We start from the raw sequence: 144,179 nt of genomic DNA on the forward strand, positions 1-144,179 counted from the left end.
CTGAACAAACGCTCCTGCAGCTGAAGGTGATTCTTAAATCCATCCCAGTTTTCCAAAGAATCTTTTGAAAAGATTTTTTTGTGTGTGTGGTAAACTTTGAATCATTAATAAATACTTTCTCTGTCTGATATATTTCTTCATTGGTTCAGTATTTTTTATTTATAACTTTTTTCTTAATTGGTGCTTTACAGATGTATATGAAGGTAAAATTCACAGTGTTATATTCATATTTACACATAACATAATATGGGATCTCTCTTCTATTCGGACTCCCCTACTTTGTTTTCTTTACTTTGCTCTAGGTTCCACATATGAGAGAAAATATTCAATTCTTGACTTTCTGAGCCTCAGTTATTTTATCTATCATAATGTTTTCCAGTTCCATCTATTTACCATAACTTCATTTTTTTTTATGACTGACTAAAACTCTTCTGATTGTATATACCACATTTTCTTTATACATTCATGTATTAATGGAAACCTGGCTGTTTCCATAACGTGGCTATTATGAATTGTGTTGCTATAAACATTGGTATTCATATGTCACTATAGTATGTTGATTTTAGTTCTATCAGACAAATAGAGAAGTGGGATAGTTGGTTCCTAAGGGAGTTCCATTTCTAGTCTTGCAAGGAAACTCCATTCTGCTTTCAAAATTGCTTAAACTAATTTGCAATGCATTAGTGTGCCTTTTTCCCTACATCTTCAACAGCATTGATGATTATGGTATTCCTGATGATTGCCATTCTGACAAAAGTAAAATGAAATCTCAATATAGTTTTAATTTGCATTTCCCTGGTTTCTAGGAATGCTAATTTTTTTTTCATGTGTCTGTTGGCCTTTTGTATTTCTTCTTTGGGGGAATGTCTGTGTAGTTCATTTGCTTTTTTATTGTTTGGGTTATTTGTTTTTTGTATTATGTTTTATGATTTCATTATATATTCTGGATATTAATCATCTTTCAGAGGAACCAACAAAGATTTTCTCCCATTCTGTGGGCTCTCTCTTCACACTCTTTTCCTTTGCTGTGCAGGAGTTTATAATTTGACAGCATCCTTATTATTGATTTTATTTCATGACCTTGAGGCATCTTATTAAAGAAGTTAGTGTCTATGTCAATATGTTAGAGTATTGAGCCTATATTTTCTTTTAGCAACTGTAGAAATTCAAGCAAAATTTCTGGCCTAATTCTACTTAACTTTTGTGTAAGGTAAAAAATAAGAATCTAGTTTCATTCTTACACATATAGATATCCAGTTTTCCCATAACCATTTGTTAAAAAGTTTATCTTTACTGGGGCTGAGGTTGTGGCTCAGAGGTAGAGCACTCACCTAGCAGGTGCAAGGCCCTGGGTTTGATCCTCAGCACCACATAAAATAAATAAAATAAAGGTATTGTGTCCAACTACAACTAAAAAAGTAAATTTTTTTAAAGTCTATCTTTTCTACAACATACATTTTTGTCACTTTTGTGAAGTGTCAGATAGTTGTAAGTATATGGTTTTGTTTCTGTATTCTATTCCATTGATTTTCATGTCTATTTTGATGCCAACCCTGTTTTTATTAATATAGCTCTGTAGAATAATTGGATATCAATTATTGTTATGCCTCCCGCATTGCCTTGACTATTCTGGATCTCTTATTCATTTTTAAAAATTCTTTTTAGTTATATAAAACATTAGGATACATTTTGGCAGAATCACAAAAACATGGAGTATAATTTGCTCTAATTCAGTACCTAGCACTTCCCTCTACCTCCTGCTCTCCTCTCTTTATTGCACTGATTTTTCTGCTATATACTTTAGTTTTCTTTTTTAAAAAATTAATGTCTTGTGTACATACTTGATGTTGGGACTCACTGTGCTATCTTCACGTATGTACTTACCAAAGTTTTATCATATTTATACCATTGTTCTTCCCTTTTCCCAACCATGCTTCCTCCCATTCATTCCCCTTCATTTAATCTACTGATTTTTTTCTGTTTTGATGATATTCACAATTCCTTTTTATTCCTTTCTCTCTCTTTCATATACTGTTGAGAATAAAGTGACTTCAGTTATTGATGGATGAAGTATTCTATAGATATATTTTAGGTACATATTATTAATTGTATTTTTTAGTTCTGTAGAATCTTTACTTAGTTTGTGTTTAAATGATCTATCTAGTGGTGAAGGGTTATTTGGTATTACACTATTGTGGTCCATTTGTATTGTGGTACATTTGATTATTAATATTGAGAAGGGTGTGTTCTATGTACATAGATACACCATTGTTGGGGGCATAAATATTTATAATCATTTTAACTTATTCTTGGGTTATCCCCTTAAGCAGTATGAAGTGACCTTCTTTGTCTCTTCTGATTAACTTTGGCTTGATATTCACTTTGTCTCATATAATAAAAAAAATAGCCACTCCTGATTGTTTATGAGTACCATTTTCATGGTATTTTTTTTATCCTTTCACCTTTTGTCTGTAGATGTCTTTGCCTATTAGTCCCTTGAAAACCACATGAAACTCAATGCTATAAACTTCCCTTCTTTCTAGAACTATCTGCATACTGTCCTAGAGATTTTGATATATTGTATCTCTTTTCTTCTAAGATTTTTTTTATTTCTCTCCTGGTTTACTCTCTGATCCATTTCTTATTCAAAAGTGCATTATTTAACCTGGTGTCAAAATTGTTTCTGTTGCTGTAAATTTCTAATTTCGTTCCACTGTTATCTGATAGTATGCAGGAATTATCTCAATTTTTAAATTTTCTAATAATTTCTTTTGTCCTAAAATATGTATGACCTATTTTATAGCAAGTTTCCTATGCTGGTGAGAAGAAAGTGAATTCAGTTGTTGACTTAAAAAATTTCTATAGATGTCTGTTGGGTATATTTGATCAATAGTATTTTTTAGTTTTAAAGAGTCTTTACTTAGTTTTTGTTTGGGTGACCTATCTATTCATGAGAAAGGTTTGTTGAAATCACCAAGTAACATTATCTTATGGCCTATTTGATTCTTTATATTGAGTATGATTTGTTTAATTTATGAAGGTACGTCAATGGTAGTGGCATAAATATTTACAATAGCTATTATCTTATTGGATGGACGATTCCCTTACATAATATAAATGATGCTCTTTGACTCTTCTGATTAATTTTAGCTTGAAATATACTTTGTCTATTAAAAGAGTAGCTAGCCATGCTTGTTTTCAGACTCCATTTGCATGGTATATCTTTTTTCATCCCTTCACCCTCAGCCTATGGATATCTTTGCCTGTACAGTGAAACTCTAATAAAAACAATATAGATTAGATCTTGTGTTACAATCCATTCTGTCAATCTATATTCTTTGCTAGGAGAATTTAGAACATTTATATTCAAGGTTATTATAAAGATATTAATCTTATTTCCTGACTTTTTTTGTTTCTAATGTTTAATTCAGACTTGATTCCCCTTTAATTGACTATTTTTCTAATGAGATTCATTCATATAATGATTCTTCTGCATTAAATATTTAATTTACTATGTTTTATAGAGAAAACTTAGTGGTTATGAATTTTTTCAGTTTCTGCTTATTATAGAAGGCTTTCATTTCAACTTTAATTCTGAAGAATAGTTTTGCCAGACATCATATGCTTTATTGGTGCCTGTTTTCTTTCAGGGCTTTGTATATAGTATTCTAAGCCCACCTGGCTTTTAGGGTCTGGGCTAAAAAATCAGTTTAAATTCTAATTGACTTGCCTATAAATGTAACCTGACAGTTTTCTCTTCTGATTTTTTAAAAATATATATATATTAATTATGTATACTAGAAATTTTAGTTATAACTTCAAGAGGATCTTTTCTATCTTGCCAATTTGGGGTTCTGAATGCCCTTGTATTTGGATTTTCATCTCATTCTAAGGCTTAGATACTTTTCTAATACTATTTCATTGAAAAGATTGTGTGTTCCTTTAGTTTGTATTTAGGTACCTTTCATCTATGCCAATGATTTTTGTCTCTTAAAGTAATCCCACATTTCTTGATTATTCTGGTCATGGTCTTTTAACATATTTTCTTTATTGTTGATTTTTATTTTCATGATTACATCTTTTGTCTTTGAGGCCTGGGATTCTGTCTTCAAAGTGGTCTAATCTATTATTGATGTTTTTGATTAAATTTTTTAAATTTCATCAATTGAGTCTTATTTTCAGGGTTTAGGTTTGATTCTTTTTCAGAATCTCTATCTCTTCATTAAAATACTCTTTGAGTTCCTGTAGATTCTCACTTACCTCATTCCTTGGGTTTTCTTTTTGTTCACTGAACATTTTAATTACAATTTGCTCCACATTTTTTCTATTATTTCCTCCACTGTGATGTCAGTGGAATCAGTTATGTTGGGAGCTCTTTGGAGTGGCTGTTTACCTTGATTTTTCAAACTGTCAGTATATCTACCCATCTTCTGGGTAACTCTCTCTTCTACTTTTTGATGAGCTGCTTTTTCTTTCCTGTGTATCCTAGGTTAAACAAATGTCTTGGTATTAATGTTTTCACTCAGTTTGAATTTGCCACTATGTTCAGTGTCTGGCATCACCTTAAGAGGAGATGCTAATCACAGCAATTACAGTCACTTTAGAAAAAAATGCCTTATACTCCTATGTCTTTTAAAAAAAAATTTCAGTATATGTTTTCCCACAGTCCACTAATCTAAGTGGTTAATTGGAGTGATTTTCTTGAATTAGTTGAGAAATTAGATACTAAGGAAAGTAAATTTTGTTTTTAAACTATATTTGGCTCTCTGGGTAGCTGTTCTCCCACTGCTATGATTCTTGACTGTGGAGGAGTTGAGACACAATTTTTCCTCCACCATTTTCTGGGAGTTGGTCTATTTGTTTATTTTTCTTGGTCAGGTTTTTGAAATAGAGTGTTTTCTTCCCAGGGTGTCAGTTATTGTGCAGTTTTGTTTTTTTTTTTTTTTTATTCTCAGCTCTGATCCTAAGTGGTCCAATTTAGGGAATTATGTATGCAGAGTTTCACTGTAAGCTTTCACTCCCTTCTTGAATGAACAGTTCTGATACCCACCTCTTTCTGAGACTCTCAGATCATGTGCTACAAGGATGAGTGGAATGTGTCGTCCTATCCTTCAGCCCCTTTCTAAGCTTATAAGAGATGATGCAGGATCACAAGATTTACTCTGAATCTAATTGGTCTCAGTTCCCCATCCCTGCCCCAAGGGTCTGCTAGGATCCTCATCCTAGAGCACAGATTTCCTGTTTCAAGTGAAAGTGTTCATTGTTCTTCTCCACTTTGTAGACTCAATTTGCTGGTGTTGAATTTCTGTTTTGATTCATTCTTGGGGAGTTTCTATAATAGTTTGGTTTCCTCTGAAGACCTAATCCCATTCCCCAAAGATATAAGCTATACAGATTAAAGGGATGTTAAAAATACAGTTCATTAAATGTAAAGAAGTTCAGGTATGAAGGTAACAGAAAGGTTGAAATATTTAAAAGGTAAAAGTAGAGAGAGCGAAAGTAAAGTTGTGTATGAAGGCCCTAAAAAGTGGGGCGAAGTGAAGGATTAGAAGAGACAAAACAAAATCTATTGCTATTAGAGGGAAAGGTGAAAAGAATACAAGTAATGAAACAAGTACACAAGTAGAGAGAACACCACCAACCACCCCCAATATCCAACAATAAAATTAAAAGGATAAAAAATTAAAACAACAAAAACAAATAAACAAATAAAGAAACAAAAAATGTCAACTACCTCTTAGAAAAACAGAACAAAATGATAAAAGGTTGGTAAAAGGAAAAAATGATAAACTAAGAAAAGAAAACCAAAAAACATTAACATGTGTATAAATGAACCAATCAGCAAATATAGTCAGAACTACAACTAAAATATGTTAAAATTTTTAAATAAAAATTCTTCATAAGAAAAGCCTGAAGGTTTCCATTGGGGTAGCTGAAGTTGAGAATCTACCTCCTGTTTCAGAGAGTCCTTCTATTCCCTTACTTCTTGAGCCATGCATTTCTTAGATGGAGCCCTGGGTAGGTGATATTAAACCCTACCTCCTTTTGTGATTTTCACCTCTCTGCCTGCTAGATAGATTCAAAGTGTAACTGGTTGATATGGCTCTTAGCTTCTAGTCATGCCAGTAGGGAGGATGAAATTGGAAATACCTTTTATTGGAATTTTGTACAGATGTCTTAGATCACTGTTCTTCCTTATCAGAAGTGTAGAGATGTATTTTGGAAGTTCTGACTGCTGGCTCTAAACAGAACTTTGGACCTTTGTTTAAGGTATGTACTCCAGAGTGATAAGATCCTTGCACCCCTAGGGCTGAGCAGATGTCAATCTCTGCTAGACATCTGGGTGGCTAGAATCTCCCCAGAGTTCTACTCATAGGGCAGGGTGACTGACCTCTCTGGGTGGATAGTTCACAGCACATTTCCTGTAGCCTGCCAATCACCCGTGGCTTTCCAAGTCTCTAATCCCCAATGTGGTTACACCCACCTGATCAGTTTTCCCCAATCCTTTTCAGCTGATCATTCACACCACAGAGCTCAAAAGGAAATCAAGTTGCATTCTCCTATTTCCAATATAATCATGTCCACCTGGTCAATCCTTTCTTGCTGGTCACTGATCCTTTTGAGTCACCAGGGTCAAAGGGAAAGCAGATTGTACTCTCCTCCGTACTTCTGTGTCAAGTCTCCCTGGGTCCACTATTCTCTGTAACTGTTTTGCAATTGTGATTTGTCAGGTGCACTTTAAGTTCTGCAGTAAGTACTGGCTGAGACAGAGTGGAAGTGTTTGCTAAGGACTATCAGGTTCCCATAGCAACAAGAGTCAGAGTAAACTCTTGGAGCTGGAGCTCCACCTCAGTTCTTCACCTAGTAGTTGAGAAACGCAGAACACTTTTTTGTGCCAAATCTGTCCTATGTTTCTCTTTTTCATTGTGTTTGTCCCTTTGTGGTGACACAACACCACCACAACTGCCAGGCTCAGGTGTATTTCCTTTTATCCTCATTTGCTACTCCAGAATCTCTGGGCTTCTCTGAATCTCTGACAGATAAATAATGATTTCTAAGGTTGTTCTTCAGACACTCCCCTCCTACAAAGCCATATTCCTGTCGTTTGGTTTCCAAACAGCAGAGCAAGTGGGAAGTGCCTCTTTCCTGTACTCCTCCACCTTGCATACCCCAGTTCAGTATATTTTAAAATGCCTAATACCACCTACTTGCATTGTGATTGGGTGATTCATTTATGTTCTCTGAGCCTCAGATCTCTCTTAAATTCAGAGAATTGAGGGGCAAGAAAGTGACAGCCTAATTACAAGTTTATATCCCCCTACTTAAAAAATAACAAAGCTTAATTTGGAGAGCTTGGAGAGGTCAGAAATAGAAATTAAAATTTAAATATAAATAATAATGAAAACTCTTTTAAATTCAGAGATAGATATTATTGAGCACAATATCAAGAGGTGCATGTCCCCCTGCTGCAGTCTCAGGCCTGGAGCTTGGAGACCCGACCCCTCAGGCCAATGGGAGAAATTCTTTACAATGCAGATCTGACAGGATGGCTGATTCTGCTGCAACTGCACTGCTGAAGGTCAATGGCCATCTTAGATTAATTCAATGAGTATAGAAAGAGATGGTGACAGTCTGATTGGCCCTTCCCCCCATCAGATGCAGAAGCCCAAGAATAGAGCAACCTCTTAACCCCTGCTTGGGTCCTGTTGTTCTAGCTTCTCTGTCCTTCCAAGAGTATCTGGCCAACTGAAAAGTAAATTCCATTCTTACTTTTCACCTGCTAATCCACACATTCATCCCACCTTGTCATGAACAGAATACCAAGTGCAACTAAATAAATGCGGGAGAAAAGATCAGTAAGAGAACTCAAGGATCCAAAAGAGGAAGCCCAGGCAGTTTCCACACTGCTCCAAAGTTAATGGAAGGGACAAAAGGAACTGCTAAGGAAGACTGCAATAAGAGACAGACAAGAATAAGACCCTAAAGCAAAATAAAAGCAAATTATAAATCAATATTAAAATATGATGAAGCATTAACAAAGGGAAAATGCACTGGGAAAAAAGTAAGGGAAGAAACAATTTTGTGTCTTATGAAATCAAATGGAAAACCTGTCTTGTTGCACACAGTAAGATAATGAACTCTAAAAGAAATTGAAAATAAATATTTAGAGAACTAGGGCTGGGGATGTGGCTCAAGCAGTAACACACTCGCCTGGCATGCATGGGGCGCTGGGTTCCATCCTCAGCACCACATAAAATAAAAAATAAAGATGTTGTGTCCACCGAAAACTAAAAAATAAATATTAAAAAATTCTCTCCCTCTCTCTCTCTCTCTCTCTCTCTTTAAAAAAAAATTTAGAGAACTATAAAGAAAATGATGTCTAGAAGGACAACATAAGACAGATGATAACCATGACCACACCCCGTAGCCACCAGCACAGAGCTCCTTCCCATCATCACAAGAGAAGAGTGGAGTAAGGTTTTAAGTGTCTGGACACAAGAGATGTATCAAGTATCTCACCAATTCCTTTCCCCTGTAGCTCCAGTTCACCCTCGACCTGTCTCCATCTCCAAAGAGTAGAGAACTGGGGCCGATCCAGGTTTTGATTTTTAATACTCAACATAATTTGGGAGGCTCTAGTTATGCAAAAGAAAACAAAATTCCAAACACAAAATTCAGTACAAAGCTGAATACTTATTTTTGTCTTCGTTCTCCTTTTCATCATGTATTTTTGCAGTTGTTGTTATTTTCTTTCCTAAATTTTCATGATTTTTCCCAGCAGACATTTAGTTTCCTCTGTGGTTAATAAAAGGGCTTTTAACATTTTGTAGTTACTGCCAGATATCTCACTGCCTTTTTCTACCAGACAATCTCATTTCCATAATATTTTCCCATACATGTAAATTTTGACAGAATTAATACATCAAGAAAAATATTAGAATATTAATTTACATTTAGACACACAGAAGTCAAATTTAATTTTAAAATACTATATTATGTTGAGATACAAAGTGTGATCAAATTACATACAAATATATCGCTTTTTTGTTGAATACATGTAGAAGTTTTGTCCCTGGAACACTTGTTTCTTTAAGCCATTTGCTGAATAATGTTTTAATTTGGAACTTACAGATTTTATCAGGAGAATGTGCATTGATATATCTAAGACATAATCCAGTGTTTTCCAAAGTGTTCATAGCTTGGAATAGAGGCTTACAAGTAATCTTCAAAAAAAATTTTTTTTGAGTGTTATTTTGCCTAAATAGACAAATAAGTAGTTTTGAAATACTGCTCAAGGCTCTGTCAGACTTTCTAAAAATCTGGTAAATAAGAGAATTATGAGCATTGTGAGCAAGTATTTACTAAAAAATTGCCAACACAGTGATATCCAGCTGAAGCTCACTCTTTTATTCAGAAGCTCACACACTTCCCATCAGGTATAAGTGAATCTCTTTAAGTGTTCCTGAAAACCTTCAATTCTTTGGCCCCTATCACAGTACTATGATTGAGCTCTATAAAATGTGACTAAAATGACTTCACGTAAGTGTTGTTCTGCACACCAGGGCTAAGAAAAACGAAAAAGTGGAAGGCCTATTCTTTAAGGCCAATGTGTTGTTTAATGTGAACAAGATAAGCTAAACTCTCATTCCATTTCATACCAATTCAGATACAAAAACTCACACCCTAGTACTTTTAAGTCTGCATTTCATTTATAGGAAAGATCCCTGGAGTAGTATAAAGCAATTCTTTGTGCACTGGAAGAAAGATGAAGAGAGCGATTGAATTGGCAAAGCGAAGATAGAATTGGAAAAATACAAATGAAAAAAAAAAAAAAAAACAAGAAAAAGATGTCTAAAGATTTTCTTTGTCCACAGATATGAAGAAAAAATGTGCCAAAAGCAAAACATATTGATAACTCACTTTAAAACACTCTGTTGAACTGCTGCATTAAATTAAAGATTTTTTTTAACTTTTTATTTCTCTTCAGAAATAACCTGGATATAAATCTGGTGCCTTCACTCACACAACCCCAAACACAGTGACAGAGAGTAAAGTTTATAAAGAACCATGGGGTTACCATCAGGGAAATAAAGTCACGTGGGAATAAGGCAGAGGTGCCAGCCACATGACCAGCCACATGATCAGTCAACAAAAGCCTGACCAGCAGGGCCAGTGGCGCAGCCTGTAATCCCAGCAGCTTGGGAGGCTTAGGCAGGAGGACAGCAAGTTCAAAGCCAGCTTCAGCAAAAGTGAGGTGCTAAGCAACTCAGTGAGACCCTGTCCCTAATAAATACAGAATAGGGCTGTGGATGTGTTTCAGTGGTGGAGCATCCTTGAGTTCAATCCCTGGTAACTACCCCACCCCCAACAAAAAAAAAAAAAAAGATAAAGAAAAGCCTGACCATCAGATTCATAGGAAGAATTGGAACGTAGTATTGAGGGTGAGCAGTCCCTCAAAAACACAGCTTCAGCAAAAGGGCCACTCCCTATCCCAAAGCAGAAAGTATTGATCTTTCTCATGTTCAATCCCTAACAAGACAATTGCCCTCTGCCTCTGCTCCTCTAGTGCCTACTGTACACTTCTGTCCCTCTTTTGATTGGCTTCCTCTCCTTCAGAGTTTCTGCTTGGACTTATTTTCTTACTAATTACATTGTTTTCAGACATCAAACCCCACTATAAATCTACAAAATCATCAACTGTCTTGCTGTATAAATATCAAACTTCTCCTAATTTTATTGACCAAAGATCCACACCAAGACACCTTACAGGTTCTGGCAAGGCTGTTGACAGCTCCTTTCATACCTATGGCTCTCTCTTGGTCAAATCAGCTGTTCCGAGAACAAGGTCTCCTGATAATACCTGATGGCCTCCTGCTCAAGTAATATTTCAGAGGAGAGTTTTTCATAATACTTGTTTGTCCAGTGTAGTAGCTAAAACATAGATATAACTTCCTGCATCCCAAAATATCCTACCCTGGAACTTTCTGGGGGTTGTAACACAAAACTGCAACTAACTTTAAGGTATAATTCTAGATAAAGTTTGCTTTTTAAAAAATTTTAACCCAGATCTAGTGAGTTTCTGTGTTATGCTCTGTATTAGGCAATGAGGAATGGGAAAGAGAGCATTCCTGAAAAAGAGATATTGCAACAAAAACCACAAAAAAAAAAATAAATAAAAAGGTATGGAGCAAAAGGCACCAAGCATGGGAGGGGTGGTATAGGGTGAGTGAGAAGAGACCACACATGAGACTCAGCCCTGGGCTCAAATTACAGTTTTGACATTTCCCAGCTGTGCACTTTGAACAAACTGCTTAATGTTTCTGAACTTCAGTATTCCTTCTATCACACAAATGTTAACAATAGAGCCTAGTGTTTTTAAATGCTTGGATAAACACACACACACACACACACACACACACACACTCACTTACAAGCTCACAGGCTTAGTACTTGCCATCGGGAGTTCACTATGATATCCCAGGAGATTGAATTTTATGTAAAACTTTTTAATTTTCTTTTGTAACAAGGGTAAAAGTGCCTTAGTTCTCCATCAGGTCCAAAGGAGTAATGGAGAAATGTCTTCGAAAACGCACCAAGACCCTGTCTTTACACAGTATTTTATTCACTGGTATCTGTAGTTTATACCCACTTGTGATACGAGTGATGAGTCAGTTCCACAGCCAGTATCAATCCTCCTGGGCAGCATGGTGTACCACCAATAAGTAATTTCACCACTTTCTCCTTGCCTACCAACCATTACAGGATCATTCATAACAGAAGCTTTAACCTCTAGTCCAAAGTATCCAGGAGCCATTTTCAGTGTGTGGCAAAGTTAAACATTACACTTTCTTCTCCTCATTTCCTGGCACTTTTATAGTTAAGTAAAATTCATATGTTCTCTTTCTGGAGAATTAAATTTGAATTAAAATGACACTCATCACACTTGCTTTGATTAAGAGATGCCTAATATTAAGAGGCTTCTGGATGTCTCAGTGATGATGTTGCTAGGAATGATTGGCATGTGAGACAGCAACTGAAGCAGAGACCCACCCTAAGTGTGGGTAACACTGTCTGATAGGTTAGGGGATTAGATGGAATAAAATTTGGAAGAATGAAGAGGCAGCAGGAATCACAAACTTGATTTTTCCTGAGCAGGTTCTAGATTGCAGCTGTGATTGCCTGAGGATATCAGACCCCAAGTCCTTCACTCTTCCAAAGAGGACTCTGACCAGAGACTCTCTAGTGAGTTTCCAGGCCTTCAGTCCTAGACTGGGGAGGTATCATTGGTCCCTCTTGTCCTGAGGCTCCAGCTTCTTGGACTGAGCAGTCACTGGTTCCTCCAGCTCTTCAGCCTACAGACAGCCACTGTGAACCATACAGCTTCTGGTTGTATAAGCCCATCTAATAAATCCTCTTTTTATAATATAGGTGCTAGTTCTGTTCCCCAGATGACAGCTAAAAGTTTGACCTAGTAAAAAGTTAATATGCTTTTCTCTGTTTGGGTGCCCAGCAATAATCAGTAGGAAGAAACCTTTGTTGAGTAAATCACAGCAATTTGGAGCTTAATTTGTTACCCAAAACCAATCTGGCTGCTGACTAATATGAAGCGGCTCTCAACGCTATTGAAAATTATTAAGCAGATTCAAATAAAATGCTGTCTTAATTCCATGAAGCAGAGATTATAAACCTTTTGGTCAACTCATCAGAGAGAATCAGCCTCAATTCCCTTTGTCAAACACTGCAATTTCAAGGGCTACAGAGACTAGACTGCAGAGGATAACACAGCAATGGCAAGAGCAGGGCCGGAGAGCATGTCCTAAGGCTTCCATAACTTCATAACACAGGGGTTATTTCCATTATACCACATTCATTTTAGCCAAAATACCTATCTGAGATTTAGATTGCATTTATATTTGGCTGTCCTGTAACAGCCAATGTGATGGAGCACTAGCACAACTACTTCCAGCTCTAAGCACCTCATGGTAATGCTCATAATAGCGCTATGAGGTTAGCATGTTATCGCCAACACTTTCAAGAGCAAGACACTGAGATGCAGTGATGCCTCATGATTTGAAGAGAAACTGTTTAATGGCAAAATCAGAAGATGATTCTGTAACATGGGGTCCACAAACAGATTCATCTAATTTATAGTTAGGATGGTTGAATAGCATAATATGTGAAGCATTTGGTAGAGAACCACGTCCCCAGTGCCACAGTGGAGAGCATCTCTCTGTTATCATGATTATGTTGATGAGGATAGGTAAGAAAGAAATCAGTCATTCTTGAGTTTCTCAGAGAGAAATTTGTGTATGTTGCCCATGGTCTGTGCTCAACTGAGTTGAACACATATAATTTCCAATGACAAGAACCAAACTTCCAATCAAGCTGAAAGAAAAAGCATCCAAGTAAGACAAAATTTCTCATAAGTTCTGGGCTATATACCATTTAGGCCCTTGTTGCTTCATGTACTTCTCATGTCTCTGTCACTAAGATAAATAATTTGTGCTGATAATGACTATAATGATGTTGCTATTATCGTAAATGACAGCTCACCAATATGGATGCAAGACGTGTTTCCTGTGGAGGATTGCCTGGTGTCCTGGGCAATGCACATGTTGACATCACTTCAAGTGATGACACATAAAGTTAGTTTTTAGTTATTTCACCCAGTAATTGAAATAAGCAACTTGTCAATCATCCAGAATACAAATCCCTCACCAAAAAACTAAATGGAAAATAGGAAATTTGGAAAGGATGTCAGGCAAAACACAGGCATGATTTTTGTAACAGAAATGCATCATACGGAGTATTATAAGCAACACCGAATAAATCTTAAAATACAATACAGAATAATTTAAGGAATTAAATATAAACAAATACAAAAGCAATATCTTACAAATGAGAGTATCTGAATGTTGGCCAAATACATGTACTTAAATTATTAGTTAGCAGGCAACTTATAATTAGAAATTCCATGATATAGCACTAAACTTTCATCAAAATGGCAAATCATGAAAAGACGTATTAAATCAAAAAAAAAATAATAATTTAAGGGCTTTAAGGTCTCCTATTTTGCTATTTCACATTCAGATTTGCTCTGAAATTATCTCCTAAGTTATTTTAACATCACAGTTTGTTTGAATCAAGTCCTAAATGAATCTAATATACTGCACCAACTATCTGTTGGTACAGCGACTTGTGGTAGTGTTGGGGTATTTATGCCGATGGTGTCATCGGTGGTACAATTTTTCCAAAAGGAGCCATCAGTTGGCTTGGTGTATCTTCCTCCCTTCTGCTTGTCATGATCGTTCAGCTAAAATTTGGGGGCCAACAGAGGTGAGGCAAAGAACCTCACCCCCCCACGCTGGTACAAAGACCTCTCCACAGGTGTGGCTGTATACTGGACCGGTAGTCAGTGATGGGTAACATCCAATTGCAATGGTACCAACCTAAGACAGGAGGCTAACGCCTTGAGGTCAGCTCATCCGATAACGAGTAAGGACCATATGTACTATTGGACAACCTAAGGCAGGCACGGTCCCTAAGCCATATGCTTGTTGTTTAAACAGAGAGGGGGAGATGTTGAGAGCCACAGCCGAAGGGGCCCCAGCAAACTTTCAGACTGCCAGCTGATGATTGGCTCACAGCCAGCGGCCCCAGCAACATCTAGCTGATTGGCTCCTCTGCGGTGATGCTCATTGGGCTGTGTCCCTGCCCTTTCAGGCCACGGAGCTGCTCATTGGGGGACTTTTTGGCTCCGCCCACGTGACCCAGCCAATCGGCCTCAAGAGCAGGAGGATTGTGGGAGGTGGAGAGGCTGGTGGTTGGGGGTGTGGCTTGTGGGAAGCCGGTGGTGGCAGTTGGGCTCTGAGGGTTTTTCCTGAGGAGCTGTTTTGTTTGGCGTGTGTGGTTCTAAAAATAAAGTTAGTTTCTTTTGACAAGTGGCTCCTGAATTGTGCCCAGTCAGACTGCGGCATTCAAATTCCTTGATACATTTATTAAGTCTCCTTTAATCTATAAATACACCCATATCTTTTTATATCATGCAATTTGTATACTGAAGCAATGAGTACATTTGTTTTACAGAATTTCCCATAGTCTGTATTATAGACTGTATTAGCTGTACTTCTTTATTGCCACTGTGTGTCATCTAAATCTGCTGATTATAGACCATTGTTATTGGCTAACATTTCCCTCTACCTTCTACTTTTCTGAAAATTAGTAGTTGGATATAGAGGCTGGATCCCATTCACATTTAACTTTCTAGACAATATTACTTTACAGGTAAGACTGTGCACTTCTACCAGGATACCCATCAAGCCAGGTTGCTCTCTTTTAGTGATGTTGTTAGTAGTGGTAGTCCCTGGGAATTAGTGCAAGTTTATTAATTATTCAGTGTTGACAAAATAATCATATTTAAAATCTTTGTTTTTTTATTTGTTAGTTGGATTGCTCCTATAAAGACAAGCATTTCTTAACTGTTTATATACCCAGTTTGCATAAGAAAAGCAGGACAAATGCTCCATTCCCTTTATCATTTTTCACATTCATCAGAAGTTTAATTAGAATTCTCTAAATGTGATCAATGATTTTTTTAAAATAAGATTGTTTTCCAGAATAATTAAGTCATCCAATCAATTCTGGTCTAACTCACTAATTCTTGTAAAGGTTCTTAAACAATACCAGTAAAGAAATTTTATATGGTGATTCCCTACTCATGACAAAATCATAAATTTACTTTAATATAGATAAAGTGCTATTTTATGGGCATGGATGGGAATTTAGATGACACACAGTGGCAATAAAGAAGTACAGCTAAATTTGCATTGACATAAACTTATTTAATAAAAGAATCAACAATTTTTGTTTACTATATCTTTTTCTTTTATACAATAATTTCCTATTCAAAATTTTACTGATTTTCCTGTGATTTATTGAAAGTTTCTATTAAAAATGGTATATTATTCTTTTATTATAGTTTAAATCTTTAATAGTCTCCTGAAAAGTTCATATGTTAGGCAATGCAGGAATGTTGTAATCTCATTAGTGGATTAATCCATTTGATTGATTAATAATTGGAATGGACTGCTTGATAGTGACTGTAGGCAGGCGGGGTATGGCTGGAGGACTTAGATAACTGGGGACATGCCCTGGGCTATAGCTGTCCCTGACTCTCCTCTCTCTCTCTTCCTCTCTCTCTCTTTTTCCCTCTCCATCTCAGCTACCATGAGTTGTCCAGCTTTCCTTCACCACATCCTTCCTCCACGATGTTCTACCTCACTTCAGGCCCAGAAAAACGGAATCAGCAACTAAGGACTGAACTTCTGAAACCATGAGCCCACAATAAACTTTTCCTCTTCTGAGTTCTTGTCCAGTATTTTGAGCACAGCAGTGAAAAGTTGGCTAATACAGTGTTAATTAATAATTCTATATCTTCAATTATAGGGCTATATTTTACCTATTCTTAGGAAACTTTAAGTCTTTGATTCATTTGTTGGTTCTATATTATAAACTCAGGCTGTGAATCAGAAGCTGTGTTGGATATACATTAATGAATAGTAAAGTGGTCTGTGAATTTATGGAGCAGTTTGAACTTACGGTATAGTTACAGAGACAATAAGCAAGTAAATAAATAAATGCACGACTTTAAATTGTGGCAAAAGACTTTCAAAGAAATAATCAGGATTAAGTGATAGATAATGAATAAATACACTGACATTCATCTATTTAAAATATACATTTGGACTACTGTTTCTAGTCCAGATGGGTCAGATTATCTTCCAGTGCAGAAAACACATAAAGCTTAAAAGAGAGAAAGAGAGAGAGAGAAGAAGAAAATATAAGAAACCATGGTGTTCAAACATCAAACACCAAGCAATACGGACAGTGATTTTTGAGAAGAGGGAAATGAATTATGTGGGCCTCATGATTACCTCAGCTTACTGCCCAGGAGCTGGAAAGGATTCCAGCATCTCTTTGAGTTGAGGAATCAGATCTGGGAATACAGACACACTAAAGCAATTAAAGTTCAAGGACATAGTACCACAGAGACCTGAAGGGAGAAAGCTTCAGAGATCTACAGATGGTGCCTCCCAGTCTTCAGCTAATGGAAATCAGCATATCCAAATAAGGCCTGTGAATTGTACCCAAGGTTCAAGAAAGAAGAGAGAGAAATAGAAGGAAGAACTCCTGTGGCTTATCCAATGCTGGGAAGGCTGTATGATCTCACCAGGCGGGGTAGAAAACCTCGAAGTACATGATATATTAGGCAGAAGAGCCAGCAGCCATTGTCTCCATACAGGTAAAAAGTTAGACATGTAGTAAAGAAAGCTACATGGTCTTAACTTCAGAAAGTTAAAGCAAGCCTTAAGATAGTTGAACTGTTTCCATGGAACTTAATTTTGCCCCATAACAGAGCTTGAGAATATTTATAGACTACAGAAGTATTTCACATGCAACCAGGTAAAATTCATATGCATAATTGATATTCTTTTAATCAATAAAAAAGTTACAATGTGGGCAAAGAAGCAGAATAAAATGACCTATCAATTACAATGGGCCCAGAAATAATACAGATGATAGAATTAATATGCAAGGACTTTAAATAGTTCTAATAACTGTATCACATATATTCAAAAAGCTAGAGGAATGATTGAGCATGTTAACTATAAAAATATAATCTAATAATGATTCATATCAAACTCCTAAAGAGAAAAAGTATAGTATCCTAGGTGAATTTTTAATTAACTTAGGTAATGAACTTGAAGGTATAGCAAAAAAAATTTTGAGGAGAGAATAAGAGACTGACAGCAAAAAACAAATTAAACTTCAGTGAATTGTATATGACTACAAATAACTTAAATAACATAAAATATGAGAAGAGAGAGGGAATGCAAAAAGAATTTAAGAAATAATGGCTCACAATTTTTGTAATTTGAGGAAAAAAATGTAAACCCACAGATTGAAGAATTTAAAGTATGAATAAAACTACACAAAGGGACACACAATCAGTTTTCTCAAAATCATGATAAGGAGAAAAATCTTAATAACAGTCAAATGGAGGGGGAGACATCAGTGCATACAAGGTAACAATGAATGACAGACTTCTCATTGAAATTACCAAGTCAGCAGACAGTGGAATAAGTTTTTTTTAAGTACTAAATTCTTAAAATATCTTTCAAAGAAAGTAACAGTCATAGAGATGGTGAATAGATTAGCAATCCCCAGGGGCTAGGGACTAAGTGACTAAGAGGTATGAGTGTAGCTATAAATGAATAGCATAAGGGATATTTGTGTTTATAGTAAAATATGTAGGCTAAAACTTCATCTAACCATGATCAGGTATGTGAAATACTTGGTGAAAATATGAATGAGATATGTGAATTGCATCAGCATCCAATTCCTTATTCTAACATTACACTAGAAAGGTACAAGATATTACTGGGGCAAAGATTATAAGGAACCTCTCTCTGTACTATACATTTTACAAGTTTGCAATCTATAGTTATTTTGAAATAATTTTTTAAATATGACAAGTTACCATAACTGAAAGAATTCAAAAACAACATAACTGCACTATAAGAAAAGGCAAAGGAAACCTTCTAATAGAAAGAAAATAATATCAGGTAAAAAAAAATCTGCATCTTCACAAAATAATGAAGAGCACTAGAAATAGGATATATGGGAAAATATTTAAGACTTTCATCTTTTTTGTGATCTTTGAATATCTTTAAAAGATAATTGTTCAAAGGAAAACTTACTAGTATTCTGAGATGTATTCTGAGATATGTGGCACAAAGAATAAACCAAAAGCCAGGAGACTTTTTTTAAATGGAAATGTATTATCATGTAATGTATATAATTTTTAATGTAAATGTAATATCATGTATCACGTAAATGTATATTACACTTGAAATGATATGATATTACTTGAAGGCAAATCATGATAAATAAAAGAAGGTAGAAAGCACCAGCATTTTGAAAAGGAGAAGTTGTAGAAAATGTTCCAAAAATGAAAAATAGAACCAAAGCAAAGGTAAATAGAAAGGAAAGGGGAATGAAAGAAAATGGGGTAAAGTAGAAAAGTAAGGTGAAAATGTTAGAATTAAGCCCCAAAGTATTAAGAGTAACATTAAATATATGTGGAAAAAATACATCTCTCAGAGGTTGAATTTTAAGGGTAAAATATAGGCTGAATTTCTAACCCCGAGTAGCTCAGAATATAAACTTACCAAGAACTGGATCATTACCAATGTAAGTGGTTAAGATGCCATCAGACTAGATAAGAGTGTGCCCCTAGCTGTGACTGGCGTAGTTATAAGAAAAGGGAACATAATGGAAACACAGGCAACTGCAAGCAGAATGCCGTGGAAAGACAGAGGCAGACAATAGAGTTGTGTTTTCACAAGACGGAAGAACATCAGGGCTACCAGATGTTGGAAGAGGCAAAGAAGGATCCACTCCTTCAGACTTCATAAGAAGGATGGTCCTACTAACACCTGGAGTTTGGGACTTCAGTCTCCATACTCCAAAAGAACAATTTTTGGTTGTTTTAAACCACACAGTTGGTGGTATGTCATATGGCAGCCCTAGAAAATTCGTGCAATGCCCCAGTTGTAAAGCAGAGAATGCTAGATTCGATTTTTAAAAAAGCAAGTCCCAACTATATGCCACTTACAGGAGCACCTCTCCCTCTAACTATGAAAACACAAAAAGGTAAAATATAGAATTATCAAGAAGTTAAATATAGTATTACCTTATGACCCAGTAATTCCATTTCTGGTTATACAATCAAAAATATTCCAAACAGATTCAAATAGATTTTTTTTTCTTGGTACCAGAGATTAAACCCAGGGGTACTTAACCACTGAGCCATATCCCCAGCCTTTTTTTATTATTGTTACATATTTCATTAGAGTCAGGGTCTTGCTGAGTTGCTTAGGGTCTTGCTAAGTTGCTGAGGCTGGGTTTGAACTTGTGGTCCTCCTGCCTCTGCTCTCCCACCCTTAGTCACTGGGATTACAGACTTGCACCCCCATACCCAGGTCAGATAGATTCTTATATACCACTGTACAAGTGTATGATATAGCAGCATTATTCACAAGAGCCAAAGCCAAAAGGAAGAAATAACTCTGATGTCCATCAACAGATAAATGAATAAACAAAATACAATATATACCTACAATGGAATATTATTCAGCTGTAAAAAGAAATAAATTTCTGGAGAGGATTAAACTTCAAAATAATTCGCTAAGTAAAATAATCCAGACACAAAAGCCAAATACTATATGATATCACTTATATAATAGACAAGTTTGCCAAGACAGACAGTAGAGATTATCAGAGGCTAAGAGGAGAAGAAATAGGGATTTATGACTTAATGAGTACAGATATTACACAGTACTGTGAATGTTCTTAATGTCACTGAACCATAAACTTAAAAATAGTCAAAATGATAAATGTTATACATATTTTGCCACATTTTTTTAAAAAATCTAAGTTTGTTATGGGCTGTCTTTGCATGGCTTGATATCTCATTTCTTTTAATAGCTGAATGATAATCTATTATCTGAATATACTACAGTCTGTTTATGCATTCACTTACCAACTGCTTCCAAGTTCTATAGATTATGAATAAAGCTGCTATAAACACTCATGTTTAGTTTTTTGTGTGAGCTTAAATTTTCAACTCACTTGGGAACATTAACAGAGAATGAGATTGCTGTGTCATATGATAAAAGCATGTTTAGTTTTGTAAGAAATTGCCACACTATCTTCCAAAGTGGCTGCGCTAGTTTGCATTCCCACCAACAGTCAATGAGCATTCTCACCACACTCTGTGTTTTAAGTGCTTTGTATTTTACGCATTCCAGTAAATGTGTACTGGTGTCTTCTTTTTGTCATTTTTTGCAAGTCTTTCGTGACAAATGATGCTGAATATCCTTCCAAATTCTTATTTACCATCTAAATATCTTCTTTGATAAGGTGTCTGTTCAGATCATTTGCCCATTTTTCAATAGTTTGTTTTCTTACTGGTGAGTTTTAAAAGGTCTTCGTATATTTTGCTGGCAAGTCCTTTATCAGAGACATGCTTTTCTGTCATTCTGTGTGGCTTGTCTTTTCATTCTTTTGACAGTGGATTGTGCTTTTGGCGTTTTATCTTAAAAAGACACTGCCAAACCCAAGGTCATCTAGGTTTTCTTGTTATGATTTAGGAGTTTTGTAGTTTTGCCTCTACATTTAGTTCTGTGATCCACTTTGAGCTTATTTTTGTGAAAGGCATAAGGTCTCTGTCTAGATTCACTTTTTAATGTGGGTGTTCCATTTGTTCAAAGAGTTCATTGATTTTTGACAAAGGTAAAAAGACAATTCAATGAAAAAAAGAACCGTCTTTTCAACAAATAGTGTGGAAAAACTGACCAATGCTTTTACCCCATAAAAAACTGACCCCAAATGGATCATATAACTAAATGTAATATATAATTTATAAGACATATAGAAGAAAACACTGGGGCCAATCTTTATGACCTTGAGTTAGACCAAGAGTTCTCTGATACGACATCAGAAATACAGTCAATGAAAGAAAAAGTGAATAACTTTATCTAAATGGAAAATCTTTGCTTTACAAAAGGTACTGACAGTGGACTTGTACTCAGAATATAGAGAGAATTCTCCAAAGTCAACTCTAAGAATTATACCCATATATGGTTTGAATAGGCACTTCACCGAAGAAGATGCATCGATAACAAAAAGGGAGATTTTTTTTTAAATGTTCAACACTATTAGTAGCGCAGGAAATGTAGATTCGACCAAAATGAATTTCACTAGTCAGATATTAGGATACAGAAGCAATTATTAGAATGATCAAAATCCAAGACTGAACACGGCATATGCTGAGAGGACGTGGGGCAGCTAGAACACTGACAGGCTGCTGGTGGGAATGTAAATTTTCACGTCTCTTTGGAAAACAGGTTGACAATTTCTTCAAAAGTAACACTTGTTCCTACCATATGAATGAGTTAGTCCACTATTGGGTATTTATCTGAATGAAAATTTTTTAAAAATATTCTTATAAGCTTATTATATATATCTCTTATTATTTTATATATATATATATATATATATATATATATAGCTGCATTTTATATATATATATATATATATATACTTATAAATCCAAAGTGTATATATATACTTTCTACCCTTTGGATCTATTAATAAGGCAAAAATTTTATATACTAGTCTACATATACTAGCTATCATCTTTATTACAGTTATTCTTATTCAACCATAGTTTCTTTATTAAAACAGAATGTTAATAAGGTATATCTTGGGTCTTCCCGTTTAATTTATATGGTAAATTTTATGATAGCACCTTTACCAAATCTCAATTTACAAAATCACTGGAATGTGATACAGTATAATAAAATCTTGGCTTGAGATATTAACCAGATGATAAAAGTGCTCCATAAGATTCATTTGTAATATGTAAACTGCTAGTTCCATCTTCACGCCCTGTAATTACAAGGAAATAAAAAAACTCCTGCCTATCCTTTGAGGGGGGAAAAAAAGGTAGAAAAACAAATTTTCCTCTTCATTTCTCCAGCTGCCTGAACATGATAGCATTAGAGAATCTTCTTCTCAGTGCAGATCAACACAGTTATTGCTTTGTCCGGGGAATTAATGCAGGTGCTGTGCCAGGTACCAGGAATCCTGTGCAAAAGATCCCAACATCTCTACATAGGTCTGAATTTGACACAAATTTGCTATAAATCTTCTATCTTTAACTGTCCAGGTCCCTGCCAGTTCTTGTCTGTGCCCCTCTGCTGTCACTTTTTAAAGGAATTTTGTTTTGTTTGTTTTCTCACCGACCTGACCCTTTCCCTTAAACAGTGACAGCCTCCTCTCAGAGACTCCCAAGAGAATATTCCCTGGCTTGAAGGAAAGCGGAAGGATGCAAATATTGTATTCAGTCGTTTCCGGTCTTTTCTTAATGCACGTGGAGCTATCTTAAGGAGAATGTCTACTTTTGCTTGCAATGTCAAGATCATGGACCCCTCACTCACTTGAAGAATGTGTGCCCTACTGAAAGCCCCTGCTCTGTACTTAATCAAACTTGTAGTTGGATTCCAGTCTTTCCTTTATTTTGCAAGCCTAGAATAATCTTCCTTTTCTACTCCATCACCATGCCATAGAAATAATGCATGTAGTAAAAATGATCAACCTGCAAAAAATAAAAATTAGCCTCCAAGTTATGTTTTTTCCATGTATGTATTTCTCTTGAAATGAGTGACGCACCAATGTAGTACTGAGCGTTTGATAATTTGAGTTTCTTTAAAAATATGTCAAGATGTTCTCTAGACAACTGGACGGAATCTGACATTTTCTGCTTGCTAAACAGGTGAATAAAGTTGACTAAAGTAAATGCTAATGTTGTCCTTCATTTAAAACACTCCTCTAAAAGGAAAAGTATATCTTTAAAGATCTAAAGCCTTGTACTTTTATTTCACCATCTATAAATAGGCACTGAGACCTCAGACTACTTTCCAAAGGAACCAAAAAGAATGGCTGATTGTAACAAGAGACATTAAAAGGAATGAAAGAGTCTCCAAAATCCTGTGTCAAAACCAAGTTCTGTAAAATCTCCTCTCTTAGGATCAGTCTAATATATCAATCAAAGTATAACTATGATTTTTCCACTAGCCTATGGGATCAAATGACTCACACATTTTTAAGGAGAGGAAACATTCAAGAAATGACCATAAAGCTAAAAGAAAATAAACTGATGAAATGCAAACATACAAAGCATATGATGGAGAAAAGCTTACTATCCATAATATATAAAGAGTACTTAGATATCATTAAGCAAACCAGGCAATATATATGAACAGTCAATTAGCCCAAGAAGATACATTTAATCAAGATATAAAAAATTACTCAATAATAAAGGATTAATAATTTATATGTTATTGCTATATTTGTTTCAAAAGTATATATAGTAAAAGCCTATTATTTATGCCATGCTGCCCCCAGTGAGCATGGGCAGCCAAACTAAGAGTCACTCAGGTGAATTTCCTAAGGTAACAAATAAAACACAGACACACAATTTACCTTTAATTCAAGCCCCAGGACGGCTCCTCTGCCCTCAGCCTCAAGGGGAGAGTGAGGAATGTCACCAGGAGCTGGCGAGAGAGCTAGCACATTCAGGAGTGGACTTTTATTGGGGGGGACTCTCATTCCTTAGAAATTTCCATCCAAAAAAAAAAAAGATCAGGAGCGGGTGCGGGGGCAGGTTTACAAGGACAGGTAAGGTAATTTGACCCCTGGGGCTGTAGGAAGGCATGCCTACCCATAAAGACATATTATGCGACATTTTAGAACTGCTAAGATTCCCCCCCGCCCCCCACCCCCCATCTAGGGCCACTTTGATGTGGCCAGATCACGGAAAGTAACCAACAGAGCCTCAACCAATCAGGGAAGGAAAATGGTGGTCACAAAGAGCCATGGCCTCCCACAATGCCATATATTATATGAAATATAAGTATATATTACGTGGTTCATTTTTTAATTTTTTTTGTTTTAATTAGTTATACATCAAAGTAGGCATTTATGCACTTTGATGTATCACACATAAGTGGGATATAATTTCTCATTTTTCTGAGTGTACATGTTGCAGAATCATATTGGTCATGCAGTCACATATATATATATATAAAGTAATAATATCTGTTTCATTCTACTATCTTTCATATCCCACATCCCCTCCTCTACACTCACATCACTTCCTCTACCTAATCTAAGGTAATGCTATCCTTCCCTAGTTAAATTATACTTTCTTATTGTGAATTAGCATCCACATATTAGAGAAAACATTCAGCCTTTGGTTTTGTGGGATTGGCTTATTTTGCTTAGCATGATATTCTCCAACTCCAACCATTTACTGGCAAATTCCATAATTTTACTCTTCTTTAAAGGTGAGTAATATTCCATTGAGTATATATACCACATTTTCTTTATCCATTTGTCTATTGAGGGACAGTTAGGTTGGTTCCTCAGTCTAGCTATTGCGAATTGAGCTGCTATAAACATCAATGTGGCTGCATCACTATAGTATGCTGATTTTAAGTCCTTTGGGTATAAACCAAGGAGTGGGATAGTTGGATCAAATGGTGGTTCCATTCCCAATTTCCTGAGGAATCTCCATACTGCTTTCCATAGTGGTTGCACCAATTTGCAGTCCCACCAGCAATGTATGAGTGCACCTTTTTCACTACATCCTCACCAACATTTATTGTTGCCTATAATCTTGATGATTGCCATTCTAACCCAATAAATTAATGGGCTAAGGTACTGAACTGACACTTCACAGAAGAAGAAATACCATTTATCCACAAATATATGAAAAAGTGTTCAACATCTCTAGCAATTAGAGAAATGCAAATCAAAACTACACGGTTCATTTTTAAAAGTACATTTCTATTCTACCATTTCCAAGCAAACTAGTTAAAGATGTATTGACTCAAAATGCTTAGTTTTCTAAAGTAGATGACTTTCACAGCACATAGACAAAGATTTTGGGGGGATTCTTCTCAGAATCTTTGATGTGATGTACACTGGTAGAAATAATGTATACCATTCTTCATCAAGTCAACAAAACTAGATATATTTCCAAGCCACTCCAAGTGTTCTCTCCATAGGCAGAGTAGATGAGATTTCTTTCCAGTTCAGTTTGTTCTTAGCAAAGTAACTTTTAACTGTTTTGACAACTTCGACTCCACAATTTCCAAAAGAAGCACATGAAATGCAAATTATTCTGATATGAGCAATGCATAATATGTGAAAATCCAAAAATGAAGTTATTTATACATCTGTAGTTTCACTTCCATTTGTAGCTTCCTTCAAATTGCATGCTGAAGGAAACTGGAATAGCTTCCAATTCTTTCATTACCCACTTCAAATTAAAGGAATAAAAGTCAGCAATTCTGGAATATGTGACATCATTTAGCAGAAACCAATTCTATTGTCACTCTACTCCAAGTTACGCCATTTCCAGGGCAAATGGATTCACTAGAGTCACTCATTATATAAATCTTCTTTTACTTAACTTTGAAACAATTTTGTAGAATATACCAGGAAAGCTACAGATTAAGGGAAACCCTAGTCAGTAAAATCCCAGATTTCAAATTGAGCCTTCTTCAAAACACATTTTTCATCAGTTTTTGATTAACCAATATAATTGGCTCATTGGTTCCAAAGTCTTTATACTTCCATTATATAAGTCTTTCCATAAAAGAAATATTTAAGCTTTCATGTCTCATAACACATTATAAAAATAAAAACAATAAATGCAGCAGTTAAATTATACTTTCTTTTTTTTATTAGTTACACATGACAGTACAGTGATCTTGACATATCATACATTTTAATCAAATGGGGTATAATTACTCCTTTTCTGAGTGTACAGGTTGCTGAATCACATTGGTCGTACAGTCATGTTTATACATTAACATTTTTAACTTCATCTTAAGTTCAATACAAAAACAGATAGATCTCCATAATATAAATTGCAAATTACTTTTTAAAAAATTACATCAATAGGAAGCAATCACAGACATCATAACAAACCAAAGTTGATAATTCTTAATCATATACTAAAGAATTCAATTACACATTTGTTTAGAGTTCAGCTTTAACCTAGGTAACTTAGTATATTGAAAAAATTTTAACAAAGGAAATATCCAGAATTCTAGAAGAGGAATGGGAAAAGTGTTTCCACCCAGCTCACTGTGGATTTCAACTTATCTAGGCACTGATAGGAGTCCATAAAACCTAGGTACTGACTTGCATCAATACCAATTTGTAATGACTCAAATATCATCAAATATTTATTAAACATCTACCACCTCTGTGGTTGCAATACTAAGTTTCTGCCTTTACCCTTGAAAAGTCTGTAGTCCAGTAAGAGATACTTAAAGTGACAATTTAACATCAGATAGTTAAGTAAAAACTCTATAAAAGCTTTGAAGAGGAACATTTGGCCCTCCGGGAAGATCTGGAGGAGGTGATGGTTGCTTCAGCCAAGTCTTAGAAATGAAAAGAACTTGGTTGGAAAGGAATGTGAAAAGGGCATTCAAGCTGGAACAAGTATCAAGAGCCTAGGTATAGGGGTAGGAGGTAACAGAGTACATACAAGAAATAATGAGCACTTCAAAGAAAAAGGGTAGGGAGAATGCTAGAGATGAGAAATATTTGAAGTTATTTTTTTAAGTTAAAAGACAAGAGTCCCTGCCTCACATATACACTAGGAGAGCTTTTAGGTACCCCAAAATCAGTTTTTTTAATTCCATATTTTCTTTTAATATTTTTATTATTTCTTTGCTACAATTTTATATCTTAGATCACCTAGGATTTATTTGTATCTAGTAAGCTAAAGAATCAACAGTTATTTTCCAAATAGTTGTTATCCCAACATAATTTAATAAGACAATTTCATTTTTTTCCTACTGATGGAAATCTCACCTCGGTGCTATATTACATCCTCTGATGTACTTTTTGGTCCTTCTGTAAACTATTTGGCTCTACTTATTTATCTTCTCCTGCATCATTACCACACTATTTTAATTACAAAAATTGGAACAATTATTTACTAATGTGTTTTTGCTTGTATTATCTCCTTTGTACCCAAATTGTAACCCCCTCGAATAAAAGATGAGACTTTATATTTGTGCCTGTTTGTGTGTGTCCTCAAAAGCACTCAAAACAATATTGTACATTCATAGAACAAAACTTCATTTGTCTGAACCTAGTCTCAGAACTTGTCAACAGTCTATGTTTAGAAATAATCTCTTCAACCTTTGCTACATGTAGAGGATTGGAAACAGCTCTGGAACAATCTCAGCTCATGATAGAGATAAATGACCTACTATCTTTTGTTCTGGCCCACAATTGCCAGAGAATCAGGAGTATTGGCTGCTCTTTTCAAGTATGAAGTCTTTTCAGGTCTAATTAGTTTTACTTAAAGTTATAATTAGTATGGCTTAGAAATAATTTTGTTACTCTGAAAAAAAAAATAGAGCAAAATATATTTTACCCTGGGCCTGTGTTTTGATTTACCCATATTGTGGTATAGAAGACAGGAGGGGTTGGGCATTAGAAGAGTTGTTAATAATTTGGTTTTTCACCTAATGGTTTTTTTCCATGTATACAGTAGACAAGCAAAAAAGCATTTTAAATGAATTAATAAATAATAAATAAATATTCCTTTTTCCAATCACAATATGTGTTACTAATAGAAACAACCCTCAGAAAGTGGATCATCTTAAAAACCAAGGTATTCAACATCTCTTGGTATTGGAAACTTCAAAGGCAACTGTTTCATGAAGACCTAACAGATAAAATCAAAAACTTCCTTTAAACCATCTCACACTCAAGTATTCAGAATAAGAAAGGTGGGTTTTATATCTGAATACCTACTTCCTCAGGCCATCTTATGAAATACAAAGGAAACATTTCCAGAGCCCACACAAATGTGGAAACTAGATTTTTCTTTGCTTCTTATTCCTTGGGAAGTATGCCTGGCCCTCTTCTTTACTCAAAGCCAGTGGCTGTTTCTCCAGAAAATTTGCACAATACATCTAGTGTCTTATGAAAACCTCAGTAATTTCTCCATAGTTCATGAAATAATGGGGCATGAGCAGTACCTTTAATATTTAGACTCCAGGCAGGTTGTGTTGCCAAGAGACTTGGATCTGGAGCAGGTGGGGAGGAATCCTAGGATGAGAGAAAAATACAGGACAGGCTAAAAAGGTATCAGCTGGAATTCACTAAAGACTAGTGCAGATGAGGTTGTCAAGACTGGACCTGAAGGGATAGCACACACACAAAAAAATGTCTCTTATGAGAGAGAATAGGATTTGATAAGCAATGGGACACAGAATGAATTTTACTTTTAAAAAAGAATACACAAATATCCAAAAACACATGAAAATATTTTCAGAATCACTAATCAATAGAGAAATACAACTCCAAAACACATCGATATACAACCATATACCAATTGAGATGGCTACTACTAAAAAAATTAAAAATGATTTTTAAAAATTAATGGAAATATAAAATGCTATAACTGCTATAGAAAAAAGTATGAAAGTTCCTCATAAAAAAACAAAAATAGAATTATGATATAATTGAGCAATTTCAATTTTAGGCATATTTCCAAGATAATTAAAAGAAGGATTTGAAAAATATATGTACCCAAAAAGGTCAATGGGTGAAGAAAGTGTGATAAACACGCGCACACACACATTCACAATGTAAGGTTATTCAGACTTAAAAGAAAGGAAAATTTTGGTCCATGCTATAACATAGATAAACCTTGATGACATTATTCTAAGTGGAATAAGCCAGTTGCAATAAGACAAATGCCATATGATTTCACTTGCCTTATGTACCGGGAGCATTCATAGAGATTGAAGGTAGAATAGAGATTCTCAGGAGCTGGAGGAAAGGGAATATGGGGAGTAAGCTTCAGTTTTACAAGATAAAGGGTTCTGGAGATGAATGGTGGTGATGGTTGCATAACAATGTAAATGTACTTTATAACACTGAACTATTTAACTTCAAAATGGTTAAGATGGTAAAATTTATGCATACTTTACCACAGTTAAAAATAAAATCCCAGAAAACTTTAATTGCCTCTATAACTTACCTGGAAACAGACAGTGCCCTTAATTAAAAACAGCGATCCAGGGGCTGGGGTTGTGGCTCAGAGGTAGAGCGCTTGCCTAGCATGTATAAGGCACTGGGTTCGATTTTCAGCACTGCATACAAATAAATAAATAAAATAAAATAAATGTCCATCAACAACTAAAAAAAAATTAAAAGAAAAAACAAAAACAGTGATCCCAGATGGAAGGGTAGCTATCTTTAGGAAAAGCTGATAAGTTCAGTAAAAACACACAAATTTACTTCATTAGATCAATGGACTTGAATAAATAGAGAGGATGAGACGAGACCTCTGAGGAGAAGGAAGACAGGCCAGGAAGAATGGTCTATGATACAAATGAGAAGAAATCGTGAGGCAAGCCCAGTTGAAATTAAGTATTATTAATTAATGTTTAGTGAAATAAATCGTTTCACCACTCAATGGCTTTCCTCCACAATACCATGCCATCCAAAAACAAAAGCAAAGAAAGGATACTGTAGAAAATCTTGCACTTCAAAATGGTACCACAGGAAACAACAAGGTAAAGAAACCCATATGCCTAGGTATTTTCCAAATACTAACTCATTTACTAATCAGCAAAGTTTGTGTAGTAGATTCTAATTAAGCCTGAAATGTTGAGACTAACAAGAACTGTCCTTATGACCACATACTGATCAATATTTTGCATTGTCCATGTGGCTGTGCATGCATGATGAATATGCATTTTGGTACTTTGCTAAAAAATGTTTATTTTGTTCTCATAGCAGCAAATTATAACTTCTATAAAACTGTATGCAATATGGTCTGGAGTTGTAGTTCAGTGGTAGACGGCTTGCCTCGCATGTGTGAGGCCCTGGGTTCGATTCTCAGCACCATATATAATAAAAAATAAAAGGTTCACTGACAGATTAAAAAAAAATACTTGAAAGAAATTTTATTCAATAATCCTCACCAAGACTTCCACTCCATCCTTTGGGAATTTACTTTTCTTTTTGAAATAAATTATTTTTCTTCCATTGTACAAAAAAAAAAAATGAAATTGAGGCCCAAAGAAGCTAGTAAAGGTCATTCAGCTATCATGTGGTATGGAAAACTGAGCTTCAGACATTTTGGTTCTTGCTCTTGATACTCTTAGCCAAAGTAGGCGGAGGAGAAGGGAGAAGACACCTATTCATGAGTAAAGTAAGAATAAAACTTAGCAGCTGTGAAGAAATCTCAAATGAGTGTTAAATAAAATCTTAGCCATCTATGAGCTAGGGCTGGATGGTTAATGACAAAATTCAGGATATGAAGGTGATGATGGACAGTATCTAGGAGTGGAAGCTAAGGTCACTGGCAGGATGTTGAGTGAGGAACTTTGATTCAGCACCTATCTCATGCTTAGCATGAACACTTAAGATGCTCATGATTTAGTGAGAGAAATGAAGAAACATGAAGAGCATAATGTGAGCAGTACAATGGACACAATATCCAAGTAAAGCAATGGCAGTAAATAACTGAAGATATTGAGATGTTGAGCCTTTTTAGATTCACAAGAATCACAAAAATTATATACATATACATATATACATATACATGCATACATGCATACACATATAATCTATGCACACATATATATTATATATTAGATTTAGATAGTGTTATTTTGGAGAAGTTATATTTCCATTGAGGAAGTTAAGAGTCTGAAGATGCAAGAAAGTTTCTAGCAGTAAACTAAAGATTAGATTAAAAAGGAAGAGGTTAGTTAAAGGGCAGATATGGGTAGCCTATGAGTGGAATTAAAGGATAGGATAAACTGAAATGAGTTCTGAGAAGTATGGGAAGCAAGAGAGAAGAGGGCTAACCATAGTAACAGAAATGGAAGATGTCAGAGCTTGGGAAGTGTCTTGGTCTATTTGGGGTTGCTAGAACAAACTGAGAAATGTATAATGCTGAGAAATGTATAAATACAAGAGGTTTATTGCAATCATAATCCCAGTGAGCAGGAAGTCCAAACAATATGTCACCAGCATCTGGCAAAGACATCCTTGCCACATTAAAATGACAGAAATGAAAAGAAAAAGAGCCACATGCAGAAAAGGCCAACCACGTAGGATGGCCTTGCTTTATACTAACCTATTTTCTCAAGAACTAACCCAGTTCTGGGACAAGTAGTGCCCCCACGACCTAATCACCTCCCACTAGGACCCAACTCTGAAAGATCCAGCGACATCACATTGGGACCTAGCCCACAGCACATGAAATTTTAGGGGACACACTTAAGTCATATCCAAGCCAGACCAGGAATTATAACAGAAAAAGAAAAAAAAAACGAGTAGTTTTACAGTATTTTAATTTGAAAGTAAGTAGACTATTGTAAAATATTCCGATAAAAATTCACATAAGGCATTTTCTGGCTATAATGAGCTCTTTGGTCAGGTGCCTTGTACTTTAGAGCAAGATCAAGCATTTTCCTTGCCTGTTTTGTTCTTAAATATACCTCAAATTAGAAGCAAGGTGTGCGCTTACCAGAAACATGGGATGCATGAAACCCGAGTCCATGAATATTTTATAGGCAGAGGAGAATTAAAAGATCAGATTAAATTCAGAGCAGTAACTGAAATCCTGCACTGAATTAATGTGCCTCATTACTTGAGTGAAGTTTTCAAGAGTAAATACTGCTCATTTCTCAGTTGGAGCACTGAACTGGTGACATATTTCTAGTTTGCTCAAGCAAGCCACTCATATTTTAATATAACATTTCATAATTGTGACAAAATTGTCTAGGTTGGAAATTATGTTTGACCATTTGTGCAAACTTTCATTTTGTACAAATTAACACAACTCACGGCCTGATATGCCTCAGAGCTCAAGTATTTAGATGATGTTCAATATAATCTTTCTTAATGTATAAAACTATTTTGGAGAAAAGCAAGATTTGAGTATAGCAATGTACAGTATTAAATTAACTTAAACTCAAATATGCTCAATTCTTAGAATAAATGCTTCAATTAATTTTAGAATCTCCTGCTCTGTTCCTCTGGGCTGTTTTTTTATTCTCAGAATATTTTTCATTTTAATATCTGCATAAATAATTGCATATCAGTTTTTACTTTCTATGGTATGTTGTTATTCGCTGAAATTACTGCAATAATCTCACCCATTTCTGCATGCACACATACTTTGCTGTCCTTCTACAAGAGGTGAAGGTTTTTTCTCCATCCTTTGAATGTGAGTTTGACTATTTCACTGGCTCTGGCTAAGATAATACTAGCAAGCATGAAATGAGCTAAGATTTTTAAGTAACTTTTATACATTGGAACTTGCTCTCTTTTTTCAAATCCAATGTGTACCAAATATGCATAAACCTAAAAAATCTACTAGGTAGACCATTTGGAATAAAGCAGAGCACCCCAGCTTTCCAGTTTCTAATCACCTCACCCAAGGCCATTTTAGACAATGCAATCCCAGTTAAGCCACTAGTGAAGGCAACCAAGTGAATCAAGTGAATGACCTAGGAAAGAACTTCTCAGCTGAGTACAGCCTAAATTGCTGACTCACAAAATCATTAGCATACATACAGAATCATTAGAATATTCACAGAATCATTATCATACATACTCACAGAATTTTGCATACATATATATGTATGTATGTGTATAACATACATATATAGAGAGAGATGTTTTGTCAATACACTTTTTAAGGATTTCTTACACAGCAGTAACAAATTATTCTTCTCTTAAATAAATAGCATTCATCCATTTAAAGAGGAGGGGAAGAAAAGGAAATTACTGGTTGACCAGATTAAAAGAAAATTAAAGTATTGGGTTAATTCTTAGATACATCCAATCACAATTTATACCTCCACTGACCCTATCTAATAAATTCTTAGCCTTCTAAATTATGGGAGAATTCTAAAATTGTAAAAATAAATTACTTCTAAATTCTTTTATTCAAGCTATCCTACTGTCCAGTAATCCACTTTGGTTAATAGTAAATACCAGGACTCAACTTCTGTATGGCGTTCATACCTTATTGCATGCTTAAATTGATCAGAAGACAACTACACCACTGTGACTTATGTTATATCTTGTATGAGAAAGCCTGCTAGGGGAGACAGCCTAACCATGAGTTAGACTGAAGTTAGAACCAGATTGTCACTTGGCCCTATGCCACAAAATGAGACCCAAGTTAAGTATTTGTCATGATCTGTGTAAATGATTTTTAACCAGGGATAGGCACCATAATCACAACTTTTTTAGAATACCAATTTTTTCCCTATCTACTGGAAGTATTGATTCATTCAGTCCAAAACAGGATGCCAGCATCTGCTTTTTTTGTTTTAACATCACAAGGTAACAGCCATGCATAGTGCTAAATAAGAATAACCAGTAAAAGCAAAGTAGGGCATTGACACAGTGACATGATTTGAAGGGTAGCAAGAGGATTGTCTAATAATAAAAACCCCCACTGAACTAATAGCTTGCCTGAAATTACATTATTCTCTTCTTTGGCTAAAAATGCATAATCTTAGCCAAGACAGTGATCACATATGCAAAAGGCCCTGAATCAAAAAACAAGGATTTTTCTCCTACTAACTTACTTAACTTTAGTAAAGTCACTTAACATCTTCCTTTGCAAAATAGAAAGATATATCTACTTATCAGGTTACCTGAAAAGTATTCTGCAAACTTTAAAATGTCATCTTAAAATGCATAAATGTTTCTCATCCTAGAAAAAAGAACCATTAACTTCTAAGAATAAATTAAATTACTTGAATTGCTAGCCATTTTCCTAAAGAAAGCTGAAGAAACAAGAACAGACACAGACAACTGGTATTGGGAAAGAAGAAACCTCAATGTGCAATCATTTATAAAAGAAGAGAAAACCAGGAGCGCAAGCCCAATAGTGGATGTCCGCAAACAGAATGAGGACATTAGAAGTTAATAGACCCAAATAAGGTGATCACAAAGGATGCCAGATGCAAGCATGCCAGTGTAACCCTGGAAAACTCAAACAAATGGCCCCAAATAAAAGGGCTTAGAATCCCATGTCCATAATTCTTAAATTATGGACAAGATACAGAGATAAAGAGTAAAATAAGATGTAACTTGGAATAATGCACTTGATAAGACATTATGACTTCTGTAAGCAGTTCTTCTCTATCTTTTTCCATTTGAAAATCAGATTATTTCTATGTTTTATATTTGGAAGCATAGACCTATTATAGCAGAATCACAGGAGGAATTTTGCAGACACAGTAAAAATCAAAGTGAATTGCTCTGCAGACTTAGCTTATATGAATAATTATTCATAATCTTTTTTGATTCTGTAGTCTAGAAAGTTCTTTTTACTTTTGATGGCAATGAAATAGGTTCATTTATTGGGACCATAATGATCAAAATGAAAACTTGAAAAATGATGGACTCATGCACTAAAGGGAAAGTTTGAATATTTAAAATACTAAACAGCAGAAGTAATAACTTTTTCATTTCAATTTATCAAAAATACTGTGTGAAGGTGAATACAGTGTGCTTGGTTATGATGAAAGCAAGATGTTGATTTGGGGATAATCTGACAATTCTTTCATATTTTCTCATATACAAAGTCAAAAATTATATGTCATCCTTCTAAAAGAACTTCATGGCAATGCTGAACATTTTTCGTATAAATAAAAAAATTTTTGCTAATCTGTGAAGTTTTTCTCTTACAGTCTACTAAACTATGCCTTTTTAACCTCTCATTTTCTACTGTGGACACAATAGCATATAGTCTTATGATATGCACTTAAGAAAATTAAAAAAAAAAAAACACCTGGTAGTGATATCCAGCTACTCTGAATTGGACAAAAAGTGAGACTTTGAGGTGTTATCTGGCCAAGTAGTTTTCTTAGCTTCTGTGATGTTCTGCAATTATGCATTGATTTACTTGCCTCCATTCTTTGCCAAATTGTCTGTAAATAATCTAGGATTATTAAACCAGGCACAATAAAGAGACAAATCAACACCCAACAACAATATAGTGTGTAAGAAGAGTGTTAGAAAAATAAAACACTGTTAACACACATATGATGGTAGAATTCCCATCTACCATCATAGTGTGTGATATGGTAGATTCCTATCTACCATCATATTTGCTTGATATGTCCAATGAAAGAGGTTCATATTAGTTTTCTATTGCTGTGCAGCAAATTATCACAAATTTAGCCGCTTAAAACAATCCCATTTATTCTCTGACAGTTTCTGGGGGCATGTACCCAGGCTCAACTGGGACCTCTACTCAGGGTCTTATTACAAAATCCAGATATCTCCTGAACTATGTTCTCATCTAGAGCTCCCAGTGGTCTTTCAAGCTCATGCAAATGTTGGAAGAATTCGGGTTTTTTCAGCTGTTGGTCTTTGTTTTCTTGCTGGCTATCATTGTGGGCTGCGTTCAGCTTCTAGAACCTCTCCACCCATCTCAGTTCATGGCACATACCCTTCTCACAGGCTGTCTCACTCTATGGCAGTTCACTTCTCCCAGAAAGAAGTGTCTTCCTTCCCAGTCTGCTGGAACAATGTAACCAAAGAAACAATTCTCCCATCACCTGTGCCATATTTTATTGATTGCAAGCAAATCACAAGTTTTGCCTACAATGAAGGGAAGCAAATTATGCAAGGGCATGACTCAATAGGACATAAAATTTATAAAAATTTTATAAAGAATATAAGCTTTTCAGTTTGGGGTAGATTGGACAGTAGAGATGACAGTAGATAAAGGAAAGAAAGAATTTGAGCAACAGAGCAGAGGAAGGTGCACAACACATTCTGAATACTGATAAGCCCATAAAGTGGAGTGAAATAACATTAAATTTTTCTCTTTGTGCAAATTCAAAAAAAAAAAAAAGAAAGAAAGAAAGAAAAAGAAGAAGCAGTTTCAACTAATACAAGTGTCTACATCTAACAAAATACTGTAAATTGTAGAAACAACAGAAATTTATTTCTCAGAGTTCTGGAAACTAAAAAGTCTAAGATCAAGATGCTCACAGATTCAGAGTCTGGTGAGGGATGTTTCTTGGCTCAGAGATGGCTATCTTTTCAGTATGTCCTCACATGGTTACAGGACAAGAGAGCTATTTGGGGTCTATTTTAGGACACTAACCTTATTCTTTAGGGCTGTACCTTCATGACCACCAAATCATCTTTCAAATTCCCCAGCTCTTAATACTGTCACTTAGGGTTAAGATTTTAACATGTGAATTGAAGGTGCTGGGATATAAACCTTCCATCCAATGTACTAGGTGACATCTTTGTATGAATCAGATAAAGGTGACCTCACCTCCCATCTCAAAATCAAACATAGCTCTGAAAGTGGCATGCAGAATGGGTTTTATCCCCCACTACCTCTTTAGCCAGCACCCTTGTCCAGTGAACAGGCATGCAGTAGACAGGGGCAGCAGGTGCTGTATGGTGGTGTATGGACAGGGGCACTGTATGGTGTTGTGAGTAATCTGCCCCAGCTCCCTGGCCACAGATCCCTCTGGAGCTTTGGCGAAGCTCCTTCCACACAGCATCAGTCCACCCTGAGCTGGGAATGACTTGGCACAAACAGAACTCATGAATTTGCTTAGAGAGAATGCAATGGAGATGCAGAGGGTGAACACACACAAAAAACAAAAGTTAAAGTATGGAAGATGGTAGTGATGTTATCAGGGAGACATACAGATATAAATAGAAGAATTTAAGTTAAAAGAAAATGGAATTTTACCACAGAAAGCTTTGGATTGAAAAGATCCAAAATAGAATGAAGAAAGTTAATCTATACATCAATAGAGTGAAAGATTCATGTGAACCAGATTTCCAAAGACTTAGAGAAGAAAAAAAATGTGAACTGAAAAAAAAAAAACATTTATCTAAAGATTCATCTGAACTTTTTATGAAGTGGAAATTTTTTTAGGCCTTCCTAGCTCTAAATACTATGGGGTGTTTTTTTTTTCCAAAACCAAATTAGTAATAATATATTTTAATATTCATCAGCTAAAAGGGACTTTAGATCTAAGTCTATACATGGAATTAAATATCTTACATATCTTTAGTCTCCCAAAATAATAATGGTAAGTACATATCAAATACCTATCCCATGCTAGGCATTGAGCTTTGTAAGCATCGTTCTCATTAATCCTTATGGTCATGAAAGTAATTATTAATATGCATATTTTATCTCAAGGAAATGGAGATGCCAGGAAATGAGGTCAAACTCAAGGGTGCTCTATTTCCATTGTATTCCATGTGGATCGTGTCTGGGGGAGCTGGGCCACCTGACCATGCAGAGATGTGCTGACATTCATATTTGGAGCTCACATGTGGACATGGCTCCTACCCACATCCTCTAGCTCCAAAGCCTTTCCACTGTTTGTGTGTACTAAAAAGTAAATTGCCATGCTTAAAATTCCAGGATGTTTTATATTTTTTATTATTTGAGCTGCAGTTTATGAAGCTATATAGTGATTGAGTATCCACTGAGCCCTTATTATATGCCAAACACAGTATTTGGTGTTTTACATGTTATTTTACTTAATCTTCAGAGCTTTCTGATATAGTTACAATTGTTGTCCAAAAAAAGGAAATCAAAATGTCTTAGGTTAATAAAATCGCCCAAGACATTTGTATTGATGGGTTAAAGAATAAACCCAAGTGTCCCTCACCCATCATGCAAAGCCAATCAATCTGAAAAACTATAGGGGACACCACACACTGCTCAGGTTGACTTTCCTATAATAGTTAATCTGAAATTATCCTCACATTCATCTCTTTCTTATTAAAAGCTATCTTGCTATTCTGCAATGATTTATCATCACACATCAGATTTTATAGTCACCTCCACACAAATCTGTGGTTGATTAATTAACTAAAATTGGAAGACATTTCGATGATGAAAAGTGCTAAGTATTTCTATGAATAATAATTAGCATTAGCGTGGTACTCCAACTAAATTATGTATGTCGGTATTGGGAATCAATCAACAGAGGGAGGGTTAGACATTTGATAACCAGAACCCGGTAAGATGGATTAGTCAGAGCAACACAGATGACTAGAGCAGTTATTAACAGCATGGAAAATAAAAGCACTGGATACCTAGTGTGTGCCAGGCTCCATGCAGAATCCTGGAGACACAATATTGAACAACACGGGAACAATTTCTGTCACTTCAGAGGTGCTGAGGCCTGGTACCTAGAAAATCTTGCAGTCAGTTAGCAGATGGGTAGAAAGCAAGTATGTGGTCATGGTCACTGTGATTTGGGTCCTGCACTTCAGTCCCTGGGAGGTTGAGATGGGGCAAGGCAGGGTTACAGAATTAACAGAAATCCAGGGGATAATATCACATAAACTCAGCTATTAAAATAAAGCAGTAATGGGCCCACAAGAAGAGATTGGTAACTGGATATAAACAAGGTCCTGACCATGGAGAGGGTAAAGGTGAGTAGGGTCTTCAGACCTAGGTTCCCTTAAAGACGCCCCCACAGCCAACTAGAAACAGAAACCCATAGTGCAGGGGGCTGGCATTCTCTAGTCTAGGGCTGTGGGAACCAGATGCAGAAAGAGTGAGTCAGATCAGCCATCCTACATGCTCAGTCTCTTTACTCTTCAAAATGGCTCAGTACATCTATGCAGCCAAGTTGAAAGATCATGCTGTCAATTCGGGTCCCAAACCAGAAGTTGTCAAAATAATAGATTCATATAGGGTATTCCCCCATTCCTACAGAAAGCAAATGTTTTTGGAAACGTTAATTCAACTGTTATCTCAAGTTTTCCCAGGTGGTAATTTCACTTGTGGGCAATTGCTACTTTATAGAAGCTGGACTCCCAAACTTTGCTCTTGTTTTGAAAAGTAAAGCAATCCTGACAAAGGTGCACACAATGTTGTATGTTGCCTTGGATTATAGGAAGCCTCTGTGACCACTCTGTTTTCTGCTTTGTATTTTTATCAGGAATGAAAATTTTTATCAGGATCTTCTTCAAAGATCCAAATTCATTTCCTTCTAAGTCTATGATTAATCTATTTTGATACTACAGAAATTGACTTACTGTCAGTTTTTCTGACATAATCAGGAAATAATTTTCCTTCACTGATACGAATGCCTATCATGATCAAATATGGTGAAAAGCACAAATTGCATGACTTTGATCAAACAAACCAGAATGATGCAATGTTTTTCCAAAGGGTAAGATTTTAACCTGTAATCCCAGCAGCTCAGGAGGCTGAGGCAGGAGGATCATGAGTTCAAAGCCAGCCTCAGTAAAAAGCATGGCACTAAGCAACTCAGTGAGACCCTGTCTCTAAATAAAATAAAAAATAGGGCTGGGGATGTGGCTCAGTGGTTGAGTGCCCCTGAGTTCAATCCCCAGCACCCACCCCCACAAAAAAAAAAGAAAGAAAAGAAAAATATTTTAAAACAGCATTGCTGAGCTGTAATCTTCTGTAGGTTAAGTGTATTAAGTGAATTTTCATTATATGGCATTTTCAATTGTTTTTGTTCCTATACCCCATCATGAGTCAAAGAACATCTGTATATAGTGAGAAATATCATTTTGTGTGATTCACCAAAGACACACTATGAACTTTGTCCTTTATAAACATTATTTTGAATCCCACATTTAACACACCATTTCTACATCTTAAATTGAGGAAACCAAGAGTAAAAGAAGTTAAAAGATTAGACCAAGTTTCCAAAGCTAGAAACAACTGCTTGGATTTATACCTTCTTCTGATTTCCAAGAACTTATTCTTGACATGGAACATTCTGTGCCATCAGTACATGAGACCCAGCAAAAGGAGCCCACCATCTCTAGGAATTTTTTTTTATGACTAGATGAGACATACAAAATGATTAAGAATACCAAGACAAACCTGGAATTGGAGAGACTAAAAATAAAAAATCACAGGCTACCCAATATATACTAATTCATTCAAGAATTTCTTTTCTTTAAATACAGGTCACAAACAAGTTACATTAGGGTATTATCTGACCACTCATAAGGGAATAATCTCTAAGATGGCTGCCCAGACCCCAAGAAGAGCTAAAACGCTGTAGACACCATCCAAGACCTAGTCCAGCCAATGCCTTTCCTAGTATATGAGCTGACATATGAAAAACACTTAACACAGTGTGTGGCTTACAGCAAATGTTATAGAAATGCTAGCTTCTTTTATTCTGTGAAATGTGCCTCCCAGCAACCATCAGTAATGGACTCTTGCAGCCATGGCTCTGCCTTCTCTCTGGCCACAGATGGTTGAACCAGGAGTAGAAAACTGACTTGAATCAATCCAACCAGATTTTCTCTTCCAGAAATGTATTTGGCAGTTCCACATTGTCAGCATGAAATAGAGTGGACAATACAGAGTCTGGGAAGGCTATTTTTCCAAGATATGCATGAGTCAAAACACTGATGGAGAGAAAAGGAGAGAGAGCAGAGGGGAGGAGAGTGCAGAGACACACGTGGGCCCAGAGAGAAGAATGCTGAGAGCAAGACTGAAGCACATCCAAATGACTCCATTTCTGACTCCTCCTCTTGGTGAAGTCTGACTTCACTTCTTTTATTGGGTCACTGTATCCTTTCAACATGCTTCTAGTTTTGCTTAAAATTATTTAGCGTTTTATTTTGGTGACAGTCGAATGATTGCTGATTAAAGCAGAAATATATTCCAAAAGAAAGGGAATATGAAGAAAATATGAGAAACTCAAAGACCCTTGTTTTAATTCATTTACTTCAGAAGAACCCACAAGGGAAACTTTAAATTGAACCTGTACTTGGGATACTCCAGATAAGAATAATTCCACCTTGAGAGCCACTGAGTGCACTTCAGTAGTTTGGGACTTAGATATGTGCCCTTCCTGAAAGGCTGTCTGCAACATTTTTCTGTAAGAAGTGCTACTGTAATGCACACACAAAAAAAAGAAAAGAAAATTGTATCTTCATGGACTGAAAAGATTAAAAACCTTTCTTTATTAACAAGCTCTCTACTAAGAAATGACTTGGCTATTAGTCAAAAGAGAGGATTCTAAGAAAGACGGCAAAACCTGGATGTTATTAGTGCACAAAGGAGTATAAAACAAATTTTAAGAGAACTCAAGTCTTCTGGGAAACATACAAGAACAAGGAAATAAATAAAATAGCTTCCCCTTCTTCCACAGATTCGAATATTTTATGGTGTCAGTACCAATACTACAAATGTGAGCCTACCTCTAAGTACTCCCATGGAGGTATTCTGTTTCATTGGACTTTATTTTCCTCACAAGTCATCATTTTCTTATGTGAAACTCTTATCAAAAAATATGCATAAATCAAAAGTGGATTAGGAGGATATTTTCTTTATTTTTATGTTAAAAAAAGTTGCCTAATTCAACAATCCTATTAGTCTAGTGTAGATGAGCCTCCTGTCTATCCTGAGAATTGTTTCTAATGGATGGTTTGGGATGAGAAGTTTGAATGTACGTGCTTGTACTATAGCTATAAAATGCTGAGATGGATTTTTATGATCTACAATAAAAATCAGTCTTTTTTGATTACACACATACACACACATCATCCTAATTTACACACAATTTTGATGTGCTGAGAGCCTCCCCAGCCAGATACAGAAGTTCTTTCTACCTCACCATTAATGAATACTTCTCTCTTTTCCTCCTTTCACTTCCCACTCACACCTGTTCCACATTCTCTGTACCACACCCTTCCACTTCACCAAAGTCCCAACCTAGATGATCCCCTTCTCAGTCACTCATTCCAGCCCAGTGATTCCAAGCTTACTTTAGAGATCCTAAACTGTGGAAAATAAACCAGTGGCCTCAGGAGGGGTCTTCATTCAGCCTTTTGTGTATTCAGGAAAGGATGGAGGTGATAGAAGTTACTGACATTCCAACTTAGAATTCTGCATGTACTTTCCAATGGAAGCAACAATATAACAATTAGATCTTCACTGTGATGGGTATTATTCTTCAGTTTTGCTCATTTATTTGTTTATTTATTCCACAACATATTCTTTATTTTCTGTTTCAGGTACCACTCATGAGTCTGTTGATCAGAAGCAAACACATAAAATGGTGGATTTTTTCCATCATTTCTAGACCTTTTGGCTAAGGTCAAATATAGTATCGTTTAAAATCACGGGTTATTATGAGTTGATCTTAATACATAAGCATATCATGCGACAATGATTCTATAGGAAATCATTAACTGAATTCCCGATAACCAACCTATAACATGCAACAGTCAATTAATCAGCTCAGGAACACATAGACATGTATATCTGTGCATTTATAAATACAAATTTCTCTGTCAAAACTTCATTCATTCATAAACATAGCTAAACACACGTCCTTAGTATCCACACATTATACCAGATGTTCAGAACTCAACTCATTGGTTATGACCTTTTCTCAGTATTTTCCAGGACACCACATCAAATTTCTAACATGTATTTTAAACCCCAAATAAATTTGATTCCAATCTAAACATTTTCTGGGATTTTCATATAAATTAAGCCTAGTTACAAAGACCATGTGCTTTGAAGTCAGATAAACTTGGGTTCAAATCTTAGTGGTTTTGATGCTTTATAGAAGTTATTAAGCTCTCCTAGCCCTAAGAGTCCACATCTTAGAGTAGGACCTGCTTCACACAGTTGACATGGTGATTAAATCAAGTTAAATAAAGAATATATTAAGCCACAAGAACAAGATAAATATTCAAAAACTTACTAATGTGAAATAGTTATACTTTATCTATTTTATTAAGACAAATATCAAAAAAAATTAATTGATTTGTACACTGTTGACAGAAAAAAATAGGTCTCCTGTCCCCTCAGACAAGAACACAGTGGAAGGTGAAAGTAGACAAGTTTTGCTAATTAGGTGGTCAATTTTATTTTTCTTTCTATCTCTGATAATCATTATTTTATCATGCTTTATGATATGTGTTCAAATATTCCTTTTAACCTGACTTTTAGGAAGTTAATAAAGTAATTTCAGGAATACAAATACAACCTAGGCCTGAAAGATCATATGAACACTCCAATCAAATTCAAAAAAAAAAAAAAAGCTGAAAGTGATATCTGTCTTTAATTAAATCTCTAAATCCATCTGACCTAAACGAGGGAGCAGAGGTGGATCAAAATGATATATGAATTGTCAGAGAACCACTCCCCACAAATAATTTCCTTGCAGGACTAGAAAATGACATTGATTGAGAAATGACAGGCTATTTCTCACAAAGATTGTTAGCTAAGACACCTCTCCAACATTGCTTTCTATCACTTTGCCCCCCAGGGTAGCATTTCAATATACAACGCTAGCATAGGATGGAGATTTATTCTGTAGGAGAAATCCGTTTACCCACAGTTCTTCCTGAAATGCTTCCATGTGAAGAAACAGGCTCATATGTCTTTGTCCCAGGATTCCATTTTCCAGTCAGTTTCCTCAGCATCTGACAGATGAGGAAAAGTACTTCTAATCACTCAAACATCAAGCAAGAAGAAAGAAAAATTGGACTTTAATTAACCTTCTGTGGAAAACCAAGGCCCCTCTTTTCTCCACAGTAAAGCCCTTCTGAACTCTGATGAGTGGGGCAGGGGCAGTGGATTAAAGGGAAAGCTTCAAGCAGGAGGCAAGTGCATCTGACCACGTGGTTAAAAGGTGTTCCCTCTATTCTGGCATTGTCCACCCTGGGAAGACAGTTTTCCAGGGGGAGGAGAACTCTGCCTGAGTGGGTGAACATGAAAAAGATTGAACATGAAAAAGATTCAAAGTTGCTAAAATTTCACAATGGACTCTGGCCTTAGATATGAAATTCAGAGTTCTTTTTGTCCCAGAATCCAAAAAAAAAAAAAAAAAAAATCCATTCACTTTCGGCTCTGCCTTCCATATATGAGATTTTCTCTCTCCATATTTATATATTGTTCTTAATCTACTCAGCTTGATCAGTAGTCTTTTAGGTCTACCTTGAAAATAAGAATTAGAACAAAAGACACTACTAATCAAGGAGTAAAAATAAAATAAATGTAATTGTTTTTCTTAGTTTCTTTACATCTTGATTTTAAAGAATACACACACACACACACACACACACACACATTTGCAGGTGCTGGGCATAGATTAATAATGATCCTCAAATTAAAAAAAAATATATTTAAATAATCTCTTAGTATATCTGTCTCTTTCATCAAATCATAAGATCCTAATTAGAGTCTTATACATCTTTGTAGTATTGTGTATACTAGTATCCTGAAATTTTTACTTCTGTTTTTAATCGGTAGTATTTGCATTCTAATAAGACCTCTCACAAAATATTTACAGTTAAATTCAAGGATGAGTTTGAGTTGACATTATTTAAAATGAAAGTAATTTGTTTTGTCAAATATTTAAAAACAATATCTAGCAATGATACCAGATATGTTTGTATGAACTTCTGTACCTTAAATACATAATTTTATACGACAAAGGTAGCATTGCAAGTCAGTAAAAAAAAATGGGTGGTTTAATATGGTGTCAAACCAAAGAAAATATAACACTGGATATTCATTTCACACTGACAGAACAAAAATCTAAAATATAAAACTAAAATAAGTTAAAGAAATTATCAAATGGAAAAATAAAATGAAGATGATTTTTCTTATATTCTGAGAGTTAGAAAAATATCTCAAATTCAAAATTCAGAAACAATAAATGAAATAAAATTTGACTACACTCAAATAAAAAATATAAACTATGTATAGAAAAAATAAACAAAAAGGACAAACTTAGAGATTATAATTTACATTATAGACAAAGGGATACTATTTTATAATACAAAGACATCCTAAAAAGTGAAGGGAAAAAAATAGAAATGTGGACAAAAATGTGAGCAAATAAAACACAGAAGAAGAAATAAAGTGTATGAGAAGATGGCTAATCTAACTCATAAAGTTGAAGATCTCACTTTTCACCTAAAAATTGACAAAAATTCAAGCTAACAATATAATTTGTTGTAACAGAGCAACCACACAGATATTTGGCAGTATCTATAAAAACTGCTTATGAATTTTACTTTTGACTCAGCAATCCCAAAGCTAGGAATCTATCCAAAAGTGACAAAACTCTGAAATGTTTTATATACAAGGTTATTCATTGCAGAATTATTTTTAATACTAGCAACTGGAAATAATTCAAATGTCCATCAATAGTTACTGACTGGTTAAATAAATTATGATAAATTAAGTATTACATAGCATAGACAGGAATGAGAATACTGCAATACCCTGGTATGAAATGATTTCCAGGATATATTACAAAGTAAAAAAAAAACAGTGCAAAATGGTGTATCTGGTATGTCATCTTCTATATATGAAAAATATCATGTATTTATTTAGCAAATCATATTTCGAAAAGAACTTTTTGTACTATCGAGCAACTGGTTATAAAAATAATAGATATAGAAAGAGAGCAGAAAGGTGAAAAAAGAAACAAGAATTGAAGCAAAAGTTCCAAAATATGGAAAAAAAGTAAAGAAAAACCTAATTGTACATCAAATTAGAGACATAAATGCAAAAAAAAAATTATTTCTTTACATAGTATTTTAACTTTCTATATTTAGTAGAATCTAATGTAGACAAATAGAGTTCAAAAGAAATCCTAGCAATCTAATTGTTAGCAATGATACTGTTAACACTCCTGAAATTACACATATACATTTACAAGAATAATGCAAATATGTCAAAGTTTAATATTAAGTAGTAAAATTTAAATTAAATGTCATTAAATTTTAATCTTAGATTATTTAATTATGTTTTACTAAATAATTTAATGTTAAGTAATTTTTAATATTATATAATAGAGATATAAAAGAAAAGCAATATAAGTATAAAATCAAAAAAGTTGAATTAATCATTTTGCAAGGTTAACATTAACCTATATAAAAGCCAGATAATGACCCTATGACAAAAGAAAATTACAGACCAATATCCTTAATGAATATAGATGCAAGTATCCTTAATGAAATATTTGTAAACTAAATTCAATGGTACATAAAAGAATTACACTACAAACCTGTGATATTTAAACTTTGGATGCAGGTATCATTCAACAAACACAAATCAAAAAATGTGGTAAGCCACGTTAACAGAATAAAGAACAAAAAAATCATGATCATCTCAAAAGATGCAGGATATGCATTTGATAAAATTCAATTTCCTCTCATAATTAAAACTTTCAAGAAATTGCTCATATAGAAGGAATGTACTTCAACATAGCAAAGGTCATATATGGCAAACCCACAGCTAACACCATACTTAATGAAGCTTTTCATCTGAGATTTGAAATAAAACAAAAGGATTCCCCCATTCTCAGTACTTTTATTCAACATAGTACAAGAACTCCTAACCAGAGCAACTTAGCAAGAAAAAGAAATAGAAGACACCAAGTAGAAAAAGAAGTGAATTGTCACTATTTTCAGAAGTCATGACTTTACTTTTATAAAATCCTATAGACTCTATTGAAAAACTACCAAATGGCTTCAGTAATTGATTCATTTGGTTGTTAGAACTACCAGATGGATTCAGTGAAGTTACAGGATGCAAATAAACATCAGTAGTATTCTATGTACTAACAAATAACTGTGCAAAAATAACTCAAAAAAGCAATTCCATTTACAATAGCATCAAAAATAAAGTAAAATGCTTAGGAAAAAAAACTTAACCATGGATGCGAAAAATTTGTACAGTGAAAATTCTAAAAATATTGATGAAAATTTTGAAGAAGACACAAGTAAAATAGAATTACATCCCAGGTTTATGGATAGAAAGATTTAATATTGAACCCAGACTATTCTACAGATTCAATGTAATCCTAATCAAAATTTCAATGAAATTTTTCACAGAAGCAAAAAAGCAACTCTAAAATTTGTGTGGAACTAAAAATACAAAACAAAAACCTGAATAGCCAAGCAATTTTGAGCATAATTAACAAACCTAGAGTCATCTCATTACTTAATTTCAAAATACAATTAGTCCTCTGTATCCATAGGTTCTTAATCTGTCAATTCAACTACAGATTGAAAATATTTGAGGAAAAAATTCGTCTACATCTGAACATGTGCAGCTTTTTTGTTCTTGTTGTTATTCCCAAAACAATGCAGCATTACATAGCATTTACATGGTATTAGGTATTAGGTATTATTAGAAATCTAGAGGTGACTTAAAGTATATTCAATGATGTGTGTAGGTTATTTGCAAATACTGCCCCATTTTACACAGAGGACTTGAGCAACCACAGACTTTGGGATCTGTGGAGAGCCCCAGAATAGAACCTCCAGAAATACCAAGGAGAAATCATATTATGGTGCTGTTGTATTAGTTATGGTTTGCCATGGAGACAGAACCAAGAAGAGAGTAGATAGATGATTGATTGATTGATTGATTGATTACATACATGATGTACTAAAGGAGTTAATTCATGTGACTATGGAGCTTGCCTGAGAAGGCCCACAATAGGCCATCTTAAAGCTGAATATTCAAGGAGGCCAAGAACATGGTTCAGTCCAAGTTCAAACACTACAGAAGCAGGGAAATGGATGGAATAACTTCAAGACTGAAGATCTGAGAACTGAGCAGACCCCTGGTGCCAGAGTCCAAAGTTTGGAGAACCTGAAGTTCTGAGCTTCAAGAGCAGAAAGAAAGAGGTCCCAGTACTAGGAAAGAAAAAGGATGAATTTGTCTTTTCCCATCTTTTTGCTCTTTCTGGGACCCCAACTTATTGTATGGTACTCACTCACACTGAAGGCAGATGTTTCTCACCGAAACATCTATGAGAATCTATTCCAGAAACACCTTCACAGAAATAACATTTTACCAGCTATGTATTACCTAATGCAGTCAAGTTTTCACCTCACATTAACCATCATATCCATAGCAATCAAAGCAACATGGTAAAAACAGACCTAGAGACCAATGGAACAGAGTAGACTGCTCAGAAAAAAACTACTCATTTGTCAGTTCTCTTCAATAAAGGCACCACATAATAAAGCTTTGTGGAAAAGAAACACACAACAAGGAAAGGATAGTCTCTTAGATAAATAGTGTTGGGAAAATTGAATATTTATGAACAGAAGAATGAAGTTGGACATCTATCTCACACCATTCATAAAAATCAACACAAAAATTGTATCAGAGACTTAAACATAAGGCACAAAGCTATAAAACTACTAGAAGAAAACAGGGCGGCATCCATTTTTAAAAGTTGACCGGAAAATTATACACCAATATACTCTTTAATATGTTTTACTCTTCTAATTAAACTAAGTGAAACAATAAAAGAGAAAGAAAACATAGGGGGAAAGATACTTCACATTGGTCTGGGGAATTGTTTTTATCATGACCTCCAAAACACAGGCAACAATAGCAAAAATAGACAAGTAGGATTATATCAAACTAAAAACTTATACAGCAAAGGAAACAACCAAGCGAGTGAAAAGACATGAGGAAAATATTAGAATCACCTATGGAATGGGAGAAAACATTTGCAAACCTCAACAGAGAGTGTCCGGACTTCACAAGAATACAAGCTCCATTGCTACAAAATAGCACCCAACACTCTTTAGTCAAGTTATTTCCATTTATAAAATTTTAATCAACCAAGAGCTAAATGCTGCAATGATTTAAATCCATCTACCTTATTTTCCCTTCCTGGGGAATTTCATGACTATTTAACCTTTGTCTATAATGTCCTGCCTTGAATTAATGTTTTCCTAGAAACCCTAATATATTATTTGTTGATAACTTAGGTCTTTAAAATAATCCATGTATATTTTGTGCTGGGCACTCTATCACAGACTATCTTATTTAAGAGTTCTAGTTAACATGACTTAGAAGTTCATGAGTGCAGTTGTGATTCAGGTTGGGTTCCCAGAAGGAGAACCAGACAAATGTGTAAGACATTTAAAAGGAAGGGGAAAGGATAAGATGGAAGGGAAAGATGGCAGAGGATCAGACTGGACTAATTATGTAGTCTTAACCAAGATTTCAAGCAATGCTATGGAGCTCCAAAGCAGAAGTGACCTTTCAGAATTGTTTCCATTTCAGGGAGAAAGTCTAGCATTTTCCTCAATCACTGCAAATAGGATGATGACCTTGGACCAAACAACTGGAGAAAACAATTTTAAAAAGGGCTGGCAGCTAAGGGACTTGGTTCTTCAGTCCAGAAGGAGAACAAAAATATCATAGCTTATTTTCTCCTACAGGCATGTATAAAAGAGGTTTTCTAAATATCTGAGACACCACCATCAAACATGAAGAAAAAAGAAATGATTTATCAGAGGCAGTTCAACATGCAAAGGAAATCTTGGCTGTGAATAAAGGTCACACTTCTGAAGTAAAGGGGTCATTCCATCCATAAACTATTTTTACAAAGCACATTTCTTGTGGTTAGTTGTAGATGTCGACTTGACATTTGAATTCGTAGACTGAGTAAAGCATGTTGCCCTCTCCAATGTGGCTGAGCATCATCTAATTGCTTGCATAAAACAAAAGATTTCTTCGTGATGATCTTCTAATTAAGACATTGGTGTTCTGCCTTTGAACTTGTACTGAAACTTAAAAACATCAGCTTTCTTATTTCTTGGGTCTCTGGGCTGCATATCTTGGGACTCCTTAGTCTCCATAATCATGTAAGCCAATTTCTGACAAAAATTAAATAAATATATAAACAAATAATTCTTCTCTCTCTCTCTCTCTCTCTCTCTCTCTCTCTCTCTCTCTCTCTCTCTCTCTCCTGGTTCTATTTAACTAGAAAATCCTGTCTAATATAATCCCTTATTTATTTTGTTATTCTTTGTATTAAAATGTCTTATTTCATAAATCCAGAAGTTATACAAATATAACAATCTGTCCTTATAGAGAAAAGATATTTCAGTAGGTCTCATGTACTCTGATAGATTTAGATATTCCCAAGACATTTATTCAGTGACACCAAAATAAATTTTCAGCAGTTGAGTGCATACACTTCACAAATACTCACTATGGCAAAGGCTTATTGGTCCCAATGTCTAAAAAAAAAAATATATTGGTGAAGAAATTTCCTCTGGGAGGCTTAACAGGTAACCAAATTTTCTATAGTTATCATAACTCAAGAAAAATTATAAAGGTAGTGCAGAACTCACAAACCTATTTCAAGGATACTTTCAGTATGTATAAATGAATTCATTTAATTGTACAAATCACAAAACTTTAAGTAGGATTTAGTAACAATTTTTAAATTTTCTGGTTATATTGAAACTTTTCCTTGCAGAAAGTCAAACACTCAAATTTTTTTCTTCTTATTAGTTATACATCACAATAGAATGCATTTGGATATATACATATATGGAGTATAACTTCCCATTCTTCTGGTTATACATGATTTGGAATTACATTGGTCGTGTATTCATATATGCATATAGGAAAGCAATATTTGATTCATTCTCCTATATTTCCCATTCCTACTCCCCCTCCCTTCCTTTGATTCCCTTTTGCCTAATCCAAAGTACTTCTATTCTTCCCTACTCCACCCCCCCACCCAACTTATTGTGAGTTAACATCCACATATCAGAGAGAGAAAAACTTCAGCCTTTGTTTTTTTGGGATTGGCTTATTTCACTTTGTATGATGTTCTCCAGTTCCATCCATTTACCAACAAATGCCATAATTTCATTCTTCTTTATGGTTGAATAATTTTACATTGTGTGTGTGTGTGTGTGTGTGTGTGTGTGTAATTTTCTTTACCTATTCATCTGTTGAAGGACACCTACGTTGGTTCCATAGTTTAACTATTGTGAATTGAGCTGTTATAAACATTTATATTGCTGCATCACTGTAGTATGCTGATTTTAAGTCCTTTGGGTATAAACTGAGAAGTGAGATAATTGGGTCAAGATTGGGTCAAGTGGTAGTTCCATTCCTTCTTTTTTGAGCAATCTTCATACTGCTTTCCAGAATGGTTGCACCAATTTGCAGTCCCACCAGTAATGTATATAACACCTCAACTTTGCAATAAGAAGTTTCAGAGTTTTGCAAAAATTAAGTAATTTAATGATGTCTTCTTTTATATCTTTATTTTTTAAAATCCAAATCTACAGGAAGTTGCATGGATAAACTCCTACATACCCCTTATCTCTACTCACCCTTACCTATACTCACTAACATTTTGCATATTTTCTTTATATCTTTCTCCTTCTTTCTCATATATATTTTTTCATATATTCATTATTACTAATGCTAGACCATTTGAAAATTGGTTTCACATATTATGTCTCTTTCTTCCTCCTAAATGTTTTTGTGTTTAGCACCTCTAAGAATATAAACATTCACTTTTATAACCAACAGGACAGTCACCAAATTCAGAAAATCTAATATTGCTTTAACATTATAATATACAGTTTTTATTCCAGTTCACCAGTTGTCCCAAAACAATCATTATGTAATTTGTTTTTCTTGATCCAGAATCTGGTCTGTGATCACCATTGCAATTACTTATTATGTATCTTTAACCTCCTTTAACTTGGATCAGTTTCTCATCTTTCTTTACTTTTACAACACTGATATTTTTGAAGAGTACAGGTTAGTTTTTTAATAGCCTCGTCTTTGATATAAACTTTTTATATGTTTTGTCACCATTTGTTCTGAACATTGGGCAGGAATACTACATCGTTGATATTGTCTCCTTAATGCATCTTAGTACCAAAAGGCACATAGTGTCAGTTTATTACATTGCCGGTGATGTTCTCTTCAATAACTTAATTCAGATGGCTGCCACTAGTTTTTTCATGTAAAATCAACAACATTCTCTTTGTAACTGGTAAGTTATTTGTGGGAAAATACTCTGAAATGGTGTAATTATCTGTTCCCCATCAAACTTTTGCCAGGTAGTTTTAGCATTTATTAATGATTGTTGCCTGAGTCAATTATTACTATTACACTTACATAATAGTGATTTTTTCCAACTCTATCTTTTCCTCTACATTTGTTATATAACATTCTATGATAATAAAAAGATTTTTCTGCAATTTATTTCTTTAGCTTTAGTAGAGACCCATGGTTCTTATTTAATGAGTTCTCATCCGTTACTATTAAATTTATTTTTATGGTTAGATTGTCCCCGATTTTGGCCATCAGGGTCCCGTCAAACTAGCTCCTGTGTCCTTTTTATGATCTCCATTACTTTTTAGAACTTCCTTACTTTTTGAAACAATAAAATGTTTCAGACTCATTTGAACTTCCTGCATCCCTGCCATAGAATTAGTCATGTCTCTAAGCTAATCAGAAACTTAAAAATCTACTCAAATTCGTTCTCCACAGTTTTATCAATAAGCATATGTCCCCTCAATATACACTCTTAACAAGTGTATATCTTTCCTATGTATCTGAATATTCATCCTGCGCCAATCCACATGAAAATGTGACCTATACTTTGACGAGTTCAAATATTCTTCCTCTTCTGGTTTTTTTAGTGGAGAGTGACATTGTGGTATTTCAAAAACAGAATTTGGATGCTCACCATGCCCATTGGTATAATTGCTTCTAAGCCCATCAAATGTATATTCCTAATAAATAAAAAATTACTTTGATTATAAATATGGCATATTTTAGTCATGAGTTAAGAAATGTGTGTGTATAAGACACTATGGAAAAAATGGGAGTTCATATCCCACTTGAATCAAAGTGTGAAATATAATATATCAAGAACTATGTAATGTTTTGAACAACCTACAATAAAAATTAATTTAAAAAAAAGAAGCAGGAGACCAATAAAATGTCCAAATCCTCTTTAAAAAAAAAGACACTATGGATTTATAAATTTCTAACTCTAATCTACCATAAGATTCTTCCATACCTTCCCCAATTCCATATTTATATCTCCCTTATCCCATAGTGAGAACCATGCTCTCAACAATGAGATCATATTTAGTCACTTTCTTAATCTTACTATCCATGCAAAATGACTTCAGAATTTCCACCCCATACTATACAAACAAGAAAATTTTATGAAGTATTAAAGATTATTTGCAGGTTTTTGTCTATAAAGATATATAATCAAATAAATATATTTGAAAATTATAATTTAATCATATTTGAAATCTAAAAAGTTCTTATTTACAAAAGAATTAAACTCCCTTATACTAAATTTCAACCTCAGCCTTAATGATGGTGAGATCTATACACAAAATCCCCATAAACTCTCACTCCTTTGATGACCAAAACACCTTGCTATATTCTGATCTCATTGGATGTTTTCAAAATCTAACATTATTTACAAAGTCATACCCAACTGATGTAAACTGCATTTCTAAAGAGGAACCAATGATCACACCCTGCATGATACACAACCAGCAAACTGCTTTTATAAGGAAAATGAGAGTCAGTCTTACAACTATAATGAAAAAGATCATTTCATGTGTTTTAACTACTAACGCTACTCTTAAGCTCCAGGACGTATAGCCAGTAGATCTAAACTTCTAAATGTGTAAACATATTAAGGATCTTTCCTTGTGAATATCCATACCCACTAACAATCTAAGTCTGAGCTTACTAAAAGGTATCCAGAAGCAGGAAATTAACAGAAATAAACATAAAATTAAACAGACAGTTGCCACAGCTTTCAACATTGTCGGTAATAGAATTTCTTGTTTGAGTCAGACCCTTTAAAATAGCCCAAACACATAAAATACACATGCCTCGACTGAATTCTAACCCCACCTCCAAAATCACTGCTGTTACTTACATATCCAGACCCCCAAAATCACACTTGGGATGTGAGGGACAGAAGGAAGAGGTGACTAATAATGCAAGTTATGATCCCACTATTTTGTCATAAATTAATTCAGAACTGTCACATGATTTATTTAACTCTACCTAGAATGTTTTGTTCTTTGTAATTAGACAAAATACATTCAGGCAGCAACTGATACCAATTATCTTTATGTTACTTCAACATGCACCCAAGGGACCATTTTTCATGTAATTAGATAGGCCTCCCAGGCTACTGTCATCAAGATGTGACCTACACTTTGTCAAGATCATCCTGCCTTTCCAAGGACTGAAAGAATATTTTTCTGTTTCTTGTATTTGGGGGGAAGCCTGACATAGTAATTTACAAGAAAAGACCCAAGATACCAGGTATTACTAGGACTTATTTATGCTGAAATATGTGATTCCCTGTTTATAACTGAGGGCAAAGGAATACAAATAAAACAGCTCAAGTTTTAGAAGCTCACCTAATCAACATAAATTTGTTGGTTACAATAGTCCTAGCTAATAAAATTGCCCCTGACTATTTACAGAGCAACCATCTATTGAGTCAATACAATAACTAACTCCTGGGTAAACACTTCAGGAAAAGTGGTCTCATTAATTTAAAAGGGGGAAAAAACATATAGTTATTTAAAGTGTCCAGACTATATCCATGGGATGGATTTTCCTGGTTGGTTCCAGGAAAATGATATAGTCCATGCTTTTATAATTATGTCAAAACGGATTCTACTGTCATGTATGACTAAAAAGATGCAATAAAAAACTATATACAAACTGGTATTCCAAATATTTGTCTTTGTACCTTTTATATTTTCTACTAAATGATATGCAGGTGCTTAAAAATTACTACACTGCTGTGATGCTAGGCTGACACTCAGCTAGCTTATGTCTTATTCAATCTGAGCTGCTGTAACAAAAATACCATAAACTGGGTGACTTGTAAAGAACAGAAATGTATTCCTCACATTTCTGGAGACTGAAAAGTCCAAGACCAAGGCACTAGCAGACTTGATGTCTGGGAAGTGTTCAGTTTCACAGATCGTACCTTCTAGGGGTGTCCTGACACATGGAAGGGCAAGGGAGCTATCTGAGGTCTCTGTTATGAGGCACTAATGCCATTCACAAGGAATCCACCCTCATGACCTAGTCATTTCCTAATGCCATTAACTCCTGATACATTATCTTGGGATTTCAACATGTGAATTTTAAGGGGGACATAAACATTCACTCCATTGCAATGCTGCATCAGAAAGACTAAAACCATCATGACTCACTTAGCAGACATTGACCAAACAAGAAACAAAGTTATCAAAGAGAAATGATGCACTCTTTAACTTAAGTCAGGTGGAGAGTTCAACAGAAGTCCAGAGGAGTGGTTAGCAGTAGGCACATGTAGAAATAAAATAATACTTTCTGTTATTTACAGTCAACAAGATTTCTCAGAAAACTCCCCCAATAAATGCCAGGCCACTATGGGGGAAATGCTTCCCCTGCTAAGTTTTAGCTAATCAGCTTTTCCATGAACAAAAGAAATAATATTTCACTGTTCCCTAGACTGCTGTGGGTTTTGCTTATATAAGCCCTTCCTTGCCTTGATTCCACAGCTGAGTTTCAGCACATGGGAATAAATATCCACTTTGCTTTTAATTAAACTGAATACATCTGAGTAATTCTTTGATAAGATGATCCTGAATCTAATCAACCCTCTGAAGTTGACTTCCACTTACTGGAAACATGGAAATAAGTTGTGATCACATCGAAAGCAGAAGTAAAATCCAAAATGTAAGACAGTTCTTAAGACAAATTGAGCCCGTTTCTGCAATAAATTGGTGGGAATTTGAAAAATTAAGGGAAAACTGCTTTAGATTAAAAGAGATTTGAGAAACATAAAACCAAATATAGCTTGTAGGTCACATTTGGACCCTATTTCAAATGAAACAAATATAAAATAGCATTCTTGAGACAATCCCAAAAATGTAATTATGGACTAGGTATTAGATGATACAGTGAATTCATGTTAAGTTGGAAATGTATTAATAGAATGGTATTTGTGTCAGAAAAGTTTCCTACTTTTTAGAGACACCTTATTAAAATATGAAAGAGTGAATTTAAATGATGTCTGAAATTTCCATTTAGAAAATAGAGCAAAAATTAAAAAGAGAAAAGATACAAAGACAATGAAATCTTGATAATTTTTACTTGATTGGTACAAGTATATTATTGATCTTTCTTCTTTTTTGTCCATTTGAAATAGGTCATGACAAAAATTTAAGTATAGTATTTTTATATTTTGATGTAAATATTTAAGATAAAAGACTTATATATTCACAAGTTTGTGGTTGTTTCTTCTTTCCAAAAGAGGATGTTTCCTATATATTCCAAATAAACCAAATAACACAACTGCTAATCTGTGGGCAATTTGTTTTCTGTTACAATAAAAAGCATTTTCCACCTAACTGCACTTTGCTCTATTTTTACTGAACTGAATTCCTTAAAGAGTTGGGTTGCTTTCTTAGTGTATTATTCAGAGAGCAACTGGGGGGGGGGGGTAATTCAAGGCCTGAAGAGATAAGAAGAAATGGAATGAAATTCTGTTTTCTATAGTTGAATTTGAGGCTATATTATGTCAAATTGAATTTTTGATGAAATAGCTTTTTAAAAAATACTACCTACATGTATTATTTCAATTCCATTTGATAATATGGCAGGATGGGGATGAGGAAGTTAAGAGGGTCAAAGAAGAAGTTAATAAATGACTCATGGGAAAATCTCTCGGAAATGCAATATAATAAAATCCTTTTGCTCTTTTCTTCCCTAAAGCCTCCTCCTCCCCTTTCTACCTGTGATTTACAAGAACTATGTTCTTAGTTAACTGATGTTAGTTGCATGTATACTGCTTTGTATATAGTAGGGTTTCTGTCTTAAGAAAGAAAGAAAGAAAGAAAGAAAGAAAGAAAGAAAGAAAGAAAGAAAGAAAGAAAGAAAGAAAGAAAGGAAGTGAGTCATACTTTTAGGTTTCTTTTCCAGTCATTTCAGCACTGTCACCATGTGTTCCCACTCAAGGGCTGTGAGCTAGGATGCTGAGTGGCATCCCAAGGGGAACCAACCTCCCAGCTTCTGTGGTGTCCAACTAAATTCTCCCTGAACTTAAGTTGTAAATCAACTCATGAAGAGAAGGAGATATTCATTGCTGTAAAGTCAGAAAAGAATTTTTCAACATTACCAATTTAATATAAAGATTAAGCTTATTAAATTTATATCAAACCCCTTTTATGATTAGAGCAAGTTCATTTTCAGAGAAGTTCAATTATAAAACCATCAATAGGATTTACTACTTTTAATAAGTCATTTTGCTTCCAGGGATGGACTATACTAATTACTAATATGTACAAATTCCATTTAGACATCAAGAAAACCCTAGGTACAGAAAAGGATATAATAATAACTAAGCATTTTTCATAGAAAATAACAAAGAAAAAATGATGAAATAATGTCCATCTTGCATTTCAAAAATAAATCTAACATACTGGCAAATTCCTGAACCAAATAGATTGTGTTGTCAATAAAGAAAAACAGCTCTCCCTCCTTGGAATGACTTTTTGAATAAACCATATTGGACAATTCTATTAAAGGCCTCTGATTCTCTTTGTTTTTATTTAAGTATGGCAAAATAATCAAAATGCTAGTCAATTTACTATTTTTTCCTGTGCTGTTATTTTAGATGCTTCCCTAGATATTTTCAGCTGTAACTGCATTAAATTCTAAATTTCTAACCACCTAAAAATTTCCGTGGCTTTTATTTTTCAAACTTTTTTTTTGTAATCAACTGAGATTGGATCAAAAGGACTAATTCAATTCTAACATGTTTTTATATCTTACTTTTAATAATTACTGTAGGATTCTTTCCCAGGCATGATTATTAATAGCAAAAAAAAAAAAGTCATATGACTATATTAGATGACATCAGCTAATCCTCCAAAGCAAACTGTTCCTCTCTAGCTTGGAAGAAAATCAACACAGGCCTCCTTGCAAAGATAATACACAATAGCCTATAACCTGCTGTGATCACAACCTCTGTTAGCATGTCTTTGATTTCCACAACTTCAATGGTTAAAGATATCAAAAATTAACAAAGGCCTTCTAGTGACATGAATTCTAACTACTTCTACCCTTTGGGGAATGAAGCAGGATATAAATAAACAACAGTAAATAGTCTAATACCTACTCCCTGCATCAGCTAAACAAAGAAGAGTGTTTGGACCAAGTGTGGTAGCTCACACCTATAATCCCAGTGACTACGGAGGCTGAAGCAAGAGGACAGCAAGTTTAGTTGTTGTTATTGTTAATTTGTTCTTTTTAGCTACACATGACAATGGAGTCAATTTTGATATAACTATACACACATGGAATATCTCTTTTTCTAATTAGGACCCAATTCTTGTAGATGTACACAATGATGGGATTCACAGTGGTGTATTCATAAGTGTTTATCGAAAAATTATGTCAGAGTCATTTCACTGTCTTTCCTTTTCCTGTCCTCCCCTCCTTTCCCTTTATTCCCTTTTGTCTAATCTACTGAATTTCTGTTATTCCCCCCCACACACACCCACTTATTGTGGGTTAGCTTCCATATCAGTGAAAACATTCAATCTTTGGCTTTTGGAGACTGGCTTATTCACTTAGCATGATAGTCTCCTGATGCACTGGCAAATGTCATAAAGTCATTCTTTTTAATGGCTGAGTAATAATTCATTGTGTATATATATCACATTTTCTTTGTCTATTCATCTCAAGGCCAATATCATTCTAAAGAGAGAAAAACTGAAAGCATTCCCTATTAAAAAAAAAAAAAAGAGGATTTCAAAGTCTGAGGCCAGACTAGAGCAATTTAGTGAGACTCTGTCTCAAAGCAAAAGATAAAAAGGGCTAGGGATATAATTAAGGGTAGAACACCTCTGGTTTCAGTCCCTAGTACTGAGAAAAAAAAGGAAGGAAGGAAGAAAAGGAGGAGGAGGGGAGAAGTGGGGGGGAGAGGGGAGGAAGAAGGTTTAGATACATGAATATGACTTCACTGGGTTCAATAATTTGTAATCATTTTGAAGTGTATTATCATTTATTATTATTTCATCAGCACTTAATGACAATCTACCGTATGAATCATGAAGTCAAGATCTAGGAAAGGCATAAAAATATGTATTCCTCAGTTCTTACTGTTAAAAAGTTTAAATGTGAGGTCGACTAGGCTTGTACTAGGTTCAGGCCCTCAAACCTACCTGCTTTCCCCATTTCTTCCCCCCAAAATAAGAAACTAAAAAAAGTTTATATGTATTGGAAACCATAAACATAGTCATAGAACTTACAATTTATTAAGTATCAAATGTGATATAAGTAGTTTACATATGATAACACTTCAGTCAACTGAAATCTCTGAAAGTACTATTGTCCTTATCTTACATTGGACTTATGTGGCCCCTATGTTTTAATTTGGGTGTTCAGCAATACCCATCAAAACCAATTGCTTCAAGGAAGACAGACTGAAGCCCATTCCATATTTATAGCTAGATGTGCCAACAAATCCCTTTGCATTGTCAGAGCCAGTTTAGGTTGTTGTTTTTGTTTATATTATTTGCAACTAAAAGTATACACAGAAAAACAGTCTTCCTCCAAAGTTAATGACATTTTCTTAGGTGGGGTGGCATTTTTTTCCTTCATTTTATATTCTTAGACATTAAGGAGACATTTGGCTGACTTCATAATATAAAAGCCTGGAACTTCATTAAATAAACATTTGTTGAATGAATGAATTGACTGAAGAAAGGAATGGATAAGTGAACAAACTACTGAAAATGAAATAATTCATCTGTTCATGCTTTGCCCTTAGTCCCCAAGACCAAGATGCATAATAGAACAAAAAATATTTGAATTTGTTTAGTTTTTCTTAGCCAGTTGACAATAACCTGCTATCTTTATATTCTATTGTAAATCAGATTAACCTATTCCCTCCCCAATTGATATTATTTGAAAATCCAACAAAACCAAAGTTAGGGGAGGAGTAACCAGAAAGTCAAAACAGAGAAGGGTCATGCCCCTGATATTTACCCCTGCATAGGGTTTCCTCCTTCTCACATTCTTATCAGTAAGTAATGTTCACCAGAGAATGAGAAATTAAGACTGTAGAATTAGTATTTTGTTTTCCTTATAGTAATCAAAAGGGCAACAAATCTCACTGAAGTGCCAATTGTAATTGTTAAAGGCATTAATGCCATGACTTAGGGCCCTTTTCCCCGTGGAAGCTGAAGGAAGTATAGAGGAGACAGCTGAGGGGAAAGAGTGTGGTGGGGAGAAAGGAAATACTTTAAAGATATTAGTCACACAGACATACTGAAGATCCCTCATCTCATGACTGGTAACTACTCCACTGAGAGGGAAATAACTCTCACATTTATACTGGGAAATGACTATAGAGACAAAATGGTTATTTATTTCCAGACCCTGCCAATTTCAATATTGCTCTCTTGCTGTGTCATAGTCACAGACCTATACAATAACAGGAACAATAATTTTTAAACTTCCTGTTCAAAAAATAATTCTATTGATCACCGCTTTATTTTTTTGTTTCCCCATGATTCAGCAGATCAAAACTGCTCCAAGTTCCAGTATCTTCCTGTCATTCAGCAAGAAGTCCAAGGCGTTAAGATGTCTCTGACAAGTTAATAGAAGATGAAGAAGTTCATTTCAGCACCAAGGAGAGTGCTCTGCTATTTAGAAATTGCATACTGTTCATGACACTAAAAAGAAATTTTGAAATGTGGCTTGATAGAAAGCTGCTCCAAACTAATTTTTTTAATGAGAAAAATTTGTCAGGGTTTTATATATGTTCATGACTACAAGTTTTTTCAGCTTTCAAATACATTGGAATTAGTGATTCTTCACCTATTTTTATTTTTCAACAACAAAGCCACAATTTCTTCATGGGCTTAGACTGATTCGGTGCAGTTACAGAAAAGTTAAATTAACAGGGATTAATATTTCCATGAGAATAAGTCCTAAAATATCCCCCACTGTTATATCCTCAATACTGTGCACATGACAAATGTTCAATAAATATTTAAGTGAGAACCAGTGAATTAGTGACTGACATTCATTAAATGTACAAAATAAATTAATTAATATCCTATTTGTAACAAAATAATCATTTGTTACAGCTGGTCTCAAAGATCCTTACATGCCACACTGCTCAATCTGAAACTTAAGCACATCTTTTCTTGGCCTAGATCAGTGGAGTCTCTGGGTGGCAGAAAAATATCATGCCCCAGACCCTGTCTTTTGTCTTTACTAAACTTTCAATGAAATGAGGTTTCTTTTTACATTGCCTTAGGGAAGTCACTAAAATTTCAATCTGTGCAATCCTACACCCCCAGGGAAGCATGGCATCCACTGATGGCTCCCCCAATGCCCTGTTACCAGATGGACAGAATACAGACATAGGAACTATATCACTCTCTTCCACCAGGTCCCCATGTGAAACATGCGGTAACTACTGTCCCTATTCCCAAGCAGCCAACAGCCCCTTACTCTGTGCCAAAGGAAGAAAACACCAGACCTCTCTCTCTTGAGTTCAAAGACACCTGAGTCCAGATATAGGGAAGAAAAAAGGTCAATAATGCAAGTCTACTCCAAGCTGCCACTGCAGCCAGTCATAGGCTACCCCTGAAAGTCGAGAATCTTCCAAGGACAGGACAAAAGTGAAAAAGAAAACATTAAAAGGTAACAACATGAATTTTTCCATCAGTCAGAATATTTATGAGGACTTCTCAGGCTTGTGAATCCCTTTCTCTTTTTTATGTATATTTGTGCAATGAAACGTGTGAACAAAGTCAAGCCTCTTGGTGCACAGGTAGGCACAGCCCAGTTCTTAGCTCCTAGGAGGATTCTAGGCTAAGGCGCACTCTACTTGGACTGTACTATCAGGCCCCCAAAACGGGGGGAGCTGCCAGGGAAGGACTGATTTCCATTTCAAACTGCATTCTGGTACTTTGTACTCCAGCACCATTGGCCGATCAATATTCAATGCTTGGAGATTCTGACTCTGCGGGAGTCATGTCAGGGGACCTTGGGAGCCAATCTGCTTGAGCTTCTGAGTGATAATTATTCATGGGCTCCTGCCTCTTGCTCTTTCTCTAGCACGGTCCCACTCTGCAGACTCAGTGCCTTATTCAGTCTCCTCTCTCGCTCTCTCCGCTGCTGTAGCTGGACCCTTCGCCTTCGCCACCGCGCAGCATCTGCACATCCGCTACAATGGCTAAAACAGCAATGGGTAAGGCATCGCGCCTCGTTCTCCCTCGGCTCCACCGGGAGCTCGCCTCTCACCTTCTTGCTTAGAGCTTTGAAGGCATTCGGAGATATTTTATAAAGAAAAATACGTTAATGGTAACAGGAGCCAGGAAGGTCGGAGGTAGCTCTGGGGGAGGTGGGAGGGCAAAAAAAAAGGGAATCCTTGGAAATCTAAAGCGAAGGATTTCTTTAAGAAGATAGAAGCAGGTAAGTTGCCCTCTCACAAATAAGGAATTTACTTTTTCATATTTAAAATTAAAGCAATTGCGAGGGAAGCGGGCTCCCTTAACTGTTTGCCTTAAATAGGTTAAGGGACATTTGGGAAAGTGCTTTGTAACATCCTATATTTCTTCTGTAGTTAAAAAAGAAAATGGGAAAGGGATAGAGGGAAGGTTGAGAGAAAGGAAAAAGAAAAAATGCAAAGTCAAAGCAGTCCCATCTAGGCTGTTTGAAAGATGGGTGGAGACGAGGTGGGGGAGGAGGACAGCGGGCACATTTTATGGTATTGTCTCGTTGGAAAAACCGCTAGTCCCGGGGCGCGGTGCAGGGAGGTAAGGGAGCAGGGGGAAGGGTGGGAGTAGGACCTTTCCTTTGTTTTAGGGAAAAGGACAGGAAAGAGAGAGGAAGTCGGGGAGGGCGTGGAGGGCGCGGGTGGGCAGCTGCAGGGGCGGGGAAGCGCGCTGCGGGGAGGGGTAGAGGGACCGGGCTTAGAAGGCGCCGGGGTGGGGTTTCTTTGTGTGCCGACCAACAGTCCCCGGGGTGGGGGGGGTGGGGGGAGGCACCTGCAGCGCTGGGCGCACAATGCGGACAGCCCCACCCTGTGCGGAACCGTATGGGCCCCCACCCCCAACCCCCCGCCGGTTCTGCTTCTTCGGGGATGGGCGCCGAGTGCGGAGCGCAGCGCGACACCCAGGAGCCCAACCCTGCGGGGACAGCGGCGCCACACCCCGCCCGCACTCCGCACTCCTGGCTCTTGGCCCTAGCTTCCGAAAGAGACTTGACCACTGACCCCACCCGCCCCACCGTAGCCTCATTGTCTGTTTTGGGGAGGGAAGAGGAGAATGGATTAACATTTTTTCTTTCCAGAAACACATTGAATAGGCTGTTTCAAATCACAGAAAAAGGCTTCTTTGAACTCCTTTGATCGTTTTGAAGAAAAGCTTCTGGAACCTAGAAATGTGTGCAAATATACGGATAAAGATATGTAAACGTAATATAAAGCAAAGAGGTCAAAGTCTTAAGTTGGGCGACTGAAATTTGTATTTTGTGGGTTTGACAGGGCGAACTGCCGGCAATTTCATAGGTTTAACCTATATCAGAGAGACCCAACAAGATTCCGGATCCAAGGCCTTAATTTCCCAATAGGTCTTGCGCTTCCAGTGTCCCATGGTTCAGGAGCTCAGTGATCTGGGGTAGACAGGCTGGGAGACCCCTGAAATCTGGAGGTGGCTGGAAGCACCCCTTCCCCAGGACCTGGCTGCGGGCTGCAGAGAGGGTAAAAGCTAAGGAAAAGGCTGGATGTGGACGGCTACGCCCTGCCCCACCCTTCTCGCCTAGCTGGGAAGACCTCAAGCTCAACACTGGAGGGGAAAGGGAATCTGGGAGGGGCCGTTGACAGGTCGAGGGTCCCGGGACCCTTTTTCCAGCCCCGCTGTCCAGATCAGCCCAACTCCTTTGGGGATGTGCAGACACCTGGCATGGCTCTCAGTCCTGGCGCGGAGCCCCTCCCAGCCAGTTGGATGGCTCTGCAGAAAAGCTGATTTGAGCCCCACCCGGATACACAAAGGCACAGCCCCACCCCTCCAGGCCTTTAGACCACAGAGGTGACCCCTTCCCTAGGGTGCGGAAAGGTTTCTGTTCTCGCCCAACCACAGCCCACCTAGAGTTCAGGGACATTTTCCCCCTAACCCAAAACCACGATCCACCCTCAGTTTTCTCCGATTTCCCAGGATGGAGACCCCGTAGAGGGTCTCTAGTTCTAGAGACCCTCTGTCCTCCAGTGGGGCGCGGCTCAGCCCCACCCTTCCCAGCTGGGGCCTGAAGCCGCCGGCAGTTGGCCGGGTGGGGGCGCACGTGGCGACTGGGCGCGTGGAGCGCTGCCAGCCCTGCAGAGCCTCCCGCCGCGCCCTGCGCACCCCTCCCTCTCCAGAACTGGGCGTTCGCCCCCGCGGGAGCATCCCCAGAAACTGGTTTCTGCGCAGTGTCCTGAGCTACTCCCATTTGCCAAAATTCGCACTTCTCCCGCATGGAACCTTTATGAGAAAGGAGGGTAGGAGCGATCTTGCTCAATGCTCTTCACCCCTACTGAGAGGTTTCTGCTGCACAAGATGTCTACAAACTGATCATCATCAATTTTATTATTTCAAATCATTATTATTCCGTGACTCTGTAGCCTTATTTGTTCTCATTTGTTTATAAGAGACTGATTGCTTTTGGTGAAGGTTTAACCCTTGCACTCACTTTTCGTCCATTTTTCTATCGCCCTTCTTTTCCTCCCCTCTCTCCCAGAAAGAAAAAGATTTTGTCTCTAGTTGCTCCTTTAGATTATAAAGCAAGTATATTTTGACTTCCTGTTGGGATTATGTATGTTCATGTGACTGGGATATATATATATTCAGGTACTTGGAAAGGGCAGGGTCTGTGTGCTAGCGATCGCTGGAAAATTCTCCAGAGATTGTTTGTGGCTGCAGTGGGTGAATATTATATAACTATGATATGCATGAGGTTATAACTGTAAACATATAAATATAAGCTATGCACAACATTTTAACTGTTTTTCCCCAAAACTATTCTTCCACCTGCTGTTCTTGATAATGGTCTCATTTCTATGCTGAAGTGAGAATCGGTAAAATGGTAGCCACAATCTAATAAAAATCTCTCCCCAAATATGGCAAATGCAAAGATCGTTTCTGCCATAATCAAGCTGCACTTGCAAATCATGAAAAGAAACACTACCTCTACAATATTAATAATAATAGATTTTTGCAATCATTCTAATTTCAAAGCATCGCCAGAGTGGGTTTTCTTTATTCATTAAACAATTATTGTATTCAGCATGATTGAACTAAGTAAATATAATATTACCCTTCTACGTGAATATATAAGTAACTCTGAAGATTTTGATTGAGATTAAAATCTCAAAGGATAAAACTGAAAGAGAAAAGTAACATCAGTTAATCACATATATCTAGTTCATACCAGATGAGTAAGCTGATCCTGCAGTAAACACTCTGTGACCCAGTGTAGTACATTGCCACTTGCTAGTATAATAGATCTGATGTCTATGCATGTTCAAATTCCCTGAAAGTATATTTTTGAATAATAATTGATTGGATGATTTGAGATATTAAAATCTAGAACTTTGTTTAATCAAAATTCACAATGATTTTTCAATATGACTTAGATTTGTAATATTATTCTAGTCTAAAGGAGAGAAAGGTATTTTTACTAAGAAAACAATGCTTCTGCTCTTAGTCATTAAAAGTTTATCGAGATAGTACTTGTTTCATTAAAAAGTTTAATTACTTTGGTTTTTGATTTTTATTTGTTAATGGCTAGATTTCGAGATAAGCATGTAATTATTTGACACAATATCATCAGATCATTCATTATCAGGATAAAAATGCTGCAAACTACATATACTGAGATTCAAGAAATGCCCTCTCAGAAAGCCATAAAGCTGATTCAGACAATAATAGTTTTCCTCTTTATAATTTTGGATCAAAATAGTCACTTAATTCTGTGAATATATAATGGTAGCTATCAAGCAGAATTTTTAAGTAAAATCTGAATAACTAAAATGAAATGAAAGATTAATTAATTACATATTGAAGTGAAGGTTTTGTCATTGATAAATCCAGGCCATGTTTAGGAAAATTACTGATTTGTCAATTACTGTTGATTTTTATTTCAACTGAATAAGATGGACTATATACTCCTGCCAGGTCAGTAGCTCCTTGCTCCTGCAAGCCTGGATGAAGCTGGCCTCAGAGCAAGTGGAAGCCAAAGCACACACTGGACCTGGGTGTGGCCAACCCCACAGTACAGATAACTAAACCCAGCTAACACCAATTTCCTTTTGGTTGTGGAAAAACATACATTATTTATTTTCACAAGATTTGTGCCCCTATAATAAAAATTCAAGAAATATGCCAGAGCAAAGGAAAATACTGTATTAGTTAGTGACCCAGTTGTTTCTAGAACCTAAACAGCTCTTCTTGATTGTCTCAATTGGAAAACCTTGGCATCCGCATTAACTTTCACTCCACTAGAGGGCAGTCAAGTTCTCTAAAGAAGTAGATGATTTAAACCTAGCTTCAAACATTAACTGTTTAAAGTCTTTTCTTTTATTGGGAACTTTCAAGTGTTGATTCAATAAATTAGTATTGTGCTTTGCCCTAGTGAATGAAAATGGTCTGTCTGTTTTACACTGAGATAAAATGAAATGAATGAGCATAATCTGCAAGTAAGCCACAGGCCTTGGTTAATTATTGCATTATGATTTTACTTTCTAGTTTCATTACGTTGTTATTATAATATAATTTATGTTACTTCTGAGGTTTGGTAGTGAGTAAGTAGCAGAGAATGTCAGTATTATTAGCAAAATTATTAAGGAATAGAATGTTTTCATGTTTAAATAAAGAAATAAATTAAAATTGTTGTTTACCTATTTCTTTATTTAAATATGCCTCATGTTGGGGACACACCTAATATTTGAGTCTCCACCCTCAGGGAAAAAAATCTTCACTTTAATATGTAATTAATTCATTTTTCACTTCATTTTAGTTATTCAGGCTATCTTGATAAAGCAAGTAGCTATAGTGTGAGAGGGATCCTGAAAACTGTTCCTATTTCCCATCTTATGTTTCTCTTTTCCACTTAAAAGATGGCTTTTCAAACCAAATATAATGTGATTTAAATCCAGTTTTTTAACAACTATCAAGTATTTTCTTGTAATAGCTTCCATTAGTTTAGTAGAAAACGGATGTTCATCTTAAAGAAGAAAAGGATAAGCACAATTTCTAGTATCATCACTTGTGAATTTTTCTCATGTTTGCATTAGAAGGAAAACTATTTTTCTCTTATATTTTATGTAACCATAATCTACCTGTAAAATATTTAATAATGTCATATTGTTATATTCCTCATACTTTAATGCATATATGAATTATCTAATTTTCATTAAAGTACAGATTTTAATTTGTTGTGCCTGGGATGAGGCCAGACATTCTGCATGTTTAACAAGCTCCCAGATGATTCTGATACTGACATCAAACCATCAATTTAAGAATTATGATATGTGTGTACCCCTCATAACTACCTTCTATTATGTCTTAACACGTTTAAGTTCATGACAATCTTTACAAAATATTTCACTTCCAAACTCATGCATACTTAGGGATTTTATTCCTCTGAGGATTATGTGTTCTATGTCCTCACTCTTTCAGGTAAATTTTTAAAAATATATTTATATTGCAGGATTCAACAGAAGACCTTCAAGAGAAATGTGGGAAAAATAAGGAACTGGCTCTGTGTGTGTGTGTGTTTGTGTGTGTGTGTGTGTGTGTGTGTGTGTGTGTGTGTGTGTCTGTCTGTCTGTCTGCTTGCCTGCCTGCCTAAAAAATGAATGCAGCTTGTGGCATAGTTGAAAAAGAATGATAAATAGTAATGTTAGCTTACTGTTATTCACAAACGATATGCAGAATAAAAGTTCAACCCCCCACTTTTTGGATATGGGAAAATGTTTGTAACCTCAGATTGAGGTTACTTTTCACCACAAATACTCCATATAATTAAGAACTTAAAAGAGGAGTGAGCCACACTAACTTTATCTATAGTTTTATCTCATTACTTATCAAATTATCTTAACAATGTTTCTTCCTGGGTACCACATGAGAAAATTATTAAGAATTTATCGATTATGGAAGTATATTCAAAAACAGATTATTTTTTCCTTCTGCTTACTTAATCCAACAGAGAACCCCCATTATTCAATACTACCCTTCTAAGGAAGTCAACTAGAAGGGGAAAACGTGGGTCTTCAAGGAATATCATCAAAAATATCATATCTCACTTATCTCACACAATTGTTGGCTGACTATGCAAACATTACCACATTTCTGGAAATGTTAACCGGCAAAAATCAGACTGTGTATAAAATGTCTCAAAAAGAGAAATACAGCATTTCCCAAATAATGTATTAAAAACATAATCCCAAATAAAAAATCTGGGCGCAGAGGTGGTAAAATATGCTGTTACTCAACATGAAATTGGATAAAGTCTCAAGGTTATCCATTCCTTTCTTCTTGTTTGTTGTTGTTGTTAACAGTTCATTTCAGGGTCTCTCAGAAAATGAGAAACTTTCAATGGTTGCACTTTCTAACTACATTCAAAGAAATACATGCTAATACAGCATTACAAAAGTAATGTGTGTTTTAAACATTTAATCCTGACACTCTGTCACAGCTATATGTAAATTTCATTTGGAGATGTCAAAAATCTAAACTCGAAGACCTTTGAACCAAAAAGTCTCCCTAACTAGATGTTTAATCAACAATTGTCTTGCAATGTTGCTTTAAGAATCATTTTCCTGGTGTAATAAATACCAGAATCTCTGCAAGTAGTGATTGATTGTTTTGTTGTTGTTGTTGTTGTTGTTGTTGTTTTGTTTTGTTTTGTTTTTCAGTACTGCAGATTAAACCCAGGGGTGCTCTACCACTAAGATAACATCCATCCCCAGCCTTTTGTATTGATTTTGAGACAGGATCTCCCTAAGTTGCCCAGGCTGGCCTTGAACTTGTAATCCTCCTAGTTGTTGAGGTTACATGCATGTGCCACCACACCCAGCTAAAGAAGTGATTTTTTTTATTTATTTATTGAATTTAACTTCTATCTATTTAACCTATAATTTAACCTATAACATGGGAGGGTCTGTTCTGAGCAGTTTGCAATTATCAACTGTGTTAATCATCTAATAATTCTAAGTAGGAGGTCCTATTACAGTGGAGGAAACAGACGTGGAAAGATGACATGACTTGCCCAGGCCCTGTGCTTTCCGATTCTGTATCTTTAACCTATACCTGCTAGTTTCACATCTATTGCTTGTCAGAAGTGCTCCCACCATAGGCGTCAGACCTGACACTGCCGTCTTGTTAACAGGCCTGAGAGGATCTCGGCCTTTCCAAGCTCAAACTCACTTTCAAGATGAAATGCTTTCTAACATGACTAGTTTTAATAGCTAACCTGGAGCTTGTTAAACTAATGGCCGTGGATTAGTCTTTTGGGTAAAGATAGCTGTGAGGGGTTTGTAATGTATGGAACACGACACTCAGGGTAAGCAGGGCAGCCACTCGGATCTGAACAAACTGGGATGATGAATTGTGGAGAAAGAAGCTGGCTTGATCTCATCCAGCTCAGGCTTGCTAGCACATTTCAGAATGAATCCTAACTCCTCCCACAACCCCAGACATTTGATTTTAATAATTGGTCTAATAAAATAAATTTAGAATTAAAAGAGAGATATAGCACAAGCATCCGCATTGAATATAACTAGTAGGTCTTACTTGAGGATTCTCTTATTACCTCAGAAGCAGACAGTCAGGCGAGATCTGTGGGAAGGCTCAGAATCCCTTGTGAAACATTTTTAATTATGTTTAATAAAAGAATCAGGCCCTGTCATTTGTCAAGGAGACATTTGCAGTAGTAAAACCTGTGTTTATAATAACCCATTTTTATTAATCATGATTAAAGATAACATTTTGTGTACATTTGTTCTCACAAAACACTTTTATGTGAATGTAAAGGTTAATTAATGCATTTCAGTGCTCATTTTGCTAGTCATCTGGAAATATAGCTTTCCTAGGATTTGTACTTAAGAGAAGCCACACATTATACTCTAAAACCACAGCGAGGCTGGGAACATAACACAGTGGTAGACCACTTGCCTAGCAAGTTCAAAGCCCTGGGTTTGATCCCAAGCATAATGATGATGATGATGATGATAACAACAACAATAATAATAATAATAATAATATAAAACCATAACATCAATATTTTAGGTTTTTCCTCACTTGTAATGTACTTCAAAACTAAAATATTTAACACTGAAAAAAATGCTTCCAAATTTGATTTTGTGACAAGAAATAGACTATTTTAGTTCTCAAATGACATATTAAAATAATTTTTATAGAACAAGAATATTGTCCAAGACTGAATTCTTTTTACAAAAGCATAAAGCAGTGTATATAAGAGTATCTATTTATCAGTTGGAATAATTGCATTTCAGATACTATAAACTAGAGTTTGTACATTCTCCATGAGTCCAAACACTTATCATGGATGATAGATCATCCATGATATGAATCTGTCAATCTTTTAGTTGCATGTCTTTGTATCAGGGCAAAGAGAATTAAATCAAATTAAATCTAGTCCCACAGATAATTTTAAAAGAGATCAAACTACTTCTTTTGGAATATTTTTTCCTATGAACTGCATACTTAAAGTTTAATTTCCATTGGGGGAAAAAAAAAAAACTGTTCACAGTAAACCTAACAACAGTCTTCTAGTTCTGGTGTCCTGGTTAAGTAGGAATGAAACTCACCTGAAAAACCCCAATTTATCCTGTATTGACTGTTACTCACTGCAGCCTCCCTGGGAATCATGACTTCAGGATACCATTGTCTTACTACTGCAACATTTCCATTAATTTCCAACACAAATATCATTATGTGAGTTTAGAGTAAGATACCCATTAACATCTTCCTCTTGGTAATTTTACACATGAGAAATTACCAAAGCCAGTTCAAATCTTTTTATAACAGATCACTCCTGTAATTTTAAAAGTCATCTTTTCATTCTACTTCTGAACAACTTTTTTCTTTTAAATTTTTTTTTAAAGATCACATAAGCATAGAAGATTGGAAATTAAATAAATAAATAAAGGAAAATAGAACAGCACCATCTATCTATATGGGATCTTGCTGTTTCTAGAAGACATTTTACTTGTCCTATCTTTTTAAACCTCCATATAATCCTTGTGAGACTGGCATAGTATACATGTTATACTATTAAGGATGAGTAAATTTCAGTTTGAAGGATTTACTTAATCAAGTTCCCATATGGTAAGCTTCAGAGCCAGTACTAGAAGAAAGTTCTAATAAAAATAGATCAGGTAGGTTTTAATATAGGTTTTAATATAGGTAAGACATAGATATAAAACTAATGAAGTTTAGCACTCAATCCTCTGTCCTATTTTCAGGCAGGAACAGTGAGGAAAGCTATATGCTAGGCATATTTGTCTCTAGTCCAAAATCATTAATAGTCAGTAAAATAAAAATAGATTTGAATGCCGGCTCTGCTTTACACCGAGATTTTCTAAGATTGACAGCTGCCATCCCAGGCCACTACTTATCACCCTTTCCTTAAAGAATCTTGGATTTGGGGAAAATTGGATAAGGATGGAAATAAAATTTTGAGTGAGTTAATTCCTTCTGTTCCAGAGCTGCAAGGTATTATAAGAATATAAATAAACATGGTCTTTACACTTGGGGAATTTAGTCTTAAGAAAATGAGATCCTGTACATATCAAAAACTTGAGCAGCAGTAATGGAAGCTCTTAACTATAGGGTTTTACCATTTTAATAATTTTGTAATAACTTTGATTAGGAAGTACTAAGATCCAATCCAGCCAGAGGATTGTTTAGTTACACTTCTCGGATTTTCTGAGCATCAGCAGCACTTATGGAACTAGGGCCATGCTCCCAGAGGTTCTGAGTCCATGGGTCTGAAGTGAGGAATTTGCATTTCTTACTAACTCCCAGGTGGTGTTGGCCTGGCTGGTCCAGAATCACTTGGAGGAAGCTGTACAGCGGGGACCAATGGGGAGCACAGGAGAATGTGGCCCTCTAGGGGAAGAATTATGATCTCTGGCTTACTCTACAAAAGGACAGAGCCCAGCAGCTCTGCCCCTGTCCACCAATGTCAATGCTATGCTGAAGGAGGAGCCCCGGAGCAGGATCTGAAGCCCTGAGTTTTCATCTTCACTCTCACTAAATTGGGCCAAGATTTTCTTTCCCTGTATCTCTAATTCAACACCAGTAAAATAGCCTGTCCATATCAGAGGGTCATAGTCAGAACTAAGGAAGTGAATTTGAAAGTGATTATTATCGTTCAAGTGCTTTATAAATACAAGGGCTTGAGTTCTTTATCATTAGATATAATAACTGGAATTTTTGGTGGAAATACTGTGCATGCCTTTAAAATGAGTAAAGTGGGAACAAGAAGCATAGTCAGAAAGTAAGTCATTTGGCTTTGAAAAGTACTTTCTAAATGCTGAAAAGTGAACTAAAATGTTGATTGAATCTTTTAGACAATAGCATTTGACATTTTGAAGAACTTCTGATTAGAACCCCTCAAGCCCTATGTATGTAGATAGATATTTAAGCTTGTTTCTTTCTAGAGTTCAAATCAGAAGAAGCAACTAACTCACCCAAAGTTTTATTTCCATCCTTATCCTATTTTTCCCAAGTTCAAGATTCTTTAAGGAAAGGGTGGTAAGTAGTGACCTGGGATGGCAGCTCTCACTCTTAGAGAATCTCTGTGCAAAACAGGGGTACCCGAGGCAGTAGACACAGGAAATATGAGAAGGTTAACCAGCCAGAGGCAGCTCTCCTACCCACTTTGCTTCTGGTCCCATGTTTGCCCTTTGGTGGCACCACGTTGGCACTCTACCCTCTTGAGTCAGCCTCCTTGAGACTGTACAAGCCCTACTTAGACCAAGTGACCCAGGCCCAAATGTTCAAGTATGCTGAAAGCTCGCTTTACAGCAAGTTGTCCAAAGAATTCAAAACACTATGAAAATTAAAAAGCAGTTCTATAAGTTCTCCTAAAGCATAACTCACATGAATCAAATGTATGAAAGATGAAAAAAATAAAAAATTTAAAAATTTAAAAAAATTAAAAAAAATGCTTAGGTAGAAACTGTTCCTGTTCCTGCTTAAGAACTGTAGCAGAGTAGTAGTGGGTGTGGGGGTTAGATGGCCTGCTTTACTGCTCACCTCCTGGAAATCTTTGAGCAAATAACTCACCATTTCTATAGTACAATTTTCACCATTTTTAAATGGGGGAAATAATGCCCAAGTCACATGGTTGTTAGGAGGATTAGGAAAGCAATTGAATATTAAGAAATTGATAATAAAAATATTGATCCCCTTCCCTAACTCCCTAAATGAATAATGAAAATACTCAGTAAGTACAATAAAAAGTTAAACATCTCAACTTTATGTTATTTTCTTCATATAATGACAAAGTTATTAGAAACCTTGGAATTAAGGAAATAATCACTGTCCTTCGATGCTTGGCATCGAAGAGGGCAGAGGGTTGAATACAACTGCCAATGTAGCCACCTACAAATATGTTATGAGATGTCATACTCAGTAGAAATAAATAAAAAACTGATTTCAGAGGCATTAAAATAAAAAGTATACATTCAGAGCACTTTGAAAAGTAGGATAAAGGGGAATTACACCACACACACACACAAACTCTCATTCTGAAAATATTCCCAACCCATCAATTTCATCCAACTCTTTCATCTCAGCTCACCTGACTGATACACAATTTTTCATTCCCACCAGTCCATCTCCTCCCTGCCTGGCATCCTATCTCCTACTTGCATTTTCAACATTCCTCTTTCAGCGAGGTGTCTTCTTTATGGGCTAATTCTAGGTACCTTCTTTTCTGGGTCTACTTTGCCTTCCTGTTCACCCATTACTGGATGAGCATAATAAAGACCCAAGAGCCATACAATACCAACAGAATATTCCTGAAATGACTGCTGGAGAAAAGGATTTCATATTATTCTCCCAGTTGTGCATGAAAGTAATACCTTTTCAATCATTAGTGTTTCACATACCAATCAATAATCTATTACTGTTTTTTAAATCTGTAAGGAGTTAGCAGAATATAATTAGAACAAAGGTATCTTGAAAAATCAAATTTGTATTCATCTGGCATCTGACTTTGCAAAGGCTTAAGGAAGAATAATTGACTATCAATATAAGGAGGCATATGAAGCATTTTGTTTTTTCTTTAAAACAGCAATTTATATAAATGTATGGTACATAAACTAAGAATTATATTTATGACATAACTGCATACTTAATTAGAGAAATATGTGCTTCTATTGACAAATATAATATTTTCCTTTTTCAAATTAGATATTGTTAATGATATTCCTGCATATAAAATGCTCAATATTTTTTCACATTATAAGTTATAAAATACAATGGTAAGATATACACCTACTTTCTTATAAATATATAGACATGGGAAAATGACAGAGTAAGAACTTTATATGAAAAGCTCACTATGATTCAACTCTTCACAAGGTCATAAGATATTGCAGGAGAAAAGGGTAGGTCAGCTCTAAAGAAAATGTAGCCATTCTCCTCACTTTAAAAAAATTTAATACCAAAACACAAAGACAAAAAGGAATTTCATCTCTTCGAAATGACACTTGATTTTTAAAAATCTAGTAATACAACAAATAAGATGAAATTAGTACTTTCCAGGTTGAGAGCAAATTCAAGAAATACTGAATTAAGCAGCTTCAAAAAACTGGATTGCATTTGTTGAAATTTTTCTTAAAATGAAATATTAATAACTGCAGAGTTGCAATATGTATTGTTCATGAATTGTGGCAAGTTGTATTATAACTCATCGAAGGTAAGAAATGCAAAATATATTATGTTTTATATAATATATAAAATGTGTAAAATTTTATATAATATAAATATAAAATATATAATACATAAATTATATAGTATATAAATATGCATAAACTACATATTATATAATATAATTATATAATATATATAATAATGTAATTATAATTGTTTTATATCATTATACATAATATAATTTTATATTATATAATTATGTTATATAATATAAAATATATAATATGAATTGTGCATATACATATATATCACTTAGGAAAGAACACTGGACTTTGTGTTCAGTTTACATAACTGAGAAAAATAAAAACCTGCACACTTAAACAAATTGCAGAGATAAAATACTGCTTCTGACAAATAGCAAACAGTCATAAAGTTATTCTACCCAAAAAACTGGTAACCAAGCCAGGAAGCCTTCCTGGATCCTGGCTGGCCAGTTGCTTCTCCTCTGTTTGACCAAACTGCATGAAATTCATTTTTCCTTTTTCTATCATTTGCCTATTACGCCAAATCCAGGCAAGGGAGGTCTTTGGGCTGGGCTTTGGTAATTTTATATATATATATATGTATATATACATATATATATAATCTATCATTTTTAATGAAGTTTTAATGAAGCTTAAATGTAAATCTAAACTGTGAATACATAGGATGAGAGTTCTTTCATTTATATTTATGACATAACTGAACTGTGGCAGCATAGTATGAGGATAATCGGCTACAACATCAAAAGGATTTCTCAGAGTTGCTTCTGAGTCATGGCACACTCTCCAAGACAGAACAGCATCAAGTGACCTCGAGTCCAGCTTTCCTTGATCTTTCCTTGCTGTGAATTCTTGGGAGTTTATTGTCTAACAACAAGTTTGGCATTTAGCTATGTCATATCTTGTTAAAAGTTTTTGCTCTTATCTCCCTGTAGTTTATTCTTCTCTTACTGTGCATGAGCCAGTTACAAGTTGCAGGTCTCTATGCACTTTTTTCCATTCAATTTTCATGGTAGCTCTGAAACCAGTTTTGTTTTCTCTGTTTGACAAGAAGAGCAAGAATAAAGCAAGGGAAGTTATGTGATTTGCTCTGGATCACAAATTCAGAAGCCAGGTTTCCAATCTATCACTCTGCACTGTACTCCAGCTTCCTCGTCTTAAGCTAATTTTATGTTTTGTTTCAATAAAGACATTTCTTTCTCTTATATCCAACTATATGGAGGGCTCCTTTAAGCCCAGATACAGTTTGCACTTTGTTTTCCCCAGGGCGCATATGGGGCTCTCAGTGATGACATTGTTGGCTGTTATGTATTTGATACTGACTATGTGAAGTATAGTAACCGTGCCAAGAACCTTTCAAGGAGTATCATCCACATTTTTACAGATGAAAAAAGGAGGACGGTATAATCACATGCAGGCCATTAGTGAAAGGGCGAGGATTTGAAATAAATCAGTATGACCCTAGAGCCCATTTAGTTAACCACTACATATGGTCTCCTTGGACAAACAGTAAGAGCTCTAGTTCTGTCAAGTGATTTTATAATAAGGGTGAAATAAGTAAGGGAAAGAAACAGGATTATAAGAAATAAAAATCCACACACTTTTCTTCAGCCAAGCCCTTTAAAACTTCAAAAGGTCACTCTCAAAAAATCATGATCCATTTGGAGAAGATTAACCTTTATTAAGTTTATCTTACATCAGTTCAGCACTTAAATTTTTCCACCCATTTCCTGGCTCATTCCTTAAAATAATGCCCTACCTTCCTTTTGTGCATGAACTCTTATTCGAAAGGTTTAATAAGGCATCTAAAGCTGGGTAGATCCCAAGCTGGAACACAAATCTTCAGTTCCCATCTATATGCTCTCCCTCAGCTTTGGGTAGTATTTACTCACCTCTAGTCATTATGAAGAGCAGCACTAATTCACCTTCCTCTTTTGTCCCCCAGCACAAAGAATTGGTTGTTGATGCAAAGCTGCATAGAACGATGGAAGTAGGAGAACTTTCTTAATGTGTGCATGTAAACCAAGTAATTCTAGTCATACCACTAACTGGTGTCTTAAAAACCTATCAACAACCTACCGGTAGGGGCCAAGGGCCAAGGAAGAAAAGGCTACTTGAAAGTACAAAAACACCAGCCTGTGGCATAACGTAAAGCTAGTGAATTTCATGGAGCAAAGAGCTGAGCTCTATTTGGCTCCCATCTGGGATTATTAAATCCTACCCTAAACTTAGTCTCTATGAGGATATCAACTGGATCACTAACAGAATCAACAGCTATCCTTTGCCTCTGAAGGATCCCCCCTCCCTCTTCAGCAACATTGGATAAGCTAACTGCTGCACAAACTCACATACAGGGGAAATACAGAAACAGTAAAGCTCTTAGACACCTTCCTCACTCTCAAAAAACTTAAAGAGTTAGGAAGTAATGACCAGCAGCAAACAAAGCAATTGAGGAATGAGGGCTAACCTAGGTGCATCTGTCCAGGAAGAGGACTGTCCTGGAAGACATGTCATCACAAGGCTTTTGCAATGGAAACCAGTAAGATTGATTCTGTTTCTGGGGATATACAAACCCAGCCTCGTGAACTGCAGTCTCAAATGATTGGAGGCATTTAGGAGTCGTCTCTGAATCTGAGTCCATATGACCTCTGTCCTACTCTACCTATTACAACTCTGTTAAATTTTTGAAGATATGAGCAATGTTCCAAACCACAAGTTATTTTTTATGAATAACATTTAGGCTGAATAAGTCCAGAGAAAATAGAACGCAAAGGAGAACCAATATTGTGCCTTTAGATAGTTTGGATTTCCAAGTTGTGATTTTTTTATGCCAAATTCTAATTCACATATTTCTCTGCAGGTCAAAGACTTGATTCAATTTTTTTCTTCACTTTTATTGGAAATGTTTATGACTGATAAACATGGTATTTGCTGCCACAAATAAAATAAGCTACATAAATTCTTCCAGTCTCACTCAACCAGTTATACCAACATGTAATCCTTCTCTTAAGAATGACTCTTACAAATTCAAAGAGAGTTCCAGATGGCATCCAAAAAATGCATCACTTACTCTGCCTCACTGTGAGAAAAAGAATATTTGAAGCCAAAAATAGACCTTTCATGTAATATGGGGGAAAGTAGAATTTGCCCTGATAGTTTAATAATTTGAAATTCAAGACAAGCTTTGCTCATGAATCATTTGTCACATTAGATATAATATTTTATGTCTATCATGTAAATGGTTATGAAATACCAAGATTCAGAAAAAAGAAATAATTTACAAGGCAGAGATATGAAGATTAAGTTTCCCTTTTCTTGAATATGAGGCATAATAAAATGATTTGTCTAAAATAAGGTAAAGAAAGCTCTTACCGCAGAAAGCACAAAAAGATGAATATGTATGTAATGGGAAAATTACTTAAAAAGTAAAATTTGATAAATTTGTAGAATCATAGAATCCCAAAGCATTGAGAGACTAATTACAAATGAGAAAAAGGAGTCCAGAAATGGCAAGTGACATGATCAAGGTCACAGAATAAAAGCATCTGAAGTCCTCAAAGTCCTTAAAGGTTATTTAAGCCAATCACCATCTGATGCTTATTTTCCTATCCGTAGCAGGAGATTAATCCAGACTTGTGCTTCTAAGATAGAAGCAAAAACATTTCATAGTTTTTGTAAAACCAAAGGGAAGTGCAGTTTTTCACGAAAAATTTTGTAACTGAAGAGATTCTGAAAGTATTAGAAATACACGTGTATGGCAATGGTTAGAAGAAGCAGCAACAAGGACCACACTTAGGGTTCATCCCCCAAATTAATACCCAAACTTGAAGCACGGTCTTCACAGACTGAGGACTGGCCTTCCCAAGAGGGTCTGAAAAATATGATCCCTTTAAAGTCTGCTCTAAATGCTCTGGAAGAGAGTATAGAATAAGGGGTCTCCCACAAAGCAAGAGTTGTTTTTTTTTTTTTTTCAATTACCCAGTACCAAAAATGTATAAGTATGTTTAGAAACAGAATAAAAAAGCCCAATATCAAACAAAAATACTGATTTTCCTTTAAAGCCTACCATCATTCCAGTTCCATCTCTTTCCCACTTTGTTTGCCATTCTGTCCCTGCTCCTGCCACCACTTAACCAACAACAACCCCCAAAGGGAGGAGGAGGAGCAGGATTATAGAAAAGGGTTTTAGGTCTTATTGCTTTGTCTATAAATTTAAAATATCATTAGAAGATTTCTACTGCGCCTTCCAGGTACAAGATGCTATGGCTGGTGATTCTAATTGCACAAGCTAAAAATGCAAACTTATTAATAGTCTAAATTTATCTATATTAATGAACTGAAAGTAACTTTTTGGAAAGATAATTTTTACCAATCCAAATAAACCAGTTATTCTTCACAATATATTTCTTCACGGTGTGAGCAAATGTCTCTGATCTCACTGAAATTCTCATTTTTAGCTTATTTTAACAGACCTTATTTTAAGTATGTTTTAAAATTCACCTGCAAAAGAATATGGTTTCTTTTTAAGCCTTTCCAACTTTTCTGTGCTATGTAATTGCTTATTTCAAGTAAATCAAATCCAGTTTTCAATGGCTTTATCTACTATGTGGCCATTTGCTAAAAGCTGAATAATATCTGAGCATAGAATAATAACAAAACTACATTTATCATGGCACAAGCATGCAAAACTTGTGCTATCAAACCATTTCTTTCATTAAATTTTTACTTTAAGACCTACTCCCTAAATAATGCATTATTACTAACTGGTCACCATGTTGTATACTCAATCTCTAGAATGTGTTCATGCCATCTGAGACTTTATACGCTGGGACAAACATCCCCTTATTCCTCTACCCCTATACCAGGATCTGGTAACCACCATTCTACTGTCTGCTTCTATGTGTTCAACCTTTTTAGTGAAATCATACAGTTTTCATCTTTCTGTGCCTGGTTTATTTTACTAAATATATATCTTCCAAATGTCATCCATTTGTCTGAGGTGACAGAATTTTCCTTTTTTCAAAGATTGAATAGTGTTCCAGTGTGTGTGTGTGTGTGTGTGTGTGTGTGTGTACACACATATTTTTTAATCCATTCATCACTTTATGGACATTTGATTCCATATCTTGATTTTTGTTAATAGTGCTGCAATGAACTTAGGAGTGCAGATGTCTCGACATACTGATTTTATTTTCTTTGAATACATAACCAGAAGTAGGATTCCCGGATCCTACTATTTTTAATTTAGGAAACTCTGTACTGTTTTCTGTAATAGCTGTACTAATTGCATTACACTGTTGGTGTAATGCAATTAGTACAACAGAAAAGCGAGCCTTTTCTCCCACATCCTTACCAACACATGCTATCTTTTGTCTTTTTTTATAATAGCCAGACTAATGGGTGAGAGGTGGTATCTCATGTGGTTTTGATTCGCATTTCCCTGATGCTTAGTGACAGTTGAACATTTTTGCTCGTTTGCCTTTTGGATTTTTGTATGTCTTCCTTTGACAATATGTGAAAATGGTCACTTCTTAAAGCTTTTATCTCCAAATATCCAGACAAACTAGGTTCCTTGGCATATGCCTGTAATCTCAGCTACTTGGGAAGCTGAGGCAGGAGAATTACCAAGTTTGAGGCCAGCCTGGGAAACTGAATGAGATCCTGTCTCAAAATAAAAAGACACAGGAAGTATATCTCAGCTATAGCGCTTGCCTACCATGCTTAAGGACCTAGGTTCAATCCCTAGTACCACAAAAAATACTAATAATAATAATCCAGGGGAAATCAATAAAATAAAATTTGGAAAGTTTATCCTAGACTAAGTTGCCTTTTATATTTTCATCTTGTTTGTCACATAAACGGGATGAAGCAAACCAACTGTAATGCAAAGTCCTCAGATGCATTGCTTACTTGCTCTGTATGTTGCTTTATATTCCTGGCAGAAAATTATACTAAAATTCTAGAGTATTATTTGATGGGAACTATTTCAGAAAATGAGTCCTCACATGACAAAGCCTGAAGTCACATTGGAATTCCAAAATGCAAAAGTAATGTTCAGTGTCATATCTGGGTTAACCTGAAGAATGCCCTTCTCCCTATTCAGCTGTCTCTAAAATGGATGCTGAACATAATTGCATTGTGGAAGCATCAGTAAGATGTTCACCTCAGGCTCTGTCACTCTCGCATACTGCCAGAGTTGCTCGAAACAAAATCACTGCTTCTGCTTTTTTGACATAGATAGTTATAAACCTTGACAGTATTTATACTTCCCACTTTTAAAAAGCATGTGTATATATGTGTATATGTGTGTATGTGTATTCATTTGATTAAACACAAAATTTTCCACAGAACATGTGACTTAGCTACGACTAGCAAACTCACAAGACTTTTTATCATTCAGTGGAAAATCTTAACCAACTATTCACTTTTGCACCAGGTACACCAGCAATTTTTCAATGAATAGTTAACACTACCGTCAGTGTGATTTTGAAAACCCATCTTTTAGGACACTGTTGAGTAAATGCTACATATTTTGCATTTTACAAAGTTTCATTGAAGGAAACCCTGGAATTCTCCTTAGGTTTGGGTAAACAAGAAAATACCAGCTCCTACACGAGAATTTTGTGACCTTTATTTGAAATACTTATCTTCTATTAATTATTTACATACCATTCATTTCCTAGGAAAACATTTAGGAAGACTACCATAAGTACAATTTGTACCAGATAACAATTCTATTTTGTGGAAACCTGATAAATACTGTTCGGTGAGAACACTATGTTAAAATACTTATTTTATTCATGATTATATTAATAACCATCATACATAGCATGGATTTTCTACCACACACTCAGAACTAAAACAGTGATGTGGATCTCTTCTAATACAGTGAACCCTTGTGCCAGTTTAAGGAAATAGAAATTTACATGCAAGGAGAAGTTTACATGCAAGAAACGTGCTTCAACAAATGTGCTTTGAACTTTCAGCAATTTCCAGATTGATAGAGGAATTAAATCAAAATATGACTGATAGGGCCTGTCGCAGAAATTGCTGCAGGGTCCCTGTTCAATTTCAGTCTGTTTCTTCCCTGTGTTCTTTATAAATTAGCATATTCCATTATCTGAAGATAGTCAACCCCATCCTGTGATGATAAATAGGGTTCCTTTGAACTCATTAAGTGTATCTTCAGTATTCAAACCACTGGTTAATTCAAATGAAAAAGTCACCTGGCCCATGAACTGAGATAAAGTCATCTGGATTTTACGATTTTTTTTTTCACTGTGATAAAAGTCTTGCACTTTCCATCTCTGAAAGTTCCTGCTTTCACTGAGAACATAATAGGTAATCTACTATATATATAGCCTTCCTTGAAGTCACACTAAATTCTAAAATTCATGTGAAGTAGAATCCAGGGTTTACTTTCTGGAGAAAAGCTATTACAACAAAGTGAGCAAGAGACGAACGTCCTTATTATTGGTGACCAAAACATTTGCCACTCTGGATATTGACTCCACAGATGCAACAATCGTTCTGCATAAGAAATGTCAGTTTTGCTGAATTATGAATGTGAGCCATGTTCAGCCATTTTGGAGGATCAACCCAGAAAATGCAATAACAGCCTTCAGCAAGAGCCTTCTGGCTCAGGAAACTGCAGAAGGAAGAGCAAAGTCACCCTTAGAGCGATTTCTCTGTAGAAAAATGAACAGACAGGTTTTAATACCTTGGCTTTGCCTCATTTTAAGTCACAACCAACATAGTTTTCACTTCAAGGTTTGTTACTGCTACCTAGAAACATTTAGGGGATTAGGAAGGGAGAGATCCCTCAGTAGAATTGGGCTTGGCGATAAAATCTTGACACAGAAGCAGATTCAGTACTAATAGTCCTTTAAACTACAGTACAGTTCTGACTACAGTTTAGTCTCCATCAAGGACTATAAGAATTTCTTTCATCAGGGGAAGGAAAAAAAAAAAAAAAGACAAGACCCTGCATGATGTATTGGAGCTCTCATTAAACACAGCAGGAGCTTTAAGGAATCAAGAGTAAGGTGAGATCCAGGTTGGGACAATTTACTGCTTTTATTTTAGTGTTGATCACAGGAACTGATTCATATCATCCAGTTTCTTTTCCTTGTCACCATTTTACTGAGGCCAAAAATCCTTTGAATAGAAATTTAAGAGCCTCGTATGTTTCTGTAACACCCAGTGATGGGTTGTACTGTTTTAACCTTGTTCGGTGTCCTTTTATTTGATTGGATAGCTTTAGCCTACCGAAAAACTGGGATGCTTTGGTTGGTCAAAATATAAATCTTTCAAAACTTTGCTATCTGAAGAGACCATAATTCTTGTAGGGAGAGATGTGTTGAATGAATGCAGATTGAATCTAATTTTATGCTATACCAATTAGCATTACATCACCACAGCAGAAATATCTAGAACATTACCTCATATCAGTGATTTTTCTGGGGTGTTAAAATAAGCCTTTAAAAATCTGAGTGATTTATTTTTCTTTCTAAACATTACATCTTCAGTTACATATTCATCAACCAAAATATTTTTATGCTCCAAATCTGAGCCACTATAGTATATAAGTAGTATTTTCAATAAAATTATGTTATTCACTTTCATCTTTAAAGAAAAATATCACAGTGATGGAAGTCCCAAAAATATTTCTAAGATGACATACCTGAGTAATCATCATCGTCATCATCATCATCATCATCATCTGACCTTCAGTTCTAGGACTCCAAAGCAGGCAAACTACCAAACACAGACACAGCGTGGTCACAATCCAGTTAAAACAAGCATCAGAAGCTTAAATTTATGAAATGAAAAAAGAACCTAAAAGAGCTATAGGTAGCTAATTGCTCTCTATGTTAAAGAATCAAGTAGTGGGGAAAAGAGAGAAAGGGCAGGAAAAGGAAGAGCAGCAGTGTGGCAGATATAGTCCTAGCTCTTTTAGAATCAATTATCAGAGAGTGTTGTTTCTCCCGTTGTTTGTTGTCCTTTGAAATCCTTGGCACAAGCTGGGGACGGCCAGGGAAGTAGGGTCCACAGTTATTGCTCCAGAGTGCCAGGTTTTAAAGACACCTCGGCCTCGAAATGACAATATTCTTCCTGGGGAAAAAAAATGGTTTGTGATTGTTTACATAAATTAGTAAGCTTCAAGCAAAGGGCTTTTGTCCTTTTTTGTCCTTTTATAAGAAGCTATGCAAATTTAATTGCTGTAAAACCAAGCACAAGAGATCTTCGTCCTACATTTTATAGCATTTGACTTTATCCTTCACTATCTCCCCAGAGATGTTTCAGAAGAAATTTAAGTTGAATCTAAAGTGACTCTTTGAGACTTGCCAAGAAAACCTCCCTCTTAGACTAATTAATGTGATCTCAAGGAACAAAATAAAAGTAAAAAGAAAAGGGAAAGGCGATGTGCTGACAGACCCCAGGGACTCTTCAGTGGCATCCACCTAAAACACAAGTCATGGGGCAGCCATCCAGTCTTCCAATGCATCCATATGGTCTCCAAGAATGTCAATGTATCAGGACAAAGAACCCCGTTCAGATATTTCCTCCAAAGCTAGTATATCAGCAAGAAGTCTAAAACAGTTAACTCATTTTTTCCACTCAACATAAGGCAAAACTAAGGAATCAAACAGTGGTACAGAATGAATAACAAGAAAAAAATGTTGATGACACACCAATTACAAATTAAGTAGCAACAAAACAATATGTATGAGAACTCAAATGAATGATTCTTCCCACATCAGCCAAATGAAGTGGAAAATTGAAAAAATTTAAGCCACTTCCTTCTAATTGTTTGGGCCTTTAAAAATATTGGAGCATAATGTCATGAATAATATATATTATTTTCTTCTTAAAACAAGATCTATATAAAATTGAGATGTATTTGAAAGTGAGCAAACAGCTCAGAGTTTACACGTTTAAAAGAATTGGGGAAATGCATGTATGTGTTTCTGTTTTTTATTTTACCAAGTAAGCAAATCTCTTTACTGTCTTAATCTATCCCAAAATCAAAGCTGATTATTGAAACTGTATATTATTTTGAGAAACTATTCCTGAGGTCTCTAGCCATCTCTGTAACCAATATGTATTACCAAAGTATGACCTACATATCAAAAACTTTATAGAGCATGTAACATCCAGCCCTCTGTATCCATGGGTCTTGCATCATAGATTCAACTGTGAATTGAAAATATTTTTTAAACATTCATCTGTACTGAATTTGAACTTATAGACTTTTTTCCTTATCCTTATTCCTAAAAAATACAGTATAACAAATATTTTTATTGCATTTACATTGCTTAGGTATTATACGCAATCTAGAGATCATTTAAAGCATTCAGGAAAATGTGTGTAGGCTATTGACAAATACAATATCATTTTATTTTTTATTATTTAATTCATTCTGGTTCATTGTAGTTACACAGAATAGCTGGTTTCATTATGGAATATTTGCACATACATATAACATAATTTGATCAATTTCATTTCCTAATACACCATTGTGTATAAAGGACTTCAGCATCCTCAGATTTTGGCATTGAGAGGGTGGTCCCAGAACCAATCCACCATTGATACCAAGGGACCAAAGTACAATAGTCATGTAGTCAATGAGTCACATGTGAGAATTAACTAAGGAGCAAATGCCAAAAAAAACTGGAAAGAGAAAAAAGCCTTAAGACACTTTATCTTAACAATCAATATGACACTTTAAAAATTAATAAAAAATGTTATTCTTGTTAGAAATATTGTGGACAGTGAAGACGATGCCAAAATATCTGAGCAAATTATTGGGGGAGTGAAGAGTATTAAGAGCAAGGCAGAGAGTCAGACAGACCTACATTCAAAATAAACATCACACTTGGAAATCCATCAGACTTTAGACACATAGAACAAACTCTCTTGAGTCTTTTTTTCCCATCTGTCAATTTACACTAATTATAGTACCTTTCTCATAGCATTGTGGAGATGATTAAATGAGATGCATGCAAATGCCCTCAAACATTGTTTGTGCTCAATAAAGAGTCTCTGTTACTATATAACTCATGGTTCATTTTAGCCATTTGGAAGAATGGAACAGTACAATTAGTGTTTACACATCATTAGGTTAAGTGACTATTGCTACAGAAGCATTATACTTCATGTGGGAAGAATTTTAAACGAATTCACCAGAGAAATGCACTTAACTCTCAAACATTAATAGTTAATAGCAAATGCAACCAACCATTTTTTTTAAAAAAAAGTGTTTGAAATTACCTATCACGTCCCACATTCTTGCAAACACATTCAACATTGCTTGGTATTGGAATGTATCGAGAAGATCAATATGTGTTGTTTTCTATATACCCGTAAAGAAATGATTGTTCAAAGCATGGAAATATCAGTGGTGAAACCTTATTAGCGTATTTCTCATAGTCCTTTGCATTTGCCAGAGATTCTTTTGTAGCTAATTTTTTTAAATATCCAAATTATTTATATCTCACTGCCGAGCCCTCATCCTGTTTTCCTCAGATCAAACCATCTAACCAGCCTCAGCTTAGGGACACTTTCTCTGGAAAACTTCCAGGGATCTTTCACACGCTTCCCTCCTCACTCTTTCAGAAACTTATCCCCAAATTCAGTCATTCTTTCCTACTTGCTCTTCTCTCATGAGGTCTCCTGCATCTTCCTTCCTCCCACTTTGCATCCTAAGCCACACTGCATTCCCTGCCCACTCATATTCATTTGTTTCTTGATGTGCCTCCTGGTGTATCCTGCATAAAAAGGTCAGAAAAAAGATCTTTCCAAAAAGAGGATCCTGTGAGGGTTCTCCTCCTTTCAACATGTTCAGATGCTTCCTATTGCTAAAATGATCAGAATGGCTGAGCCAGGACACTTTGGGCAGTGAAAGGCATTATAGGCAGGTGCCAATTTCTTGTATCTTCACATGGCAGAAAGAGATTGAGCTAGCTCTCAGGCCTTTTATAGGGAAGCCATTTCTGAGGGCTTTGCCTAGATGACCTAATTACTTTGTAAGACCTCGCTTCTAAATGCCATCATGTTGGGGATTAAATTTCAACATATGAATGGGGGCAGGGGCATTGATACAAACATTCAGTCCAAAACAGTCAAGATTATTCATCATGCCTGGGGCTCTGTGTGTGTTGGTCCCTGACAGTCTTTACACTCCCCTCTCTTCACTAGCTTCTCAAGCATAGTTAGAGTCATGGTCTTACTGAACATTACGAATTTAATTTCCAAGAAACTAAGGACAGATGTTGAGGAACATTCTCTTGAGTAGAAATTCATTAAATTCAGCAGAAATTCTACAAATTTAATCCGTTACTACTTTATGAGTTGGAAAATCTTCTCTTTTTATGTTTAAATTATTTCTTAATGAAGTTGATGCCTATAATATATATTCATTCTTCAGTATGCATGGAGATTGGTTCCAGGACCAAAATCTGCAGTTGCTTATGTGCCTTATTTAAAATGTCGTCATATTGGCATATAACCTACACATGTCCTGTCACATATTTTAAATCATCTCCAGATTATTGAAAAAAGTCTATGTGTCCCGCACCAAAGCAGTTTTTATTTTGAATATTTTCCATCAGTGTTTGGTTTAATCCATGAATGTGAAACCCACTGATACGGATGGCTAACTGTATATTTAATTTTGCAAAAATTTTTTGGATGCCATATTGCATTTTCTTTAAAACAGTTACCACCAGCCTAAAAAGTCTGGATGTTATTGTTTTCAGTCAGCTCACGGAATTAAATGTATTAAACCACCAAATGTGCTAACTTCTAATAGAAATTGTGATTCACACTGAACATCCAAGTAAAGATCTGCTTAGGTCTTTATAAAGGATGAAATTTCATTAACCAAATATTAATCAAATAAAGACATAAGACAGGAGCTGGGGCTGGGGCTCAATGGTAGAGCACTTGCCTAGCTCGTGCGAGGCACTGGGTTGAATCCTCAGCACCACATTAAAAATAAATAAAGGTACAGTGTACAACTAAAAAATATATATATTTAAAAAGAAAAAGAAATAAAACAAAGAAGTATGGCTCAGCCTTCTCAAATTGCAAAGGCATTTAATAAAGTTTCTCAGAATGCAAATGGCCAGGACTTCTATGGCACCTGGTAAATTGTGTCGTTTATTTTAAGGGCATAAGCAGCAGAGATTCTTTTAGTAGGCCCTATCAACGTGTCAGGTTGAATTATTATACACAACTGAAAATATTAGATCTTCGTATGTGGTTCAACAATATGCCAGCATTCTCGGCCCTAACTGTGGCGGAGAATGGGTCTCCTCCTATATGTAAGCTAGAAAATTCTCAGCAATCTTGAGATAGATTGATTTACTGCATTTTATCCAGAGATCCCATCTTCATCACTGTCCATGTATGGACTTTGGCCTCTTTGGGGCTTAGTTTCCCATTTTCTCTTAGAAACTTCTCATTCTAACATCTTGTGGCTCTAAAGCATCTAATTATTGAATCTGTTTCTTAGTGGCCAAAAAAAGACGCACCTGTCAATAACATCCAAACTCATCTTGTAGGACTTCTTTCCTTTCTAAGGTCTTCACTTTCCCTTGGGTTACAGTGATGATTAAATAACCCTGTCCAGATGCAAATGTTACCTGTTAGGTTCCATGTGCTCGGTCATAGCCTCTGTGTATGCCTCATTTTCTCATGCCGCTTTTCTTCCTTTTTCCTTCACTTATTGATTTCATTAATTAGATAATCAACAAAGGTGAGGGTCCTGCATTCTTATCCCTTTCTGTTTAAAACTAATAGTAATGAGATGCTCACCAAGTTTACCTCTGCAGGAGGAGGCCTCTTCAACAAGAAAGGAGAAAATGAAATAGAGAGGGGGAGGAGGGGCAGCAGAACCTGAAGTCCTGCAGTTGCTTGACAAATCCCAGTAGTTGTGAGGAGAGGGAAAGATAAGAATGATGAAAAGAAAGCAGCAAGAATAAGTCCCTAGAGGATGTACCTACCTAGTAACTGAGTTCTCTGACTGTGCCCACATGAGTATGTGGTGGTTCAGGCTGAACCCTCCTGAATCTCACTTGGATACAATAGACCTGCTTTTACATTTTCTAGAACAGGCATGTCTCTGCTAATTGTGCCTGGTTCCTCTATATCGTTCCTATTTCTCCCTCCTATCCTATCTAACTTTTTTAACTAACTTGCAATACTATGCAATTCATGTCCTCTGTAATAAGGAAAGTGCTTCTCAGAGTTTTGTCGACATCTTTCATTTATTGTAAAAGAAAGCAAAGCAGTGTACCTGGCGGTATTCATTCTGCAGGAGGCTTACGATTATTATCCAAGTTTAGAGAAGCATTCAGAAGCAATTCAGAAAACAAAAGATCCTAACGTGAGTCTTTCTTTTCAGCCTACAAGGAAAAAATGAAGGAGCTGTCCATGCTGTCACTGATCTGCTCTTGCTTCTACCCGGAACCTCGCAACATCAACATCTACACTTATGATGGTGAGTGCCTAAATGGAGATGCCCTGCCAGCAAGATCATTTGCAAAAGCTTGCTTATATTTGATTCCTTCTCATAGTTCTTGGTATAATTAAATCAATATTTTTGTAGATCTCGCTATTGACTTGCTGTGTCTGGCTATTAGGTCTTATTGATTGCCTATTGCTCAAAACAGTTTGAATTTGGTGCTAATAACAGCACATTAATGTCTCTTAGGAAGCATGACTGGGTTGTTATTAGCAACCACATCCAGTAGATCAACATCCACAATATGTCTAAGGCTTCTCTTAGCAAATAATGTAATATATATTAAGCTGCAATTAGAATAGATCAGAATTTGCTTTATACTTAGAATGCTCAAGAGAAAATTAAGAACCATCACTATTTTTCTTTATGAAGTTCCTGTATTTTGCATATGTATACCAACAAGTTCATTAACAGTAAGCAAATTAAAAAAACAAAACTGACTTATGACTGAGGCCCCAGGCAAAGAGGAATTAAAAGGACAACCCCCCACCTCCAAAGAGCTGGCATGACAACTTCACTGAAGCACAACCTTCTAGGTTTGATCTATCTTGATTGATTGTGCTTAGTTTGGTTTCCTTTCTGACTCTGCCACTCTCCACGTGGCCTCAGGCAAGCCAACACTTAGATTCTCTGAGCTTCATTTAACACTAGCATCTCCTCCCAGGGATGCCATGAAGTTTAAATGACTGAACGCAAGCGAAACATCAGACCCAATCCTGACCCCTCAAGCACTTGACAATGGTAACTGTTATTATCAACAATATTATCTTCATCTAATTCAGTCATCAAAACGTTTGATGTCAGGTATAGCTGAGGCATAGTTTGCTACCTGATAGCCTCACAATTATTTTACCTTTCCACACGTGTAAAGAAAGACATTCAAGACAAGACAAAATGACCTTGTAGCCAGTAACCCCTTGTATGCCCTTAAAGCCTATTTGAGGACTCAAAGGCAAATATTTTCCCTCCAAGTTGTTCTGTTGTGGTGCCATCATTGCAAGTGCTAATTAAGGGCTCTTGCGTTCCAACCATAATTTTCACTGGAATGCAGAACCAATGCCTACTTTGTAACATGTTCATTCAATCGACAAATAAACTACACAGATCTTTATTATGTGCCAGATGTAGCTGCAGCTGGGAATCCAGCAGTGTTTCCTATGGGAATCTCATAACTCTATATTGTCACTGAGGGTCCAAAGACTAATATGGAGTGGTCCCCACCTTCAAGAGACTCAGGGCTTAGTAGAAGAGTCTTCCAGTAGACAAATGATCAGGAAGTGGAACACAGTGGACAGGAGAGAGGAGGCCATGGTGGTTTCTTCTAGCTTAGGGATGGAGGAGACAGCTCTTAGATGTTGAGTACCCAAGTCCATTAACACTCATTCACTGCTTTGCAAAGAAAGTAGGTGGGGAATTTCAAATTTCTGAAGTTTTTAACTCACCAACCTTGTATTTCTATCTTGATGATAATCTGACAATCTAACAGGAATTAACAATAATAATTATTATTACCGTTTACCTTTATAAACAGGCAGTGCCATGACCTGTGATTTATATTAAGTGTCTTTTATTTTTTGATCTTTACAACAATTTTATGAGGAAAGTGCCCTTTTGTTCTCTGACTTTTAATAAGGAAATGAAAACTTAAAGTACTTAACGTTCCCATGTCATATAGCTACAAGAGACACTTACTATACTAATGCAAATACAGGAAATTCTGACTCCAAAGTCTAACCTAAACTATTTAAAATTCCATCAGCTTACTAAATAAGCTATTTTCCCATGCTCCCTTGTAACCCTTTTCCATAGGCTTACATAGTTTTTATTGAGTCATTTAAAATATAAGTATAATCATGAATGCCTTCAGGAAATTTAAAAATACTTTTACCTTTTAAAAAAATGTGTGGCTGGGTGTGGTGGCTCGTGCCTGTAATCCTCAGGAGGCTGAAGCAGGAGGATCACAGGTTTGAGGCCAACCTCAGCGGTTTAGCAAAGCTATAAGCAATCTAGTGAGACCCTGTCTCAAAATAAAAATAGAAAGGGTTGGGAATGTATCTCAGCGGTTAAGCGCCCCTGGGTTCCATCCCTGGTATCAAAAAAAGAAACATGATTTCCAATATACTTGCCGAACTAGCTATGACTGGATTATGTGTTAGCATTTAGGGATCTGTCAGCCTGGGGTTTACCTGACTGCAGCCTCACTGTGCACTGTGTCTGCCCAGAAGAATATCAGTGGAAGCATCATCTTCACATTAGAAGTGAAGCTGCTTCTCTGCTCTGCTCTGCTCTGCTCTAGTAAGAGCTGGCCTGGAGACCTGGTCAACTCTTTGCTACAACTTAAAAGGGACATCAATAAATTAGAGGTTTAGGGAGCAATTTTACTCTAGGGCACAGAGGGTGTTTAGCCTGGGGAAAAGACTTGAAAGTGGACATTGTAACTATTCTCAAATACGGGAGGCCTTCCATATCCAGGGTTTTGAATCAGCAGATTCAACCAACCTCAAGATCAAAAATATTTGAGAAAAAAAAAACTGTGTTTGTACTAAACACATATGAGCTTTTTTTCTTGCCATTATTCCCTGAGCAATACAGTATGATAACTATATACAGAGCATTTACTTTTGATTTGATAGTATAAGTAATCTGCCACCAGTTAGTGTCCAGGAGGATGTGAGTGGGTTACGTGCAAACACTACACTGTTTTACGTAAGGGGCTTGAGCATCCTCAGATTTGGGTATCCTCAAGGGATCTTGGAATAATCACCCAAAAGTCCCAAGGGACAACTATACCTGAAGATTGGTGATGCACAACAGAGAACCACCTAATCTGGGAAAGGTTCAGGCTACAAACAAAGACAAGCTGACATCAGAGGGATGTCAACTGGGACTGAACACAAAGACAGCTAAAAACGAGAACAGACCATTGAAGTTTTTCTAAAAAAAAAAAAAAAAAAAAATTATTATTATATTTCACTGTTATGAGTTATGTAGTTGTAAGTGTCCTGGCACATGCTATTGCTCTTTTTTATTGTAAATTATATTATTTTATATTATAAATCACATTATTTGGGGATAAAGACCTGATAATCTGCTTGTCTTTACCACTTAAGCCACTGGTGAAAAAAAAAAATTAGCTAGCCATTCTTCAGGGGGTTTTATAATTAACAAATAAAATATTATATATGAGTGTGAAGTACAACATATTTCGAAATATACATATATTGCAGAATGGTTAAATCAAACTAAATAACATTATCGTACCATTTACTTATCATATATCATTTTTGGTGAGAACACTTAGAATCTACTGTCTCAGCAATTTTTAAGAACACAATTCATTGCTGTATTTCACCGTGTTGTACAATAGACCTCATGAATGTATGTTTCTTGTCTGAAATCTCTTACTCTTCAACCAACATCACCCCATCTCCACACCCTCCCCCCAGCCTCTGGTAACCACCATTTCTACTCTATGAGTTCCACTTTTTCAGACTACACACAAGTGAGATCGTGTGGTATTTGTCTTTCTGTGCCAAGCTTTTTTCACTTGGTATAATGTCCTCTGGGTTCATCCATGTTGGTGCAAATGGCAGAATTTCCTTCTTTTTAAAGTCTGAATGCTATTCCACGTGTATGTATACATAGTAGTAAGGAGATGCTGTCCCCTCACCCCCACCACTACAATGACTCTTTCCCTGACTCCTGACTGCATCTGAGCTGTGCTGGAGGATATTCCAAATAGCAACAAAATAGGAATGAAGATATTACAGTGGGCTCATGTCCATTGTCCCCATTAGATTATGATCACCTTGAAGACAAGGATGCCCACACTTAATCACTGGGAGCAGCAAACATACTGATGGACAAGTTAGGAACCAGCAGGATGTTTTTCACATTAGCATTGACTTTGTCAAATACTCCAACTGCTTAGGGGGCTATATTGATTTTAACAAAGTTCCTGTGAATCCCTGCTACAGGAATGGTAATACTGTAATAATATGTAATTTATAAACACACATACACACACACACACACACACACACACACACACACACACACAATTATATCTGAGAACCTGATAACTGTGTTCTTTTCCTCCTCCATCTAACCAAAACATGCCTCCAGTCATGGTAATTACAAATAAATAAATAAATAAATCTGTGCTACTTGATTTTTATACAAAGTTCATATTTATCCAAAAGGAAAATAGACCTCAGTCTAAAATCAATCCAGGCTATTTTTTGCAAGTATGCCTAACATTATTCAACTCCTTGCAGACATTGTTGAGTTCTTGAAAGCTAAATATTTATTCCGTTAAAATATACCCACAGTTCTACTAAAGAGAGGTCTTATACTACATTCAAACTAATGTAGAGCAAATTATCATATGCAGCAATTTATTTCTATTTTTCCTAGAAAAACTATACTACTTTTAATTGCTGAAATCCAAATTATTAAAATAAGCCTAAGCTTCAAGTTCCACTTGCTTAATATTCCCCGATTTTCATTTCTTAGATATGGAAGTGAAGCAAATCAACAAACGTGCCTCTGGCCAGGCTTTTGAGCTGATCCTAAAGCCACCATCTCCTATCTCAGAAGCTCCACGAACTTTAGCTTCTCCAAAGAAGAAAGACCTGTCCCTGGAGGAGATCCAGAAAAAACTGGAGGCTGCAGAGGAAAGAAGAAAGGTAATTTCCCATAGGTTTTGAAGTTCTTCTCTCTCTCCTTCCCTCTCCTCCCTCCTTCTCCTCCTCTGATTCTCTCTCTCTCTCTCTCTCTCTCTCTCTCTCTCTCTCTCTCTCTCTCTCACACACACACACACACACACTTCAAGCAAAGTTCTTAGGGGACAGTGACACCTGAACCTGTCATTCCACATGTGTAGGTCTTCAGAAGACACTGGGTCAGGCTTGCTGGGGTGATAACTTCCTCAGTTAAACAAACACTGAGTTGAGGCTAGCCAAAACTGGAGCTCTCGAGCAGGCTAAAAGAGCTTCAATGTCCTGCTGCCTTTCTTGTATCTCTTACCATAACAACCTCCCTCCTCTAGTCAGCAGCACAAAGGCACTAGAAAAAGCACAGCCTTAGGTGACTCCAGGGGTGGAGCCCAGAGGTGGTGATTGTTCCCTATCAGGCTCTGTATCACACCCTCAGTGTCCTGCATGGTTTCCTTGCAACCATTAATTACCAGTTCTTCTCCCTGAGATCTTTCCAGCCCAGATGTGGTTTGCCACATCTGGCTAAGGGCCAGAGCTTGACCCTTTCCTCCTCAGAGTCTCCCTGTCAGCCCTTGAAGTCAGTCCTTCCAACATCAGGACCTTCTCTGAGATCTCTGGTATCTTCCTCTACCCATCTCTAAGCCTTGATGGGATTATTTTCTTTCTCATTTTGTCATTGGTCCCTGACAATATTAAAGAGCTTTTCTCTTGCCAAATCTTTAATTTTCTGTACTCGGATCCCAAGATATTAAGATATCAAGGATATTAAGATTGGAGGATACCAAGACATCCTGGAGTCTCTATGCCTAGAGAAGTTGCCTGAATACCTCTGTTCCAGCCATGTGGTAGTTCATCAAGGTACACTTGATCACACAAAAATTGAATTTTCTTAGGTAATTTATTCCTACATTGTATTTCCCAGTTACTTTTTCATGATATATTTTTTAGGCTCATGTAGTCACTAAACATATGCTCCACATAAAGTGGAAACTGCATTTTTTAATACTTTTCTTATTTTATGAAGACACTTTCTACAAAAAGTCAGCCAACACATTATATACTTCTGTGTTGAATAATTACTAAGAGAACAAAGAGCATCCTTTTAGTCTTTAGACTAACTTCTCCAACAAGGAACACAGAGCAAACACATGTGTGTGCATGTGTGCTTACAGGTGTGTATTGTATATGTGCATACATATGTATGTATATATACACATACATACATAAATGTTTGACATCAAATAAAAGGCCCAAAGAGTAGAAGCTCTCAGGGTAAATTTTCTGAATGATAAAATGCTAACCTTTGTGCTTAAAAAAGTCTTCCCATGATACATAACATAATAATCTAATTTTCACCTAATAGTGAGGTTCTCCAAATATCTGAAGAATATTACACACACGCACACGCTATTGTATCAATTACTTCTGATTTAAATAGGAAGAAACTGAACTATTAACCCAAGAATATCTACAGAGATTGCCATTTAAAAAAAATCATTATCTTTTTGTTGTTTTTTATAGCTTTTTTCTCATAAACCTACTAAATTATTCAATTACACTTCACTAAAACATTGTTGCCAACAGATATAACCAACCGGAACACTCAGACAGCTTAAGTACCCACCCAAACATTGGCATCTTGCAGGTGGTAGGTATAGAGATGGGCATAGGTGTATGTTCAGGCCATAAGTTGATGTGCAGAGATCAGAATACAAAGTTATTGACTGATCATAAATTAAAATTAGAAACCAGAATTCAGCACCATGGTTGAGAACATTAATGGTACTGCAAGGTGTGGAGAAAATTATTGGTAGAAAAAGAAAAACACAGAGATGATCAAAAGTAAATGGGTGTTAATTTATAAGTCACATAAAACTCTCTCTGGTAACTAATTAATGATTCTGGTAAAACTCCTGCAACCTGACAGCAATAAATTATCAACAATTGCACATTTAAACAATTAAAATGCTCATTTAAACTCAACTGGAAAGTGACCACATAGCTTAACAACATTTACAAATGTAATCATTCAGCATTATGATGCCAGAAATATATATGTTCTTTGGAACATTTTAAAAAAGCAGTATTCTATCACATTTCTCATATTATGTGTTAAAAATCTTTCAATCCAAAAATCATTATGTGGATTATGTCCTAGTGGCAGACTTTTAATTAGAAGAAAGTGTAACTAATTAACAGAAAGAACCAGCTTAACGATTCATCAATTGATTTTCTTCTATTGGATTGTACTGACTTAATTAGCACTCATTTGAAGTACTGTTAATTCTCTTTAAAGAGTCTTCAGTAAGTAGATATATCTCCGTAAATATCTTAGTGAGGATATGCAAATTACCCAAATCCAATTCAACTAGCTGAAACAAAAGTGAATATATTACTAAAAAGTCAAGGAATGGCTACAGCATCAGAAACAGCTGAATCCAGGTAATCAAGCTGTTTGATATCTGTCATTTCTCCTTGCATCAAATTGGTTGCATTACCGGAAAAAAAAAAAAAAAAATTAGTTTCAGTCAATGCCAATGCCAAATTACTTTTCTTACAACAGCAACTCCAGCAGAAAGAAAGTTTTTCTTCCCCAATAGTGCTAACAAAAGTCCTAGAATTCCATGCCCAACCCTAAAGGAGTCATTACAGCCAAGGGGATGCAGTAGTTTAATTAGCAAACCTGGATCACATGCCCACCGCCGACCTGCGGGGAATCTTAGGTAAGATCCCTGGGGTAAAGGGGTGGTTCTCCAAAAAAAACAGGAGTTCTCATCAGAAGGGAAAATGGATTTTAGGCATGCGAAATTACAGATGTGTGCCATTTTTAATCTGCAAATGTTTAGTGTTACTAAAACAATTAGAATAACTGTTTAGCTTATACACTAATACACTATACAATTTGTAATTCTATTTCCCACCCCCACAGTCCCTATTGTGCTTATTTTCATATAAATGGAATGAAAAAAAATCAATTTATGTGGCTATGAAGAACGGCATTATTCTTTCAAAATATAATGTGAGCCACAGATGTATCAAAAATTTTCTAACAGCTATACTTAAAAGAATAAAAAGAAATCTGTGAAATTACTCTTAATAATATATTGGAGCCCAACAGATCCAAAACATTATTTCATCATGTAATCAGTATGGAATTATTAATGAGATTATTTCACATTATTTTGTTCATAGTAAATCTCTGAAATCCAATGAGTAGTTTACACTTACAATGGAGTAAAATTCAAACTGACCATATTTCAATATCTTTCAAACCATCCATGGCCAGTAGCCATGCAACTGGATAGCACAGATACCAGTGACTGCGTGGGAAAACCTCTAGTGAACCATGGGGGAACTTCAGCCTAAGTCTTTCAAATTGGTACCCAAATATTATTCAGATTTAACTTTTTAAAAACATTGATTCTCTAAAAATTGCATTGATGTAGAAATTCAGAAAGTTAAAAGTAAACTTTTGTACTCTGGTTTCAATATTTGTGTTATGATGTTGAGAACCCTCTGAATCTCACACTTTCTTCCTTGTCCCTCTGGTTTCTGTGTGCATGTTGATTCTAGACTGGAGAGGGGACTTCTCTGAGCCCAGGCTCATCTTCTATTCTGTTTCATTTTACCCAGGTTTTCCTTTAGTAGCACTTAGCATAATTGGTAAGAATATGTTTATCTGCATATTTTTTATTTAAACCCTTATCTCCTATTAGAATATAAACTCCATAAAGGTAGAAATATATATCTTTTGTTTAATAGTGCCTAACAATAGTTAGTACTGCAAATACTTTGTGGTGGAGGGATTGAATCCAGGGCCTCATGCATTCTAGACAAGTGCTTACATCCCCAGCCCTTTTTATTTTTAGGATCTTACTAAGTTGCCTAGCTGGCCTTGAATTTGCAATTCTACTGCCTCAGTCTCCTGAGTAGCAGAGAAGACAGGCACTCAGCACTACAAATACTTTTAAGTGAATAAATAAATTATAACCCTTAGGCCAAATGTTAAAATGGCATGTAACTTATTTTGATTTTTTTTCTATTCCATCCTCCCATCCTGAAACAAAATTACAGTCAATAAAAATGACATCTGAAATTGCACTAAGTAAACTCTAAAACATACCAGAAATTCCTCATCTGGGGAAAGGCACTCTATCGCCATATCCATCAAGCACCTGCTGATTGGCAGACCCTTTTCTAGGCGCTAGGAAGACCCCCACCAACCTTACATTCCAATGAGAGAGAAGTAGCTAATAAATTAATATAAAATATGTCATATGGTACAAAACAAAGGAAGGCAAAGGGAATCCGGAGTGTAGGAATGAAAGGAGCTATTTATATAGTGCAGACAGGAAAGGTCTCTTAAGTAAGAGACTATTTGAAAAGAAACATGAAGCCAGTGAGGGAGGTAAAACATGCAGCTCTTCTCTCGGGGCAGGACACTTGAGACTAGCAAGTGCAAAGGCCCTGAGGTGAGAGTATACTAGGTGTGTTTAAGAAGCAACACAAAGACCAGTGAGGCTGAAGCAGCGCGTGCAAGGGGAGACCTAGCAGGAACTGAGGTCACAAGCTAGTATTTGAAGATCTTTGACTTCAAATGGAATAAAGGTCATGGGAGAAAATAAAATCATGTCACCACTTGATGTGAATCGCAGCATCGTTTCAAAGAAGTATCTGTTCTTAAGAGGAAGGTGACTAGAAAAGTAAATAGTGTTTGATAAATACAGAGAAAAAAGAAAAATGTTCTAGACTAAGAGAATCGAGGGCAGGTTTTTACAATGCAGAAAGTGTGTTTTCAGGGCACTGGGTGACCCAGTTTGGATGAGTTGCTTTGAGGAGGGAGTAGAAAGCTGGGAGGTGAGACTGGGGAGGGCCTTGAATGCGAGGTTAGGACTCAGCTGCATTGCACAAGACACGAGGAGTCAGTAAAGGCTTTCCACACTACACATGCACATACCTGGATCCAGTAGTCAGCAATAGCCCCGTTGCCCTGGACTCATTTACTTTCCCATGAGTTAGAAATTTTTAAAGAGTCTTCCTAGAACTCATGCAACATTTAAATAAGTCTTAGTAAATTTTCTTGCCATGGTTATAATCAAAGACACCTATACCTGCCAATTCGTATTTCTGATTATCCAAAGATAGTAAGCATTTTCTCACTAAATTGATGTAGTTCTAACTCAAAGTAAATATAAAAAGATAGACTTGGATATAGATGTGAAATATAATTTCCATTAGGACTTTTTAAACACAAAGCCACTTGTGAGATCCACACTCCCCCCACACACACCACCATCCCCATTGATATCTATAAAGCCTGATTCTGGGAGTTCAGGGAGCCTATCTGGGAACTGGAGACCTGAGCTGTGTGGCAGAGGCTTCCTGGATTCATAGCCAGAAGGCTTGCCACAGTGGTGTCTCCATGGGATCAAGTCTACTTTGTGTTAAATGTTTTGGCAGCTTCTCCAACTCCTCATTCCATCTGTGGACACTATTGCAGCAGGGACCATCTGGTTACTAGGTGGACAATACTCCCTCAGATTCCCTTGAACCAGAATTAACGTTCCATTGATTGGCTAGTAGAAGCTTATTATAAAAATAATACATCTTTTCCCTGCTTTTCTCCCTTTTGTAATTATCTTTGGGAGTCAGTATTCACCCCCACTGAGACTGTGTTAATATCATGCAATCATCTTGAAGCCCACTTCTTGAAAACCCACTTCTTGCAACCGTTTATGTTGAACCATTTACCCCATCCACTTATTTATTCATTCAACAAACACTTATCTAGCAAGACGTAGCAGGGCTAGGCTACCAAATGACCTAGGAAAACTTTCTGCCTTTTCAATACCATTATTATGATCCCTCTTTCCTTTCTTCAGTGTTCTAGTTTGGGCAATCATTGAGATGCAGCAAAGTGCAATGTTTAAAGCATTTTTAAAACCATGGTAGTTGCTGGGCATGGTAGCACACACCTATAATCCCAGCAACTCAAGAGGCTGAGGCAGGAGGATTGCAAGTTCAAGGCCAGCCTCTGCAACTTAGCAAGGTCCTAAGCAACTTAATGAAACCCTATTTCAAAGTTAAAATAAAAAAAAAAAAAAGAAAGAAATTTAAAGGGCTGGGTGAAACACCCCTGGGTTCAATCCCTGGTACCTAACTAAATAAAACCATGATAGCTAAGTATATATGATTAAGGAAATGGATGTGGTTATATTCTATCCTGCCACTTATTAGCTTTGTCACCTAATCTCTCAGTCTTCTCTTACCCATGTATGAAATGAGACTTGTAGTAGGTCCCATTTCATGAAGTGATTCTGAGAATCAGAAGGTTACTGTACATGAAGACAGGGAACAAGCACTGTGAAGGGGTTAGCTATTATTTTGTAAAGATGCTTCCAGTTTCTGATCTCACAGAAGTAACAGTCTAACAAACTCATGATTTTATAAAGGAAAGTGTTTTAATTGACACAGTGAAAAGTTACCATATGATCCACCTTATAGATATTTTTAATATAATAAAATATTTCTTATCAAATCACATACAAGTATAGGCAGCTTGATAGATAATAGTCCAATTAATGTGGCTTGAAAAAATTAATATGAAAAAAATGATGAACAGGATCTCAGTGATGTTGATAAAATTGCACACTGAAACAGATTAAATTAAAATGTGCCCTACTGAAACCAGTGCAGTGAGATTTTAATCAACATACTGACATTACTGGCATGATGAACCCCAAAGTCACTGAAGCCCTAAATAGAACATGTGTTGCTTACTCTTAATGAGATGGCATAAAAGTGAGGTCATTAGTCACCAAACCTGGTTAGACTCACCCTTTCCATTTGTTGGCATCTCTCTTGGTAAATGGCAATTCAGATGGGATTCAGGGAAAGATAGGTGGTTTGTTTTGTTTGGGAGGAGTACCAGGGATTAAACTCAGGGGCACTAGACCACTGATCCACATCCTCAGCCCTATTTTGTATTTTATCTAGAGACAGGATCTCACTGAGTTGCTTAGAGCCTTGCTTTTGCTGAGGCTGGCTTTGAACTCTCAATCCACCTGCCTCAGCCTCCCAAGCCACTGGGATTACAGACTTGCATCCCTGTGCCCTGCCAAGATGGGTGGTTTTTACAGCACTGGATTATGAAATCCAGGGCTGGATTATTCATTGTTTGGCCATTCAGGAAGCCAGTTGGACACACAAGCTGCAGAATCCTGCTGGGGCTGTCCTCTCAGCAAACAGCACCCCAAATTTCTTCTCTTAGGAGTGAAAACCATCACGGGTATTAGAATGGGAAAGACTCATTCCAAAGGTCTTTGGGGTTTAATCATTTCAAATTTCTTATTGTGCTTCTAGCTCTGAACATTGCCCCCTTTTGTTGAACATAATTATACTCAATTGTCATTTAAACAAGACATTGTTTGTGATTTTAACTGGGTTAATAATGTTTCTTCCTGGTTAGCCGTAATGCCAAAAACTACAGACGCATCATCTAACCTACCAGTATAGAGGCACTTTGCTACTAGGAGTTTAGTGTCTGATCAGTTGTCCTGGATAGCAAGTAATGAGTCTTCCAAATGAAAAGATGCCATAAAATAAAGGATAGAAATGTGTTTACTCTAGAAATAATGGAAAACTAGAGCTAACTAAACTGTAGCCTTAAATCTCTTATGTGTACACAAAGTAAAATGAATTTTATATACCAGTTAACTCACATTTATCTTCCATTTCATTTGTGCAGTAATTAAACTCTTATACTGGGTAATAAAAGAAATGGTAATTAACCTCTTTGGAAAAACGTTAAAGTGTTCCTGAATGTACAATAACTCTTCTTAGCTGTCTCATTACTTTCCCTTCATGAGCCTCTCATGTCATTATTCCAGAGATCTGAGTTCCACGTGAGGAGGTTTATGCCTAGAAAAGGTGTTCACCAATAATGTGCATTTGTTTCTGCAGTAGTCCCATGGAGAAGCTTTCCTAGTCTCCCAAGATGCCACCTCCTTCATCTCAGCTCTGTACTTTGCCTTGACATTTGCTTTGTATCAGCTGATCATCCACTTGCCCTAATTTTCCATTTCAGTATATCAGCAACCTTTCACAATTAGGTACACGTTCTTCAGAAATGTTCCTCCAAGGACAGAGGCCTTTTGGCAGGAACCATTTATTTTTAACCACATCTAGCAAATGCCACTTCTCCAACCTCTCAGCCCACCTGATAAGGATTCCTTTCTGCTAATCTGCCCATCCAAAGTATAAAATAAGAAGACCTATTTTAATGTGTAATGAAAATTTGACTTCTACTGAAAATGAAAAGATATGCTACCACTTTTGTATATCACATTTTTATTCTCTAGCCTTACGCTTATTTTATGTCATATTTCAAGGCAGTTTTTCTCAACTAACTTCTTACTTGCTCGTTGATACCAATACCGGAATCAGAACCAATTTTCTTCCCTGAGGGTATAATTGGAACATTAAACTTTATTCATGTGGGAATCGATTTCTTCCCAGGAATAAAGCAGAGAAGTTATAGGCAGAAATAGCTGGAAACTAGGCTATAAGAGAAAGAGCAACAGTTGTGACTTTCTGCATCAGTGGAGTAACAGAGATCTTAGGAACGGAGGTAAAGGACCCCATGGCTACTAGCTCCACAGAAGAATTTGTCTAAGAATTGAGTTCTTGTGAGTAAAGGCTAAAATAAGAAGCCAGAAGTACTTTCTCAAAGAACAATGCTTTCTACCGTATTGGACTCCACATCCTGTATTTTTTCACAGAAGTGAATTTTAAATAGATCCTCCAAAGGCATTAGTTGAGATCTTGGTGGATGGTACATTCACTTTGAGTGCATAAAGAAAGGCACCCCAAAAGTTTGCAGCCCTGAAGGAGCCTGGCCCAGCCCAGTTTCCTAGGTGTTTGTCAACTAGCCTCAGACTCAGGTGATGACACTCTGTATTGCTTTCTGTTTCTGTTTCATCCTATTAATTGTGCTTAGAAAAATGCCCTGACACTTACGCTGTGTATCTTGTTTAGCCCCAACAGCTGCAAAAGTACTAACCCCATGAACAGGCATTTCAAAGTGAGCCAAGTACTGTACTCCAGTAAATGCAATAGACACTGCTCAGGGTGGGAATTCTCCATTACTCACAATGAAATCTGTGGGAGGATGTGTGCATGCAGACTAAATATGTCCCACCAAGGCCAGAAACTTAAAAAGGTATGTGTTGCTATATTACTCTTGAAAATCTTCTCAATCTTCCTCCCCTGCTGCCTCCTCCTGATTCTGACTCTTTTGCAAAGAAATTAAGAATGTAAATATACACGCTGAGTTAAAACACAACTGAGCTAAGTGCCAATTTAATTTGAGCATCTGAAAATGAGACATTCAGCTGTGGCAGTGGCCTCCAGGTAACTGTCCATCCGCTGTGCCTTTCTCTATGAGCTGACCCTGCCTGAGGAGCAGCAGGTGCATGTCCCTTGCCTTGCCAGGGACTTCATGTCCACAGCACTGAGTTGGGCCCCGCACTCAACAAAGCAGCACACAAGCACAGGTTTTCTGAACACCAGGTTGGAACCCAATTTTAGTGTGCCACAGGAGCCCCTGTCAAAGGGAACAAATGTCCATGAAAAATCCAGCTGGATCTGCCAGAGGAGGAGGAGGGGCAGGGAGGGAACTGCTAGGCAGAGAGCTGGCCATCTTCCTGCCTTAGCAATTGTGTTGCTCAGAACATTTCCTAACTGTGTGTTCAGAAGGAAAACAATTTTAAGAGCACCACACTGGAGGGTTTTGACCGTTGAGTTTCGTTTTGATTCATTTGGTTTGGTTTGGTTTCCCAGGGAACTTTCATGGGTACCCCCGTGCATTATAAAAGTCTAAAGCTCTGATCTAGTCCCTAGTTCTTGGACACAGCTCACCCTTGTTTGGTGGTAACCCAACCTTCTTATCTGGCCTGGAGGTTACCTAGATTGAACTCTCTGAAATGGAAGATCCAAGTTGCTTCTTCTTATCTCTTGGTGGTGCTCACTTCACTGTGAGATTTCCTATCAATACAGTCTCATTCCATAGACCATGAGTATGGTGGAGAGGAAAGAGTTTTAGGGAAGAACTTGAACTGTCCTTAACCATGACCCCTGAATCCACTAAATATCCAAAAATCTGAGACGTCTGAACAACATGTTCACATGAGATGACCAAAAGTTTACAACTGCTCTGAGTTACACTCACAGGTTCTATGGCCTCATCTCCTGATCATATGTGACTTGAGTTTTATTTTCAATAGTAATGACTGCCATTTGTGCAGCACTTGAACCAATTTTCCGTGAAAAATCTAGCTGGATCCTCTCAGGGCAGTATTGGAACATTGACCTATAGGCAATGCAAGGAAAACATTATATTTGATCCTGATGAATAACCCTAGGAAATGGATACTATCCTTATCCATATACCAAAAAAATAATTTCATTAAGACTTTTCTCAGAGAGACACTTTAAAAGCACATCCCCCTGATATCCTATAACAGTACATCTCTCACCCTCTCCTTTGACTTCTCTCTCTTTCTCTCTTTCTGTCTCTATCTCCTGCCCTCACTCCCTAGCTCCCTCTCCTCCCTACCACCTTACACCCAACAATTCACAGTTCAGTAGTCCTAGTAAAAAAAAGTAAATGAGCAATGCTGGAGTTGAAGCTCAGTGGCGGAACACTTGCCTAGCATGTGTGAGGCACTGAGTTCTATTCTCAGCACTGCATAAAAATAAATAAATAAAATAAAGGTATTGTGTCCATCTACAACAACAACAAAAAATTTTTTTAAGTGAGCATAATCTATATAGGCTGCTTTAACAACACCACCCTCTAGAGGCAAGAAGATAAATCATCTAGAAAATGTGTCATTTGGTGTTATCATTTTCTCATTATTTTTTTATAATAGCTTTCCTGAAAGCTAAATCAAAGAAAGAATGTGAGGAGTCCAGTAAAATGTTCAGTAAAGACCCTTATGAAGTTAAAGCAAAAAGTAAGACTAGTTCTCAGGATTTTCTGTGTAACCTTCAGTGACCACAGATCTATTCCTGATAAACTTCCAAATAAACATGGGAGCCAAGACTTTGTATGGCTCTCTGGTTTTACCATTGCTGTAGCATTTTACTTGAAGAGAATTTTCTTTCTTTTCCAGGCACCATATTGCCTGTGCATCAAGATCTCTCCAGTAAATCCCCACAACCACTACCATCAACTAAGGATTTTTCCTAGTAGCACTTTTGATTGTAATCAGTATTCAACAGGCCACTTTTTAATTTTTTGATGCACATTTGTTTAGATACTCATATTTATCGTTACTCCAATAAAGGTTCATCTCAGAGCATCAGTTCTAAGTAACTGCTAAGGAACCATGAGTGTATGATAATTTGGTCTTAAACTTGGATAGTTCAGTATTGGGTAAGACTTATCTCAGTTCCATAGTGTAAAGAAGAAAATAACACATCTAGAGTCACCAACAGAGCTAAGGCTTAAACACAGACCTGACTCTAAAGCCCATGACAATGTGTTTTTCAAAAAAGTAGACTGTGGCCTGCCTTGCAGTAGATCTGCTTATCAAAAATGTAGATATCTGGGACCTCACCAAAGAACCTTGAAATCAGGATTTCTGGAGGTAGACCAGGCACCTGTATTTTTATTAAGTACCCCTGAAGCTGGAGGAGACAAAATAACAAGTGTACAAAGTAACAAGGGGGATGTCAGAGGCACATGTGACTCTGACATTTCTGTTCAAATCACTGAGCAAGCCCAGGATTTTAATGAATACTCAGAATGTTCAAGAAAGGGTCATAACAAGGAGCTTCTGCTGTCTCTTGGCCAAGTGAGCATTAAATTTGTACTGTTTTCAGGTCTCCAAAGAGAACTTGGCTTATGGGTAAAAAGATGGGAGGGAGCAGGCATATAATAAAAATAGAAAGTAATTTGTTGATTTCATTGAGGAAAGGTGAAAAAATCTTATTGTAGGTCCCAGCCTACAGTTGATCAAAAAAAAAAAAAAAAAAAATAGGGCAGGAAAAAGGAAAAAAAGATAGCCCCAGTCCTCACCCATTTTCCTCAGGCACTGAAGGAACATTGCCATCCAGTGATTAATTATAGCATTTCCTGTTGCACAAATGCTTAACGGAAACGTATTTAAAAAAAAAAAAAAAAAAAAAAAACACTCCTCAATGAGGGTTAAATACTGTTTCTTCTAAGACGGTCTGTCCAAATTATCCACAGTGGAAAACTGAACTAAGCACATTTCCCGAATAACCACATTCTATAGAAAATGCTAGAAGTGCTATTCATTTGAAAAGAGCACTTCCTGGAATCCATGGACCATTATTATTCTGCCACATTGGTGTTCAGGTGATTATAAGATGGATGTGTTTTTCTTCCACAGTCTCAGGAGGCCCAGGTGCTGAAACAATTGGCAGAGAAGAGGGAGCATGAGCGGGAAGTCCTTCAGAAGGCTTTGGAGGAGAACAACAACTTCAGCAAGATGGCGGAGGAAAAGCTGATCCTGAAAATGGAACAAATCAAGGAAAACCGTGAGGCTAATCTAGCTGCTATTATTGAACGTCTGCAGGAAAAGGTAATCACAAGACAGGCCTGAGCAGATAGGTGCTTTCATGTGCCACACAATTGAATGAACCCCACAAGTGTGAGCACAAAGACTTAGTCCAAATTTGCTGCATGTACTAGGACAACTGACCCCATGAGGAGGGTCTCAGAGTAGTGTTGGCTCAGCTAAGGACTAAAACATAGTAGAGAAAGTGGGACACCCACATTAACACTGAAATTTTTAAAAATTGTCCAGTGATGAATGGGTTCTGTGAGGCAAATTCATGCTTTTCAAATGTGTCTGTCAAACCTTAAGAAATAAACTATTGAGCGCTGGGGTTATAGCTCAGTGGTAGAGCGCTTGCCTAGCATGTGTGAGGCACTGAGTTCCATCTTCAGAACCACATAAAAAATAAATAAATAAATTAGAAATAAACTAGTGGGAAAATATTAAATGGGAAATATTACACATTTAATATAGTAATGTTATATTAATATATAATGCTAATGTATATTTCATTTAGTTAATATGTATTTAATAGAAATATTAAGTCAGGAAAGGCCAGGATATTTGTGTACACTGGTAAACCCATTATCTACATTTTGGGAAATCTACACAGAAAACTGACGTGTAATAACATTGGATGGAACCACAGCAAAGGGGAGGTAATAGTGGATGTTTGGTTCATCAAGTTCTGCCATCCTGCTGCCTTTCTCCTCAGCCATCTGCACATATACTTATACCAATTAATTAATCAGCATGAGCGGTGCTGGAAATCCTCTGAGAAATGTTTTCTCTTTCTATTTCATAGGCTCTATGCTATCTATACCCTACCTAACCTTCCAAAAAACCTTTCCTTTGAAAATGTACAACGTAACTATGAGTAATTTAGCTTTCTCCAGTTCCAAACATTGGGTTAAGCTGAAAACATAGGAACTTAGAGAAAGATGCCCCAATCCTTTTCTGAACGTCTGCAGGATGTACTGAGAACTGTTAGATGTGAGGTTCTGAAGATACAGAGAAAAACAGGACAGTCCTGTTGTCATAGTGCTGAGAGTTTAGACAGATCCACTTCCTGTTTGTTTTTTTTAATATTTCTTAGGAAGCTTCATGTCTCCTATCAGAGTTGGCCCATCTCATTAAATGTCTGGGAAGCCTTATTTGGAAGTACTGCAGTCTTTCACTCCTGTTCTCTGATTACAAATTCAGACTAAGAGAAAGGACATTAAGCATAAAATCCTTTAAAACTGTAATTTCAAGGTTTTCATGAGCATCTGTGCTTTTAAGAAATTTTTGTAAGTTTTGCCCGGGAGAGGGTGAGACATTGAGGCTATTGGGACGTGAGCAGGAGCCAGAATAGCCACTAGATGACTCAGCCACAACCTGAAACTTGAGATAGAAATCTTTATTTATATGCCAGTGTTTCCAAACTCTCCGAACTACATCGTCTTGTTTTCCCCAAATGAGTCAGGTCAGGATTTGAAGGAAACAACAGAATTTGGCTCTCGGCAGGTTACTCTATAGTGTCAAACAAATGCTATGTACAGATGAGAAAAGTTCATTTGCTAAAACATATTCCTCTGACCTTGAACCAGTCAGTCTTCCCCCAGATATCCTCAATTCATACTTTCCTAAAGAACTGAGGAAATTCTTGCTTGGCCAATGTTGGTACCATGGACAGCAGAGAGTCACAGTATGCTCTTTGTGCTATACCAGCGACTCGCTTTCATTTCATATTCTAGGCCCAAATAAAAATCAAGTATAGTTGCTTGGTATGGCATATGCTGATTTTATTCCAGCATTCTCAATTACACCTCTAGTATCCAATGCAAAATTTTTACCCACAGTCCAGGGGCATTATTTTCTTTAATCACACATTTGCAAACTTAAAGCATACCCCTCCTGATGTAAACTATAAAATTGCTCCTAAAATTTGACATTTTAATCAGTATTTCCAGAAGTACTATATTTAAATAGACAATTTTTTCCTCCATTTTTAAGTGTTCAGTATCTGGGATCATTGTGGAGAGTTAAAAAGAAATATATATACATATATATATATATATATATATATATATATATATATATAAAATATTTGTAATTTAATTTATAAATGTATATATGTATACATTATATATGTATATCATATATAATATGTATAAACATATTTTATATAAAATATATTTTATATATAAATTTACATATACACACATTTCTTTTTTAAAAAAATATTTATTTTTTTAGTTGTAGTTGGACACAATATCTTTATTTTATTTATGTGGTGCTGAGGATCAAACCCAGGGCCTTACACGTGCTAGGCGAGCGCTCTACCACTGAGCCACAACCCAGCCCTTACACATTTCTTTTTAACTCTCCACAATGATTCCAGTATGCAGCCAACCTTGAGATTTGTGGGTTTTAGCCTTTTCTGATTTTAAATCTCAGCTATCAATATTCTATACATGGTCAAATAATGCAGCCAACATCATTTCTAGAACCTCATTTTTTTTCTGGTATTCCATAGCTAAAGAGACACTTTTTAAATGTAATAGGATCTTTGACCACTATCAGCCAATATCTTTATCTCTTCAATAAAGTATTTCTTAGAAAGTAAGAAAATAAGTTCCATTTGATATATTTTAAATAGATTGTAGATTTGGTGCAAAATTGTTGCATATTGTATCTGTATAGATTAAAACTACTAAGTAGTTTTTTGAATATACAAAAACTATTAACTTTTTTATCATGATCACTATCTAACCTTTTGTTTAAACAAAATCATCTTATGAAATTAGAAATTTAAAATATCAATAATAATGCTGGAAAATGTGTAAAACTGACCATATAGCATAAGCTCTTCTGAAATCTGCCACATTAAATGATGATTACTTCAGAAATGACACCTATTAATGAGTTAATTCTCCAATGAGTATTTATGAAAATCCCTACTATATGTTTAGGAACCTGAAAGGGAGTGTGACATCAAAAGATATTTACCATCTCTTTCCTGATGCAGGTAACATAAAATACATCACTAAATAGCATAGATAGCTATTTAGATATTAGAGAAGAAGACAATGTGTAATATGGATCAATCCAGTCAGTAAAGACCTAGGTGCTGAAGAATATCAGTGTAAGCGAATCCATATCAAGGCTGCCATACCAGAGAAAACAGCTGTTCTATCAGCAGGAATGATTAGAGAGATACTTTCTTCTTCCCCTAAAACGACCCTTCCTTCCTTGAAACACTTCACAGTATACTGCCAGAAATTCTCCCCTGTCCCACCTGCCTACCCAACTTATAATGTCATAATAAATACCAACAGAGCTTTGGGGATGTTTCAGAGCAAGAAAGGTAAATCACCTAGACAAGCTTGGCATCTAACTCACCCTATCCAACCACAAAGGATGGTACCTAGAAAATAAAAGACGTGGTCTCAGGGTAATTGATAATTTCACTTCTAACAATCTATCAAGTGCCAAGCAAAAGCCTTCTAGCCATTGTTCTGATGAAAACAGCATCACATAATATAATATAGCTTAAAATGATAAAAAAAAATATTCTTGTTCTTAGGGAATTAAATGCTGTGGTTCTTTTCCTATGACTGATTTTGATAACATAGAGCTCTCTAGGCATAGATTTCAACCATTCTCAATTAGTATCTGTTGTAACCTTATGTTCTTCTCATCTGGCTGGTATTTTTTTTTTTTCATTCTGATTCACAAGTGCACGTGTGAATGGTGTATAGCCATTGAACATGTGATGAGTGAATAATGAAAGGGGAAAGGAGATTAAAATTAACCTTTATCCATTGCTCACCGTAGGCCAGGCATTTTTGCATTTACTGACACATTTAAGCCAAACAATGCTGAAAGAAAATACTGTTAGTATCGCCATTCCACATCTAAGAAGCCTTATAAAGGTTAAGCCGTTTGGCTGAGGTGACAAAGCTAAGTAGATGGCAGAGTCTAGACCAGACTGTGTATCTTTGACTTCAAACTTTTATACTAAGCTAAAGCTACTATTATTTATTGAGTCACCAAACACTGCATCATAAACAGTCCTGGCACAAGGATTGGATGTTACACTTCATGGCTACCCCTGTCCCCATGGTCACCATCATCTTGATGTTTGAAATGGGAGCTTTCTGGGCTCTCATGACTCACCCTTGACCTCTCTTTCTTTCATATTAAAGAAAGATTCTTGATGACATCAACATTATTTTGCACTTAAATAGACTCAGTAACAAATTTCACAGGTAGGATTAAAACCCTTGGTCATCTTGTTCAAGTCCCTTGATTATATTTGATACTTAATGAAATTAAATGGACATTAAAAGACAAAGAAAAAAAAAGAGATCTCATAATTCTTACCTTCCAGGGGAGAAATCTACTAAACTTCATTTCTGGAGGACCAGATTTTTTCCTAAACTGACTATAAGACATTTTTTCATATCAAAAAAATAGTTACATACAATGCAAAAATACGATATGTGACACTTCCCTCTTACTAAAGGGAGAAAAAAGGTTAATTACAGAAACCTTGTAAATTTAGATGTTTGGGTCTGCCTAGCTGAGAGGTTCTGACAGTGCCTGGCCAATGTTAGGAGCCCAATAATGAAATGAGTATTATCAAGGAACAGTATTCTGAATGAGCTTCTTAGAGTCCCCCAACTGCCTTAGGAAACTCTGGACTACAGGTTTTCTAATAATAACAGTTTACTGATAAGAAAAGCAGATGATGCTAACAATTGCATGTCCCCCATATCTCTGCTTTTGGTTATCCCATATGTTGATGTAAAGTCGCATTAACATTTCATGAATATATATTTAATAATTGGAATGTAAAGTTTTCAAGTAATAGACTGATTAGCAACTTGGAAGGATGTATCTAAATTTCCTTTTTCTCATGTTATCTAAAGCTCACAGATTATATTTGTTTTTCCCTATGGCAAAATTCATTTATTTGCAAAAAATTTTGAGTGTAATAAAAAGTGCATCTTAGAGGAGATTAGTAATACTAATTATAATGCTTCCTTTTATGAAGTTCCATTAATATGAATCTTTAAGCTTGAGGCTTTGTGTTTTTCTAGCATAGTAATGGTCTAGGCTTTTTCTCAATTTTTCTAAGAACTCGGCACTCAATAATTAGTCTCTTTTTCCATGAGGAAAAAAAAATTTTTGCTGCATCTTTTCCTTATAATAGCAGAACAAAAACAAGAATCAGCTGCATCCATGCTAATTTCCCCAGAGTCATTTCCAAACAGGACTTAATTTCTCTATACATGCCTCTTCCTTTTCTTCATGGTTTTTGAAGCTCATTTAAGCCAATTAGATAAAACTGCTCTGAAACTGTCCCTCTAGCATCAAAGTCCTCATTCCTCCAATTATGTATCATTGAAGGAAGGGTAGAGTCTATGCATTTTTCTTCTAGAACCTACAGTGGAAAAGACTCATTTTCCTTCACTCCTATGCAACTGTCTCCTCACACTAACCCTGAGATTGTACAGCAGTGGTTAGAGAGAGAGAGTGGACTGTAGAACTGGGGTCTCTGGGTTTGGATCTCAGCTTACTACTTGTTAGTTAGGTGAACTTCGGCAAGTAATGTAACGAGTAATGTAGTTTCTTCACCTATAAAATGGGGATGATAATAGAGTCTATATGATAGGATTGCCATGAGGATTAAGGAAATTGATAAAAGTAAAGTCTGTTGATAGACGCCTGGTACATATTAAGAGCCTAATAAAAGCTCAGTATTATAAAGAATATTATAAACATATAATCCTTGAAGTAAATAGAGTTTAATGATAAAATTTACTTTATATCTGTTCAATGTCATTGTCCCTGAACTAAAGGAAACTACAGAACCTCAAGAAATTTCTGGAACTTTGAGGAGGTGGGAAAGCAGTACAAACAATATTCTAAATAGAATAATAAATAACACTACTAATAACTAACATTTTTATAAGTTCAGTTTAATATACATTTGACATGAGTTATATGCAAAACAATATGCTTATAATCATCCGATATAGACCATGTATTAAAAACATAGTGGATCCACCTTTCCTCCATCAGTTTTCTCAGAAGTTCAGTTCAAGGCTAGTGCCTCCATTCCTTGTGGAAATAAACATCCACCAGTCCTGTGTTATGTGCAAAGCACCCCATTAGGCTTGCTAGTGGAACAGAAATGAAAAACAAAGGACAGACCCTCAGTGAACCTGTAGTCAACTATAACAGATGAGACAAGGACAGGAATGCTCTCAAGTTTACTTAAGCCACACAGAAAAGAAGAAATACTGCTTTATGCAGGTGTTCACATAGAAGGTAAGATTACTTTAACCTATGGTGTCATGAAAATCTTCATGGAGAAAGGGACAACTGCCACAGGGCTTAAAGAGTAAGGTCACAATCCTGGCTATTGGCACTGGAAGACTTAAGAATCTCAAGCATGAAAATACAATTTCATTAAACAGAAACATCGTGTAGGTGTAGGGGGAAAAAAATGGAGCTAAGACTGGAAAAGTCATTCGACAAGTTATAAAGGGAACAAGTCAAGAGTTTAGAAAACAATGTAAAAGGTCTTCTTCCTGGATCAAATCTTTCCAAAGTGTCCATAAGCAATGATAAAGACCTAAATATTAGGGAAAAGGAAATGCACCATTAAAAACACAATAGATAAGGCAAGTCGGGCATGGTGGCGCATGCCTATAATTCCAGCGACTCAGGAGGCTGAGGCAGGAGGATCATGAGTTCAAAGCTAGTCTCAGCAATAGGGAGGCACTAAATAACTCAGTGAAACCCTGTCTCTAAAAACAAAATAGAGCTGGGGATATGACTCAGTGATCGAACGCCCCTGAGTTCAATCCCTGGTACTTCCCCCCAAAAAAATTCTAAGACAACCAACAATTTGATATTTTATTGCTATTCTCTTGATTTACACGGAATTCATTATATTCAAATTTCTCTTAAGTCATATGACTGTTTGGTCATGGTTTAAACCAAAAGAAAAAAGAAACAGTTTCAAAGGTGCTGTAAGTCTTGTAAAATCCTCTAATATAACATTTCTCAGTGCCCACATTTTCCCTTCTTGTGAAATGAAAATTTACACAGGTAGACCTCAAACCCTGTCACTTCCAGCCACGTGCTCATTATGCAGAGGATGGAGCAGGCCATTCTGCTCTGTGTGGACCACACGGCACGGCTCTGTGATGTTCTGTCCCTTCTGTGTTTTCTAGGAGAGGCATGCCGCGGAGGTGCGCAGGAACAAGGAACTCCAGGTGGAACTGTCTGGCTGAAGACATGGAGGGTATGGCACGCCCCACCGATAGTAAATCCCCCTGCCTATATTATAATGGATCATGCGATATCAGTATGGGAAATGTATGACATGGTTTAAAAAGAACTCATTATAAAAAACAAAAAAAAAAAAACAGAATCAAAAATTTAAAAAAGTCAATGCGGTCTCTTTGCAGAATGTTTTGCTTGATGTTTAAAAAAATACCTTGGATCTTATTTTGTAAATACTTACATTTTTGTTAAAAAATACAAGTATTGCATTATGCAAGTTATTTCATAATCTTACATGTCCTGTAACAGGCTTTTGATGTTGTGTCTTTCCACTCAAATGGATTTGCTAGGTCTGTTCTTTTTGAAGCTCCCCATGTCTTAACTCCATTCCCTGCCCTTTTCATTCTAACAGAAAAATGAGGTCAGTAGACAGTCTATGGTGCTAGAAACCCACCATTGCCTAATGACCTAGGTGGCTTTGTAGTCTCTGAGCTTGACCAAGACCATACCTAGACCACAGGTATTGACTCCACATGAACCTCCACATTTGTTTGCTCATAATCTACTTACTGCCTATAAACTATAAACCAGGCTAAGAAAAACCATCAGTCATAGCATTTACTTCTGCTTCTCCTAGATTATGTGCTACAAATGTGCTTTGGCTTTAGAAAGGGATGGATGAGAAGACAGATCTGAGATCAATCCGGGTAGAAGCAAAAAAGTTGAAACTTTTAAAAGTGCTGAACACAAATCCACATCCAGATGGTTCGAGCAGCCGCAATATCGCTCTTCATAAAGTGGGCTGACTTCTCTAGTTTAAGTTCTTTTGATGGAATGAATTAATTAATGTGTCAGGTGGCTTATTTGTGGATGCCATGATTGATGATGTTCATTTTAAGCTTTTACCTATAGTACAAGTACATGATGCTACTGAATATTTTTCCTCTTGGAAACTGTGAGCTGGTTGTTGCATTCAGACACAAACTAAATCAAAAACACTGCGGACTTCCACTCAAGCTGGTCTTTCTTCCCCAGTGTGAGGCAATCCTGCCTATTAATAAAAATTTTAAAAAAAGAAAAAAAAATCACTCCATCTGTGAAGCTGATACAGTCATAGGGGGCTAGGCAGGGCATTTGTGCCAACTAAGAGAATCACCAGATACCCACCATAAGTACCTATCGCAGTTTTGAAGTCGTTTCTCCCCCAACTCCCACCTCCCAACTCCTGAAGGTTGCTGCCTGCATATATACTCTTCATTAGTGCTATTTTCCTGTATGTCATTGTGAGCAAGCTGTGATTAATAAAGAATTGGAGTTCTGTGAACTAATAAAGGTTTGGTCTGTTCACTTGCCCCTAACACATTCTAACCCTGGAGTTCCAACTTTAAAAGGGTGGCCATTGGATTGGATGCTCTCAGAAGCAAAGAGACAGTACTAAGCTGGAGGGAAGCCAGGACACTGCTGACCCCTTCCCTTCTGCAGCAGTGGGCCACTCCTCTTTGCCCCTCCCAGGGACAGGCCCACCGGTGACCGAGTCTTCAACCTCTTCCCCTTAACTACACATATAGGCTAAAGGATAAACTAAAGCTCAGATTGATAAGGCCAAGGAAGAAAGCCCCTCTCAGGGTACTGGAAGTTTCCAGGCACCTTCCCAAATCCTCTTCTGTCACCCACAGGACACCTCCCCCTGCCTGGGCCGTCTGTTAAAATGTGATTTCTCTGCCATACTGCTGAATTTTGTACTGCCAATAAGCACATTGCACACACGGACACAGCAGGGTCCTGTCACTGGCCCAGATGGATCTTGCAGGACCAAAGGAACAACATCCAGTTTTAACAGAACGTCGTAAAGGATAGAAACCACTCAGATTTATGAATAAGCAAATTGGGTTATTATCCCCAGGACCACTAACAAGCCAAGTGTAGCACTGAGGCCACCTGGTCTCTATGTCAAATATCCTTTAATATTTGTCAGAATCTAACACTGCAACAAATGAGACAAATGCTTTAGAATATCAGCACTTCAGTTTAGCATGAAATAGGCTCTATTTTCACAATGATTTATATAAATCAGTCCTCAAAACATGATTTTCCTTGGGCCAGACCCTGTGTAAATCCCTGGGAACATGAACATGAATGGTCATCAGCTTGGTCTAGTAGCTTACTTTGGCTCTAAAATAGAAAACAGGGCCGTATTGGTCAGTCCATGCAGCGTATGAGGGAAAGCAGATCACTGCCATGAAGCTTTCTAAAATATTAAAAACAATTGACAGACCTCTCGTACTACTGTGACCGCCCCTGAACTGCAATCACTGACCACTCCAAGCTGCTTCATCTCCAGTCTTCCCAACACTTTACACCAGCTAATTCTAAGTGAAGAAGCAAAGACATGGAGAGCTAAATAGTTTGTTCCAGGCAACAACCACCTCTCATGATTTTTTTCCTCACTAATAGTTCATCAGCAGACCACTCCCAAGACTCACATCTCGGGTAAGGACGAGTTATGTCTATGAAGCTCCCCTAGGACCAGCCCTCCTCAAACTTGAGCATGTCTCAGGGTCATCTGGAGGGCTTATTAAAAGCAGATTACTGACCTCTAACTCTAGATTTCTAATTCCTGAGGCCTGTGCCAAAGCCTGAAAATATGATGATAGTACACTCACCTGCTATGGACACAGAAACTGACCCAGCATGTGACTTGCAAGTGGCTATCTTAACAAGGGCACCTTGTTCAGTCAGACCATGTTCCATGCCAGATGGAGCATAAACAGAAACTCATTCAAACTTATTCAAAAAGTGGAAGTAAAAGAAATCTAAAAAAGAAAGAAATGAATAACTATACTTTGCAGGATACTGAAACAAAGAAATAATCAGGCTAGGGACTGGGCAATGCTAAGAAGCATGTGAGGTCAGGGAACAACCGTCTGGCGCCTCTCACACAACACATTATGTTAGTAGGGCTTAAAAAGTCCTAAGATACTCCCAACCCTTTAAGCAATGACCTAAGCATCTTGCAGGGGTGATGTCAGTGAGTTATCCGGTGTGTAGCCCACCCCACTTAAAGATGTTTTTAAGTCTTGGTTTCCTCGGTGCTATGTTTAGTTTCTTTAAATGTCTTTGAAATATTCTGTGAAAATTCACAAAATCACATTGATGATTCATCTGTCTCTCATATCTCTGCAACACTCCCAAAATGTATGGAACAATTGAATATTGACAAATGGTGAGAGCCCTGCTGTGTTAGTCTGCTGTTACTATAACAAATATCTGAGATCGTCAATTTATTTAAAAAGGTCTATTTCAGATCACGGTTTTGGAGTTTCCATGGTCAGCTGGGTCAGTTGGGCCCCTTTACATTTTAGGACCTGTGGAGAGACGGCACACCATGGCAGAAACCACAAGATAAAGCAGCATTGCTCAACTCATGTCCAGAAAGCAAAAGAGAGAGAAGAAGGGAATAGCTCCCACAATCCCCTTCAAGGGTACACCCCCAATAACCTACAGACCTCTCTCTAGGCCCCACCTCTTAAAGATTCCACCACCTCCTGATAGCACCACAAGCTGGAAAACCAGTTCTTTAACACGTGAACCTTGGGGGACATTCCAGATCTAAATTATAGCATCTGCCTTGGCTCTTCACCATCCTCCACATCACTTAAGAAGAGAAAGCAAAGTAAGAAATCTACTGATACGGCATATCCACACCATCCATGGGCTCCTACTGAGAGAGAGAACAAGAAGGTGGAAACATGGCATCCTTGGCTTTAGCAACCACCTGTCATGTTCCCAGCCATGGACAACACAATCATTCTTAACTTCTAAGCAGGCCGTTTGCTGAAAATTGCTAAAGCAAACACAGAGCCTAAAGCAAGAGCTCCCCAATTACCTCATAGTTATCTTGGATTTCTAATTGTCCCTTATCAATCATCCCCACCTGACCATTAAGTAGCATCAATTTGACCTCCACAGTATCCCTCATTCATTGTTGTTTCTACTTCCACAACTACTGCCTACTTTGGCTCGTATTAGACTCTCACTCCAGCCTCTTCACATGCCTTCCCTCCAGCCTCCAGGCCTCCCAACAGACTGTCCACTACTTTATACTGCACTTCTCCCTTACCTGAAGAATAAGATCCACACTCCTCTGAAAGTCTACCCACTGGATAATCCACTCACTGATGGTGTCTCACCATCTCTCTCTTTTCTCATGAATGTTACTCCCTTTGCACACAAACTATTCACTCTGACATGCCAATGATGTGACGTTTCAGGCCTTCCATGCATGTGCTATAATCTCTGTACAGAGGCATTTTCACTACAGTTTATGTCAGGAGAGGCTGCTAGGTTGGGTTGTGATATATATTAGTGAATTAAAATTGCAAAGTTTTGTTTCATACACCTGCTACTTGTCCAATGTGTGTCACTGTGAACTCCGAGGGCAAAGACCAATAGAAACTGCCTCTCTGGAGCATCACTGGTCACTGTGGAAGAGGGAAAGAACAAGCATGCAAGTCATGCACTGGCTCTCTTAAAGCTTCCAGGTAGCACACATCAGATTTTATTTGAGCAAAGCAAGTGATATGATCTCATTTGACTCCAAATAGACAGAAAGGTACAATCTAATCGTAAACCCAGGAGGAGGAAAGTCAGAAATACTTGGTGCACTATACCAAGGTCTACCACCCTGTTGATCACCAAATCTGCAGCTCACTCTCCTCCCTGCATGTCAAGTACATTCACACAGTTCTCAAGATACAAAACCTCCAAGTCCCATCTGGTCCTGGCATCAAGCTCAGTGTCCAGGATCTCTGTGTCCAGGTTCTCTTTCTCTCTCCCCATGTATTCGGGTCATCTTTCTCCATGTATTTAATGGTGAATCTCCATAGAATAATCACCATCATCATGCTCATTCTAGAGGGAAAGAATGGAAGATGCACAGGATTCAATGATCACAGAAATTCTGGTGTCCCCTTGCCACATTGGTTTTATTTTGTGAGGACCTCTACCCTTGGGATAGAGAGTGCTCCTTGACTCTGCCTCTTTTCTGCTCCAGGGAGAAGCTCCCCAGGCCTTTTTTCTTCAAAGCTTTGTCCTCTCATCAGATCTTCTCAGTTCTTTATTCTCCTTGGCCACATTTACAGGGGCATGGGGGAATATGCCCCCCTCTTGCTGCACACCTACTTGCTGAAAACCTGCTTGCTGCACACCACGCTTGGGGATCCAAGGATTTTTACCTTTCCATTGATTGTTATATTGGCCTAGATCCTGGCAGGAAACAAGGGTACACCACAAAGGAGGAAATGAAGAAAGCCTAATGACCATTCTTTAAAAGGGAGCAAGTGAGTAGTTTAGGAAAAACCAACAGAGGACAGTGAAGCATCTAGGAAATGCAAACATGGAGAGACCATTTCCAGCCATGGCCTGATGACCCAGGGGATAGTAGTAGCTACAGCACACTGCCTGACCTGCAGCCATGGCCTTCAGAGAGGAATTCAGTCTCTAACAAAGGCAGTCTAGAGAGGAAGGACCTGGGGAATACATAACTAAACATCTTTCTTCCTTCACCCTTTCATCTCTAGCCAAAACCTCACATTGGCCAAATCTAACCAAAAAATCAGAGGATAAGGAAGTCCAGTTACTGCTGTATGAGGCTGAGCAGGATGAGGAAAGGCAAAGGGGACGTGGAGAGGCAGAGGACATTTCCTGCAGTCCAGATGGTGCACTCAGTGAACAGCACTAATGACAACTATAATACTCTCCCACCTGGTTGTCATCAGTGCCACTGACTAATATTCCTGGCTTCTCTCCTTCTGAGATTGCACTTCCTCTACATTTTGGGTGGGGGATGGCTTGTGACTTGTTTGGGCCGATGAAATGTGAGAGGAAATAACGTGCGCCACTTTCAGGAGGAAGGTTTAAGAGCCAATTCAGGGTTCCTTGTGCCCTCTTTCCCTCTGTTAGCATGACCTGGAATAAAGATGAAGTGGAGCAGAGTCCCCTACAAGAGACACAGAGCGGGTCTGAGAAATAAGCTCCATGCTCCTGGACTTTTGAGTTGTTATTGCCTAATAAATACTGGACTGAAACTCTTTTCACCATCCTGCACACCTGGTAGCCAGCCACGCCATCTCCAATCCAAAACCTCATGTTGAGGGCTCAAGGGAGTGCGCTTGTTTCTCTGTTTTTCAGCAGCTTTCCGGTGGCTTACATATCTTCTGTTCACTTGAGCCCTAAATGCCAAGAAGCTAATTAAAGCTATGATATTTGTAGGGAGGCCTGATCTGCCAACTGAGCTATTAATCTCAGAGTCTGAAAGGCAGATTGAATTTTTTTTTCATTGGTTTATTTTGGCAATAATCACCTACATTGTTTTAAAGGGCAAGAGAGGGCGGGGGGGAAAGTGGAAAAGAAAACTGTATATGAACTCTAGTATACGATAAGCTTCACATGTAAAACCATGTCCACCACCTCTGACAATTTCCTAACATCCAATTCCATGACTGACACTTCAGTGGACTTTTTTGTATGTTAAATGGTGAAATACAAGTTGCTAACCTACCACTGTTACAGCATTAGGGCCTTCAGAGAAACTGAGGCAGCACAAAGATTCCCCTTTAAACCCCAATTCTTGTGATCAAATCAGAAAAATTTCACATACACCATTCAGAGTAACCGGCATGAGCTCACTGAAGGGATCGGAAAGGGAAAGGGGACACTCTCAAGGGAGAGAGTGGGTCCTGTCAGAGAGGAGAGGAACAGCATGGCTTTCCTGCACTCCAGTTTTATTGGGTATAGCAGAGAAGTTTCCAGATAGTTCTACGCAGGTTCACCTCTTAACTTGTCACTGACAGCAAGATGACATCAGACTTTAAGTCCCTACTGCCATGACAACTCTAGGTCACTTTGGCCCATGCTGACTGATTCTAATTGGATTCTTAACCATAAATTCTTACAGATTTTATGGTAATTAGGAGTAATTACCCTTATCTTCCTGATTTTGAGATCTGGGTCTGTGTAAGGGGTCACAAAAGTTTCCCCGCTTCAGGGTAACTTGGCTTCCTCTTATTGGGCAGGCATTTCTCCTGTAGATAACAGGTAGTTTGCTGAGGAATGTGACATATCCTATCCTCTTAAGCCAGGCAGGGCTGCAAGTAAATTGCTTCTTAGAAAATAAGCATATGGGGGTCAGCACAGTGAGCTTATCTTATAGAATTATTCCCTTAAACTCCTGTTCCCTCCTCTCACATCTGTCTGTTCCCTAACACCAATAGTGTGGAATACTGTGGACAAATCCATCTAAATCAATGGATACTCCAAGAAAGTCTTTTCAAACTTGCTTGTTAAATATGTTACCCTAAATATCATTAAATAAATAGACCAACCCAACTCTGTAAACTCCATGAAAAATATTTAACACAGCCATTGACATTATTCCCCTCTCCCTCTTTTTGATGCATTTTCAAAATCTGTCCTTCTCACTGCCCCCCAGCTATCTAATAGAGTCCACCTTGTACCAGGGGACAAGGATGTGAAGGACATTATAGAGGTCAAATCCAGATCCATCAGGATCTCTCTACTAACTTTTAGATTTGTACTAAGCACTCAGGTTATTAAAGAAAAAAAATGGTATCCTCTCTCCTATTCCAATCCTATTGCCATATGTTTCCTGCCCGTCACAGCCAGCCAAGCTTCCGGAAGCTCTTCCTTCACCTCCCACTCACCCCTTAATCTACCACCATCTGCCTTCTGTTCTCACCTCCCCAAGGAAACTGCTCTCACCAGTGCTAATGACCTCTTTGTTTTTATACCCAATAGAAACTCTTAGTCTAGCTAAATACTACTCGGGATCAGCCCCTCCAGAGCTCTCTTTTAACTCTTCACACCCCACTAGGCTGGCAAGTCACCTCACCCAAGTGCTCCCAAAACATCCTGTGCACAATAATTTAGTGGTTCAGTGCATGGGCATTCAGGTTTAAGTTCTAGCTTTGTCATTCCTAGTTCTCTGACCCTGGGCAAGTTGCATATCTTTTTTAAATTTCTTTACCTGTAAGTTAAGAATGATATCATACCAAATGCCTCTGATTGATGAAATAAAATTGTTCTCAATTCTTCACTTGTCCTTGTATCCTTGCACTGCAGGAAGCAGAGTATGTGTCCAGCTCTTTAATGTTGGGTTTGCTCATACATCATACTGTAGCCAATGGAATAATAATGGATTTGGAGTAGAGGCTTTAAATATACAGAGGTTTGGCAGCTTACACTCCTATGGTCTACCATGAGAACATATCCTAGGGAAGCCGCTGGAACAAAGAGACTGTGGAGACCTGTGGAGCAGACTAGAACCCCACCAAAAGCCTGGAACCAAGCCCAGCTGACCAGCAGCCTGAAAATATAATATGTGGGAAAGCAAATATTTGTTTTCACAAGCCTCAGGGGTTTGGAACGGTTTGTTACAGCATTATTATGAAATGACACATATAAGACCTATAAAGATTGCTGAGAAGATTAAATGAATTAAGGTAAAAGGGCTTAGCACAGCACCTAGTACATAATAAGTATTTAATAATTATTAATTATTAATATGCACTACACTGTATTACGGTTTCCATTTGCTTAGCTGTTTTTCTCATAGAGCCACAAGCTCCTCTGAAGCACAGTCTCTAATTGGTTGTTGAATCCCTGGTACTTAGCAAGTGTTTCAGTTCACAGTATGGAGTAGGCGACTAAATAAACAAACCAAATTAATTAATCCAAATGAGAAAAAACACTTAGAGCAATGCTTCACCCATGTAGACAGTTCATTATTAATTCTCACCTCCTATCCTTCCTCCATAGTCTGATAGTGTCTGTTTGCCTTTACATTATTTGAGTTTGAAATTCAGCTTCATGTCATACAAAGGACTAGGTTTAGATGATCAGAAAAATAGGTCTTTTCCATGAAAAAGGAAATCTTTCTAACACCTAGTAATAGACAAAAGTAGAGTCAAATCTCTTGGAGCAACTACTTTGACTAAGAATGAGATGTCAAATCAGCAAACCAATTCTGACCCCATTCGGCATCACATGAGGTTGCCAGTACTAGCTGCAAGTCACTTAAAGCAACAGGGAGGTCAGGTCTTCAAAGCCTGAAGCTCCCGTTCTGTCCTGATGACATGGAATCTAGCTGAACGAAACTGTCTTCAGAAATGGCAAAGTATTTTTTCAAAGAATCGGCTTTTTGTTTTGTAATTTTTTGAATTGTTTCTTTTGTTTCAATTTCATTGATTTCAGTCCTGATTTTAATTATTTCCTATCTTCTACTACTTTTTGTGTTGGTTTGTTCTTCTTTTTCTAGGGCTTTGAGCCCAGAAAAAAAAAAAAAACAATCAATGAAGTGAACAGAGAGCCTACATTTTTGGGAACAAATCTTGGCCACACACATGTCAGATAGAGCAATAACCTCCAGAATACATAAAGAACTCAAAAAACTTAACACCAAAAACAAAACAACAACAACAAAAATATCAATAAGTGGGCTAAGGAGCTGAACAGATACTTCTCTGAAGAAGATATACAATTGATCAGCAAATATATGAAAAAAATGTTCAATATCTATAGTTATTAGAGAAATGCTAATCAAATTTCATCTCACTCCAGTCAGAATGGCAGCTATCAAGAATACAGGCAACAATAAGTGTTGACAAGGATGTGGGGGAAAAGGCACACTCATACATTGCTGGTGGGACTGCAAATTGATGCAACAATCTAAAAGCAGTATGGAGATTCCTTGGAAAACTTGGAATGGAAATACCATTTGACTCACCTATCCCACTCCTTAGTCTATACCCACAGGACTTAAAAACAGCATACTACAATGACACAGCCACTTCAATGTTTATGGCAGCACCATTCACAATAACTGAACTGTGGAACCAACCTAGATGCCCTTCAATAGATGAACGGATAAGGAAACCATAGTACATATACAAAATGGAATATTATTCAGCATTAAAAGAGAATAAAATTATGGCATTTGCAGGTAAATGGATGGAGTTGGAGAATATCAGGCTAAGTGAAATAAGCCAATCCCAAAAAACAATGTTTTGGGGGGCCGAATATTTTCTCTGATAAGTAGATGCTAATCCAAAATGGGGGGGGCACGTGGGATGAGTGGGGGGACTTTGGATGAGGCAAAGGGGAGAGCGGAGGGGGCAAGGGTATAGGAAAGACTGTGCAATTAGATGGACATCATTACCCTAGGTACATATACGATTGTACAAATGGTGTGACCCAACTTCATGTACAGGAGGTCCCAGCTCCTCTCACCATCTCAGATACATTGCTCCAGGAATTCTCTTTCTTCCTCCTATCTCATCATTTTTTTTCTTTCTACATCAGCATAAATACATGTTATTCTTTCTTCCATCTTAAACAACAACAACAAAAAAATGGTACCATTTTTCCCATGAGCTATTTCTCCCCTTAGCAACAAAACTTTTGAATCATTTCCCACACTCAATGGCCCCCATTTCTCCCCCTCCTTCTCTCCTGAACCCTCCCCAGTAAAGCTTTGGCCCCCATTCCACTGGAACTCCATCCACTATTCTCGTCAGGTTACCGATGACTTCCGTGGTGCTGGATCCAATGGTAAATTCTCAGTTTTCATCTTACTTGACCTATTATTTGGCAGAACTAGTGAGTCCTCCTCCTTGAAGTCTCTTCACCTGGCCTTTCCTGCCCCCTACTTTCCTGACTTTCTCTCACTGCTTCATAGCCACTTCTTTGTCTCCTTTGTTGGATCCTATTCTATCCAAGATCCACATGTTGGTGTGCTCCAGGGATCAGTTTTTGGGCTTCTCCTTTTCTCTTCCTACATTTATTCTTATTCCTTTAGTGATCTGTGCCAATCCTGCATTTCAAGTATCATCTACATACTGGCATCCCCAAATCTCTACGTTTGCCCTCTGAACTTATGTAGCCAACTAACAACTCAAAATCTCCATTTATATATGTAACAGGCCTCTCAATGTGAACACCTCCATAACAAAAGTCCAGTGATGCTTCCCAGACCTGCGCCACCATTTGCTCTCCTGTGTTTTTGTCCATCAGTCACATCTTCAGCCTATTACAATAGGTGAGCCATGCAAAACCAGGAGGCCCCGGCTCCTCTCACCATCTCAGATACATTATTCCAAGAATTCTCTTCTCTCCCTCCTAGTTCTTCACATTTTTCTTTCTGCAAAGTCAGCAGAAATACATGCTATTTGCTCAGCCAAAATTCTGATTCCTCTTTTTCTCACAACCCACGAATGAATATCAGAAAATTGGTTGGTTCTATTCTCAAAATCTATCAAGATACAAATTTGGAGAGGTACCCTGTCACTTTGTCAATCTATCACCATCTTTTGTTTGGATTCTGAGATAGCTCCTGAGCTGTACCAGAGTAGGTTGTATGGAACAATAATACAGGGTGTTTGAGCCAAACTGTCCAGGTCAAAATTCCATCACTGTCACTTTTCAGACATATGGAAATAAATAGTAGCTTAATCCTTTTTGCCTCTGCTTCCTCAGTTATAAATTAGAGGATAATTATAGTACTCACTTCATAAATTCATAGTGAAAATTAAATGAATTCAAAAATTTAGACACTAAAGTCAATGCCTGACTCTGATTAGTATTACATACCACTTATAAAGTATCAGTTATTTTTGCAATTTTTATCTAGATGGAATGGAGGCACAAGCATTTCTTTTTTTCTTTTTTTATTTATTCTAATTTGTTATATGTGACAGCAGAATGCAATTCAATTCATATTACACAAATAGAGCACAATTTCTCATGTCTCTGGTTCTACACAAAGTAGAGTCACATCCTTCATGTTTTCATACATGTACTTAGGGTAATGATGTCCATCTCATTTCACCAATGGTGCTGATAACGCCAAGGTCACAGGTTTTCCCCGTACAGGCCACCAAATGCCGCAGTCTGGCTGGGCACAATTCGGAAGCCACTTGTCAAGCAGAAATGAACTTTATTTAGAACACACACGCCACACCACAGGAGCTCTTCAGGAATTCCCTCAGAACCCAACTGCCACCACTGGCTTCCCACAAGCCTCTCAACCCACCCCCACTCTTCCTGCTCTTGAGGCCAATTGGCTGGGTCACATGGGCGGAGCCAAAAAAAAGTCCCCCAATGAGCAGCTCCGTGGTCTGAAAGGGCGGGGAAACAGCCCAATGAGCATCACCGCAGAGGAGCCAATCAGTTGGCAGCTAGAAGTTTGCTGGGGCCTCTGTGAGCCAATCATCAGCTGGCAGCTGGAAGTTTGCTGGCAGCTAGAAGTTTCCTGTGGCCCCTTCGGTTGTGGCTCTCAACAATCTATCCTACCCCCATGCCCCTTCCCTTCCTCTCCCTCCCCTTTGCTCTATCTAAAGTTTGTCTATTCCTCCCATGCCCCCCCATCCCCATTTTGAATCAGCATCCTTATATCAGAGAACATTAGGCTTTGTTTTGGGGGGATTAGCTTACTTCACTTAGCATTATATTCTCCAGCCCCACCCATTTACCTGCAAATGCCATGATTTTATTCTCTTTTAATGCTGAGTAATAGTCCATTGTGTATATATATACCACATTTTCTTTAACCATTCATCTAGTGAAGTGTATCTAGGTTGGATCTGTAATTTAGCTATTATGAATTGTGCTGCTATAATAATCACTGATGTGGCTATGTCCCTGTAGTATACTGTTTTTAAGTCCTTTGGGTATAGACTGAGGAGTGGGATAGCTGGGTCAAATGGTGGTTCCATTCCCAGTTTTCCAAGGATTCTCCATACTGCTTTCCAGATTGGTTGCACCAATTTGCAGTCCCACGAGCAATGTAAGAGTGTGCCTTTCCCCACATCCTCACCTGTTGAGAGCCACAGCCGAAGGGGCCCCAGCAAACTTCCAGCTGCCAGCAAACTTCCAGCTGCCAGCTGATGATTGGCTCATAGCGGCCCCAGCAAACTACTAGCTGTCAAAGATTGGCTCCTCTGCAGTGTTGCTCATTGGGCTGTTTCCCCGCCCTTTCAGACCACGGAGCTGCTCATTGGGGGACTTTTTTTGGCTCCGCCCATGTGACCCAGCCAATTGGCCTCAAGAGCAGGAGGAATGGGGGGGTTGAAAGGCTTGTGGGAAGCCGGTGGTGGCAGTTGGGCTCTGAGGGAATTCCTGAAGAGCTGTGTGGTGCGGTGTGTGTGTTCTAAATATAAAGTTCACTTCTTTTGACAAGTGGCTCCTGAATTGTGCCCAGCCAGACTCACCAACACTTATTGTTGTTTGTATTCTTAATTGCATATATTTGACTGGAATGAGATGAAATCTTGGAGTAGTTTTGATTTGCATTTCTCTAATTACTAGAGATGTTGAACATTTTTTCATATATTTGTTGATTGATTGTATATCTTCTTATGAGAAGTGTATTCAGTTCCTTGGCCCATTTATTGATTGGATTATTTATTTTTTGGTGTTAATATTTTTGAGTTCTTTATATATCTTAGAGATTAGTGCTCTATCTAATGTGTATGTGGTAAAAATTTGCTCCCAAGCTATAGGCTCTCTATTCACTTCACTGATTGTTTCTTTTGCTGAGAAGAAGCTTTTAAATTTGAATCCATCCCATTTATTGATTCATGGTTTTAATTCTTACGCTACAGAGGTCTTCTTAAGGAAGTCAGGTCCTAATCCAACATGATAGAGATTTGGGCCTACTTTTTCTTCTATTAGTTGCAAAGTGTCTGGTTTAATTCCTAGGTTTTTGATCTACTCTAAGTTGAGTTTTGTGCATGTTGAGAGATAGGGACTTAATTTCATTTTGTTACATATGCATTTCCAGTTTTCTCAGTACCATTTGTTGAAGAGGCTATCTTTTCTCCAACAAATGTTTTTGGCACCTTTGCCTAATATAAGATAACTGTATTTATGTGGGTTTGTCTCTGTGAAGCATTTCTTTCATGAACTTTATCTTAAACTCATCTCAAATAGCTATGTGAAAGATTTTTTACAGCTATATCACAATTTTGAGATTTTCTTACAAGTTTTATTAGCAATTTAGCATTCAGACCTCTCTTTGTATGCAACAAGAATATTTTTGGAATAAAAATATATCTCTTTGCCTATAGTGAGGATCTATATCTGCATGTATATACATATACTTAGAATCATTTTCAGAACAGAGTGGAGTATAAATAAATATGTTTCCACTCATTATTTTTATAGCCACAAACATATTAGTCACATACACTTACCTTGATGAGGGAACACGTTGCCCAACACAACAGTAAGAATCAGTTATAAATTCAAGCTGCTGTCATCAGTTTTGCATGTGTCATCCACTTCTTCACTCATCAATAAGCATCACTTAGAGATGATATTTTGCATATACACCTTTTTTCATTATCTCCTGGAAGATGAACTATTAATAAGAAAATTATATACCAAAAAAGAAATAAAGCAATTCTAAGATTCCTACTCCCCAGTTTAAAATCTTGAATATTATCTTTCTGGGAAAGTTAATGTTCACACATTCCATATGAAATTGATGATTACAGATGAAAGAAGTACAATGCTATAAGCCAAGCATAATCACCCATTGGGTAGGAATATCACAAAAGGGATGAGAAATTGCACTAAATGTGAGCAATGTCTTCGAGAAAGCCTATTACAAAAGTAAATGCAATCTTCTAAATTAGACTAACTTGTGTCCTTTTGATTGGATTCTTATTTTGTGCAAATGAAGCTAACACCAAATGCAGGCAAAGGACAAGAACAAAAAACAGTGCTAGAATCAGGAAAGTCTTCTGCAAAATAGTTTTACCTATCTCCAATCTATTCTACAGGCTTCAGCCTGGGGTAGGGGTTAACATGTCACTGCTCCTCTTGAAATATTTTGGGAACTTCTCATTGCCCCGGAGACAGCCTAAATTCCCCATTATAATCTACAACCTGTGATCACACTATTTTAATTGCTTTTTATCACTTATCAGTTATAGCCTCATAAACAGTGTAGCAACCTTGCTTTATTCAATTTCCACAAAACTCAGCAATTTGCTATTCACAATATTTAACAGAGTGCCTGGTTCATGGCAAGAATATCAGAAGTGGAGTGAATGAATGAATGAATGAATGAATGAATATGAATAGATAAAACAAAGAGAATATATAAATTTTCTTAATTAATTCCTCTCCTTTTATAGCTGTAGCCCACAACCATGAAAAAAAAATTTTTAAAGGCTGGATAATAAAAACAATGAAACAAACTCAGATTCAAAAGTAATCTCAACGGCTGGGGATGTGGCTCAATGGTAAAGCACTCACCCAGCATCACAAAGTCCTGGGTTCAATCCCCAGCACCACAAAAATAAATAAATGAATTTTTAAAATTTTATAAGAAATCTTAAGGAATTGTTCTAGTTAGCTTTGTTTCTCTGTAACCAATATATCCCACAAGAATAATCTAGAGAAAGAAAAGTTTTATTTTAACTCATAGTTTCAGAGGTTCAGTTCATGGTCAGCCAACTCCATATCTTTGGGCATAAGTAAGGCAGAACATCATGGCAGCAGGACACGGAGGAGGAAAACTGCTCAATTCATGACAGTCAGAAAGCAAAGTGGGCTTGAGTACAAGAAGCCAAGAATAAGATAATTCCCAAGGATACTCCCCTAGTGAACTACTTTCTCCAGTCATGTCCTACTTGCCCACAGTTACCACCCATTAATCCATTCAAATTATTGACCAATCAAATGGATTAATCTACGGATTAGGTTGCAACTCTCATAAACTAATCATTTCACCTCTGATGATCCCTATATTGCCTCACACATGAGCTTTCGGGGGACACCTCATAACCAAACCATAACATTATGCTCTGACCCCCAAGAGCTCATGTCCATCTCACAATGCAAAATATATTTAGTCCATTTCTCAGAGTGCCCACAGTCTTTAAGAATTTCAGCATTGTCCCAAAGTCCAAGCTCACAGCCTCATCTGAGTCTCAAGCCAAACTCTTGGCTATGGATCCCTGTAAAGATCAAAAATATATATCTATCCAATATATAATGGCACAGAGTCAACATCTTCATTCCACAGGGAGAAATAGGGGTATAGAAGGAAGTGATGGGAACAAAGCAAGACTAAATCCAGCTGGGAAAACAAGTCCTGTAGCATCATGTCCAGCATCTTGGACACATGGCATCATACGGTTCTCTCCAAAGGGATTGTGTAGCTCTGCCCTTGCTGGCTGCAGGCCACATGGCTTCTCTTTTTTGTTTGATTCCTGTGGCTTTCCTCAGCAGAGATTCCACATTACTGGCATCTCTTAATCTTGGTGGTCTCCAAGATTAAGAAGCTTCCATGACGCCCTAACTCCAGCACCCTACATTCCTGCAGAACCAGCACCATGTGGATGATACCAAAGTCTCCCACCATCTTGAGCAGTAACCAAGCCTCCAGGGACCACAGCTGGAAACAGATTTCTAAGCCCCCCTATGCAAGCAACATGCCCCCATAGCCTCTTCTCAAAGGAATTTTTACTTTTATACCCTTGAACCTGCAATAGGTGTGGTCTTGCCAATTCCTGAGATGGCTTCAAGCTATCCTTCATTTTGCTTCTGTGTAAAGTACTTTACATTTATCTATCTCTCTCTCTCTCTTTTTTATTTGTTCTTTTTAGTTACACACGAAAGTAGAATCTATTTTTATATATTTATACAAGTATGGAATATATATTATTCTAATTAGGATCCCAGGCTTGTGAATGTACATGATGGTAAGATTCACTGTGGTATATTCATATATGCACATGGGAAAGTTATGTCAGATTCATTCTAAGGTTTTTCCTATTCCTATCCCCTCTCCTTTCCCTTCATCACTCTTTGTCTAGTCTATTGAGCTTCTATTTTTCATCTCCTTCTCCCTTATTGTGGGTTAGCATCCACATATCAGAGAAAATACTCAACCTTTGATTTTGGGGGGAATGGCTTATTTCACTTACAGTCTCCAGATCCATCCATTTACCAATGCATGTATAAAGTCATTCTTCTTTATGACTGAGTAATCACATTTTCTTCATCCATTCATCTGTTGATGAGCATCTAGGTTGGTTCCATAGCTTAGCTATTGTGAATTATACTGCTACAAACATTGATGTGGCTGTGTTATTGCAGTATCCTGACTTTAACTGCTTTGGATATATTTTGAGGATAACTGGGTCAAATGGTGTTTCCATTCCAAGTTTCCTGAGGAATCTCCATTCTGCTTTCCATAATGGTTACACCAATTTGCAGCCCCACTAACAATGTATGAGTGTACCATTTTCCCCACATCCTCGCCAACATTTAATGTTGTTACATGTATTCTTGATAATTGTCATTATGACCAGAGTGAAATGCAGTCTCAGTGTAGTTTTAACTTGTATTTCTCTAATTGCTAGAGATGTTGAACATTTTTTTCCCAATATTTGCTGACCACTCATATTTCTTCTTTTGAGAAGTATTGGTTTAGTTGCTTTGCTCATTTATCAATTGAGTTATTTGTGGAGGTTTTTTGTTTGTTTATGTTATGCTTTTTGTTATGTTATGCTTTTTTGTTATGTTTCTTGCATATCCTGGAAATAAATGCCCTATCTGAGGTACAGGTGGCAAAGATTTTTCTCCCATTTGGTAGACAATCTCTTACTGCTATTGATTTTTCCTTTGCTGTGAAGAAGCTTTATAGTTTGATACCATCTCATTTATTGATTCTTTATTATATTTTTTGCTTTAGGAGTCTTGCTGAGGAATTCAGTTCCTAAGACAACATGTTGCAGTGTTCAGCTTACATTTTCTTCTAATAGGTGCAGTTTCTGGTCTAATACCTAGGTCTTTGACACACTTTGAGTTTTGTGCAGGGTGAGAGACAGGATTTAAATTTCATCCTACTGCACATGGATTTCCATTTTCCCAGAACTATCTGTTTTCATTTGAGCTTTTAATTTGGTTTATTGTTTCTTTCATTTCAAGGATTTCTGTATGTTTTTTTTTAGAACCTCTATCTCCCTGTTGAGGTGAACTTTTGCTTCCTGTATTTGTTTATGTAGCTCCTTGTCAAAGTGATCTTTCACTGCCTGTATTTGCTCTTTTATATCTTCCTAGAGTTCACAGATCATTTTAACCATGTACATCCTAAACTCCTTCTCTGTCATTTCTTCTGCTGTGGCTGCCAATGATGCTAATGATGTGGTGTCTTCATTTGTTGGGGGCACTTTCTTCCCTTGTCTTTTTTTGTTGCTCATCTGTCTTCCTTTCCAGCTCTGTGGGTCTAGATTGTTATTGTCTTTACCCTATAGGTTTGTAGTGCTCTTATAGGGTTCCAAGACCTCTCCTTTGTGGGTAAGGACAATGTTAACAGATCCCATATCAACAATATACCACCTACGAACACTTTGTTGTTATTAAGACGTTTACAGTTTAGTCTCGATGTACAGAAATGTTGGACAGTGAACTGGGGGTGGGGCATAGGTCAATATGCTGAGGAGGTAGGATGTGAGATATAGAGTAATATACTTCAGGAAGTGTGAAGGAGAAATCTAATGAAGAGGGTTAGTAGCAAGAGAATAGACAGGAAGTAATTTAGGGTAGGCATGTAGGTGGGATGACAGTAGAAAGTACATAAAACAAACACACATATGTATTTAGAAAAATACAGATGTTAAAACAGTAAAATTTGGAAGGGAAAAGAAAAATGAAAGAAGAAAAAGGAAAAGAAAAAAACAAGGGCATATACAACACCTCTATATTATATTATTCGGTGATTCAGTCCTCAAAATCCTATTTCATGCAAAGTTCTTGGTTTCACATATGTTGGGGATGTGAGGGCTGGAGGATGGAGGGGTAGAGGAGGAAAAACAAAAAAAAAAACTCTAAGGAGGATGGAGGGGTAGAGGAGGAAAAACAAACAAAAAAAAAACTCTAAGGAAGAAACCAGGGTTGTAGCCAGCTTTAGAGATCCGTAGCTTTCCTGCTTCTCTTCTCATCCAATAGGTGGGGTCATCTGTTGTAAGCTGGTGTCTGCCCTCAGGATGGTGGAGGTAACCAAGGTGGGAAGACTGGTCCTGGTGCAGGGCATCTGGAAGCAGGGAATGGCACCCGCCAGTCCCTGCAGGGAGACTGCACCTCATGAGTCTCTTTTTGGGACCCTGCTATGACTTGAGCGCCTGGTACTATCTCCTTCTCTAACCTGGAGATTTCCCAGTTCCTGGTCTCTCTGTTAGGCTACAAACTTTAGCCCTGACTCCCTCTCCCCCAGCAGTTCCCAATTGAGGAACCTCTCACCCCAGGACTCCCGTAGGCAGCTCTTTGTTCGTACTGCACACCTGTGTTGGGCAGCTGCTGTGTTGGGTTACCACTGCTGAGGAGGGGGGAAGGTTGGGAACCTGGTACCTGGCCACTGGAGATCAGATCTGACAACTGCCCCCCAGCTAATATGGCCAGAATGTTGAGTCAAGATGGCGGCAGTCTGCTTTCAGCGCCAGGGTTTCTGGTGAGGTGGGAGGAGTCTGGTGAGGTGGGAGGAGCCTGGTAAAATGGGAGGAGCCTGATGAGGTGGAAGGAGCCTGGTGAGATGGGGGGAGCCTGGCGATGCTGTTGTGTTGTGGGTAGATAGCAGCTGAGTGACCTGTGTGGGAGCAAAGCAAAGTCTTAGAGATCTGCAGATGTGTTGATAGCTGATTCTGCTAAGGTGCTGGCCTAGCCTTGCGTGGGCTAGAACTTCAGGCTTGGGTCCTGCTCCAATGCCTGGTGTCCTACTAGAACCCTGAGGCCCAGAGCCCTGCGTGGGGTCACAGCGCTGGTGATTTCTGTGGAGAGCAGCTGGATGGGGCTCCTCTAACACTCTCAGAGATGGAGTATTCTGACTAGGTGAGATCTGGATCACAAAGCGACACAGGACGCTGCCACCCTCTGGCCCGCCATCTTCCTTCTCCCCCCAGCACTATTTGTTGAAGAGACTACCTTTTCTCTAATGTATGCTTTGGGCACCTTTGTCTAGTATCAGATAACTGTATTTATGTGAGTTTGTCTCTATGTCTTCTGTTCTATTCCATTGGTTGACGTGTCTGTTTTGATGGAAAAACCATTGCTGTTTTTGTTACTATAGTTCTGTAGTATAATTTCAGGTCTGGTATTGTGATGCCTCCTGCTTTGCTTTTCTTGCTAAGGATTGCTTTGGCTATTTGAGGTCTCTTATTTTTCCAAGTGAATTTCATGACTGCTTTTTGTATTACTATAAAGAACATCCTTGGAATTTTGATGGGAATTGCATTAAATCTGTATAGCACTTTTAGCAGTATGTCCACTTTGACAATATTAATTCTGCCTATCCACAAATGTTGGAGATATTTCCATGTTCTAAGGTCTTTTTCAATTGCTGTTTTTAGCATTCCATACTTTCCATCACTTCTTTTGTTAGACTAATTCCCAAGTATTTTATTTTTTGAGGTTATTGTAAATGGGATAGTTTTCCTGATTTTTCTTTCAGATGATTCATCATTGGTAAATAGAAACACAATTGATCTATGGGTGTTGATTTTATATCCTGCCACTTTGCTGAATTCATTTATGAGTTCTAGAAGTTTTCTGGTGCAATTTTTGGGGGCTTCTAATAGAATCATGTCAAGAGCAAATAGGGATAGTTTTGAGTTCTTCTTTTCCTATTTGTATCTCCTTAATTTCTTTATTTTGACTAATTGCTCTGGCTAGAGTTTCAAGGACTAGGTTGAATAGAAGTGGTGAAAGAGGGCATTCCTGTTTTGTTCCATTTTTTATAGGGAATGCTTTCAGTTTTTCTCTGTTTAGAATGTTGTTGGGGCCAGGTGCAGTGGCGCATGCCTGTAATCCCAGTGGAGTTCCAGAGGCTGACACAGAAGGATCATGAGTTCAAAGCCAGCAAAAGCAAGGTGCTATATGACTCAGTGAGACCCTGTCTCTAAATAAATACAAAATAGAGCTGGGGATGTGGTTGAGTGGTTGAGTGCCTCTGAGTTCAATCCCCAGTATTAAAAAAAAAAAAAAAAAAAAAAAGAAGAAGAAGAAGAATGTCGTTGGCCTTGGTTTTATTGTATATAGCTTTTACAATGTTGAGGTATGTTTCTTCTATCCCTAATTTTTCTAGTGTTTTAAACATGAATAAATGCTATATTTCATCAAATGCTTTTTCTGGATCTATTGAAATACCCATATGATTCTTTTCTTTAAATCTATTTATGGGGAGAATTACATTTATTGATTTCTGTATGTTGAACCAAACTTGCATCCCTGGGATGAAACCCACTTGATCATGCTGCACTATCTTATTAATGTGTTTTTGTAAGTGATTTGCCAATATTTTATTAAGAATTTCTGCATCTGTGTTCATCAGGGATATTGGTGTGAAATTTTCTTTCTTTGATGTGTCTTTGTCTGGTTTTGGTATCAGGGTGATATTAGCTTCATAGAGTGAGTTTGGAAGGGCTCCATCCTTTTCTATTTTGTGGAATAATACAACGATACTTGGTGTTAGTTTTTTAAAAATCTGGTAGAAATTCAATTGAGAATCCATCCAGCCCTGGGCTTTTCTTAATTAGTAGCCTTCTGATGGCATCAATTTCAAGTAATTTCATACTGTTAAATTTTCTACATCTTCCTGGTTCAATTGGGGCAAGTCATATGTCTCTATAAATTTGTCTATGTTGTCAAGATATTCTAATTTATTGGAATATAAATTTTCAAAATAGTTTCTGATTATTCTCTATATTTCAGTAGTGTCTTTGATGATATTTTCTTTTTCATCACAATTTTTAATCATTTGAATTTTTCCTCTTTCTTTTGCTTAGCTTGGCTAAGGGCTTATCAATTTTGTCTTTTTTTTCAAAGAAATAACTTTTTCTTTTATTGATTTTTTTTATTTCAATTTCATTGATTTTTGGTTCAAAATTTAGTTACTTTCCATCTTCTACTGATTTTAGTATTGATTTGTTCTTCTTTTGAGGGGCCTTGAGATGTACTATTAGATTATTTATTTGGTATCTTCCTATTCTTTTAACGAATGAGCTCAGTGCCATGAGCTTTCATTTTAGAAACTTCATAGTGTTTCAGAGATATTGAGATGTTGTATCACTATTCTCATTTACCTCTAAGAATTTTCTTATTTCACCCCTGACTTCTTCTGCTATATTTTCATCATTCAATAGAGTATTATTTAGTTTCCCTATTTATAGATGTTAGAGTAGCTTCTATTTTTATCTTATTGTTGATTTCTAATTTCATTCCATTGAACATCTCTTTAGTGACCATAACTACACCTTCTTTCACCCAGCTTTACAAGCATGGACATCATCAAGTGGGTTTTTCAGGTCAAGTTTACATGTCGTGCATCATGACAGATAGAATAACAACTTTATAATTTTTGTGCTATAAACCAATGACAATAATTTTGAATAGATGTATTTTGAAAAAATATTTTTTAATTAAAATTCTAAAAGCAAGGCATGGTTTCCTCTTATTTAAGTGACATCAAAATGATTTAAAGAACAACACTTTTTAAATATAATTGAGATGTTACCAGTTGAGCCAAGATATAGGACTGGGTGTACTCATTTCGTTGCTTCTGCTCAAAATGTGTGAAATACCATTAAAGATTTAATGATAAAACAGTTTAATTGCAGTAACAGAAAACAGAAATGCCATGCCAAGGCCAGAAATCTTGAGCAAACTTTGGAAGTCAGAGAATGGATGAACTCAGATACGGAGCAAGCCAAGAATTGCACAGGTAGATGAAATTTGGGGATACTCTGAGCCAAAGTCAAGAGGTATCGGATTCAGGGGCAATCAGGCAACAGTGTTCAGCTCAGAGCACCTGCCTTTCCCCTCTCAGATTTTGGTACACTGGGCAGCAAGCTGTGTCCGTGCTAAACTAATAGTTAGTGAAGGTTAACCCTAAGGACAGAGAGGCAAAGCTGAGCCTAGACACCCAAAGAAGAAGGCCAAAATCCAAACACTGCACCTTCTCTCTCCACAGAACATCCCTCTCCTCTCCACATCCACTGTGTGAAGTTTAAGCTAAGTAGAAACAACATTCAAATGCTGGCACGCAGAAAAACTCAAAAATAAGGAAAATCACGCTACAGAGAATCACAGATGTTTCAGGAAAACAAATGTCATAAAACAGAGGCATTAAAATAAAACAAAGCAAGCAGAAATAAAAACAAATGAGCAGGAAAATTTAAGATTGATTTAACGAAGAAAACAGAGGGCTTTAAAATAAGAATAAGTTATGTCTTCAGATGGATGAGAGCATATTACTGTTTTCTTTTACTCTTAATAGTTAAGGAAAAAGAAGGATGGATGGAGGGCTCCAACATTCATCTGAGGGTGTTTGTAGATTGCTTGGGTTTGAGGGGGTAAGTTCTTGTAGAAAATAAAAAGTGGAAAATTTCTTGGTGCTACAGAGCCACATGAGATAGCAAATAGAAAGAACCAGAATGAATGAAAAATGACCAGAGCCACACACATGCTGAAATCTTAAAACATCAAGTCTTTTACATTTCCACCGGACATTAAAAATAATAGTAATAATTTGCCTTGCCTGCCCAAGAATGAAAATCAAATTGCCTCTCACCCGCTTTTGGCAATTCTGAATGCTAAAGGATAAGGAGTAATACCTTTAAAGTCTTACAGAAATAATTTTGGAACATAGGATTCTATATCCAACCAAATTATCAATCAAATATAAAGGTAAAGTAAAGATATTTTTAGACATCTAAAAACTTACAAAAGTCAATTCCAATTTCTGAAAGAACTACTCAAGGATATGCTCCATCAATGCAAAAACCAGTGACGTGTATTTTGATTACTGCTGATGACTATGCTAGATATTGTCCAATATCACTCAGCATGATTCCTGTTGCCTTCCATACTCCTCCCAGTGACCAGACACCTGTGAGCTACATTGCCTTGTCCTCTGCCAGTGAAGCTTCTGGTTCTCGGAAGGTTCTTCCAGATATCCCACATCAGATGTGGATGATGGAAGGGAAGCAGATGGTTTTTTCCCCCTCGGAAATTGGCAGCAGACATATCAGTTTGGGCAAACACCATCTTCTGCTGCAGCCATGTTCCCCTGACAACCCTTCATTTCAGGACAATGGTTCCCTGGGCATCAGCCTTTCCAGCCACCTCCTAGCTCTTAGCTGGTAGCAGCAACTCCCTGAAATTCTCCATCGCAGCTATGGGTGGTTGCCCTCTGACTTTTACTCCTCCAGGACTTCCAAAGTGCTGCTGGGCACTTACGTTCCTTAAATCTCTTTCTGTTTGACCTAACTAGAGTGGCTGCTGACTGAATTTAACTGGTAATGATCTTTGTAAAGGCAATATCAGTTTGAAGCTTTATGTTTTAATGTCATCCAAAAAAATATTTTCATAAAGAGAAACTCTCTATAGTCTAAATTGAAATCAGAACTATTTTCATGCCTCTTATCAGGCATCTCCCATTCTTATCCCTAAAGAATTCAATTCCCTAAAGAATACATATAAGAATATAAAAAACCTCCATTTAAAAAAAATCATTTAAGGTTTTTACAACATCCGGAATACTTGTAAGTTGCTGTGCTAGACACTTAAATTTTCACATCCTTCAGTAACTGCAATGAAATCTAGAAAGGTTTTTGCCACATGATGAAACTCACTCTTAAATAATATATTTATGTAAAGACCCATGAATTTCAATTAGTCTCCACAAAGAGGAATCGTATAAGGACCTTGTATGTGGTCGATATCTAGAAGAGATACTCAAACTTCACTGGATTTTCTTGTCTCCTTTAATAACTGAAACCTTACAAAATGTAGGTTAAATCTAAGCAAATCAACCACCAAGGTCTTTAAATGGCACAACAGTGAAGGCACTGCAGAATAATCAGTACAATAAGAAGCCCAGAGCATGGGCTGGGGTTGTGGCTCAGTGGTAAGGCACTTGCCTCATACATATGAGGCACTGAGTTCAATCCTCAGCACCACATAAAAATAAATATATAAATGTCTAAAAACTAAAAAGAAAGAAAAATAAGAATCCCAGAGCAAAAATATGAACCAGATTAATGCAACTGGCACAGTGCCTGTCATACAATAAACACTGGGTAAAATTTCGCATCATCTGTAGAATTGCAACAATTTCAACTTGATTTTTTGTGGTAACTAGCCCTAAGGTTCTTTGGCTCATTCAGGAAACATTCATTGAGGATCTCTCATAGGATAGTATAGTCTGAGTAATGCACCCTCCATCCTCTGCTCTCCCACACACAAACACATGCCAAGCCCACCATGGTCCTTTTTTCATCCCTATCCATACTGATTTCATTTTTTTTTTTTTTGCAATCAACATGGATGTGGTTCGTTCTGCCCATCAGGCCTTGCATACAAGTGAATAGAATCATAGAATCTGATCGACTGCCTTGAGTCCCATCCAGGTGGTGATCTACTTAAAAACAAAAGTATCTCATGCTCTTTAAATAGCTGCCAGTTTCCCTCTGCACTGTCTTAAGCACACCTTGCACAACCTGACCTTTATCCTCCTCACCATCCATACCTCTTACCACACCCTCTTGAACTTCACCTCCAACATTGCTGAATGCCAGTCCCAGCTCCTATGTACTCCAAGCTCTATCTCAGCCCAGGTCTCTACTCTGCTGTTCTCCCTGCTATGGAGGCTTTTTTTTTAATCCTCACCTACTTCCTCCTATCAGGCAGCCAACAGCCTCCTTCAGGCACCTGTATGGAACACGCCTCCATGCCCTCCCACCTCCCCAGGCTGGATGGCTCTCCTCTCACCTTCTGTCACCTTGTTTGCCTCTATCAACAATTATCACATTTCAATTGAAATGATCCCTTTAACTTTTACTCATTCACTCCTCAAACTTTCTTAAGGGACAGCAAGTGCCTAGGACTTGGCTAGGTGCTACACACGACAGTAAGCTAAAGAGAAGCAATCTTGTGTTTATGGACTTTGCGTTATGGTGAGGGGAGATCAACAATAAATAAGTAGGCATGAAAATGATGAGAATCCTTATCTGTGAAAAATTAAAGGGAGAGATCCACTAAGATAAGTGGTCTAAAAAATCCTGTATGAGATGTGGCAAAACGCCTGGCACATCGTTGAGTGATGTTTTTCTTAACCGTGGTACTGAACAAGTTTATAAAGAAATGGTAGAAGTGTACATGGCAGTTAGGATGCCATAAAGTAACATGATGGAGAGAAAAACAGCAGGGAAAGTAGTTAAGTTAGAGGGCAGAGAGACAGAAATTGGTGCACATTTCCTTTGGCTCAGATTCCCCTTCTGGAGAAGATGTGAGACCACATTCTACCACGAGGGGGCAGTGTCTGCTCACAGGAGACGACTCGACCTAGGCAATCATTCTGTAGGGCAACGGTCCTGTCTGCTCCATTTGTCAAGAAATCAAGGACCAGGACATAAAATGCTATTCATTCCCTTTACATCGCTAATAAACACACAATCCTAGAAAATGACAAATACTGTAATTGGATTAAAATGTATTAAAACGGAAGGAAAAAGAGGCGTTTCATATTCATAATTCTGTAATTATCCTTGTCTAGCGGAACCAATCTCCACTTCCTAATCATTTATAATTTTCATCACTCAGCTATAGGTCACAGCAGGTATTAATACTGGGTGGGAAGGAGTTTTCCGGTTTCTTTTCAGCATTTATACTGTTCAAGCACTTCCAACCCGTGCCTTCCTTCGTTCTGAATAGTCTTGTTTAGCCTCCTCTTAACTCATTGAGATCAATGAGAGGCAATTATCATTTTTGCTTGGCAGATAAGAACACAGAGGAGCTCTCTGTTGGTTGGGACAAAACTGAAAACGTCCATCCAGGTTTGACAGGCTGCCTGTGAGGCCTCAGATCCACCATTAGCCAGGATGAACAGGCTCTGGAGCAATACCATTTCTTGGCAAAAGTCAATGACCAGATGCTTCCAGAGTATGTTATTTGAGACACCTAGAGATGTGATTCTTGCCAGAGCACATCAGGGTTTGTATAAGAACTCAGAGCCTTTGCTTGGCTGAAGAAGGGTGTGCAAGAGGCCCCTGCAACATCCTCACTATGAACCACTAATGGGAGAGACCAGATATCATTCCAGGAAATAAAATACTATAAAAGTTGGAAAGAAATAACCCAAGCTTTGCTACCTGGTTATGCACTCAATGGCCATTCATTAAATAGTCCTGAATGAGTCGCTGTGGGGAAAGCAATGTATAAAACACTGTCCTTCTCCTGAAGGAACTTAAGTATAACGTAAGTATAAAAACATTTGTGAATAATAATATAAAACAGACTTTATTTCTGTGGCATATTTCAACAAAGATTGTCATTAAATATTCCCTGATCACCAAGTGCCAATCACCAGTGGGATGAAGGAGTATAAATGAGTGCATACTGTGTTTGTTCTTGTAGACTTCACAGTCTGATTATAAAGAATACGGTTTCTTCATTTTGGTAATTTATTCAGTGAATATTAATGGGCCACCTACAACCTGTAAAGTATCATGCTAGATGAGAGGAATATAAAGAACCCATGAACCCACCAACAGGAACTCAGAGTCTGATAGAGGACCTTGCAGACTTGCAAACAACTGCTTTCAATGTAGTGTGTGTGTGTGTGTGTGTGTGTGTGTGTGTGTGTGTGTCTATATTGGAGATTGAACTATTTGTTTACAGATATAAAATGATGAATGGATAGATGAATGGATGAATGGATGCTTGGATGGATGGATGGATGAACAGATGTACAGTCATTAGATGAGCATGAGAGGAGCTAGATTTGTGAATCAATGGTAGAGCCCTTGCCTAGCTGTGTGAGGCACTGGGTTTGATTCTCAGCACCACATATAAATAAATGAATAAAAAAAAGCTTCATCAATATATTTTAAAAATTTTTAAAAAGATGAGCATGAGAACTAGAAGAAACATCACAAGGGACATTTGAGGCATCTTGAAGGTGTCTTCTAAGCAGACATCTGAGTGAAGGATCTTTCAGATAGAAGGAAGTCAACCTGCAAAGAAGAATCAGGAACATCAGTGTTCAGTAAAGGCTGAAGCTCAGAGAAAAATATGGGCCAATGGGGGATAAGAATGGTAGGGGCCAGAGACTAGAAGGCAAAGGGGAAGAGGATTTAAACTTTACACAATAGAGAGCCTTTGAAACAGCAAAAGAAGAAGATATGAAAAGTATCAAAGTCCACATTCTTCTAAAAGAATGAACATGAGGACAAAGTCACTGGTCATGGTAATAACGGAGAACAATATTCTTTAGGAAGCATCTTAGGCCACTGGGGGTCAGTGAGTGATGCAGACAGCAGGAAGAATCTTGGTTTCAAGAAATTCCAAAGAAAGGGAGTACTAGATAAACAGGCTCAGATCCAGAGGCCTAACACTCCCACGGGGGCTGAATATTTTATGTTTATTTCTGTTGGCATAGTTTTCCATTTCACAAACACTCGCAGAATTTTTTTTTAAATGTTTGAACACTTTCTGTTGCATTATCCCATTGAGGGGGACCCTTCCTGTCATCAGCTTTGCAGTCCCACTTACACATAAGGAAACTTGATCTCAGATAGAAATGTGATTTCCCACAACCACGCAGCTGTAAAAAAGGCCACATGGACCTGGCGATTGGCTCTCCCACATCAAGTCCCTGTGTTTTTGTTCAGCAAGAGCCCCACAGGACAAAGTTTCTTAGTGGCCCTACAAGGGAAGCAGGCCAGAACAAGGAGAGTTTACTCCCATTGTTAAATGAAGAGTGGATCAAGGGAACCCAACCAAATCAAAGTCAGCCTTCCTGTGCCTGTACCCAAGGCAGGAAGCTGGGGTCTTCTGTTCCTGTCTGCCACACGCTCCCCATGACCACAGGAAAGAAACTCAGCTTCTCTCTCTGAGTGAGATACCCACCTTCCTTTAAGTAAGGACTGTGCTTAGGCCAATTGGCCTTAGCTTCGAACTTCTGGATAGAAAGGGCTACACACAGGTTGCCTGAGCCTGTTCCCTTAGAAGTGACTCTCGGAGAACATGTTCAGGAAGGTGATTTATAGTGTGGCCATTTGACCCTCACTCACCTCATGGCGAGAAGAGCCCGCAAAGGTGTCTGAGAGACTAAATATAAACTGAAGCCACACCTGCTGAAAGCTGCTGGGCTGCCAGGAGCTGTTAGAAAACCTGGTATCTTTAGTAGTCACTATTTGTGTGAAAGAATGTGACCAACCAAGGCCAAGGCCAAAGGGGACTCACCCTAACCAAAGAAAACCCTGTGGTGAGTGAGTGTGGGAGTAAAACACAATCATGTAACTTGGAAGAGGCAGATACCAAATCTCACTTGAGAAAACTGAGTTTCTCTTTCATGGCTTTGGGACAACAAATAATTCACAATGGCTTCTTTGGGGTGGTTGAGGGGCCAAGCCTGAGTAAACAGCCATAAATAACACAGGTGTTGAGAGATGAT

General features: G+C 36.9%; 1 protein-coding gene across 2 annotated transcripts; it reads left to right on the forward strand.

The window, feature by feature from the left end:
* Window positions 1–62,761: 62,761 nt before the first annotated feature.
* On the forward strand, window positions 62,762–114,862 carry Stmn2 (stathmin 2). 2 transcript variants are annotated; one of them, XM_076835993.1, is made up of 5 exons: window positions 62,762–62,789; window positions 89,935–90,030; window positions 94,570–94,742; window positions 107,192–107,383; window positions 114,592–114,862. In XM_076835993.1, exons 1-5 carry the CDS (start codon window positions 62,771–62,773, stop codon window positions 114,649–114,651), a joined length of 540 nt encoding a protein of 179 aa, XP_076692108.1. In that variant the 5' UTR covers window positions 62,762–62,770; the 3' UTR covers window positions 114,652–114,862. The 2 variants fall into 2 exon arrangements, with proteins under 2 accessions (XP_076692108.1, XP_076692109.1); XM_076835994.1 differs by lacking the exon at window positions 62,762–62,789 and adding an exon at window positions 88,650–88,674.
* Window positions 114,863–144,179: the final 29,317 nt, after the last annotated feature.

Source organism: Callospermophilus lateralis, chromosome 16 (assembly GCF_048772815.1).
Source record: "Callospermophilus lateralis isolate mCalLat2 chromosome 16, mCalLat2.hap1, whole genome shotgun sequence".
NCBI lineage: Eukaryota > Metazoa > Chordata > Mammalia > Rodentia > Sciuridae > Callospermophilus > Callospermophilus lateralis.

Coding starts and splice junctions, on each gene's coding strand:
- Stmn2 (XM_076835994.1), top strand. CDS start 88,650: ATGGCCAGGACTTCTATGGCACCTG. Junction 88,675..89,934: donor CAGGACTTCTATGGCACCTG/GTAAATTGTGTC, acceptor CTTTCTTTTCAG/CCTACAAGGAAAAAATGAAG. Junction 94,743..107,191: donor CTGCAGAGGAAAGAAGAAAG/GTAATTTCCCAT, acceptor TTTCTTCCACAG/TCTCAGGAGGCCCAGGTGCT.